This window comes from Chenopodium album, chromosome 12, assembly GCF_948465745.1.
Source record: "Chenopodium album chromosome 12, dcCheAlbu1.1, whole genome shotgun sequence".
Classification (NCBI taxonomy): domain Eukaryota; kingdom Viridiplantae; phylum Streptophyta; class Magnoliopsida; order Caryophyllales; family Amaranthaceae; genus Chenopodium; species Chenopodium album.
Window position 1 is genome coordinate 14,504,123 of NC_137845.1, and position 144,179 is coordinate 14,648,301.

Below are 144,179 nucleotides of genomic sequence, written 5' to 3' on the forward strand. Positions count from 1 at the left end.
CTTGTCTCAGACAAGTGGGAGATTGAAGGACTTATGTCTTCTATAAGTGCAATTACTAGATATATCAAGGACCACTATTATGGAGATAATAAGTTCATTCTTTTAGGTCGTCATTGTTTGATGCTAGATATGACAAATGATCTTTGGGCTAGTTAAATAGTCCAAAGCCCAATAGAATAGATCCTATGAGGTCACACAACAAGGGTATTGGGTTAAACTAGTAAGAGGCCTATTAATGGGCCTCATGAGGATATGACAAGCCATTTAAGGAGTAGAGCTAGTGTAGTTAGAAGTGGGCTAGGAGTTTGGGATTCACATGGACTCTAATTATACATGTGATATATAAATAGAGCTCATGCTTAGGATTGATATAAGTCATAATTTACCCATATAGTAAATTGTGAAGCAAGCAACCAAACACCCTAACCCCTCTCTCTCACACGCCCCTTTCTTCCTCCCCTTTGTCCGTACGATATGGACCACCCAAGCAAGGTGGTTGCTCACGGTGGTGGTGGTGGTGGTTCGTGGCTCATTCATTCCTCTCTTCTCCGTTGAGGGTTGATTGAAGCGTTCAATCACAACTAACTACCATTAGCAGAGGTTTATCTGTGCCTGTGGACCAAGTAGAGGAATCACGCTTAGGGTTCTTTATCTCGCATTGTTCTTGCTCGATCGCACGTGGAATCATGCTTCAAAGGTACAATTATATGTTTTTATGTGTTATGCAATGATCTTGGTTATTAGATGCTTATGAATATGATTCATGAAATTCCGCTTAGAGTATCTAAAATCCTACATATACAACAATCTGCAATGCTGGAATACAAGCCATGTAAATACCAAGATGTAACAGGACAAGGACATGGAGACTGATGTTGCCGGGAAGACGAAACAGATCTAGAAAAACGAGCAGCCTCTGAACTACGCGATACCCATTCTGCAGAAATATGAAGAACTGAAGCAGGAGACCAGACTGCATGTCTAAAAAACAATCTGATTACGAGTAAGCCAAATAGCCCACAAAAGAAAGACCAAAGTGGCTAGACTATGCCAATTCTGAGACTTCCCGTAACCAGAAATCAGCTATGTGAACCGGTGAGTAAACGAATGTACCCTCAAAGAAGTACTCTAGAGTCCCAAGGGACGATGGTCAAGAGATGAGAAACGAACGTACAATCCCTAAATAAATGCGAGGTCATTCCCAAGTGACCATGACAGAAAACACAAACGAGGTTGACTGGAAGTTCTCGGGAATGCAAAGTAGCTGAAAGAGGTAAAGCATCATGAAGTATCTTCCAGCAAAACATCCTCAACTAGGACATAAATGGCATTCCCCAAAAGCGTTTCCACCACTGACACCATAGGCTGGCGAATCAGCATCATATAAGCCGATTTAGTGGAAAACTGACCATCACGTGTAAACTTCCAGCAAACAAAATCATCCATCAGTTTTTGAGGGTGATCAGCAGATAAAATACGTAAAGTCGTAGTATTGTCGAAAAACTGATGGACCTTAGAAGTATCCCACGCGTAAGAACGCGGATCAATAATAAAAGAAACATTAGCCAGAACATCTGACTCACCTAAACTAGTTTTGAAAGAAACTGGCCCCCCAGGGGCCCAAACATTCTCGAGAAGACGAACCTGAGTCCCCGAACCTACTTTTAACGCGATCCCTAGAGCCAGAGTAGACATACTAGTCAAAAGACCTCTACAGCCCGACGAAGAACGTGAAACCCGACTTGGCTCGAAAGAATGAAGGGAGGAATACTTCGTCAATAACATACGTGAAACTAAGAGCTGAGGATGCCGATGTATACGCCAACTCTACTTGGCAAGCAGGCAGAATTAAAGCTCTGTAAACTACGAACGCCTAGCCCGCCTAAACCTTTAGGAAGATAAAGTAGATAAGCAGAGCGAAGGGCCATCCCCCGAGACGAAGATAAGGAACGCCACCAGAAATGAGCAACCATTCGATGTTAACAGATCGAGGAAGGGATCAGATACACAGACAAAATATGGTTGAACGAAGCAACAAGAACTGAATTAATAATCACCAACTTAGCTGCAGAAGAAAGTCGAAGAGAGGCGAAATCTGAAAGGTGCTTTGACACTTTATCCACCAGGAAGCGAAATTCCGAAACCTTACTTCTCCCCAAATCAACCGGCAATCCCAAATAAGAATCCAAACAATCCCTACATTTAAGCCTTAAACTACGAGCTAGATAATCTTGGTAATCTGAAGGAGTATTTTGGCTTAATTAAACAAATGACTTCAACAAATTGACCATATACCACAAAAATATGAAAGAAGGACCATCAGATTATCACAAGCAGATGGAGACACCTGCTGGAAGAACAGTAGGGAATCATTCGCAAAGAAAAACTATAATATAGAAGGCGCTCCCGTGAAATACAAATTCCTTTGAGCAATGACTGCTCCTCCGCACTACATAAAATAGTGAAAAGAACTTCCACAGAGAGAACAAACAAGTACGAAGAAAGCGAATCACCCTGCCGAAGACCACATTGTGGGAGAAAGGTGGAAAACGGATCCCCATTGACCAACACTTGATAAGAGACCGTAGAGACGCACTTGTGTATAATATGAATCCAGTACGGAGGAAAGCTAAAGACCTTTAAGACATGAAGTAAAAGTTCATAGTGAACCCGATCATCGGCCTTATTCATGTCTAATTTCAAAGCAGCATAGAACCGTTTCCTAGCCCTTGAAGCATTCATGAATGAGAGAAGTTCATGATTGTCTTTATGATTGTCTTTATTTCGTCCTAAAGACAATCATAGTTAATTAAGAGTATTTTCACCTACCGAAGGAACAAACTACCAAAAAAGTTGTAGAAAATTCTTTACGTCAAGCATATCAGATTATAATCACAATAAGAAATTCCATGTCACCGTATAACTAAAGATGGCACTAAACCGGCCCAACCCGAGGCCCAACATGAAAAAAGCATGGCACGACAAGAGCATAAAAAAGCACGGCATGGTACTGTGTGTGTGGGCCTTGGGCCACCTTTATTTGGGAAAAGCACGATAAGGAACGCCACGACCAGGCCTGACATGATAAAGCGTGCTAAAATCAATGCAATTTTGCTTAGGCACGCAAGCCTGCCACGACCCTACACGATAACACGTGGACCTGGGCCGTGTACGGGCCAATCTTTTGAAAACTTATGCTTTCTAGTTCTAGTAGCAATTCCTGTCTCTGCTTCTAAAGTAATACGAGGCCCTCGATTTGGCCGGCACGAAACTTGTGGGTCGAGCCATGGGTCGGGCCTAACCAATCCCAAAGCACGTGGGTCTAGCATGAGACAGTACCCGCCACGGCCCAGAGCCATCTTTACGTAAAATCCAGTATTGAGAGAAGACTTTCCTAACTTTTATAACGTCGAGACATAGGACTGTACTATAAGGTATGCAACATAGTTGCCTTTACAATATGGGTAACTAAGGATTCACTTGAGGCCGTGGGAAATATACGCCTAACTATGATAGGTTTATCCATTTATACCAAAATATGTGATTTTTAATACAAAAATGTGCTTGTTTGGCACTATGATAAATCTATCACAGTCCATGAGCACAAATTCTTAGCTACACACTTATGTAGTTAAGCTAGCTGTAATAACCCTATATATGAACATATAGTACTTCAAAAACAAACATACGTTTTTTTGCTCCTTTCTTTATATTTACCCCTCTCTCTTCTTCTTCGTTACCTCCATTATTTTTCTCTCTCTGTTTTCTTCTCCCCTCTTTATATTTACCTCTTTCTCTTTCTTCTTCCTTACCTCCATTAATTTTCTCTCTTTGTTTTCTTCTCTATTCTAAATTTTCTCTCTCCTCTTTCTTTTTTCTTTCCTTATAAGTAAATTTTTTTCTTACCTCACTTTCCTTCAATTTGTAACCTTCTTTATCCTCCTATTTTGAATATTCTCCAATTCCTCACCATTGTAGCATTCTCCATCATTTTCGTCGCAATCGTCACCATTTTCTTTTTCCTCGGTTTTCTACAATATTATGTATTTGGTTGTTATTCAAAAGAGATCATCAATGCAGGTTAGTTTTTGTATTGTTGATTTTTAATCAATTTTAATTAGGTTAGATTTGGGCTAAAATTGTAATTGATTTTTCTGATTTTATAATTAGTGAATTTTACAATTTGATGAATTTTAATTAACATTTTAATGAATCTAGTACTGATTTTTGAATATTTAATGAATATTAATTTAATTAATGAGTTTTTGTGATGAGTTATTGAATTGCTGCATCTTTAATTTGTTTGTTATAATGAATTTCGGTTTTTTGATTAAGTTGCTAATATTTGTGCATAATTTTTGGAAGAAAAAAAAAATAAACACAGTGTACTTTAAAATTGAACATTTAGTACAAAATGAACATTTAGTACTTAAAAACTGACATATTTTAATGATTCATTTTATCTTTATTTTTCGTTAATAATTATATACAATGAATTTGAATTTATATGAATATAAGAAAATCATGTTCATTTTTAATATACTAAATGTTCATAATTTTTTTTCATGTGTTCGCTTTTTTATACTAAATGTTCATTTTTTTTAATATATTCATATATTTTTATAAAATGTTCATTTTATTTGGTGTGGTCTAGCTATTCTATTATTGTATGATAAATGTTCATTTTTAATATGCTAATGTTCATAATTATTTTTGACATGTTCATTTTTTATTAACAAATGTTCTTTTTTTTATTATTTTTTTTACATGTTCATAATTATTTTTACACTAAATATTCATTTTTAAGGTTGTGCCCACCAATTTTATGATTATCATGTTAATTTTTAATATTAAATTATCATTTTTTTTACATGTTCACTTTTTAAATACTGAATGTTCAATTTTTTTTTAATGTGTTCATTTTTTATTACTGAATGTTTATTTATTTTTACATGTTCATAATTTTTTACTACATGTTCATTTTATAGGTACAGGTGCAGCTAAGACTAATTGGTGCATGAGCATCAATTGATCGATAATTCTGAAGGACACATCGTTAGTAAAGCGACAATTTTAGCATATTACTCGTATTAGTGAATTGGCATGCAAATTTAGTGCTGTGCAAATCATTTAGTTGCGCCGGCAACAAACGTGAACTTAACTAGTTGCCCGCAGGCCGTAGCAGCAAAAAAAAAAAAAAAAAAAAAAAAAAAAAAAAAAAAAAAAAAAAACAGCACATACAAAAGTATATATTAAATAAACTGTAAAACATGCACATCATAAGATACACGTATACCTTGAAAAAACGTTAACATATTAGCTTCGTACAAGTCTTATAAATAACAAGTCAAAGAATATTGTATGTAGTGTACGAAATAAAAGTACATAAAATTTTTAAGGTTGAAAAACAAAGGTTTAAAAATCTCACAGCAATGACTTCTTATTCTAATGTCTTCTTAGACACCATTGTTGTTATTGCATTTCTAGGTATTATTGCGTCTGTTAACGGCGACATTAGCGTAGATATGCCAGTATTTGCCCCAGAAAGAGATGATATTAAGGTTCGAGGCACCATCTTCTGCGTAAACAACAATGATTGGAATCATTGGATTCCGCTTGAAGGTAAATAACGCGAGTTCTTGCATAACGCCATAACATATTCACAATGTTTATGTTAATCTTCTTACTATATCCATGTAGCGTTAATAATTATCAGTAATAATCGATATGTTTATTCTTATTTGATGCACGTTATCTGAAAAGTATTTTTAAAATCAATTCTATTGATTGGTAATAATATTCAAGTCATTTCACTAGTCCAAAGAGGTCCATCTCAAAACCTTAATGGGAGCTAGACACTCGAATGTGTTGTTTGAGGACGCTATACTTCAACACATAACGTTGTAAGATAGATTTTTAATAATTAAAATTGATGATACATAGAAATTGTGGAAAATTGACAGGGGCTAGAGTAGAGGTGTACTGACCCTGGTTCCGTATCAAGTCAACAGTGACGGATAATGAAGGTTTCTTCCTCGTCAACTTGCCATACAAACGTGTCAGCGAGGACTGCAAAGTGTACCTTGACAGCCCCGGTCGTGGCGAACACGACTGCATTTTCCCAACTGATACTAACAATGGCACCTCTGGTGCTCCTATAGCTAAATCTAATGAGCACCCTGGCCTCTTCGAAGTTGGACCTTTTGTCTACGTAAACACCCTATAAGTTTAATTTATTGGCTCAAGCAATTGCAACAGGATTTCTAATAGGAATTATGATCATGATTTTGAAGTCGTTCTTCCAATGATCATCCCTTTTAATATTGAGATTAATGAAGTTTATCTTCATGTGTCTTGGATTGTACTTTTTTGGACATTGTTTCAATGAGGCATTCTAGGCACCTATCAAGAATGTGAAACAAATGTTCTATTCCATACTATACCTCATCCTTAACCTTCACGGTATTTGCAAGTTAGACACTTTGAAAGCGAAGGGAGGGATCTCTAATTCCCTACCCCCAAATTGTTCCTTGTGGGGATTAAACCCCAACGTCAAGGTTGGACAGTACAATCTTTCCTACTAGCTTGGTTGAAATAAATAAAATATCATACTGTAATATTTAAAATGAAATATTGTACCTAATTTGGTGATATGGCAAGACTTGATTAGACTTTATACAAGAGAGCAAACTCAAATAAAACTAATACAAACATCGGGTTAGAGGCAAATACAAAGCATTCACAAAACACGACATTATTAGAAAGTAGATGTACAGTACAGGAAGAACTTCCACACCAACAAGCTATTAGCACGATTTTATATAAAATCTCTCCGATCTATCTTAAAATCCTAAATCAATATGCAATTCCAAAACATGACGTTAAAAGATTGACACCCTTGCAAGAATATTTATACAGTTGACAAAGATTAGACAATTCAAACTCACATTCACACAGCTAGACTTAAATAGCATTTCACCTATGCCATTGAAGGAACAAACTGCCAAAAAAGTTGCAGAAAATTCTTTATGGCAAGCCTACCAAATTATATTCACAGCAAGAAATTCAAGAAAGGATTATGTTACCGAAAAACCCACTCCCAGTAGAACAGCATCCAACTCGACACTGAGACAATGGACTAACACTAACCAATCACAACGAAGATTAATCTGCAAGGTAAGTCATGTAGTTGCCTTTTGAACATGGTAGCTGAGGGCATGTAAATCATATGCTACCATAACTACTTGTCAGTGAGCCAGCTGATCAATACTTATGAAGGATACATCGTTCATATAATGCAAGGACTTGGTTCTTGCTAGGATTTGCCAGCTTCAGCAGCTGAGCACCAAAATTATGATTTACCAGTTCTTGCTTTAGTTTCTGAACGGTAAACTTGGTATAATCTTCTGAATTTATTTGTTCAACAACATCTTCATCACTCCCAAAAACCAGATGGACATCTTCTGGTGATGCTGTTTGACGAAAAGGGCTGCCAATGCTCTTAAGCTTCTTCTTGACTCGAGTAATAAGTCTATCATCCTCAGCAGAATCAACCTTCATTTCAATGGCCTCCACATTTGAACGTTTTCCATTAGATTTACTAGCCTCGAGCTTAGCTTCCAAGGCTGATTCATTAAAACGAACAGAAGCCAATTCCTGTTGTACTAGATCAAGCTTACCCTGGGTGGTCTGCAGCTGAACAGAGAGAGCTTCAGCCCTACGATTGGCTTCTGCTCGAGCACTACGCTCTGTTTCAAGTAATTCATTAAGTACTTGAACAGTGCTGGATCTTTCAGCATTGTTCAACTTCATTCGAGATTCTATCTCCTTCTCTCTTTCTTCAACTCTAGCCTCCAGCAATATCACTTTAGATTTTGCATCCATTTCTGATGCACGTATTCTACTAAGTTCATCAGCTAGATCCTTTTTCTGCCTCTCCAAATTCTCAATCTGCCTCTCTGCCTTCTCAATATGAGCCAATCTTTCCATGTATATTTTCTGAATATCACTTTTTTCCTTTAGAGCAATTTCTGCTTCTGCTCGTGCTTGATCAGCAACCTCAACAGCTTTCCTGGATTCTATTTCAGCAGTTTTACATCTCTCTTGTAGCTCATCAATCATCATGAATTCAGGTTGATATTTCTCCTCCAGATAAGTTTTTTCCTGCTCAAGTATCTTTGACTGTCTCTCAAATGATTTTGCTTTCGCATTTGCAGCTTCTAACTCCTCTTCCAGCACCTTTATCTTGTTTTTTAAATCTGATACTTCCATATCATAGTTGATGACTCTTGACTCAGCAGCCTACAAAAGTTGAGAAAACAATAAATCAAACTATTAAAAATCAGCTACATGTCAATACAATTGCACAACATTACAATAATTTAAAGGAGAAAAGAAAGAGTAGGCCATGAAAGGCGTGCCCAATTCAGTCTAGAACAGAGGATTCATCAAGTACTCCATTACACTTTAGAAATCATCACAATGGTAGGTTTTTAATGAGCATTGCTTTTCACAAGCTAAGCGTGGATGTCAAATAGCTTAGTTGGTAAAAGTCTTGGGGGGGTAATACCCAAGACTTGAGATCAAATCCAATCTACATTGTTGCCCTTGCGGCTCTTTCTACCAAAAGAAAAAAAAAAAAAAAAAAAAAAAAAAAGCTACTTATCAGCGACTTGTTTTTGCTTCACTATAAAATTTCTTTTAACTATTCATGTCAAGTTGGACTGTATCTGACAAAGAAAAGCCAGCAGAAAGGTATTTGTTTCTCTGATTCTTGTAATTTTCACTTATCCTTCACTTCAAATTTATAGTGAGTCTTGGTCAATAGAAATTAGCTTCATTACAGGCCAGATTTAGTCCATTATCAATCCCCTTGAAGGAAAAAGTCAACACAAACAAATAAAGTAAAGAGATGATATCTGGGATGTAAAACTTAAACAGCTATCAGTACTCTTTTCATAGTAGTTATGAAAATTAAAACCTTATTTATGGTAAAACCTTATTTATGGTACAATAATAATATACTTCAATCATTAGGTTTGAATCCATGGCCCATCATCATTCACCAATAATATGCTAAATATGAAAGCAAAACAAACAAGAATATGAAGGTTCAAAATACTAACACTAGAGCACATTGAAACTGCATGAGTATTAATTGATTCTATTATTGTGGTCACTTATACTTGATATCTACTGAAGGCTGAAAAAATTTCTATGATCACACAGCAAGGCATATACTCACCTTTAACCCCAGCTGTAAAGTTGTTAGCTGTTGTTCAACCTGGTCCACCTTCGCCATCTTTTCCTTGAGCTCTTCCTCCTGAATTTTATTTGCAAATAAATAAATAAATAAAATAACAAAAAACCTCCTTTGCACTACCTCCATTCCTGCAAAATATTTACGCTTTCCGTTTTAGTTCGTTCCCGACAGTTGTTTACACTTCTGCTTTAAACAACATAACCATATTTACACGATTCCATCTCTTTCCTAGTTTTTTCCTACTATTTCCTTACACTAACACTTACTTTATCCACCTTTTGCTTTCCAACCACTCACCATATCAACGCTGTTTCTCCAATTACCTTGATTTGTTTGGAAATAGTAATGGTAAAGATCCTTTGGGAACAGAGGTGAGGTAGAATATCTCTAGTACAGGAATCTCATAACTATGAGCAAAGGAATTTGTGACAACTCCTATGTGACAGACTCTCAAGCCAGAGCTAAGATAGAAAGGAGGTTAACAAATTTAAATAAAGAGTTGCAGAGTATGTCATACCTTTACAGCCAAAGTCTTGACAAATTCAGCTCTTAACATATCTTCCCTTAATTGCATATTCTTATTTGTTGTTTCTTGCACAACAGCTGTCTTTCCAAGGGCTGATTTTGCGTCCTTGGCAGCAAAATCATACTTCCGTTTCCACTCCTCAGCTTCTTCTTTTGCAGACTGAGCTTGTTCCCGAAGAGCAGCCAGACTTGCTTCAGCAGCGCTAGCCCTAGATTTAAGAACACCAATTTCTGCAGAAGCTTCATCCTCTTCAGCCTTCTGCTTCAATAAGATATCTTCATATTTCTTTTTCCATTCAGAAGATTCCTTCTTGACTGAATCCAGCGTTTTTGATAAGCTGGAATACCTCTCGTCCAAAGAGCTATATTTACTTTGTAAGTTAGATACTTGGTTTGTATAATCATCAGCAATTTTCCTCTTGTCACTTAGAGCATCATCATAGCGCTTCAGGTACTCAGACTTTTGCTTCTCGCTTGCTTCTAATTTCTTGGTGAGCAAAACCACATTTTCTTCAAGGGACTGGCACTTCAGTTTAAGAGCACTTCGCTCCGTTCCAACCTTATCAAGTTGCTTTCTAGCAACTTCAGCTATTAGATCTTCAAAACTGGGAAAATTTACACACCATTAGATAAATCATTACCACGGGAGAAGAAAGCATATAATTAAAAACCAACACTGACCTTCTCTGAAGGAAAACAGCCTTCTTTTCTTCCTTCCCAGGGCCATAACATGATGCTTCATACTCAGACAAAAGATCATCAAGCACCTGCGCACATAAGCCACAATGTTCAAGAAATAACCGGACCTGCAGTTCTGTTTATTTTGGATTTATTGAGTTACCCATATATATCTAACATGAAAAGGAGTACATTGCCCAAGATATTTGTTGATTTGTGGCATAGTGATTTGTGTACATTAACATTTATTAGTTAAGCATTAGTCAGAACAAGCAATGCCTATCATATACCAATTTAAATAGGAAAATTTGTCAGAAAAAACCTATTATAACACTCTTTTTGTCAGAAAAAACCTTTTAAAAAAATTTTGGCCAAAAGAAACCTGTTTCAAAATTTTTTTTGTTGAAGACAACCAAAACCTCTAATTAGCCCCTAATTACCCCTAATTATAATTAAATCTTATTTAATTAATTAAAAATCATAAATAAATTGATAAATTAAAAAAAAAGAACATACACCACCCCCATACCCCATCACCAGCTGCCACCCCCCTGGTAGCAACCGCCCCCACCCCCGCCGGCCACCAAAACCCCCCGCGCCGGCAAAGTCCCTCCCCCTTACCCCTCCTATTCCTTTGAACCACCACCGCGACCACCCACCCATCACTAAACCCTAACCCCAAAAACTCCCACCCCCCTCTCTACCACCACCACAAAACGGCCACCGCTCCATTTCCCACACCCTGAAACGACAAGGGGAGGTCATTTATGGGTGTGGAAAAAGGAGGGGGTTGTTTATGGTTGTGGAAATGAGGGGTGGAATTTTCGGGTTTGGGTTTAGTAAGGGGGGTGGGTGGGCGTGGCGGGTGAAAGGGAGGGGGTTGGGTCTCTGGTCGTCGCGGTGGGTGAAAGGGAGAGGGCTGGGTCTCCTGTCGGCGTAGTGGAGGGGGTTGAGCTGTGTCGGCCAGCTTTAGGAGAGGAGGCTTGGTCGGTGTCGGAGTTGGGTGGTGGTTCTAGGGAAGAAGAGGGTGACGCAAGGTGGGCGCAGGGCGGGGGTTTGCTGGTGCGAGGGGTAGGGATTCTGTTTGCCGGCAGGGGTGAGGGTGGGGGTGGCTGCTACCAGGGGAGGTGGAAGGGGGAGGGTGGCAGGTGGTGATGGGGTTGGGGGGTGGTTTAAGTTTTTTTTTTTTTAATTTATCAATTTATTTGTTATTTCTAAATAATTAAATAAGATTTAGTAGTTAATTAGGGGTAATCAGGGGCTAATTAGGTTAATTAGAGGTTTTGGTTGTCTTCAACAAAAAAATTTTAGAAACAGGTTTCTTTTGGCCAAAAAATTTTTAAAAGGTTTTTTCTGACAAAAAGAGGGTTATAATAGGTTTTTTCCGACAAATTTTCCATTTAAATATAAAGAAAGATACGTTGAACAAGATTACAGTATATATGATAATATTGATTATATATATCAGTTCAGATCACAATTTATACTGAAGAGACACAAATACAAGGTATTACTGTTGAGCATTATGTCATTATTTTCTGTTTAGCTGTTCTTAATACAGAATTACTGTCAGCATCCATAGCCAAAAAAATAAATAAATTCCATTGCTAGATGGAAGCCCTATAATTGCTAGTGCTTCTCCCATAAGCTTCTCTCCTCACGTCAATCAAGTACTCAGTAACCTAGGTATGTAGGGGGGGGGAGGGGGGGAGGAGGTCTGCTATGATCATCCACAAAGATTTTCTTCCTCCATTTACATCTAACCAATTCTACATGCTCTCGCAAAGCCACTATATTCATGTCATTGTATACTCCTTTTACGGAAAGATGTTTCTTTGACCACAGTTGAGAAATGGCATCTGTGGTCAAAGAAACATCTTTCTGGAAATTTCCCCAATTTCCTTGTTCCTAAAGCATCTGGAAATTTGCAAATGGACCTTACAATAACAAGAATTTAAGGAAAGATTTCTAACCTTAAGCACTTGAACTAGTTCTGCATTAGGGACAAGGCAAGCTGTTCTTAGTTGTTTTTCCATATTTTGAATTGCAGTTGAACATTGTATATCTGCCTCCATGTATGTATTTTTCCTATAATTCTGCATTAGAAAATATATAACAAAGAGCTATGTGAAGGAAAGCAATCATGGTAAGTAGTAACTGAAAACTGAGAAATATTAAAACATTGAGAGCTTGGAAGGAACCCTGCATTCAACGGAGTAAAGCTTTAATTCTGCAAATATCAATGAACCAAAACAAACTTTAACTACCTCAAATTCCTTCCTACAATAATTCTGCAGAAGCATCTCATATTTCTGCCTTGCTGAACCAGCTCCTACAGCATTTGAATTATATATGCTCAAAGCATTTTGCACTGCATCTTCATGGGCCTCTCTAAGTGCTGCCTACAAAACAAGGCATAAGAATATAAATAGAAATAAAACAATAATACAAAAGTACAATACAGGAAAGACCCTTACTTCCTCAGGTGGCTTTGACTTGTCAAAGGAAGATGTATATTCTTCAGAAGCTCTGTTGAATGCTTTTCTGCATTCAGTTTCTTCAACACTCTGAAAAAAAAAAAGAAAGAAAGAAAGAAATTAATCTTTTGCACGAAACAAAGTCGAATTATAAAGGTTTAAATCCTATACTAAGGCAGAAATGTAACTAAACCAGGCAACTCAAAGACAAGAAAAGAACTTTTGAAACTTCCCCAATTTCCTTGTTCCTAAAGCATATATCTTGAGATAAACGAGCATCTATTCCGGATTTTACCCAATTCTCACCAACAAATAGTATAGCGTGTATACCGAGTTCAGGTCATTACCATTTTTATCAGCCTGAACACAAACGAAATTTCATTCAGTTTCTTGTTATTACTTTCACCATTCCTCAACGTCCTTCAGCTTAACCAAATATTATTATTCCTAGTTATATGTAATACGCATTAATGCATTATTACTATTCAATATATGCTGATTAAAAATTAATGGTAGCAATGCAACTACTAAGTACTCCCTCCGGATTTTTTAAGTAAAAAACTAGCTTCTATGCAGAGTTTAATGAGATATGTATAGGATATAAAGGTAGGGTTGTTTGTTAGAGAATTAAAAATTTAGATGTGAGATGAGAGAAATAATAAAGAGTGTAGGAACGGTGTAGGAATGGGGGCCATGTAGAGAGAAATATTTGATATGTAGCTGTAGGACCAAAAGAGAGACAGATATAATAAATAAATAAAAAAAAAATAGTAGAATGTTTCCAAAAATGGAAAGTATCACTTTTTTATAATAATAAAAAATAAAAAAAAGAGAGGTTTAAGGAAATTGTGTCCTCTATTTAAAAAAAAAAAAAAAAAAAAAAACAGCACATACAAAAGTATATATTAAATAAACTGTAAAACATGCACATCATAAGATACACGTATACCTTGAAAAAACGTTAACATATTAGCTTCGTACAAGTCTTATAAATAACAAGTCAAAGAATATTGTATGTAGTGTACGAAATAAAAGTACATAAAATTTTTAAGGTTGAAAAACAAAGGTTTAAAAATCTCACAGCAATGACTTCTTATTCTAATGTCTTCTTAGACACCATTGTTGTTATTGCATTTCTAGGTATTATTGCGTCTGTTAACGGCGACATTAGCGTAGATATGCCAGTATTTGCCCCAGAAAGAGATGATATTAAGGTTCGAGGCACCATCTTCTGCGTAAACAACAATGATTGGAATCATTGGATTCCGCTTGAAGGTAAATAACGCGAGTTCTTGCATAACGCCATAACATATTCACAATGTTTATGTTAATCTTCTTACTATATCCATGTAGCGTTAATAATTATCAGTAATAATCGATATGTTTATTCTTATTTGATGCACGTTATCTGAAAAGTATTTTTAAAATCAATTCTATTGATTGGTAATAATATTCAAGTCATTTCACTAGTCCAAAGAGGTCCATCTCAAAACCTTAATGGGAGCTAGACACTCGAATGTGTTGTTTGAGGACGCTATACTTCAACACATAACGTTGTAAGATAGATTTTTAATAATTAAAATTGATGATACATAGAAATTGTGGAAAATTGACAGGGGCTAGAGTAGAGGTGTACTGACCCTGGTTCCGTATCAAGTCAACAGTGACGGATAATGAAGGTTTCTTCCTCGTCAACTTGCCATACAAACGTGTCAGCGAGGACTGCAAAGTGTACCTTGACAGCCCCGGTCGTGGCGAACACGACTGCATTTTCCCAACTGATACTAACAATGGCACCTCTGGTGCTCCTATAGCTAAATCTAATGAGCACCCTGGCCTCTTCGAAGTTGGACCTTTTGTCTACGTAAACACCCTATAAGTTTAATTTATTGGCTCAAGCAATTGCAACAGGATTTCTAATAGGAATTATGATCATGATTTTGAAGTCGTTCTTCCAATGATCATCCCTTTTAATATTGAGATTAATGAAGTTTATCTTCATGTGTCTTGGATTGTACTTTTTTGGACATTGTTTCAATGAGGCATTCTAGGCACCTATCAAGAATGTGAAACAAATGTTCTATTCCATACTATACCTCATCCTTAACCTTCACGGTATTTGCAAGTTAGACACTTTGAAAGCGAAGGGAGGGATCTCTAATTCCCTACCCCCAAATTGTTCCTTGTGGGGATTAAACCCCAACGTCAAGGTTGGACAGTACAATCTTTCCTACTAGCTTGGTTGAAATAAATAAAATATCATACTGTAATATTTAAAATGAAATATTGTACCTAATTTGGTGATATGGCAAGACTTGATTAGACTTTATACAAGAGAGCAAACTCAAATAAAACTAATACAAACATCGGGTTAGAGGCAAATACAAAGCATTCACAAAACACGACATTATTAGAAAGTAGATGTACAGTACAGGAAGAACTTCCACACCAACAAGCTATTAGCACGATTTTATATAAAATCTCTCCGATCTATCTTAAAATCCTAAATCAATATGCAATTCCAAAACATGACGTTAAAAGATTGACACCCTTGCAAGAATATTTATACAGTTGACAAAGATTAGACAATTCAAACTCACATTCACACAGCTAGACTTAAATAGCATTTCACCTATGCCATTGAAGGAACAAACTGCCAAAAAAGTTGCAGAAAATTCTTTATGGCAAGCCTACCAAATTATATTCACAGCAAGAAATTCAAGAAAGGATTATGTTACCGAAAAACCCACTCCCAGTAGAACAGCATCCAACTCGACACTGAGACAATGGACTAACACTAACCAATCACAACGAAGATTAATCTGCAAGGTAAGTCATGTAGTTGCCTTTTGAACATGGTAGCTGAGGGCATGTAAATCATATGCTACCATAACTACTTGTCAGTGAGCCAGCTGATCAATACTTATGAAGGATACATCGTTCATATAATGCAAGGACTTGGTTCTTGCTAGGATTTGCCAGCTTCAGCAGCTGAGCACCAAAATTATGATTTACCAGTTCTTGCTTTAGTTTCTGAACGGTAAACTTGGTATAATCTTCTGAATTTATTTGTTCAACAACATCTTCATCACTCCCAAAAACCAGATGGACATCTTCTGGTGATGCTGTTTGACGAAAAGGGCTGCCAATGCTCTTAAGCTTCTTCTTGACTCGAGTAATAAGTCTATCATCCTCAGCAGAATCAACCTTCATTTCAATGGCCTCCACATTTGAACGTTTTCCATTAGATTTACTAGCCTCGAGCTTAGCTTCCAAGGCTGATTCATTAAAACGAACAGAAGCCAATTCCTGTTGTACTAGATCAAGCTTACCCTGGGTGGTCTGCAGCTGAACAGAGAGAGCTTCAGCCCTACGATTGGCTTCTGCTCGAGCACTACGCTCTGTTTCAAGTAATTCATTAAGTACTTGAACAGTGCTGGATCTTTCAGCATTGTTCAACTTCATTCGAGATTCTATCTCCTTCTCTCTTTCTTCAACTCTAGCCTCCAGCAATATCACTTTAGATTTTGCATCCATTTCTGATGCACGTATTCTACTAAGTTCATCAGCTAGATCCTTTTTCTGCCTCTCCAAATTCTCAATCTGCCTCTCTGCCTTCTCAATATGAGCCAATCTTTCCATGTATATTTTCTGAATATCACTTTTTTCCTTTAGAGCAATTTCTGCTTCTGCTCGTGCTTGATCAGCAACCTCAACAGCTTTCCTGGATTCTATTTCAGCAGTTTTACATCTCTCTTGTAGCTCATCAATCATCATGAATTCAGGTTGATATTTCTCCTCCAGATAAGTTTTTTCCTGCTCAAGTATCTTTGACTGTCTCTCAAATGATTTTGCTTTCGCATTTGCAGCTTCTAACTCCTCTTCCAGCACCTTTATCTTGTTTTTTAAATCTGATACTTCCATATCATAGTTGATGACTCTTGACTCAGCAGCCTACAAAAGTTGAGAAAACAATAAATCAAACTATTAAAAATCAGCTACATGTCAATACAATTGCACAACATTACAATAATTTAAAGGAGAAAAGAAAGAGTAGGCCATGAAAGGCGTGCCCAATTCAGTCTAGAACAGAGTATTCATCAAGTACTCCATTACACTTTAGAAATCATCACAATGGTAGGTTTTTAATGAGCATTGCTTTTCACAAGCTAAGCGTGGATGTCAAATAGCTTAGTTGGTAAAAGTCTTGGGGGGGTAATACCCAAGACTTGAGATCAAATCCAATCTACATTGTTGCCCTTGCGGCTCTTTCTACCAAAAGAAAAAAAAAAAAAAAAAAAAAAAAAAAGCTACTTATCAGCGACTTGTTTTTGCTTCACTATAAAATTTCTTTTAACTATTCATGTCAAGTTGGACTGTATCTGACAAAGAAAAGCCAGCAGAAAGGTATTTGTTTCTCTGATTCTTGTAATTTTCACTTATCCTTCACTTCAAATTTATAGTGAGTCTTGGTCAATAGAAATTAGCTTCATTACAGGCCAGATTTAGTCCATTATCAATCCCCTTGAAGGAAAAAGTCAACACAAACAAATAAAGTAAAGAGATGATATCTGGGATGTAAAACTTAAACAGCTATCAGTACTCTTTTCATAGTAGTTATGAAAATTAAAACCTTATTTATGGTAAAACCTTATTTATGGTACAATAATAATATACTTCAATCATTAGGTTTGAATCCATGGCCCATCATCATTCACCAATAATATGCTAAATATGAAAGCAAAACAAACAAGAATATGAAGGTTCAAAATACTAACACTAGAGCACATTGAAACTGCATGAGTATTAATTGATTCTATTATTGTGGTCACTTATACTTGATATCTACTGAAGGCTGAAAAAATTTCTATGATCACACAGCAAGGCATATACTCACCTTTAACCCCAGCTGTAAAGTTGTTAGCTGTTGTTCAACCTGGTCCACCTTCGCCATCTTTTCCTTGAGCTCTTCCTCCTGAATTTTATTTGCAAATAAATAAATAAATAAAATAACAAAAAACCTCCTTTGCACTACCTCCATTCCTGCAAAATATTTACGCTTTCCGTTTTAGTTCGTTCCCGACAGTTGTTTACACTTCTGCTTTAAACAACATAACCATATTTACACGATTCCATCTCTTTCCTAGTTTTTTCCTACTATTTCCTTACACTAACACTTACTTTATCCACCTTTTGCTTTCCAACCACTCACCATATCAACGCTGTTTCTCCAATTACCTTGATTTGTTTGGAAATAGTAATGGTAAAGATCCTTTGGGAACAGAGGTGAGGTAGAATATCTCTAGTACAGGAATCTCATAACTATGAGCAAAGGAATTTGTGACAACTCCTATGTGACAGACTCTCAAGCCAGAGCTAAGATAGAAAGGAGGTTAACAAATTTAAATAAAGAGTTGCAGAGTATGTCATACCTTTACAGCCAAAGTCTTGACAAATTCAGCTCTTAACATATCTTCCCTTAATTGCATATTCTTATTTGTTGTTTCTTGCACAACAGCTGTCTTTCCAAGGGCTGATTTTGCGTCCTTGGCAGCAAAATCATACTTCCGTTTCCACTCCTCAGCTTCTTCTTTTGCAGACTGAGCTTGTTCCCGAAGAGCAGCCAGACTTGCTTCAGCAGCGCTAGCCCTAGATTTAAGAACACCAATTTCTGCAGAAGCTTCATCCTCTTCAGCCTTCTGCTTCAATAAGATATCTTCATATTTCTTTTTCCATTCAGAAGATTCCTTCTTGACTGAATCCAGCGTTTTTGATAAGCTGGAATACCTCTCGTCCAAAGAGCTATATTTACTTTGTAAGTTAGATACTTGGTTTGTATAATCATCAGCAATTTTCCTCTTGTCACTTAGAGCATCATCATAGCGCTTCAGGTACTCAGACTTTTGCTTCTCGCTTGCTTCTAATTTCTTGGTGAGCAAAACCACATTTTCTTCAAGGGACTGGCACTTCAGTTTAAGAGCACTTCGCTCCGTTCCAACCTTATCAAGTTGCTTTCTAGCAACTTCAGCTATTAGATCTTCAAAACTGGGAAAATTTACACACCATTAGATAAATCATTACCACGGGAGAAGAAAGCATATAATTAAAAACCAACACTGACCTTCTCTGAAGGAAAACAGCCTTCTTTTCTTCCTTCCCAGGGCCATAACATGATGCTTCATACTCAGACAAAAGATCATCAAGCACCTGCGCACATAAGCCACAATGTTCAAGAAATAACCGGACCTGCAGTTCTGTTTATTTTGGATTTATTGAGTTACCCATATATATCTAACATGAAAAGGAGTACATTGCCCAAGATATTTGTTGATTTGTGGCATAGTGATTTGTGTACATTAACATTTATTAGTTAAGCATTAGTCAGAACAAGCAATGCCTATCATATACCAATTTAAATAGGAAAATTTGTCAGAAAAAACCTATTATAACACTCTTTTTGTCAGAAAAAACCTTTTAAAAAAATTTTGGCCAAAAGAAACCTGTTTCAAAATTTTTTTTGTTGAAGACAACCAAAACCTCTAATTAGCCCCTAATTACCCCTAATTATAATTAAATCTTATTTAATTAATTAAAAATCATAAATAAATTGATAAATTAAAAAAAAAGAACATACACCACCCCCATACCCCATCACCAGCTGCCACCCCCCTGGTAGCAACCGCCCCCACCCCCGCCGGCCACCAAAACCCCCCGCGCCGGCAAAGTCCCTCCCCCTTACCCCTCCTATTCCTTTGAACCACCACCGCGACCACCCACCCATCACTAAACCCTAACCCCAAAAACTCCCACCCCCCTCTCTACCACCACCACAAAACGGCCACCGCTCCATTTCCCACACCCTGAAACGACAAGGGGAGGTCATTTATGGGTGTGGAAAAAGGAGGGGGTTGTTTATGGTTGTGGAAATGAGGGGTGGAATTTTCGGGTTTGGGTTTAGTAAGGGGGGTGGGTGGGCGTGGCGGGTGAAAGGGAGGGGGTTGGGTCTCTGGTCGTCGCGGTGGGTGAAAGGGAGAGGGCTGGGTCTCCTGTCGGCGTAGTGGAGGGGGTTGAGCTGTGTCGGCCAGCTTTAGGAGAGGAGGCTTGGTCGGTGTCGGAGTTGGGTGGTGGTTCTAGGGAAGAAGAGGGTGACGCAAGGTGGGCGCAGGGCGGGGGTTTGCTGGTGCGAGGGGTAGGGATTCTGTTTGCCGGCAGGGGTGAGGGTGGGGGTGGCTGCTACCAGGGGAGGTGGAAGGGGGAGGGTGGCAGGTGGTGATGGGGTTGGGGGGTGGTTTAAGTTTTTTTTTTTTTAATTTATCAATTTATTTGTTATTTCTAAATAATTAAATAAGATTTAGTAGTTAATTAGGGGTAATCAGGGGCTAATTAGGTTAATTAGAGGTTTTGGTTGTCTTCAACAAAAAAATTTTAGAAACAGGTTTCTTTTGGCCAAAAAATTTTTAAAAGGTTTTTTCTGACAAAAAGAGGGTTATAATAGGTTTTTTCCGACAAATTTTCCATTTAAATATAAAGAAAGATACGTTGAACAAGATTACAGTATATATGATAATATTGATTATATATATCAGTTCAGATCACAATTTATACTGAAGAGACACAAATACAAGGTATTACTGTTGAGCATTATGTCATTATTTTCTGTTTAGCTGTTCTTAATACAGAATTACTGTCAGCATCCATAGCCAAAAAAATAAATAAATTCCATTGCTAGATGGAAGCCCTATAATTGCTAGTGCTTCTCCCATAAGCTTCTCTCCTCACGTCAATCAAGTACTCAGTAACCTAGGTATGTAGGGGGGGGGAGGGGGGGAGGAGGTCTGCTATGATCATCCACAAAGATTTTCTTCCTCCATTTACATCTAACCAATTCTACATGCTCTCGCAAAGCCACTATATTCATGTCATTGTATACTCCTTTTACGGAAAGATGTTTCTTTGACCACAGTTGAGAAATGGCATCTGTGGTCAAAGAAACATCTTTCTGGAAATTTCCCCAATTTCCTTGTTCCTAAAGCATCTGGAAATTTGCAAATGGACCTTACAATAACAAGAATTTAAGGAAAGATTTCTAACCTTAAGCACTTGAACTAGTTCTGCATTAGGGACAAGGCAAGCTGTTCTTAGTTGTTTTTCCATATTTTGAATTGCAGTTGAACATTGTATATCTGCCTCCATGTATGTATTTTTCCTATAATTCTGCATTAGAAAATATATAACAAAGAGCTATGTGAAGGAAAGCAATCATGGTAAGTAGTAACTGAAAACTGAGAAATATTAAAACATTGAGAGCTTGGAAGGAACCCTGCATTCAACGGAGTAAAGCTTTAATTCTGCAAATATCAATGAACCAAAACAAACTTTAACTACCTCAAATTCCTTCCTACAATAATTCTGCAGAAGCATCTCATATTTCTGCCTTGCTGAACCAGCTCCTACAGCATTTGAATTATATATGCTCAAAGCATTTTGCACTGCATCTTCATGGGCCTCTCTAAGTGCTGCCTACAAAACAAGGCATAAGAATATAAATAGAAATAAAACAATAATACAAAAGTACAATACAGGAAAGACCCTTACTTCCTCAGGTGGCTTTGACTTGTCAAAGGAAGATGTATATTCTTCAGAAGCTCTGTTGAATGCTTTTCTGCATTCAGTTTCTTCAACACTCTGAAAAAAAAAAAGAAAGAAAGAAAGAAATTAATCTTTTGCACGAAACAAAGTCGAATTATAAAGGTTTAAATCCTATACTAAGGCAGAAATGTAACTAAACCAGGCAACTCAAAGACAAGAAAAGAACTTTTGAAACTTCCCCAATTTCCTTGTTCCTAAAGCATATATCTTGAGATAAACGAGCATCTATTCCGGATTTTACCCAATTCTCACCAACAAATAGTATAGCGTGTATACCGAGTTCAGGTCATTACCATTTTTATCAGCCTGAACACAAACGAAATTTCATTCAGTTTCTTGTTATTACTTTCACCATTCCTCAACGTCCTTCAGCTTAACCAAATATTATTATTCCTAGTTATATGTAATACGCATTAATGCATTATTACTATTCAATATATGCTGATTAAAAATTAATGGTAGCAATGCAACTACTAAGTACTCCCTCCGGATTTTTTAAGTAAAAAACTAGCTTCTATGCAGAGTTTAATGAGATATGTATAGGATATAAAGGTAGGGTTGTTTGTTAGAGAATTAAAAATTTAGATGTGAGATGAGAGAAATAATAAAGAGTGTAGGAACGGTGTAGGAATGGGGGCCATGTAGAGAGAAATATTTGATATGTAGCTGTAGGACCAAAAGAGAGACAGATATAATAAATAAATAAAAAAAAAATAGTAGAATGTTTCCAAAAATGGAAAGTATCACTTTTTTATAATAATAAAAAATAAAAAAAAGAGAGGTTTAAGGAAATTGTGTCCTCTATTTAAAAAAAAAAAGACAGACAACGTACTTAATATAGACCATTTTTTCAAATTATCAGAATAAGAAAGCTTTCTTCCATAGCAACAGGGATACAATTTTAGGTGCATTGCAAATTATTATTTGCTATAGTGCACCATCTTTACAAAATGGGAAGGAAGAAGAATCAGAGTTGAGAGAAGCGCAAGCAAGCATCCTAGACCTAAAATGAGGCACCCAACAAGTATGCATACAGGGCACAAAAGATGAAAAAGATTACTCGAGGGATTCTATCCAATAGGCCTACGCCTTCACCAAAAAAATAAAAAAAGGCCTACTTGCATTGGTGTTCTTAAAGCTCAATCTGTGATTTAACTTATTCATTAGCTTCTAATGATGGGGGCAATTAGTGTAATTAATAGGCTACTTTCTTTACCAACTCAAAGTTGACTGGAAAAGGTCTTAACACTAGAAACCTGAAGTTGATAGTCTTGATACACAAATTGTCATGTGTTGTAAAACCACTATAGCAGCTGCCATAAGGATTGGAGTCACATTATAAATCTTCTTTATGATGATGATAATTTTGTAATATATTTGACAAACTGGACTTATGTTATAGGCTAAACCTAATATTAACTACGATGAGGAAATGCTCAAAGTAACTTCACATTGGGTAAAACTCCATAAACTATCAAAATTCTACTTGATTGTTGAGTGGGGGTTTACTGTGTAGTATATAAACTTCATGGGGTTGGCTATTGGTCCAACAAAAGTGTCTAATAGGATTTCACAGAGCATTACGGACTGATGAAAAACTTTATAAAAAATGAAGTAATTATTTAATTTCCTGTATCCTACCATGTCTTAGTAATTTCTTTTGCTATTAAGATGCTCAGTGACTTCTTTCAGGGGGGCGCGGGTGGAGGGAGGGAAAACAATTTGAAAATGTAATCCTAAAGAAAACATATTCCTTCCGTCCCTTTAGTTGTCACACTTTCCTTATAAAATTATCCCTGTTTAATTGACAAATTTCTCTCTTTTTTTTCATAAAAATGGCATGGATCCACACTTATTTTAAAAATATTTCTCTCACCTCACTTTTTACCCACTACTAAATAACTATAATAAAGAATTTCCAATACCCACTAACTATAATAATAAAGATCCCACTACTATTCATCACACAACAACATTTTTTTTTTTTTTTTTTTTTTTTTGACATAACACACAACAACATTAGAATTGCCTAAATCTTTGTGTCATTCAAATTGAGTCAACTAAACTAGGGAAGGAATGCTTGGAGGTATTGACGAAATGAGCCGTCTCTTTTCTGTTAGCTGAACCTGTGCACATGAAGGGTGTCTTGCTTTAACTCTTCTTGTATGGTGGGGATCTTGACATACTGATGCATTCATAATGGTTGGCAAGCTTTAGGCTTAGCATTTTAGTTCTATAGTCTTAGTGGTTGTATGCTACTAGATAGGATGTAACTGAGAACAATTCTTTGGTAATTACACTACATTGTTATCTTAATCACGTAATAAATAATAAATCAAAAATCCTTAGTAAGTGTGTATGGTGGGTTAAGAGCATCAGCAATGGAGAGGATGAATATATCCTTTCCCATTTTCTTTCTTTTTTCTCTCCAATTGACACATCATATTCTCCTTTTTCCATATCACTTCCCACTATCTCTATCCTTTCCCTCATTCTCTTTCTTTAATTTTTCCAACAACAACGAGGATCCTTTATAATCTTATTTATATATACCCCACCACATATTCTCTTTCCCATAAATATGATTATTATTTAATATAGTGGTTTTTTAAAAACAAAAACTAAAAATAATGCAACTTCTTGCACAAGAGCCAAATAAGAGGATCCTTTCCATTATGAGGAAACTACCATTTCCTCTTCTTAAGAGGATCCTCTACCCCTCTTGCACATCAATGAGGATCCTTTTAGCCAACAAAAAAGTGAGCTAAAAGGATACATATCCTCATTGATGTTAATGCTCTGAGAGAGAGAGAGAGAGAGAGAGAGAGAGAGAGAGAGAGAGAGGGGGGATTATTGAAAATGTATGTAATATGTCTCTAATCAAGACCATGCATCATCAATTTAACAAGCATCATAACTAAAATTATAAGATAATTGCTCACGAGTATCCTGTGGAAGACTTGCCTGCCAAGAGGAACTTATTGTTGGAACAGCACCATTATTCAATGCATCAAGAAATGATTGTGTTAAACCAGCAAGCATAGGTCCATTCATTACAGTTGCGCCAATTTGCTTGGGTCTCGTTCTTTCAAATGCAAACCTCGTTAATGCATCCAAACCAGATCTAAATTCTGGTCTAAAGTTGTGCAGCTGTGTACAATAAACATTAATCTGCAAATGTTAGTGAGAGACAGAGAGAGCAAGAATAGTCCACTCAAAAGTTTATTGGAAAATAAAGATACTTACTGGTGTTTGATCAAGATGCTGAAGTTCAGTCTCACTGTTCAATGGCCGAACAAGGGTGAAACATTCACGATCAGGGAAAAGAGCACGAATTGATTCCCGAATCTAATAGTCATGAGGTATTATATCAGTGCAGCCAAATACACTGGTATAATTTGCATCATAAACATGATAAACCAATTCTCTAATGATTAAGTTGACATAAATATATTAAAGCAAATATCATTTTTTTTCTCTCTAGAATAGAAAAATAAAATATCAGCCTTTTTTCACTGCCAACAAGAAGAACCTTGCCACACATACCTCATTTTTTGCAACTATATCCTTCCCACTACCTTGAACTGGCCTCAGCGCAAGCTCCAAATAATCACGAGGTGTTATCTTTCGACCATCCTCAACCAAATCCAGATAGAAGTCCTGCATGATAATATACATGTAAATCAAAGAAACCAAGAGCCTACGTTCAAGGACACAAAGCAATTTACCCTCAACAGCCAAACAAAGATTGGCGAAAATTGCCCAAGTTCAGACGCTGTGGTTCTTCCTCCAGGGGCCCTAACACGTATATGTTTAGTCATTTCAGTCACAAGGGAAAGTTGATCCAATGCAGCCTCATCAATTCCACCCATCTATATTAAGAAAAGAAATCACCAATAGCCACTATTACAACGATGCTAACACAACACTCAAAAAACAAATAAAGCTGCATAAACATTGATTATGCAATCCAAGAACAACGACCAATCTCTAAAAAGTTTTCCTACCTGGTTGAAGATGAACAGGCTGGATAAGAGAACAGCCAAAGAAAATATTTGTGTGCTGTATGTTCCCTGTACAAATATTGTGTAAATAAAATGCAAGGAAGTGAATTAAACACAATTACTCATAAATCATAGATAAGTCATCCATTATTGACATCCTCACTGAAAAGCAAGGAACATGCAGACAGCCAAGATGTCATGCAGTAATGGTTAAGTAAAATAAATATAGAGAATGAATCAAAAACAGAAGTAGCACTGACAGTCTGATCATAAGCATCAATTCCTTCAGTATCCAGCAGTATAAGATTATATTCTGTTCCATCAAGAGCAGTCTTCTTCAAAGGCGTACTCCACAACCAAAGTCCTTTTGTACATGGCCGATGCGTTGATGCAACTTGAAATCCACTGCTCCTCCCAAGAAGCTAGAACCATTTACATATGTAAGCTTCACTTATACAGCATGATAATACAGCATCACACATATGCAGAAATCAGTCTTTCACAAGATTTTTATTAACAAGACACAAGAAACAGGACCATTCTCTGCCACTTATGACCAACATTAACCTGACTTGACCAGTGGCAGATCCACGGTGGGTTCAAGTGAGTTCATTGAACCCACTGATTTTTTGAAAAAAAAAAATTAAAAAAAAATAAAAAAAATAAAAAGGGAAAAAAAAATGTATAAAACCAATTTGTCCGCATAAGTGAAGATAGGACAAGTAGCATAGCCCAATGGTAGAATGGAGTTTACTTTGTGCGCTTGACCTTCAAGGTCGTGGATTCGAATCCCAGCAACATTAATTTTATTTTAGCCTTTTTTTTTCCCTTTTGTTTAAATTTCTTCTCCAAACTCCCAATTAGGGGTGGCAAAAGCTGACCCGACCTCATAACCCGATACGAACCCGACCTGAAATTAGTGGGTTAGGGTTGAGATTTTTGACCCGAAATCTTAAGTGGGTCGACACAAACCCAACCTGAAATTAAATGGGTTAGGTTAAGGTTGAAAATTCCAACTCGAAAATGACCCATGTAGCCCGAAAATATTATTGGGTCAAAATCAAGTCGGAAGCCCAACCTAATAATTCAAACACGAAAAAGGTCAAAACCAAATAGAAAATTACTAATTCTAGCCCAAGCCCAATTTCACAAATAAGATACTACGTATGTTAGATGTTAAAAGTTAAAACCCTTTTTTCTTCTCGGCCGCCCCGTTAACTCTTTCATTTTACATTTTTTCTCTCTCTTCAACTCTCGGCATTCAACTCTCAAGCTCAGAGCTCTCATGAATAATTGTCCGCTTCCCAGTTCCCATTCACCACACCTCCAAGCTTTCCTCTTTTTCACGGTTCAAGTTAATTACATTTCAATTTGTTTTTTATACGATATTTCTTTTGAAATACAATATGGTAGTAGAATTAGATCTTGTTGTTTCTTTAGATCTTGTTCTTTTTTTAACAAATTTGTAATTCTTATTTGTAATTCTTATTTGTAATTCTGATTTGTAATTTGTTAGACTTTATTTTGGTTTGTAATATATGATTAGCTTGTTAGGCAATGTTCTTTATCTCAGTTAGGATTAAAGTGTTGTTTTGCTTGAGAACTTGAAGATACACTTGTTTAAATTGAAAAAAAATAAAAATAAAAAAAATAAAAATAAACAGATTATTTAGGTTAATTTCAAATCAAATCAACCTAATTTAAACTCAAACAAAAAATCAGGTCAACACAGGTCAATTTCGGGTTAACCTGAACCCGAAAATATCAGGTTTGGGTTGGAGTTATCAACCCGAAAACTTAAATGGATCAGGTTCGGGTTAGGGGATAGTTAACCTGAAATCAACTGACCCGAACACGAACCCGACCCGATCTGACCCGATTGCCACCCCTACTCCCAATATCCCAAAAACTCATTCAAAGACTCAAAACATCAAACCCCTTTACCCTAACTTTTTTTTTCCCTAACTTTCTTCTCCAAAGTATATAAAAATCCGAATGCTTTTATACATCCTTTTTCTAATTGTATTCTATTGTATTAAGTTATATGTCATCCATTGTAATCAGAAATTCAAAAGTATCTATTAAAATTTAATTTATACTTCATATGTTTTTTTTTTAATTGCAACGTTTATAATTTTACAATATATACACATACTCCTTTGATTGTGTTTTTTGTGATTCATACATTGGAAAAATATATAGAGTCAAGTGGGATCCGGTTAGATTCGTCTCGAAAAGTATTTTTATGATATCAACTATATATATAATTTTTACAAAATATCACTTAAGATATTTAGCTTGTAGAATGTGTATTGGCAAGCGTGAAATCACCAATATTCCAATTAAAACAAACGCAAACCTATATGTCATTTTTTAACGATTCCGAACCCACACTTCTGGATTCCTTAATACACCACTGACGTGACCTGACCCGACATGCCCAATAAGGAAAAACCTATACTTTATAAGTCCTTTTGTAAAGTACAGAAAATTGTGATATATTGATAGCAAGACCTTGAACAGTGAACATTGATTCCAAGCTGAAAAAAAAAATCTAGAATTTCAATTTCAAGATCCTATATTGCTAGCATATACTGCCTCTGTTTTTTTTATTTGACACCTTTCTATTATCACACTTGCCAACGCATGTTTTTAACGCTTAATATCTCTAATTATCAACATTGTAAAATTATAAAAAGTGGATACGATTCAAACAAAATCCTACATGACTATAGTTATCGTATTTATAAATCACAAAAGCGAGTCAAAGTGTAGTGTGTGAATAGTGTAAAAGTCAAACGGTGTCAAGGTATATAGCATTTAGTCAAAATCAATCCATTATAATCGCATGAATTAAACTAGAAATCCACAGCATCAGTTCGAAAAAATCAAAATCACTACTCCGATATGATCAAGAAAATTACTCTACAACTAACTGACGAATTCAGTTCTTAAAGCACATATAAACTATCACATTGTCAAATTGCATGCTACTACATCACAATTTACCAACTACATTCTACATCAATAATCAAATCACTCCCAAAAAAGGAAAGGTCAATAAAAATTCAACCAACCACAATTACAAAACCCTAGTAAAATCCACTTCAAAATCAAAAACTCCAATTTTCAGACCACTTTAACAATCCAAAATTCAAGAGGAGAGAGAAAGTGAAACCTGATTAAGAATAAAGCTCTTGCCCTGACGAGCACGACCGCAAACTGCGACGACTCCAATTGGTTCCTTAACAAGCTGAAGAACAGCCAAAGCTTCTGGATCAATGCGAAACTTGCCATCTTCATCGCTGTATACGAACCTAATCGGCCGCGCTGGGCCAGTTACCGACGGCGCCGGCGGTGGTGGCGACGGTTGTGGAGGATTTCCCGGCGACGGGGAGGAATCGACGGCGTCTTTGCCTCGGAATAATCTCATAATTGGGGAAGGAGCGTAGTTGGAAGTTTTAGGGGTTAGAATTGGTGTGGTGGAGTTGAAGAGGAAAAATGATTGTTTTTGGTGCTTTATATAAGTTGCTTTTTGGAAATGGAGAAAATAAGAAAAAGAAGGAATTAAATATTTTGAGGAGGGAAAAAGAAGATTATACAGTTATACACTACTCATTATAAATTTATAATGAGATAGACCCTAGTTTAGACACTTTTGTGGGGTCTCAACATTGCGGTTATGGAAGTACAAGTATACAACTCCCTAAACTAATCAATTGGGAATTTTTTTTTTTTTTTTTTTTTTTTTTTTTTTGGAAAAATTGCTAAAAATCGAATGATTTCCTCAATATTGTTGAAATAAATATAAATTTCCAATATGCTTTGTCTTAAAAACAAAGTCTTAATACCATCTAAGTAAAAACAGAATTTGTTATATATACTCGGGTGTGTCGTACACGCAACTCACCTTAGGTTAGTTTTTACTCTTTAGTTGATTATAAAATGAAAAACAGTCATCAAAATGAGAACAACTATTCATGGGTGTATGGTACACCCAGATGTATATAACAACCTCTTACGTAAGAAGTAAGATTGTTTTTAGGTTTAGCTTATAACCGCTAACAACATTAGCGGTTTCACAATTTTTTAAAATAAAGTGAAAGAGACTTGTTTTTATTGAAAGGCAGCCTCTTTGAACTTGTTAGTATAATTGCCAATGCTCACTTTTCTTGCTTTAGGCTAAAACTTGTTAATTAACCAAGGACGCAAAGAGACCTATTATTAGTTAGGTGCAGTCTAAAACCACTAATGGTAATAGCGGTTTAGAGGGGAAAAAAAAAATTAAAGCCCAACACCAATCCTACGTGAGTATTTAGGGAATTTTTTTTAAAAAAACCAACTAGTTTTAAACCCGTGTGATGCACAATTGTTTAACATTTTATAATATATATATATTTGCTTAGTATTTCAATTTCATACAAGAATAGTACTTGTAAAAAATATTTTTATAGTAGTGTTAAATAAGTACTCCGTATTTTAAAAGTACTACTAACAAAAGTAAAACATAGTTAAAAATCTATCAAAAAAAAAAAAAAAAGATTTAAACTTATGTCATATTGTAGAAAACTGCATCTTCTAGCTGTTTATCCAAAATTACAAATTTATTTTTCAATAGTGATATTCTTTAAGTTTTTCTAATTATTAGTATCCTATAATATGCATTGCATATATATAACGTTTCTTTTTCTTCTATCATATGCAATATTGTGACTTATAAGGGCATATAAGTTTTTTTTTTTTTTGACACAGGTTAAAGCATAAAATAAACAACTACATTAAACTATATTATTAAAGAACGTAGATGTAGCAGGCCTTGAGTGTATAGCGTTTGTAACAGCCATCTTTGCCAACTTATGAGCCTCTTCAACCTTTGATCTTTGTTCTTTGCGTATTATACACCACTCCAAGTTACGACCTATCCTACCTATTTCATTGATCGTCCAAAGTATTATTTTTTTCTTGAGGTCCCTTACCTTGTAGTATGTCCACCAACTTGCTAGCATCTGTTTTGATGATTATGCTTTGGATGCCAGCTTCCCAGCACCATTTGATTGCCTCTAAACAAGCAATAGTTTCTGCTTGTAAGGCTAAATTTGCTACCCCATAGGAGCATCCTTTCATATTTGTCGCAATTCCATTATACTCCACAACCCATCCTGCTCCCCTTCTTTTTGTAGCTTTGTCCCAAGCCCCATCAATTTGTACGGAAAATCTTGATGTGCCTATATTCTGTTTTCCTATGCTTGCAATTTTATAGCCCGGGGGACTACTCACCTCTCCCTCTGGTGGATGTAAAAACTCCAGTTCTTGGCAGTCATTATGCTCATATTCATTTTGATTTTACATACTATTCTTCACCCTCTCAAGTATGCTAGTTATATGAGCTCTAGTGCCATGGAAACTGAACTCATTCCTAGCCAACCATATTTCCCATATTGTGGCTAGGAAGGTAGTGATACGATTACTACCTTTTCCATCCAAGCTATAGAATTGCTGGATATACCATATTAACCATTCTTTGATAGAAATACTCGGACTTATAGAGGAAATAATGTCGAGGCTTCCACATTGCCATACTCGTTTTGCTACTACACATAGCCTCAGAGTATGGTTAATACTTTCCTCTTCTCCACAAATCTCACAAGCCCCACTTTCACATATGTTACGAAAGTTTAAATTACTTTTAACGGCTAGACCATTATAGAAAATTTTCCAGACGAAGATTTTCCATTTGGTAAAAATTTTTTATGCCAAAAGAATTTTAAAAATTTTACCTTTGAGTCTGTAACTCTGTCATTGGTTGCAATCTGACTTATAAGATAAGCATACCCTGATTTTGTAGTAAACTTCCCTAAGTTCGTGTAATTCCAGTGTAGTAGGTCTTCCATTTCCTTCCCTGGTAACTCCAAAGCCCCTATTTCCGCAGCATCCTTTGCATTGAAAGCCTGTCTTAGCTCTCTTTCTCTCCAAGTCCAAGTTGACTTGTTAATAAATCTGTCAACCTTCCATCTCATTGCTTGTCTCAGGGTAATATCTGAGTTAGCCTCTGGAATCCTTCCATTCACCCATTTATCCTTGAAAACTCCTATTTTCGCGCCGTTTCCAACTTTCCATGCGTGTCCCTTCATAAACTGTACTTCACTCTTACGAATACCCCTCATCCCCCATGACATATTTATGTTGTTCCCCCTCTGTATCTTACCAGTCTTGAGCATCGAACCACCCTTTGTAGAGAACACTTTTGCCACTAGTAATTGCGGGTTATTATGCATTCTCCACGATTGCTTCATTAGTAGTGTATCATTTAGGACGGCTACATTTCTAACCCCCAAGCCTCCCATTCCACGAGGAAGTTGAACAATGCTTTTCCTTACCCAGTGTATTCCCTTGTTTCCTTTATTTCCCCATAAGAAGTTATAAATTAAGCTCTCAATTTTTGAAACAATACTACCTGGTAGCTTGAAGCGGCTATTCATCACATGAGCAGCCATTGCAATCAAAACCGTGTTTGCCAAAATAATTTTAGAGGAGAAAGAAAGCTTACAAGAGTTCCAAGATAAAATTCTCATAGCAATTTTATCTACCACATATAAAAAATTTGAGCTTTTGTTACCTTTCAAACCAATAGGCACCCCTAGATGATTATCTAGGTTCTCCATATCCCTCATCCTTAGGATGTTTTTAAAAACCAATTTATTCCGGTTCGAGGTGCTTGGGCTAAACTTGACAAAAGATTTGTTAAGGTTTAGTTGCTCTCTCGAAATTCTACAAAACCGCTGAACAGTCGACACCACTTCATGGCATGCCTTTTTTGAAGCTTGAAAAAAGAGAAATGCGTCATCCGCAAAGAATAAGTGACTAATTCTTGGTGCATTCCTTGAAACTTTAATACCTTTGAAGAGGTTAATATCCTCTCCAATTTTCAGCATCCTCGAAAGTATGTCCATACAAAACAAGAAAAGGTACGGGGATAACGGGTCTCCCTGTCGGAGCCCACATTTTGGTTTGAAAGAATCCGAGATATTCCCATTCACAAGGACCTTGTACGAAACCGTAGAGAAACATTGGGAGCACAAAGAGATCCAATGTTCCGGGAAGCCATACTTTCTCAACATAATTACTAAAAAATCCCATCTCACTCGTCGTAAGCCTTGCTCATATCCATTTTTATCACCCCTAAGTCTTGTCCTTTTTTCCTTTTATTTATAAGATTCAGGATTTCATGGCTTAGAAGTGTATTATCCGCCATATGCCTTCCCGGCACAAAAGCATGCTGATATTCCGAAATCAAATTCGGTAAGACCTGTTTAATCCTATTTACCATACATTTCAAGATACACTTGTAGATAGTGTTGCAAAGACTTATCGGTCTTAAATGTCCTACCTCTTCCGGATTATCCACTTTTGGAATCATAACAAGTATTGAGTGATTCCAAGATTTTAACAAGAAACCACTATTAAAAAAACTGGAAACCCCTTTAACCACTGAATGCCCAACTGTGTCCCAGTGTTGTTTAAAAAATTCTGCGTTGAAACCGTCCAGCCCCGGGGATTTGTCACTTTTAATACTGAACATAGCACTTTTAATCTCTTCCGAAGTAATCCTTTGGTCGAAAATTTTCTTTTCTGAATCCGTGATACAAGGTAATTCTAATTCCCTTAGCATAAGATTAATTTCTTCTTCTCCATTACTATTAATACGTGGGTCATAAACACCTTTTAGAAAGTCAACCACCACCCTAGTAACATTTTCCTGCCCTGCTACCCACTCATTATTAGAGCCCTTAAGCATAAAAATCTCATTTCTTTTTTGTCTTTGCTTAACTTGGGAGAACATCAGTTTGGAAGAAACATCCCTTTTTTTAACCCATTCCTTCTTTAGTCTTTGTTTCCAGTATAAAAAATCCACATCAATTTTGCTAATGCTAGAATTTAAAGAATGCATAAACTCATTACCTTCCTCAATGGTGCTTATCCTCATTTCTTCCTTTCAAGAGTTTCTGAGATATTGCTCCAATTGATCCCCCAAAATTTTTTATACTTTACGCACCACTTCCTTGTTAGTGGTCTTAGATCTCGTAATTTTCGCTCCACAATGAACATACTGGAGCCCTGCACGTCATTATTATCCCAGATACTCTTAATTAGAGATTTAATTTCTTCGAATTTGAGGCACCAGTTCTCTAATTGATAAGGTCTTTTGTTTGTTGTTGTATTTCCACTCCTATCATAGACTATTTCCCCATGGTCTGAAACCGTGAAAGGTTGATGAATTAACCTTCCATTTGGGTAGTTTTCAATCCACTCTTCATCCACGAAGGACTTATCAATGCATTCCATCACAAGTTTGTGATTTTCTCTTTTATTTGTCCACATATAAGTTGGACCAGCAAAACTGACTTCTAGCAATCTTGAATCCATCCTCCACTCCATGAACTCTTTCCATCCCCTAATAATCCTAGAGCCCCCTAGTTTATCACAAGAATGTTCTACTTGGTTGAAGTCACCAATTAACAGGCAATTTGGTGTATTGTTAACTAAAGAAAGTAGCATCGACCATACTTCACCCCTATCTTCTACAAGAGGCGCTCCATAAACAAACATAATATTCCATTCATTACCATTTGGTTCAACGACCTTAAATACTACAACATTCTTGGAAGAAAAGGCGCAAGAAACATTAAAGGAACTCCAAACTAACACTAACAAACCCCCACTAGCCCCTTCCGCATCTACACCGAAGAGAAAATTAGGTGCACTTTTTTTTAAAATAGTAGCACCTTTTTGGACAGACATTTTAGTTTCTGAAACAAAAATAAACATAGGAAGAAATTTTTGTTTAAGCCATAGAACATAAGGAAGTTTAGGGGAACCGGCTTCATTGAACCCCCTACAATTCCATGCAATTGTCTTCATATGAGCTTTGGGCACTGTGAAGAGCCAGCATCCTCGCAGTCGAAGTCCATCTCCATCTCTTCTATTTGTGGTTTTGTAACTTTGAGTTTCTTCGTGAACAATTCCTTAAATGGAGGAGGGTACTTCCTTTTGTGAGCAATCAGAGAATTCACCTCCTCCCCTACTTCAACACCAAGGTCACGTGCCATTTCCACATCAGAGATTGCTTTTGAGTGTAGCAACCCCATCTCTTTGTTCCACAGGTTGAAACCTCCCTTCTCTTGTAGTTCGAAAAGGTGAATCTTCATCCTCTTTAAACCCCAATCAGTGGTGATGAAGTTGTTCTCTTGTAAGTTTCCTGTCGATCTCGGTCGTGGAAGAACAGAGTTGGGAACTCTTTTCCTCGCCCATCCCACCATCTCTGAAAGGGTAGGGGAGCTGAAATCAATTTCATAGCACGGGATATCCGAACTATTAAAATCAGAGATTGGCGAGTTAGGTGGATTTCCTAACCCTTGTTGTCGAGGGATGATAAAGCCACCTGCATCATTAACAAACACATTACAATTTCCAGCTCTATTTCCTGGAATTTCTATCATAGGATGCACCTTCGATTTTCCATTGTTGCGCCTAAAAATTTTACAAAATCATTCTAGAGCCTTCAAAGGCCTTCTTCTTCCCCTTTCTCTACCTACTGGAGCAATGTCAAATATTTGTGGCCCTTGAGGAACTTGAAAATACACTCCCACCTTTTCTCCATCTGGAATTTGCGCCCTTTCTTAAGAATTTGAGATCCCAGTTGAACCCAAACTCTGCTTTGAGATATCTTCTAAAAGGCTAGTAGATTCACCTGACTTTCCAGTCACCAAATCTAAGGCCCAGCTTTCAACTTTCCCCTGTATTTCTTTAATATGGGCTTGGATGGCCCTCTCTTCTACATGAAGAGTTTTAAAAAGCGTGGGCCTGGAAGAAGAATCTGTTTTGCTCTGCATCAGGGAGCATAAAGGTTGAATAGATTCCCCCTTTCCAAAATTCAATTGCCTTATTAACCCACGTGCTATCTTGCTAGGGTTCTCTTCCTATATCACATGTTTCAATTTTCCAGAATTAAAAATTGAAAATTCAGAATTTTTGCCTCGAATTTCATTAGTTTCCTGGTTCTCTTCCTTATAGTATGCTGCGTATGGATCATTCACAAAGCCAAACCTCTTCCCTGGGGATAAGAAAGCATTTGGTTTGAGTGCATCATGCACTGTCGGATCGTCCCCATAGAAGTCATCTGGGCAGGGCCGTTTCAGAAATTTCGGTGGCCCGGGGCGAAGACAAAAATTGGGGCCCTAATTCACATATAGAATTTTAAAATAAAATTAAATTTGGGTGGGCAAAAAAATACATATTTTATTACGCATAATAATCTTTAATAACATCAAATTTCCTATAGATAAAACATTGAAATCAAAGCCTAAGCGTTCATATGAAAATATTTCTACGAGCCTTTCTAGAAGCAAAGTCACTAATAATGGTTTCTACATTGATATGTTCTAACATATTTTTTTCAATACATAAAGTAGCTAAACCATTCAACCTTTCTTGTGACATTGAAGATCTCAAGTAGGTTTTTAGTAACTTTAACTTTGAAAAACTTCTTTCAGCGGATGCAACTGTCACCGGCATAGTTAAAAGGATTCGATAGGCAATAGAAACATTTGGATAACAATCTGCAGCTTTGACAAACTCAAGGATTTCAGATGCTGACATCAAATTATTTGGCAAAGTCATTTGTAACACTTTCAATTCAGAAAAAAGATCATCTGCATCAACATCCGAAAAATTATTATGAGTAAAGGTAGTCATAAAACTTGTGCAAGATTTTCTTAAATCGTCATTATCCAATGATTTCAACCTATTTGAATCAAATAAAAAACCAAAAATGTTATCAAACACCTCCAATTGCTCAAATCTATATTTCAAAGAAGATATTGCAATATCAACAACCACCAAAAAATAATTGACTCTAAAAGATTCCTTGGGTGATTGTATTTCCTCATCATTATCATCATTCTCATTCTCATCAAATTGTCTTTTTCTAGTGATACGACGCTTTGTTGGAAATGTTGGCTCTATATCCATATCAAGTGCAAGATTTTTGGCAGTATTCAAACTAGATTCAAACCCTTCAATTCTATATTTCTCAAAATATGTGATCATACCTTGCACTTCGTTCATTGTAGCTCCAATACTCATGGATTTAGATTGCAACTTTTTACTCACAATGTTAACAGCAAATAAAATGTCATACCAAATTACCATGCCAAGTAAAAATTCATAACTTGCAAGAGAATTAGCCAAACTTTCGGCTTCACTTTTTGTTTTAGCAATATTAGCATCATCACCACTAGAATTATACAATTCCAACAAAGCTAATCTTATTTGGGGAGATTGAAACCTTATAGCTTTAACACTCTTAATTCGACTCTCCCATCTAGTATTGCACAAAGATTTAACAGTCAAACTCGGGACATTGTCAACTAAAATCTTCCACCTTTTAGTGGAATGTGCAAATAATGTGTATATACGTTGTACAATTCCAAAAAAAGAAATAGCTTTAACACAAGAATGTGCCATGTCAGAAAGAGTGAGATTAAGACTATGACAAGCACATGGCATATATAAAGCCCTTGGATTAATATCAAGCAATCTCTTTTGAACCCCTTGGTGTTTCCCTTTCATATTAGAGCCATTGTCATAACCTTGCCCCCTCACATCATCAATATCCAAATCAAGGGACTTACATACATCTAACAATACATTTAAAAGTCCCAAACCAGAAGTATCATCTACTTTTAAGAATTCTAAAAAAAATTCTTCTATATTGACTTTATCACTTGATACATTCACACATCTTACTATCAAAGTCATTTGTTCTTGATGGCTCACATCAGGGGTACAATCAAGGATTACAGAAAAATATTTTGACTCTTTTATTATTTTTATTATTGAAGTCCGAACACCATGAGATAAAAGAGAAATAAGCTCATTTTGAATTTGAGGACCAAGGTAATGTTTGTGAATTTCTTGGCTTTGAATACGTCTAACATGATCTTGCATTACCAAATCAAATTCAGCTATCATTTCAATTAAACCCAAAAAATTACCATTACTATCATCATAAAGTTTTCCACTAGATCCACGAAAAGCTAAATTATTTTTAGCTAGACATTTCACAATAGAAACTATTCGAATTAAGACTTGCCTCCAACGCTCTTTTTCCTTTGAAATTGACTCTTGCAAGTCTTTATCAATGCCTTTATTCATTTCTAATCTCACTCTTGTTTCATACCAAGTGTTCATATTAGTCATATGCTCAAAACTATTCTCATGTAATTTGAGTTTCTCACCAAGATGTTTCCAATCATTCACACCATCACTTGCTAAAAAAGTTTTGTTATTTTGAGATGTGAACAATTTACAACAAAAACAATATACTTTATCAGCTAATTTTGAGTAAACCAACCATTTTCTATCAAAAGTCTCACCATTACTCAACTTCTTAGTATAATAAGCATATGAAAAATGCCTTAATTTGTTATCAATTGGAAACACAAGGTTCAAATCTCTAATAGGTCCTTTTTCTATCAAAATATCCCTTCCTTTAATGTCAAGATTACCCCAATTTTTAGGATCATAAATATCTAAAGGAGGGACTACTTGATCATTGCCAACATCATTAACATCGGATGTATTTGGTACATTCGTTTGTTCATTCATATTAGTCGCATCCTCATTAGGCTCATTTGCCTCATTATCAATATTTTCATTATTTATATTCTCATTGAATTGTTCATGATTTTCATCTTCACCCAATTCATTAGAAGACTCTTCTACTTGTACTACTTTAGTAAAAAATTTGTCAATGGAACCCTTAAGAGATTCTCTTAACTCTTCTGTCCGTTTTCTTTTGTTCCTCTTATCATTACCAGATAAATATTTTCTAGGCAACATTCTTTCAAACAAAACCAATAATAAATTAATAAGTATAGAATAGAACAAAAACACCTGATTATTGAAGCAATTGAACAAAAGACTTAGTACGCTCAATTTGCACTCCAAACAAGTGTCATTTCAAGTAATCAAATATGAAAAATACAAAACAATTGAAACAAAAAAAATTAGTAAAATTAACCAAATAAAAATAAAATTACATAATTACATTATGATTTAAGAATGAAAAAGTACAAAATTAAAAAGTTAGATAAGAAATTACCTTAGCAAACTACTCCAGTACTCCGTAGCATTGAATGATGAACTCGTAGGCCGTAGCTCTCGTCAAACGAGTCGAAGCAATTAGCCAATTAGCACAATTAATTGAATTAAACAACCAGACAAGTAGACAACACCAATCAATGACTTAATATTTTTCCCCCAATTGTACAGATGAAAACTTAATAGAAAGAAAAGATTTAGATGAATAAAGTAGAGTTTACAAAGAGAATTATATATAAATAGATAAATTTTCTTTGAAAATTGAAGGATAAAATTACCGTTTATCATAATTATGTAGAAGAAGGGATTAATCTGACCGAAAATTGGATTGAGATACATATTGAAAAATAAATTTACCAAAAAAAAGGGGATAAAAATAAATTTATGGCAGTTTTTTTTTTTTGGGTAAATCAAATTCACTTAGGAAAGTGAATATTTTGGGAGAAAAATTAGGGAGGAAGAAGGTTGAACAGCGAAAAATATGGAGATTGAATTTCTGAAACTCACGCTTCTTCCTTAGTTTTTCTTTTTTTTTCTTTTTTTTTTATTTTATTTTTTTATACATAATTATTTTGGGGCCTTTTCTTAAACAGAAGTTGGGCTTTTGGTTTGGGGGCCAGGGCGGTCGCCCCACCTGCCCTGGCCATGCTACGGCCCTGCATCTGGGTTGTGTTCCCCTTCGTTTGTTAATTTTGGGCGCCAATCGTCCGGATCCATCTCATTGTCGCTGCTATGATCCGTATCACCATTACCCTGATTAAAATTATCATTAGCAGGGTGATACTCTTGCCCATCTTCATCATCATCGTTGTCTTCATTATCACCATTATCCTCGTCATCGCCTCCCTCGTCTCCTCCTGGAACATAGTCTTGTCCTCTCCAAAATCATCTAGTAAATTAAGGAGAAAATTTCGATATCTGAATCTGTCAGGGAGACCTTCTATCGTATTTGAATAGTCTGGTATCAAGGCTGGCCCATATAGCACTCAAAACCCCTCCCTTTCATATTGTGCAAACCTATATCTAAGATTCCTAGCAGCTGCAGTACTAGACAGATAACAATGACAAGTATAATGACCAGCACGCCCACAATTTTTACAGAATTTAAAAATTCCTTCATACCTAAAGTGAATCCACACCACCTAGTTATCTGCTACTAGGAGGTAGCATCCTGGAATAAGCAGATGCGAAGTGTTCACAAGAACCCTTGCCCTGAACTCCAGTGTATTCGGCATGTCTCCTTCATCGTGGTCATCCATTCTTTCCACATACCCCACCTGTTGAAGCGCTTGGAGTGCCCATGCCCTGTGCAAATTACCTAGGGGGAGACCTACTACCCTTACCCATAAGCGAGAGATGTCAAAGCTTACATTTGGCGGATACATTCCTAAATAACCTTGTCTGAAGTTGACAATCCTCCCATCAAGGGTAATAGTTTGCTGCTCAAGGAGAGCATCAGCATCTTGTTTTACTGAGCAAATAAAAAGAACATAATTATCGAGTCGGTGTACTTGTATTGCACCTCTTTGAATCCATTGGGTATTAATAAGCCCTTGAATAAGGGTTGGATTAGGTGGGTGATCTCCTACAAAACGAGCAATGATGGTATTATTCCAGTTAATATCTTCTGGAATTCTATCACTACAAGAAAAATGTCTTTTCGTAGCGATTATTTCGTAGCGATTGTATATTCGCTACAATATGCAAGCATGTTTGTGAAATAATTAAGGAACTCGTATCATTTTACAATCGCCATGGTTTTCCCGTATAAAATAGATACGAAAAACATAATAATACATATCCACACTATTTTTACACATTTATATAATTTTGAGAAATCGTATCATTTACAATCGCCACTAAATCCCAAAAATCGATACGAAAAGCCTTTTCAACACTAGATATATAAATATTGTTTGAAATAGAATACATAAAATATGTCATAGCTTATTGGTGAAACATTTACTATAAGAGTTTGAGGTTGCATGTTCGAATCTTATAAAGATCATATGCATGTTTTTTTTTTTTTGAAGAAAATGAGTTCAACATTTATAGCGATTGTAATCGCTACAATAATCACCACGATTGGACGTAGTTTTTCGTATCGATTATTGAGGCCAACCCCAACGATATTGAAAACCACTACTAAAGGCTAAGGAAACGAGGGATATTGTATCGAATGACCATTCGTTGGGAAAGCTTTTTGTTGCAATTACAATCGATACTAAAGGTTAAAATAATCGCTACGAAAAGGTTATTTTCTTGTAGTGTATCATCAGGAGAATTTAATACAGTTCCCATTCTGAAACTAGGTGGGTAATGTGGGTGGTTTTGAAACATAGTAACTCAGAGAAATAAATGAAAGCAACAGATTGTAGAAAAGGAATGAAAGGAACAATTGAGTGGAAGGAACTGTGAAGATCCTCTGCTTAAATAGAAGGAATAGAAGGAGAAAGTCATAGTTGAATAATAACGTTCAACTCTTCTGCTAAAACTTACTCAAACAAGCAAGCTTCAATATTGGCTAAGCAAAAAGGATGATCTGATATTGTCAGGGAAAATGCAGGGCGAAAGATTTCTTACATTGATACAATTAAAGCTCACCACCTGATTGGAGCATACGAAAAGGGGAGGATCTTTGAGCCCCTAAACTCAATGAATGCTACCTAGAAAGCTAATTGCATGCAGCAGAAACCCTAAACCTCCTTGGGAACTTGCGAAAAGACAAGAACAGAAAAACAAGACTCACAATCCTAGTGAGAGAAACTCTCGATTTTTAGAGAGAGAAACTTTAGTTAATCTTATTAGTGATATATGATTTTGTAAATCTCCCTAACTTTAGGGCATATAAGTTGAGCCTCTAACTTATCGTTCTTCTACCATATATATGAAGTATCAACCATGCAAAATAAATAAATAAAATAAAAAACATGTATCCCCTGGTACAATATACCTAAGAGGGCATGACTTTTTCTTTTTTCTCTCTCTTCTCTCTCCTCTCTTCTCTCTTCTCTCTTCTCTCTTCTCTCTTCTCTCTCTTCTAGGATTTTAGTTTTCTTGGCCGTTTAGGCCGGAAATAGTCTAATTTCTTTGGAAATTAGATTATTTCCGACCCTTTTTCTTTAATTCAATTTAGTTTTTAGTTTTGGTTTTTTTTGTTTTGTTTTGTTCTCTCCATCTGTGAGAGTCTGTCCCAATTTTCTGGGTTTTTCCCAATTTTCTGGGATTTTGATTCTCATCCATGGATGATAATTTTATTTTTAGGGTTCTTATAATAATTGGGAAGGTGATTTGGATTCTTATGGGTTTGGGATTTGTCATCAAACGGTCGATCAAAACATCAGCGCAGATTGCAGAGGTCTCAACTTGAAAAGATGCAAAGACATCGAAAATCATTACTCGTGTCAAGCTAGCCAAATATGCAAATTAGTTATGATTTTGGTTGTAAAAGTTATGATATTTTCTCTGAATCTGTGGTTTACAGATTTTTATTATTGTAGATGTCGTATGACTATTATTTAATAATATTATTACTTCCCGTTCAATATATATATATATATATATATATATATATATATATATATATATATATATATATATATATATATATATATATATATATATATATATATATATATATATATATATATATATATATATATATATATATATATATATATATATATATATATATATACCTGGCTACAAATTAGAAAATTTCAAAAAAAAAAAAACATTTACTTCAAATTGAAGAAACACGCCCACCTAAACATAATTTACAACCTGCTTTAATATTCACTTTCACTGTGGACCCACAATCACATTTATGCAAATTAAAAATAACAATTTTGTTAAATTTGAAAAACAAATTGATCATACATAATAACATTTTTTTTTTTTTTTTTGGAAACCTGTTTAAAGGTGCATCATACATAATAACATAAAGAGTCTTAAAATATGCATACACATATAGTGGAATGAAAAATAGAAAGGAACTTACTATTTCAATAGGGCGGGTCTATGAACAATTAACTTCGCTTTATTAAAAAAACACTAATCTTTCATAAAAATAATAAAATAAAATAAAAATAAATAAACTAATTTTGGGCTTAGCATCCCCGTATTTACATTTTCCCGTATTTACATTTTTAAAACGAACTGAAGTGACACTTTGTAAGTTAGATAACTTTTTTTCCACACAATTTTTTTAAAATAACAATGTACCTTCTTTTTTTTTTTTTTTTTTTTTTTTTTTTTTTTGTAAAGGCATGATAAATTTTCATGTATAAAGTTAGTTTGAAAATTAAGGTCTTTGTAAAGGCATGAGATTATTATTACTACTTTTTTGTTAAATATTTTTTTTATTCGGAAAAAACAAAAAGAGGACATGTGTCCTTCCAGATTCCTGATTTAAAATAATAGTATAAATGTGTAATAGAATTTATTTTTGTTTTAACAGGAAATTATACTTCCTCCGTTTCTATTTAGCTAACGCGTTCAATTTGGACACACATATTAAGGAGAGAAAGAGTGAGAAAGAATGATAAAGCAAGTGGGTAGCTAATAAATGCACATTATAAAATTTACCCAAAAAAGAAACGTGTCAACTAAAAAAAAAAAAATCCTAAAAAGGAATATGTGTCAACTTTAAAAACGAAGGTAAGTATAATTTAGTATTCAATTCACTATAGCTCTTTAAACCCAAACTCTTAATTCTCATGATGTGGGTACAATAATCAATCATGATGTGGGTTCCATCTTTTTGTGGAACAAAAATGGTTAACCCAAAAGGCTCACGAACTCTATAGAGAGAGCGAGAAAGGGACCATAAGAGTAACTTTTTTAATGTACAATGGTCAATCATGATGTGGGTTTTAAATCCTTCAATATGGATCAATGTATCATTGTCCCTTTTTGTCAAAAAAAAAAAAAAAAAAAAAAAAGTATCATTGTCCCTTTATTAATGTCAACAAAGAATTACAGTCAAGTTCCCGAGCAAAGAATGCAGCATAACTAGTTTACACCACAATCACCGCCAGTTCGAAACAGACTTCAAGATTCCAAGAGTTATGCAGAAGAAAATGAATAGATAAGTAAATACATTAATGTACTCTGGAAATTAACACATGGATATGTTGGCTTCTCCCTTTGTCTTTCCCAGCGGATGAAGCCTTGTATTCCCCCTTTACACCTATTCCTAACTATACAACTCTTCTCTGTATATACACTACCCTGACTTAGTATATGAGCCAAGTCGGCTCATGCTATCTATTTTGCCATGTTTAACCAAAAATATTCAGGATTCTGATTTAACAAACCAATCATCAGAAAGTGTCTCTGTCTCTTCACACACAACTTCCACTCACAAGCCTGCAAGGCAGCAATTGCTTGGAGAACAAAAATAGTGGGTTGCAGTGAAGAACACCGGATAATGATATATTATGTGATAACAACAACCAGCCACACCTTTCTTTTTACATCCCCCCTCCTCTTTCTGAATCATCCATACATAACTTGATCCATATAAGCATTTCCTATAATTCTGGGGAGCTCAACCAACTACAGCCTGTGGACCATCCCAGAACACCAAGTATGAGATCAATCCTTGCGCAAGCATCATTCTGAAAAGGAATGAATTTAGAAATTGTTAGCCGTTACAAGCTTGAAAAGTTGACTAATTCAAGACAAAACAAAGTAATATACCAGATTATTTGAAGCGTCTTCAATGTGAAATAGCATTACTCCAATACCCTTCCCTCTGTCAAGTTCGGCCTATTTGGGAAATATGTAAAAAGCAAATAAGTCACTCAGACTCCTTAAAAAGATTCATATTAATATAAAACGTGTTGATTGCTTCATCTCACCACACAGGAACACACTGAGATCCCCAAAGATGCCAAGACTGTTGTGACTTGGCTCATCATACCTGAAATTTTATGGTGTACAGAAGTTCAGAAACCAGCACGAGGGAATTGGTGCATAATCGATAATGTAAAACAAAATTAATGAGTCAAATTATTTATTTTTTTTAGCCACCAATGACTTCTCACTTGAATGGACCATATTATAAACCGAGAAATTCTCAAGTCCTCTCTGCATATGTTGTTCACTGAAATCTAGTCCTATAGTTAGAAAATCACTTCCATGAAAAAGGAGTATCACTGGACAGTGGGTAGGAGTGTAGGACCAAAAAAAAAAAAAATCTATAGTAAGGAGTTCAGAGTACATGAAACTGAATAAATCTATAGTAGTGTTTCCTTTATCTGACTACCCAAGTTAACTTAAGACTTGACATACTCTTTAGCAGACTGCAAGTGAACTCATGAATATAACTGCACCAGAAATCCTGCTCTCAACATAATAGCCTTAATAGGGCTAGTAAGGTTCACCTAAAGTGGAAAAAACTAATGTATAAATTACTATGGTCATTTAGTCAATGTTATATATAGCTTTCAATAACGAAAATATCACATAGAAGTTGAACCTTGCCAAAAGTTTAGGACATCTTTCATTCAAAAGCTTTTTCTATACATACTTTCCTATAATTCTTAGATATTGACTTTAGAGTCAAAGTTTACAGGATTTAAACTCTGATACTTCTAATAATACATCTATACATCAAGCCTTTGATCAATCCTCTTATAATTTCACTTGTATATAGAAATGATCACAATCAAACTTCTGATTAATTGTGCAAACATTTGGATTTGGAGTTATATTTCCATGAAAATAATCTAGCACATCTTGGAAGTAATTTAAATTTGACAACCCAATAAATTAATGCATATTTTTTCCATAATGAATATTAACCACATCGACATCACGCCATCAACACTACCCAAATGCCTGTTAATAGGATCCCGCCCTAGGCATGTAAGGGGGATCAAACATACCCAACCTTACCCTCTTCCAGAACAGGTTGTTTCTGGCTGACCCCTGAGACCGATATGCACAATCAATGTCCACTTCACAATAGATAAGGAGCAAAGACATTTTAATGACCTATGAACTTAGCACATTATGATCCAAAAGCCAAAGCAAAGACAAAAAAAACCAGAAAATTACCTCGGTGATTAGCACAAACTACACTGAGCCATTGAATAGATCTCCCTTCAATGCTGTGCCAAGCAACAATCTTGCTGGTTTGCCAACTTTCTAGCTCTGGAAGGACTACCCTAGGCCTTGTAGTATTAGCAATAATCAACTTGGCAATATCGTTATCTTGTGATAATAGTTGCCCCTTATCCAAACTTGAATGCTCTATAAGCTTATTGTGTTTCCCATTGACCTTTGGTATACAAAGAGCACCATTTGACAGCTGAAGATCTTCAGGATTTTCAGGAAGCAGAAAAGTCTCAAATATTGTATTTGAAATTGGCCTGCTCGCTCTGGAAAAGTCCAAGGTCTCCTCCTGTACATCTTCTTTTTCATAATCAGCGATGAAGTCATTGATAGAATTTGTAGTGATTTCTTCAGCAGACAATGCAGCTTGTTCCCTCAAAAACTGTGCAAACAAAATGTTGTTAACAACTTAACATAGACATCAGCAAATCAATCCATTAATCTAGCTGATAATCAGTAAAAACTCACTTTCATAATCTTATGACGAGCACTGCGAGTTTTGGCATGTTGCAACCATTGCTTGTGCTTCTGGAAAGCAGATTTACTCGAGAGAGCCTAGGGCATGGAATATCAAAAAGATGTGAATACAAAAAATCAATTTGCAGCTACTTACTGAAACATAAATACTAAATACTAATTGCTGTAACAAACGAAGATATAAATGGAAGGACAAGCCATCCTCCTTCCAAAAATTACTTAAAAAACACCAGTCACACTGGACATCGGGAAGAAAATATTTGGACTGTGGGCAAGACACTGGACGCCACAGAACAAGGTAAAAATAAAAAATAAATATATAGAAAAAAGAGTAATCCCACAACACTGCCACCTCATAACTCCATTGTTCCATTAACCTTTCTACAATGGATGTCATTGATTATCAACTCTTCAACCAAAGCAACCAATAACTGCCTTAGGTGTGCAGCTCCAAAGCAACTTACATTGCTTTCTCCTCACGAGACCGAAAAATAACACCAACAATTGGCCCATCAAAGAAGCATAACACCAAAACACCCTTATTATATTCACATAATAATAAAAAAGCTTTTGAACACCAGCCACCACACAACGAAGGAAATGATGCGGATCATACTTTGCACCTTTGTAGCACAATTCACAAACATTTGCAGACAAAGCTCCGGTTGACCACTACACCTACAAATTATCATGAGTGTCCTTACAAACTGATGTCCAGACAATGACCTTGAGCTTAACCTTTATATGAACCTTTGCCTTTCAAAAGAAATGCAAAAACTACAGTTCAGAGTTTCTGCAAGTGTTTCTTGACAATATTACAGAAGTTATCTAAGAACAAGCAAGCCAAGCTTTGTGATCAGGAAATTAAAGAAGACACTATGACTTTACCCAATCAACAACAAGAAGGTGATGCATGAGAAGAGTTTATGGTAAAGCCAAGGCCTGTAACTTATCATGTGAAGAGGTACCTTTTTAAGGGATATGGGGCATGGGCCTTGACATAATAATCTTTCCTACATAAAATAGCTTTACAATCCCTTAACACACATACTACATTGAGATGAATCCCCAAAGATATCATAAAAGATGTAGTCATTAGTCTCATAACAGTAGACCATATGTTTTGAAGTTCCACCACTACAACAGCTATAATTCAAAAATAAAGGTTTCCAATTCTAAAGGGAGTTACGGGACACGAATTAGACAGAGTAAATTAGATATGAAACCTCAGCAAAATAGACTTCAGATAATAAATTTAGATTTAGACAAAAATATAGGTCAGCCAAGCACTTACATCATAAGTAATTATCTCCACAACTTCAGCATTGGCAAGTACATGCGTTGGAGAAACAAGGTTCCCATTAACCTGAGGAAAAGTGCCCATCTGATTACAAAAAAATTCACAAAGATAATGACGCCTGCTTAATAACTAATATATACCTTTGCAGCCACCATCTTGTTTCCAATTTCTGTGTGGATCATATATGCATAGTCAACAACTGTTGCTCCCTTTGGCAAATTTTTTATCTGTCCAGAACAAGAAGCAATATCATTGTTGAAACATTGAGGATAATTATAATTTTTATCGACTATATGGTCCCTAACTCAAATAGATATTCAGCATCCTTTACCTCTCCACGGGGAGTAAATACAAAAACACGGCTGCCTAACAGATCCCTCGTGATAACATCCACAAACTCTCTAGAGCTCATATTGCCAACAAATTCTTCTTGCCATTCTCTTATTGCATTGAGCCAGCCAATCTAGAGGAATGAAAAGACTTTATCCATAAAATTAGCGAAAAATGCCACGACAAAAAGGAGGTGGTGAAGAAGAAGCGGAAACCAACACAATATAAATTCACAAGGGACTACTATAAACACAAATTAAAATACATGACAGATAGGATACCCTTAGTGCTGCATTGCTGTTGTTAAAACAGACTGGCTTCCCTCTTGAATTCCTAGCTAAACCATCAACAGAGACTCTCCCGCAATAGTGAGCAGCAATCCCTCTTTGAGCTATAAGATCCATCTCCTCTGTTCTAATCTAAAATAATTGAATATTTTGAAGAAAAGGGCCACAGAGAATCATGAGATGATACAATTGATAACAGCAAATAATTTAACAGCAAAATTCAAGATTATTTATATACTTAACACACACACATATCAATAGTTTACTATATGCAAAGGCCTGCAAGATCAACTGTTGTGAATTTGTGATTAAACATTGATGGGAAGACATCAATAGAAATTGAGAGAGCTATGTGTTTATTTGGAGTACTCAGAACCTCGTAATTTATATAGCGGACAATTATAATGAGAAAGAATATTCTTTAGCAACCTGAACTTCCAGCCGGAACATGCTCTCATAAAGAAATGGGATGACTGTTGTATGCAAACTTTGAAAACCATTAGGCTTTGGGGTCGCAATGTAATCTTTCATCTGTTCACAGAAGGAAAGACATTAACAGAGCAAATTTAGAAGATTTCATCTGCCATTGGCTTTAAAATATTTAATGCATTGGAAAAGGAGAAAAGATACATGTTCCAAAAGAGGAACTCCTTAAATTTCCATAACACACCCTATTGTAAGAGATCAAGAAACTCACAGATCTAGGAATTGGAGTCCATATGCCATGTACAAGCCCAAGAACATGGTAGCATATCTGCAAGGCACAAATTCAGAAGAAATTAAATATCAAAATACAGAGTAAAAAATAAAACAATATATAAATCCCCAATTAAAAAATGATACTTTCACCTGCTCAGAAGTACACAGAGGCCCGATTCCACTGCAAGGTTTAGGCTTGATAACGATACGAAGCTGAAAACAGCCAGCAAGTTCTAAAATTTTAATGATAGATAGATGGTGCTAAATGGTTGACTCACCAAATATACATTTAGAATTGTTCTGATAGTTAAAATAGAATAAGAAAGGTGAAAGCACCTGAGCAATCTGGTTGATCTCATTTATAGAAACATTTGCTTTGGTTACAGCTTTATAGATACTGCAAATTCATCAAAATCAATCAGCTATACAGACTCTCTCATTTTCAATATCAAAATTCTTTAAAAAAACAGATACCAAAAGATGAAAAGATTCATTTTTGTTTCCAAGTATAATACCCAATAAAAAAGTGACAGCATTAGTGAATATGTGATACAGATTAATTATCTCAAAAATTCAGGTAATTAAATTAAATGTCATGCAACAGCCATAGATCCTGACAAAGTGCATCTGTTAAAAGCTACTTTAGCATCTCTAGTTCAACAATAAATTCACAGGTATTTGGTTGTAACCACAAACATGAGATTGTTGTATCCACAAGACTAATACGAAATCTCAAACAACGGAAACAAAAATAACATGCTCCCTAGACTCCCTCATATATAGGTACTACAGCAACAGCATTTCACATAAAAAATTGGCAAACTCAACAAGGCTTAACAATTTAAATTAAGAAAGAAAAGAAATAAAGACAAAGAACTGCTGGACCTGTAAGGTTCCTTAAGTACCGCACGCACTTCAGTTTTAACAGTCACAAGGTCCAAGAACTGATCATCCTCAATCTTTTTTACCAAAATTTTGTTTGCCTGAAAAGAAGGAAAGGCACAGTAAGCAAAAGGAATAAGCAAGTAATACAAATAAAGTTAGTTTTCAACAAAATCTTATAGATCAATCAAAACTAGTAAGTTATGATTCCAAACTGAATTTAACAGGAAAAAATAGACTTTCTCAATGTCAGAGCAGTCTGGCACTTACATAAAAAGATCCAACAGCATTAGCAGACATTATCATCACACATTTACATGGAGGATAAGAAAACTATTACCTCACTTAGCTCTTTCTCATGTTCTTCATAAAGCTCAGAAACTCTTTTGGTGATTTTCTCATACTCCTGAGCATTTGTGTACATGAATGATAGGTTCTCGAGTTCAGACTGCAACACAGAAAAGACATTCCCACCAATTAGATCCCAAATGGAAAAGCATAAAGTACTTTATCTGATATAATAGGCTTTCATGAAAACTCTATGAGACACACCACTAGATCAGGAATAATAACCCAAAAAATCACACAGCAAAATAAGTTGGCAACTGCGCATGCCCAGATGGGTCGGTAAAGGCATCAAAATGACAAGCTGAATGTGGAATATCTAGTCAGTCTTGATACTTGTAGACAGTTCCAGAACACGGTAGCTCAATTTAGTACTCATGTTTCGAGATACAACTTTTGTAAGGAAATTGTACTTCAATTTTAAAAAGGATTTTTGTGCAAAATGCCTGTGCAGCTCAAGTGCTCGTTTTAGAATGCCTGTCTATGACCAGTTGACCACTGATCTGAAAGCTCTTGAGCCCAAGCTGAAATAGTCTTCAGATGAGATGCAGGGAAAGAGTAATTACCCCTCAAAGATTTCCCTTGCACAATGCCCTAGGTTCAACACCGTGTACTAATTCCTTGCATTACATAGGCCACGTGTTAGATCTTGTGCTTCTCAAAACCTCTAAATCGCCTATAATTACATACCTAAACAAGAATGATGTGCCACTTGAATGAAATCCTAATTTCTATGTGACATGATTTTAACTACAATACCACCATCAACACATAAGGAACCTTATTTTGGTTTTACATCCAAACTAATGAGATCCGTTGCGGTTACTGCCCATTAAGGGAGAATTAATGGCAAGCACACATAGGCCTAAAGTCCTGGCCCAATCACTGCAACAACTACTCTAACCGAAGGAAGTGGCTACTAAATCTGAGATATATTGATATATTCACAGTATTGAAAGGCAACAACTTCATTTACTCATTTAAGTTCATTTGATAATCTATCTTAGACATAAAAAAAAATTCACCAACTCATATAAGGCAACACTATATCCAAATAAAATTGTGACACAAAAAAGCTTTTATTAAAAGGTGAACGATAATACCTTTATTTTGTACATTCCCAGCAACTTTGCCAGAGGGGCAAACACCTGTAGAGTCTCAAGTGCTATACTTGTCTGGATGTAACAAATAGGAAAGAGCAGTAAATTAGTAATGTAACAACAATGCATTGAACTTAAATTCAACATTACCTGCTTATGAGATGGCATGTGTGAAAGTGTACGCATGTTGTGCAATCTATCAGCTAGTTTGACAATGATCACACGGACCTAAATCAGAAATTTAATCATCAACTGGTAATAACAATTGACAAAATAATAAGGAGATATCAGCAAAATGTGCAAAATTACCTCTTCTGTCATTGCCAGAAACATCTGTCGTAGGTCTTCTGCTTTTACATCTTGTACACAGCTATTTTCATCTTTGTACTTGAGTTTTCCAAGTTTTGACACCTAACAAAAGAAGAAACAGATGTAAATTCAGAACAATGACTTGAAACGGAAAAATGGCTAATCACCTCTAACTATTAGAAGTAGCACCTTGGTTTCCCCTTCTACTATGTGACGAACAGTAGAACCAAAGTCCTTTTCAATCCGGTCAAAAGTTACAAGATTTGTATCCTCAACAGTATCATGCAGTAACCCAGCTGCAATAGACTCCCAATCCAATTCCTAAAATCATGATCACAATCTATAAAATAGAACCACAAACTTGAAGAAAAACATAGATTAAAGTTACGCCAACTTACAAGTTCTCCTAAGATACGTGCAACTTCAACTGGATGAATAATGAAGGGCTCCCCACTGCGTCTTTTTTGACCATCGTGAGCATCAAAAGCAAGCTGTGCCAGCCAGCTTATAAACATGAATCCCCAAATCTAAAATACAGAATTCACCAATGAGGAAAAAACTGATACACAAGTGATACCTTTAGGGCTTTCTGAACCAATTCGAGTTCACCAGGAGGTAGGTATGAGATGCTGGGTTTAAGATCCTGAGGGGCGGCAAGGAAATAGACAAAGTTACAAACTCTGGATAAGTAACTGATTAGACATGCACATATCAGCTAAAGCTCATGGTCATACCATGCCCCCCAAAATTTTATAGGAAAGGCATTCAGTTTTACAAAAATAAAGCCAGAAAACATAAAGTGAAAATTTTAAATAACTATTCTTAGAAGCTCAATAGGTTCTTTACTTTTCTCTGCTATACCTATTTGAAATGAGCTAACCTTGCTGAGGTTTGCATAAAATGCTAGATCCTCCAAGCAAATTTTAGAAAAATTCAGATTTCATGTTTTTACAGGCTAACTAAGGTTAATTTATACAACAAAAGTCATTGAAAAGCACTATAAAAAAATTTAGGGAAAAATATCAAAGAAGTGTTCCCATCTGCATGAATATTATGCCCTAATCAAGAGAAACATAACCACCGAATAATCTTATGACACATGTCTCATTAACATACTTCCCCCGATCTTTATTAATCGCATCATATTCCATTTTGGAAGTTGCAAATTAATTGCAAATTACGTTATTTGAATTATGATTCTCTCTATCTATGTTTTTATCACAAGTCCTTTTTACTCTTTCTATCTCTCCCAGTTTCCCCCCACAATGCAGTTTTTTTTTAAAAAAAGGAAGTATATCTTAGTCTATAGCATCAAGAATTGGCCTACCTCTTATAAAATATTTACATTGAAATAAATCAGCCAACGCCCGGATTTTACAAATATTGTGTCAGTTAGCTTCATTATTTTCAAACAACCATTACAATTAATTCTTGACTAGATCAACTCACTGCCTTACTTTTCTCCTTAACTTCAGTTTACATATCCAATGAGGGAAAAAAAAAACACCTATTAGCCCGGCTATTAATACTTCAACTATTAGACCAGACAATTCTTCTTTCATTTCTCATAAGAAAAAATTGACTCATACCAATCATTCAAAATTAATTGAATAACTAGTATAGTATTTATAATTTAATTATATATTCTATTAGATAACAATAAATGAGTACTAAAAGTAAGAAGTATTAGGCCTTGCTTGATAAAGTAATGATTGATGAGATATTAACTTTTTGTATCAATCAGATGGTTTGACCACAAAATTAGCTATTTTAGCATTTGGAATATAGATAATTTAAAAGGTTGGAGTACAATAAGCCGATTCAAAAAGGCTGCTTAGCTCAGCTTTTTGTTAGAGTTGTTGCAATTCTTGCAATAAACTAGGGTTTTTTGTAAAATAGATGGTTTAAAAAGATCAAATGCAACCAGCTAGTCAAACCAGTTAACTAGTTTTGTCAACCAGCCACTAGCTCATTACAAAATAAGGCCTTAATAGCTACCATGTCAAATTAAATTACTAGATATTGTACCTAAAGAAATAAATTTTACAATGCCAAATCAATAAGTGAAAGTTCTTTGGACCTCTTTTCCATCTCTTCATTTTATTTTCATTAGATAGGGAGTAATAGTGTAATAAGTCCCAGATTCTCAATGCATTAAAGCAAATAATTTTACACATGTACATTCTCATATAGACGTTTATCATCAAGAACTAGCAATCCTTTAAAAGGTATAGTTGCAAACATTCATACGAAAGATAAACACAAAATGATACTAAAGAGCTTCATTAAAAAAACGATATTTTATATTTTAACCATGTCATACTCCGAGCAATCGAACATACCTCCCACAAACTTTCAGCTGTAACATCATCAATTAAATTAGAACCAGACGATGAAGTGCAATGCCATCTCCATCTTTTCGAATTCGAATGCTGCAAGTTACCCTTTAACATCCATTCAGAATCAATTAAGCAGGAAGTCCCTGACATATGACTAGGAACCCTACATCTCTGTTCAATCATAAATAAAATCCCTAAATAAATAGATTAAAACATAAATTCTCCATTTAAACAATACATAAAGCAGAAAGATGCTCACATGTATATGCCGGTTGAATCTTCCATTAGAATTCGGCGGCGACGACGAAGAACTCTGAGTAGTACTAGCTAAAGAACCAGTAAGAGCCCTAGGAGCTTTCCAAGCACAAGACACAACACTACAATAAAACCTCCCATTACTTCCTTCTCCTCTCCATAACTTCAACTTACACACACTCACACATTCAACTGAAACATTCACCATCAAAACCACGAATTACATTGAAAAATTCCAAATTCCAAATTCAATTCGAAAAAACTGAAAACAACACCTCAAAATCAAAATTCAATTGAACTCAAAATTGAACAGGATAAACCACTGAAATTGAGAATGGAAGGAGTACCTGAAATCGCAGGAGAAGACGCCATGTTCTAGAGCGAAGCATGAGGAATTGAAGCAGACATGGAAGGGGGAATTGGAGGAGAGAGAAGAGTTATGGCGGAAAATCGAAAGGAGTTGGAGATTGTTGTTTGGTGTTGGTGGTATATTTTGAATTGATAAGGTGAGTGTTTGGTTAGGGAGAGAGAACAAATTAAACCCAAAAAAAAAAATGATAATGGAAAACGAGAAAGTGGACTTAACAAAATTATCTTAGAAGAGAGTGGTCAAGGCCACACGAATGACTTTGGATTTTAATCGGTTTCGTATTAATGTACGGGATATTTATTTTATTATATGTACGCAGGAGATATTAAGAGGTGCTTATAAATAAAGTACAAATGATAGTGAAATTAAAAGTAAGGGTATTTCTTATTTGGATAAAAATTAAAATTCAATTTAATTCAAATCGAATTATCAATTCATTCGCATCGGATCGGATCAGATCGGATTAATTTTTTTTTTGAAAATTCGGATTTTTAAATCAGATCGGATTGATCTTATTTGGATCCAATAAACCAAATTAACCGAAATATGAAACCATGCTTTTACAAATAAGGATACTTTATATGAATCATGTAAAATTATGTTGATAATTACATTAATACTTCATATAAATTATGTAAAATTATGTTTTTAATATTTGTATTGATCGTGTACAAAAATGTACTCCCTCTGTTGTTTTTTACTTGCATCACTTTCCTTTTATGGATATTTTTTTTAAATACATCACTTCTATATTTGGTAACTTTATACTATATTTTATCATTTCTCTCTCCTACTTTAAACCCTATTCAAATTATTTTATCATTTCTCTCTATTCCATGGTCCCCACTTAAAAAATAAAAATATCTATCTTCTATCACATACCTTCTCTTTCATGGTAACCATCTCACTTTTACTATAATAATTTATTCACCCACTTACAATATTTTAATACTCTCCTAAAACTTTGTGCATTCTCAAGTGATGCAAATAAAAAAAAAACGGAGGGAGTATTTAAGACTAAGCTTTTTATAACAGTATTTTTATTTTTATAATTATTTTAGTCCCTAAAAATTTGCAATGTATTTTAATCGGATTTTCGGATCAAATCCAAATAACCAAATTTTAATTCGGATTGGATTCATGAGAAATTCGGACTAGACTGGATTTAAAAATCAAAAACCGAATTTTATTTCGGATCGGATTGGATTGGATTTGGCCTAAATCCTAACCTAAAACCGAATAGACACCCCAACTAAATAAAACAATGTTTTGGGGTAAATATGTATTTATGTGTCAGGTTTATGCTTTATGTTTGTCTTTTTCGATGTTAAGAAGAATTGTAATATACCATATGTCTAGGTTTATGTTAACAAAGTTTCTCAATTATACATTTTTCATTAGAATCTATCTCCTTACTCTGGATTTCTTGATCTTCAAGGCGAGGCATGTTCATATGTCGAAGAAGGACCATTTCTGCTTTAATGGAGAATTCCAAGCTCACGAGCAACTTCAATAAAGAAATCAAAGCTCACGAGCAGCTTCAATGGATAAGGGTGACGAACCCTACCCTTTGGGTTTGGGGCTAATTATGCCTTTCTATTTCTCCATTTATTTCTTAGGATTTTCAATTAATTCGGCAACAAAGCCACCACAAATGATTGTTGAGTTAGTCGCTATTGAAGCGGCTTGAAATTCTCCATCCTCCATTGAATAGTTCTCCGTTGAAGATGCTCATTAATATTTTGTTTTTAAGGAAGTGATAAATGGGATTCAATTTCAATAATCAAATCCACACAACGTATGCAATTGATTTTTATCAGCAATGAAAACAAATCTAACAAAGACATACAAAAATCGTCTATGAATCTTAAAACTTAAATTTTAAAATTCTGGCGAATTCTCGAATCATTGTCTTAATACAACTTTCCATGAGTGGATGTGTAGCTCCATTATGAGGAAAAATATTTTTGTATTAACTCATCTAACTACATGAAATTAATTGATATATAACATAATCATATAATAATAATGAATCTTGTAAACCAATAATAATACCTAATCTTTGAAAGAGAAAAAAAGGAATATCAATTGATGAGACAAAAGATTGTCACGAGGATAGAAGTATTATTTATCAGATGCATGAAAACAAACAAGAAATTAGGGCAACACTTACTATCCCCTAAAATGTTTAATGTTAGATGCTACTTATGGAATTGAATATGAGTTCATTGAGATTTTGGATGATTTGTATGCTAGAATTTGTGTGGATGGCTTTCATGTTAAGGGTATTTAGAGACTAGAGTACGTGTTCAATGTTACTAAATTTGGCTGACCCAACTTGTCAACTTGTTCATTTTAGTTGACATTTACATTCATTTTAGATAATTCGTAACTATTTAATTTTTACACTATTCACATACTTAATTATAATATATATATATAAAACAAATGTTTTCATACTAATTATATATTTTTTAATTAGTCTAATTTATGTATATGTTCATTATATCAACTTATTATGCTTTTTAGTAAATGATGCATATCTGGAAGATAAGTTGAAGAGCCATTCAACTTATACCTTTTCTTAATAATATTCATCTTTTGGGTGGTTATTATAGATAACGTTTAGTTGTTATTTATCTTTTGTTTTGATTAGTTTTTGAGTTTAGGAAATTTTATCTTTTAAATAGTTATATCTTTATTAGAAGTGTGTTTAGGAATTTGGCTAGTTGATTTATCTAGGACTTCTAATGTGATTAGAAATCTTAGTACTTATTTGTAGCCTATATAATGGCATTTAGACTCTTAATAAAAATAAGTTTTGTCAATTTGAAATTTATAAAGTTTTCCGTAAGCATGTGCTTGTGTATTCTTGGCCTAGTTTAGGTTTAAAGCTCGTGTTGCTTAGCATTTCTTGACCGAGACTCAAGATTCCAAACTTTTCAACTGCGATTGAAGGCTATATCCATTAAATTCCATATCAGTAAAACATATACTTCCTCCGTTCCCAAAAATAACAACATGGGGATGGGACACGAATTTTAAGAAAAGGAGATAGATAAAGCGAAATAGATGTAGAGACCCATGTGATGAGTAGAGAGAAAAAGAGAAAGCAGGTGTAACACCCCCAAATTACTCTCTAATAATAATAATAATCGTAATGCAACTTTAGAGAGTGACTTGGGGATATTACCACCACGTGATTACGTAAGGCTTAACAGAGGCTTGCGGCGGAAGAAAATAAAGTACTCATCATTTATTAATAATAATAATTATTATAGTTCAAACATTTCTGAAGTAACTAAAACACTGGTACTATATATGTTTACTAAATTTAATTAGGTGATCACCGCCCATCGTCCCAATGCAGCATTTAATTCACGTCATCTGATCGTCTTCACCTATCTACTCATCATTAATGATAAGTAGGGTCAAGCTAAACACAAAAGAGAAATACGTATTAGCCAAAATGCTAAATACATACAAATGCTAGACATGTAAAATCAATTTAGTTAATTAAACACGCTTTCGAAACTTCCAACTTTAATAAATCACAATTGATTCAAACCACTTGTGCATAGAAATTTCCATATTAAAACATATCAATTTCCGATATCAATACTTTCCAAAAATAGTTCCGAATAGAGCATGGATTCAATCCTCATTTCGCAAATCATTTTTCCACCTAAGTGTGCTCACCCCCTAAGCTAGTAACTCCTTACATAGTGCTATCAAGGGGAAAGAGTAGGTCATATATAGCCTATAGTCTTCAATATTATCTTCGCATAGTGGGAGTCACAAAAAAAAAATCCAATATATATCTTTGATAAATCAACCTTCCAATTCCCATGTATGGGATTTCAATAATATTTGTTCTTTAAAATGAATTTGAATTCAAGCATGTGTATAAACAACTTTTTAGAACACTGAAATTATTTCCAAAGATTAAACAATAAAACATTTCACAATAGTTATTTCATAAACATTCATAAATCCTTGTTCAACATTCAAACATAGTTCATCATTCAAAACAAAAAACACATTTGTATAAAATCATATATTTAAAGATCTAGCCACGAGTACGTACCTTGATTTTTACAACTATACAATTATTTAGATTTACAACCATGAACTATCTCCTAAATAAACATTATATGGAGTATTTTAAATAAACATCAATTTTGAAACAATCATAAATTGAATATAGATTTAAGTTTTTAGAAGACTAACTGCAAAACAACCTAAAGTAGCAAAGCTCACGAGAAAGTTCACGTTGGAAATAAGGAGGCAGATCTTGCAGAGGTCATATCTGAAAGTATATAATTTCAAATTAGATGATTCCTAAGCCTAACCTCGAGGACTTTTCGAGAGGAACAACTTTGCCTCAAATAGTAGAAGGCTAAAACTGATCCGAAGAGATTGAAAAATGGCTTGGAACATATACGGGCTAAACTAGTACGAAAATGAGATGCATAAGAAGAAAGAAAGAAGAAAAGAATGATGGAGCTTTAAGAGCAAGAAACTTTTGGCTTAAAATGGCTGAACTTTGGGTTCTATTTATAGAGTTTGAGAACTCTGTTGACATCATATATAATGTCACCAAGTTGGGGGTCAAGTATTCAAGCTTGTATTCCCGTCCAAAAAAAAAAAAAAAAGTATTCAAGCTTGTAGAGAAAGTTTTATGACTTTGGTCATGCTATTGACATCATGTATGATATGTCAACAACTTGGTGACCAAGTTCACTTTGGTCAAACTCAACGAAAAGAATAGACTTTGGTCATGCTTATAGAAAAAGTATTGACTTTGGTCTTTATATTGACTTGGAGAAAGATACACACAAAGTAGAAAAATCTGATTTTTGGCTACTGAATTCTCGGCTTGCATATCAAAATCTTTAATAAACATAATTTTAACCAAGTCATTTTCGTAAATAAAACTATATAATAAAATCGTTTTGAGTCTCTTTAAAACATAATATATTATTATTATTATTATTATTATTATTATTATTATTATTATTATTATTATTATTATTATTATTATTATTATTATTATTATTATTATTATTATTATTATTATTATTATTATTTCCCAATAAACTATGACGTATTCAATTCAAAACATAATAATAGTTCATAAACACAAGTTTAAAAATACAGGGTATTATAGCATGTGCAAATAGAGAAATATTACAATATTTGTGAAATTTCGTAAAATGATAATTGTTACTCCCTCCGTTCCACAATGATGTTCTTGTTTGGAATATTTGACTTTTTTAAAAAAGAGAGAATCTTCTAAATTTCTCTTAATCTATAAGAACAAATATAGTCATGTGGGATCTAGTTTGATTCATCTCGATGAGTAGATTATTGATATCTAACTTTAATAATTTTTTCTAGTGTGATATTAAAGATATTTGCGATCAAAGATGGGTAAAAATTTACATCGATTTACGGAACATCATTTTGAAACGGAGGAAGTTTTATTTATGGGTACCAGCCAATTTATTGCAATTGATTTGAAATAAAGAAAATAGTTATCGGTTTGTTCTAATTAATATACTAGATTGTATACTCAACTTGAGAATATTGGCATATAATCAACCAAGTCATGGGCTATTTGTGCAGCGCACGTGACTATTTCAAAATTAACCCCATGAATATTTTCAAATTTTAGAATATTCGGGCTTGTCTAGTTCACCTTACTTTTGCTTATTTAATCTAATGTGCACTTATCAGGTAGGATATGGTATGATCTGATCTGATCTAGTATGGTCATATATGATTTGATTGTTTCATTTGACCAACATCGACCTTATTTGTTTAAATTATCAATTTTCTGCACCCGTTGTAAAAGTTGCATGATGTTGTGACTACTACTGAACGATGGTGCTACTCATTACACCCAAGTTATAGTTAGTGCTATTGTGGTCAATTTTCTTTGTAATTTTCATCGATGTCAAATGTGAAAAATGTTAAAAGGATGAGAAAAATATCACATACTTGATTTGTAAACTAGATTGGTAATTTATCACTACTACAAAAAAAACCCCTAATAAGTCAGACTTTTAGAGTCACCTGTACATAAGGTGTGACTTATAAACCTATCGAGTCACCTCATACTTATTAGGCGACTTGTTAAAATGGGGTTAAAATCAACAAAGCATCTAACGAGTCGCCTAATATATATGAGGCGACTTGATAGGTTAACAAGTCGCCCCATATATGCATGTGACTCTATAACCCGACTTATTTTGTGGTTTAAATAAGATTTTCAAAGTCACCTATATATAAGGTGTGACTCAAAAACCTATCGAGTCGCCTTATACATATCAGGCGACTCAATAGGTGAGTTTTGTTAGATATGAGTCTCACCTAATGAGTCACCTAATATGTATAAGGAGACTCGATAGGTTAATGAGTCGCACTTTAAATACAGATGACTTTGAATATCTAATTTAAGCCACCGAATAAGACGGGTTATAGAGTCACATGCATATATGGTGCGACTTGTAAACCTATCAAGTCACCTTATGTATATTAGGTGACTCGTTAGGTGCTTTGTTGATTTTAACTTCAACTTAACAAGTCGCCTAATAAGTATGAAGCGACTCGATATGTTTACAAGTCAAACCTTATATACAGACGACTCTAAAAGTCCGACTTGTTAGGTGCTTTATTATATGACCACTACCTAATAAGTCGCTTAATACGTAAGACGCGACTCGATAGATTGATTCTTATAATATATTTAAAATAGTTACAATATCTTACATATATAAATTGTAACTTTGGCACAATGGCAAGAACTTTAACCTTCCAGGCAAAGAGCTAGAGATCAAGCATGCTGAGTACCATAAACATTGACATTATATGAGCTAATAAAAATAGTTGGAAAAAATTGTTGATTTTTTACGTGCCACCTCTTTCAACACAAGCGACACAATAGCTTAACATATAGAGTCGCCTAATAACTAATAAACAACTTATATAAAAGCTATCGAGTCGCCTCAGAGGCGATTCCTAAAGTTGGAAGCTATTGTGTCGGTGGCTGTGGAGTCGCCTTTGAGGCGACTCATTAGATCATTTACAGGCGACTCGATAGGGGTTTTTTGTAGTAGTGTATATTTATGTAGTTTTATTTTGGTTGTGCTTAAATTTTACAAAAATGCTGAATTTCTACGAGTTTTATTATAAACTTATTTGCCTAATTTTCAAAAGAAAAAATTTAGGGAAATTCTCTTTGGTAACATCAAATTTTTTTTAAATTTTCTCTTTGGTAAATTGTAATATATATATATATATATATATATATATATATATATGTATGTTATATTTGTATGTATGTTATATTTGGTAAACTTGTATTGTTGATATTTATATCTATACTTAGTATTTAAAAACACTAACCATCATTCTCATCATGCCACATGTAAATTTTATTTTCTCCAATGCCACATGTCAAATACATGTATGAATGTTTGGTTCATTTTCCCTCAACTTAATATCTTTTACAATTACATTTAATTTTCACCCTTTCTTTTCCTTTATAAACTATTCATTTTCCAATAAAAAACATATTATAAAATTAAAAAATTATATTATATACCTATAAACAATCTGTGTATTGCACGGGCCAGAAGCCTAGTTAAGTTAAATGTACCATTAATGACAATATTTTTTGATGAATCTTAAACTAGAGTTAGATATAAATAATCAATACTAAAAGACACACCAACAATGATACGTGTCATCTCCTGTTGTGTCCTTAGTTTTTTTTTTTTAAAAAAAACAATTCATTAAGGAAACAAAATATTTATAAAAATAATATTATTTTTTTACACATATTCCATATTAATACTTAGTAATTATTATATTTAAATAAAAATATTTTACAAATCTTTCTAAAAAATTTTAACAACTATAAACCAAAAATCGTATTCTTAAAATGATTTGTGACCTATTGCTCAAATTTTTTACCTACTTTTGTTTTAGAAGTGTATATTATAATTTATGATTATAATATTTTTTAATCAATTATCTATAATTATATATCACCGTGCATGGGCACGGGATCTAACTAAGTCAATAACTATAGACTAAGATCATTTCCAATGGTGAGACTCAAGTCTGAGTATTGAAATACAAAATGAGTTATTTTTACCTCCAATGGTGATACTATACCCACTTCTCAATTTAGCAACTCATGTGAAGTCTAATTTCCCAATGGCGAGACTCTCTAAAATATACAAATGTCACTTTCAATTTATGGCTTAAATCCATTTCTTTTTAATATCAAATATTGTAAGATTAAAAAAAAGGTAAAATTTAAATAAATTACAAAATATATTAGAATATTGACAAGGAGCCCACACTTTTTGTCAAATGAGACTCAAAGTTGAGTATCTAAACTTAGCAACTTTCTTTTGGAGTTGCTAAGTTTAGATACCAACTTATTGGTATACATTGCAAAAATACTCTCTCTCTTAAAAATACTCACTTGAGTCTCACCATTGGAGATGGTTTAAAAGACACACCAACAATGATACGTCATCGCCTGATGTGTCCTAATTTTTTTTATTTTCTTGGAGAAAATCTTCTTTTAAGTCAAGTTTAATGAGCGGAGGTAAAAAAAAGTTTAAAATGTAAATAACCTTAATTGTAACAAAATAATTATTATCTAGATCTTTGATTATAGAATGAATAAAATACAATAACTTCTTTAGGAAAAATATCATATAAGTAGTAGATTATCAACAAAAGATTTTTATTACTTATTTTTGTTAAGTAAATTACCTTGATAACCAATATTTACGTAAGAACATCAATCAATAACTATATAATTATTGATTGATAACTATTAATTATTTTATAAAAAAAAATAGTACCAAAATATAATTTAAAATATATTGATATCTAATTAGAGTTCATATCAGGAGATAAGTTGAATAAGAAATAATAAGTTGTCAGAATGATATGTAATAATATTATTTTAGGTTGTACAATACAGTTTTGGATGAAATAATAGAGTTTAATAGTGTGTACAAAGAAAATTTATTCGCAAATTAGTACATAACTAAATTTTACATTTAGTTAACAAGAAAAATAATATTTTAACAATACCATACCGAAATACATAAAATAACCATATGCTCAAATGCTTAGGGTTCGTTTGGCATTGCAGTGGTTTTTTGTTTTTTGGTTTTTTGTTTTTTAAAAGTATATGATATATGTCCCATAATGACTAAAAAATTATATACACTTATTAAAATCATGATAATTTTGAAAACTGACAACAGAAAAGTGGAAACACCTTTTTCTTGTTTCCCGTTTTTGGTTTTAAAAAAAAACAGGAAACTGAAAACCAAAAATAATGCCAAACAAGCCCTTAACTTTACAGTACATATTTATTTAATCGGTTTTTTCATGACTATGTTTCATTTTAGTAAAAATGTTTCGGTAGTTAATGCACACTAATTTTTGACAATTTTTTTACATTGATTAAAATAGTTGTAAAACACTAAAAATTATCGTGCATGGCACGGGACCTAAACTAGTTTTTTCTATATTTTTAACAATTAAAAATAAATATAATTTAAATATTTTTTTAACAAATTTTTTAAAAAAAGACAACCCCTCCCCACCAGACCACCGGTCCACCCCTCCCTACCAACCCTCTCTCTCCCCGCTAGAGCCGGCATCGAAGCCCAACCCCCTTTCACGTGCCAGTGTCTGGCCTTCTTCATCGCTATGCGACCCCAATTTTGCTAATGAAACCTTCCATGTTGGTGATGCTTTTGATAAGGATGTTCGTTGGGATTCAGAATTAGGTTTGCGTCACCATACCTACAGTTACCAGATTTTGGGTAGAAGCCATGGAGGAGAGAGAATGTGTAATCTTCAAATCCTAAGTTTTCACACTACTAGAAAACAGGCAAATAACGACGGACTGGTTACGACAGACAGGTTATTCCGTCGGAAAAGTGGAAATTTCCGACGGATTTATATTCTGTCAAAAATTTCCGACGAATTCGACAATTCTGTCGGAAATTTCCGGCGGAATATAAGTCCGTTGGAATATATGTACTTTTCCGACGAAAAATTCCATCGGAATATAATTTAAGAAAAAAAGAAAAAAACCCTTTTAAAAAAAACCCTAAGACTCCCATCTCTTTTCCGCCTCTTCTATTTCTCTTTCCACTCCTCCTTCTCTCTCCTCTTTCCTCCTCTTCTTCTTATGTCGTTCTCCTCCTCACTCCTCTTCTTCTTCTCGTTCTCCTTCTATCTCCTCTTATATTTCCTTTTCTTGTTTTTTTTTTTCTCGCCTGTCTCTTCTCTCCTCTTCCTTATCTTCTTTCCGCCCTCTTTCTAACTACCACCGCCAACACTAACCACCCGCCGCTACAACAACATCAACGTGAACAACAACACCAATACAGATATCAACATCAACGGTGTAAAACGAAGGTTTTTAGGTCAAATTCGACCTTTAGAGTTTTCATGTTCGAATTTGGCCTTGTAAATCCAATTTCGAGGTTTTGTGTGGTCAAATTAAGGTATGCATCTCTTTTTTTCCTTAAATTTGATTTTATTGTTCTTTTTTCGGATTTTTTTTAAAATTTATGGTGGTGGTTGATAGATCTGGGTTGTGGTCGGATTTTTTTGATTTTTTTTTTTTGGTCGAAATTTTTTTGATGTTTTGGCAAGGGTTCGGTCAGGTTTTGGTTTAGGTGGGTGGATCTAGGTTAGGGTTTGGGTTAGGTGGGTGGATCTAGGTTGGTTGTGGGTTGTGGTGGTGGGTCGTTGTAAGTTAGGGGTTGTGGTGGGAATTTTCGGTGGTGGTGGGGTGAATTGCGGTGGTGGGTTGTTGTAAGTTAGGGCCTTAAGGGTTGTGGTGGGGAATTTCGGTGGTGGTGGGGTGAATTGCGGTGGTGGTTAGGAAAGGAATTTCTAGGGAAGGGGATACGGGTGGTGGCGCCGTGGCGCGACAGACACTTTTTTTTTGTTTTTTTAAAGCATTTTCTGACGGACTTTTCTGGGCTTGAAAATCCCTTCCGACGGAGTGATTTCCGTCGGAATAGTGTTTCTGACGGAAATTCCGTCGGAATAGTGTTTCCGGCGGAAATTCCGTCAGAATAGGTTGTTTTTTCTACAAAAGATTTTCGGATAACCAATTCCGACGGAATTTCCTTCGAAAACGAGATTTCCGACGGAAAATAGGGTGTTTCCGATGGAAAATTTCCGTCATTATTTACCTATTTTCTAGTAGTGTCAAAAAATCATTATTGCAATTCATTTAATTAATACGCACCTTTCTTAGCTATTATTGCTTGTCTGCTTTGCCTCCACCCATTTTGAGTGCACACAAGCAACTCATTTAAGGTTCGGGGACGGTGTTTCGGGTTGAGGGAGTGGGAGGCAAGGTCAATTTGGGGTGGGGATAGGATGTTGAGGTCAATTTAAGAAAGGGGGGACAAGACGCCGGTGGGGACATGTTCGAGGAACACCGTGCGAGGGAGGGGGTAGTCGGAGGGGTGGCTAGGTTGTATTAATTTTTTTTTTTTAAAAAAAATTGTGTCTGAAATAATTTAATTTTACTCCCTTTGTGGTTTAATAAGTGTTACAGTTTGACCGGCATATAATTTTAGGCAATTTAATTGACTTAAATAAAATAAGAGGTAAGTTAGGTAGTTGGAGACTTGGAGTATTAAAAAATTATAAAAGAAAAATAGTAGGGCTAATAGTTTATTGAAAAGTAAGGAATGTGAGAGAAAAGATATAATAAAAAAAATATTAGTGATGAATATATTTCACGTCATTTGATTATCGAACGAGGTGAAAATGTGAAAAGTCTAGTGATGTGGATGTTTTTACTAAAATATCTCTCTTTCTGTTTTTGAAAACATTTCTTTTCTTATACTCCATTTATGAAAATAGCCAGTCCAATTTGGTTTGGTCCATGATACGGTCCAATAATAGTGTAGTTGGATTGGGCTCGAAAAGAGCTTTCCAACGATATATTATAAGCCCAATTCCGATGAATAAAGAGGAAGTTATGCATTAAATTAGATTTGGCCCAAAATGATTTTACATGTGGCCCGATGATCTAGAGGAGGGCCTATTAATTATTATTCCTAAAGTTATTAGGATTGATTTTAATCTTCTAGAAATATCTAGAAGGTTCTTTTTAATTCTAATGAGATTAGGAGTGATAAGTATATTTTAAAGAGTTCTATTTTGAGTAAAATATGTGATTTGACACAAATATGATTTTTAATCTGCTTAACGCAGAATTAGCTGCTTAATCGTATTAAGAAGATGATTCCGTGTACAAAGCGCATTTTAATTTTGACTTAGCGCGAGACGAAAAAGCTGTCGCATGGCGCTAACAGCTGACAGCTGTCGTCTGGCGCTGCTCCTGTCGTTTGGCGCTAACTCCTGTCGTTGGCGACATGAGGTATTTTATTCCGAATATGACTTGATTTGATTCCGAGCTATTTTTTATATAAATAAGGGTTGTATCTCCTCCGTTTTCCATCAACAATAATCAACAATCAACAATTCACAATCATCTAATTCTATTCTCTTTCTCTCTCTAAAAGCTAGAAGCTTTCTCTCTCTTCTTTTTCTAAACCTTCCCTTTTACAAAATTCCACATTCATTAGTTCTAGACACACCTAGCCAAGTTCGAAGTTGCCTTCGCCCTAGACGTGAAAGGTTGATAATTTATGAGGGTTTGGTCTCAAATCTCTATTTCAATTATTTAAATTAATTGTTTGATTTAATATTTTCCTTGAAGTTACTAACGCGTGTATTTTGTTATTAGAAAGAGGTACGAGACATCGAAGTAAGTACTTTAATTACTTTGTTGATCTTTTGATATAGAAATCATGCTTAGATTGTTTTGTTAATTCCTAGTATCATGTTAGGATGTTTTATTGCTTCCTAGTATCATGTTTAGGGTAATAACTAAAACTTCTAATATTTATGATATTATTATGATGCTTCCTATTTCTTTCTTAATATCATGTTAGTGTCATGATAGGGTTAAGGATTTGATCTTTATTTCTTAGTGACATGCTAGGGTTTGTTATTAATCTTGTTAGTATCATGCCTAGGATCTTGCTATTATTATTCTTTATTGAGATTGAATATTATTATGATGATTTGTTGTTATTTTATGTTGCTTGATATTATATTGTTGTTATTGCTTGATCACGCCTTCTCTTGCAGGTTTAAAGGGAATTTGTACTTGTAATCACGCTTAATAAGATAATTAATAATCTTGTTTAGGCTAATATGATTATAATTCAAGTGATCGCCAATAATAGTTTTATTTGTGCATTAAATTCAACCAACATAGATTAAACAGGTTTAGGGTTAACCTATTGATTGTATGTTAGTCAGAAAGCGCACATGGATATGAAAAGAATAAAGTAGAGGCCTATTATTTAGGGCAGGTTCAATCTCTTTTAGGTTGGATTTGTACCTTCATCCCCGAACTTCCAGTCACGGTTCCAGACCTATTGGAGTTAACGATCTCCTGGATCGTTAAGGGGTGTAACCTTCACCCTGTGAACGGTTTACAAGTTCCTAAAACTTGTTGGCGACTCTTTTACTCTAGCTTCCTTCCCTTTGGACTCCACCATGCTTAAGTGTATGATCACAGTGGGGCTCAAGTGTGGGATGCTTGAAATATTCCCTACAAGTAGGTTTAGGTAGGGACCTTAAAGGGTGCAAAGACTATAATAAACCCGATCCACATTAAAGGGTGCAAATACCACGTCGCTTATCACACGCCTTTTTTTGGAAGTTTTAATCACACGTCTCTTTCTCTCTCCTTCTTTGTCAGATTATTTTATCTCTCTCTCTCTCTTTTTTCCTCCCCTCTTCTGATATTTTCTGTATTACACTTCAACAATGGTGAAGATGAGAGGAGGAAGTTCATCAAAATTAATAATGGCGATCAGAAGACTCAGAACTAGACGTAGAATTTCATCAAATTGGAGCAAACGAAGAGTTTTACGATAGATCACATCAAATTAAACTAAATGAAAAGTGAATATATCAAACTAAATATGATTATAAGAAATAAAAAGTGATTATATCAAACTAAATGTGATTATAAGAAATTAAAAGTAATTATATCAAACTAAATGTCATTATAAAAAATAAAAAGTGATTATATCAAACTAAATGTGATTATAAGAAATAAAAAGTGATTATATCATATCAAACTGATTATGTTGTAAATCCGATTGTACCGATACAAACTTGATTATGCCAAATCAAAGCTGATTATAACAATTGAAAACTGATTATAACAAATATCTGCATGAGCTTGTCTTATATGTTGATTTTCCTTCAACCTGATCTACAAGTATTCCATTTTTATCCTCTACTTGTATTACACTTTGTTTTGCATATTGTACAATTTCATCTTCTTGTTGAATTCCACACAATTATTTGATGATTATTTAAGTTTTCTACATTACAGACAATAACAATAATCAACATTGTATTGTATAATTAGAAGGAATTTTAACAAATATATTGATGTTTACCTTCGTAATTGCTTTCGATTGCATAGATATCGTTCAAATCGAAGTTACACAGTGATTGTAATTATAATTATATATATACTGATTTTGATCAATTTGATATTGTAATATAGAATTGGACATGTTTTTTGCAATGAAAATATTGATAAGAGAGAGAAAATATCCCCAAAATTGTTTGAGATGACTAGATGAGAGAGAAATTTTTCCTAAAATTGATTGAGAGCAATTTTAGAGCGAGAGGGAAGAGGAAGAACGACAAATTGATATTGAAATTATCCCTATTTTTTTGTTGCGGTAAATGTCACTGATGAGCTTCGGTCCACATAAAGTTAATGTGGACCGGGTCCATGCAAGATAGATTGCTGTCTCAGAGATATAATATTTAAATGTAGTTTTTTTTTGCCAAAAACGGAAGTGTAACACTTATTAAAATACGAAGGAAGTAATAAAAAAAAATCTAACCTGATGATTTTAATTAAAATAGCTGTTATTTTTGGTAACGAAAGGAGTAATAAAAAAAATCTAACCTGATGATTTAAATTAAAATAGTTGTTATTTTTGGTAATCAATAATACAATGAAACCAAAGATAATGGATTTTTTTACATTTCACCGAAGAGAGTGTTAAGGCAAATATTGTTCTTTGCCAACAAGTCAAATGTCCTATCTTGTTCTAGAGTATTAAGGGGCTACCCCTCTTGTTACTGGTTTCAATAGATTGATAACCTCGCTAACATAACAAAACAAACAATAAAGAAGCTTTCCCAAAGAAATTAAACAATCCTACTATCCAAAGCAGTTAGAACACTCATCAACTTCTCATTGAGTTGGTTGTGTTTTTCTACTAATCTAGGGCTCAAATCTTGTAACTATTATAGTTGCTACACTTTTTTTATAAAGCCACGTTAGTAGTGTTCGTTTAGAGTTTCATTAACTTCAATAATTGTTGAGTAGTTACTCTTCTTGGCACCAACTCCCTTGAAAATCAAATTGCCTTATTTACCTCCAAACCAGTTCGTTCCTCTTCATGGGTTCTGAATAAGTCCAACCCATTTCACTTTACTCCTATCGTTTGACCAAAGCCCTTAATTAGTATACTTCTAAAGTCCATTTCCTTTGGTGTCAAGGTCAAGAAAACTCAAAATTTTAATTTTGGGTGTAACAAAGAGAAATAAAAAGTTTGATATTGCTAGGGGTGTTTAAAAATCTATTCGAACCGAAAAATAGACCGGACCTGATCGGAACAACCTCCACCGAACCAGACCCAAACTGTGCCGATCTCCGGGTTGAAAAGTTTATTTTCCGGTCCGGTCCAAAACCCTCTATAAAATCAATCTGATTGGATAAGACTATTTTTTTGCTTAAAATTATGCATAAAGCCTTAAATAATGATTAAAATTATCCTTAATAAGCTTAGAAAACTTTAATTGTATGAGTTTTTTTGTACTAAACTTACATAAAGACGTTAATACATTGTTTTTTCTTTATTTTCTTCAAGTTTTCCATAAAATTATTTGAAAATTTAGATTTTTTAAAAAAAATTGAAAATCGGTCCAAAACGGTCTGGTCCGGGTTTTGGACCGATTTTTTTCGATCCAGTCCGGATTCGATCCCAACTTAATCGGTCCGGTCTTCGGTTCTTGAAATTCAAATTTTCGATCTTCGGTCGGTTCCGGTCTTGGATTGATTAACAGCCCTAGATGTTACCAAAGAGAATTTCCCAAAACTTTGTAGGTATACACATGGGAAGAATAATGTTGAAATATCATTAATAAAATTGCATGAACATACGTTGAACCAATGTGAAGATAAAATAGAAAGGCCTTGTTTGGTGAAAAGCTGAAAGCTGAAACTGATTGTATTAGCTGATTTTGACTAGCTGATTGTATAAACTGATTTGACTAACTGATTGTATTAGCTGATTATATAAAAGTGTTTGGTAAACTACTATTAGCTGATAGGTATTTACTTATGTAAAATGACCAATAAGCCCATTGACATATATGTATATAAAATTGAAGAAATTATTAATCCCAATAAAAGTATTTAATTTATCAAGAGAATCGCTTTATTCTTATATTAATGTATTATTGTAATTCAATACTACAATTAGTTTTTTAAGATTTACAAATTCATGTTGATAGTGTTTTTATTTATTTATTTATGTAATTTAAGATTTTGGATAAACATTTTAAAAAGTTATCAATGTACCAACTCTTAAGTTTATCAATAATTGAGGGGAAAAAAACCACAGTACCCGGCTCATTGCTTTTCTCGTACAGAATGAATAACCCCTTCTTCATCTTCCCCAAACCAATTTCACCATCTTTATCTCCTTTTTTTTATTGTGAAAAAAATAAAATCAATCAATGCTAATGCTCCATCATCCTATCTCTTTATCAAAAACAATTGAAAGGAAATCAAAATTATTGACATCTATTTGCAGATCTGACTACTCCCAACTATGAAGGTAAAATTCAATATTATTCTCAATTCTAGAGCAAGAATTAAAACATGCATACCTATTTTTAAAGTTAAAATAAATTTGGTGAAAGATGGAGAAATTCTTTTGCATGTAGATTAAACGTTTTTTTTTTTTTTTTTTTTTTTTTTTTTGGTCCGACCATAAACAATGGTTTCTTGTTATTTTCACCATTTTTTTATTACTAGTAATAGGTTATTGATTAATTGAATTTTATTAAGGAAAAATGGAAATAAATAATCCCACTTTTGCGTGGTCTGACAAAAACAATCCCACCTTTTGATTATTACGAGACAATCCCACCTTGGTTTGCCATTTCTTTTAATGGACCTTGACTTGTTGGTGACCTATTTTTGTAGGTTACATGCCACTTGTCAGATTTTAATAGGTTCAATTCATTTTTGTAAATAATAAAAAAAGCAAAAAAAAAAAAACAAAAAAAGAAAAAAAAACAACCACCAACCCCCACCATGAAAACCTAACCCGACCCCCAGCCACCACCGAAAATCGGCCAGCCGCTCTCCTTAGCCATCAAAAACGGCCGGCCGGCACCAAGGTTGTGCTTTTAGGGTGTTTAAGGGGGTTTTCGGGGGCTGATATGGGGGTTTTCTGTGTAGTTAAGGAGGTTGGGTAGGATTTTTCGGGCTAGGATGGAGTTCGGCGGTGATGGTTATGGTGGTTATGGAGGTTTTCAACGGGAATTTCGGCGACTAAGTGGGTTTTCTAGGGTGATGGCTGTGGTGGACTGGTGGTTATGGAGGTTTCGGGGTGGGATTTGGTTCAGGGATTGATTTCGGTGGTGGTTATGGTGGTTTCTAATAAGTGGTTTATTTGACCCCTTATTGTGGTGATTTTAACCCGATTTTGCTATTCTTTCCCTTCTTTCTAACCCGTTTTGTATATAAAAGTTGTGTCTCGGCCTTGCCCCTCCTCTTTGTATGTGTTTGTCCATGTTTTGCAGGTGTTATGACTCAATTTGAAAAGCAATCAAAGCTTGCAATGTTGTTCAAGGCATGAAATTAGAGAAAGGAGAGCCTGCTCCAGGTGGAGCAGGGTGCACCTCTCCAGAAGCGGGCGCTCCTTCATTATAGACAACATTCTGCCCAAATCCAACCCTGTGAGGAGCGGGTGTGCGCCCTAGCTGGAGCGGGCGCTCCTAAATGCTCCAAGTCATTCTGCCTCAAGGTGAAGCAGGGAGGAGCGGACGTGCACCCTCCTTGGAGCGGGCGCTCATCCCCTTGAAGATTGAATCTGCCATATGCTGAAGAGCAGGGGAGCGGGCGTGCAGAGCCTCTAGAGCGGGCACTCCTCCCCGATTGTTTGAAATCTGCCTACTCCTGAAGACAGCTGAAGCGGGCGCGCATCACTCAGGAGCGAGCGCTCCTCATTATGGAGCGGGCGCTCTTCGTTGGAAATCCGTCTTATTTTGACGGATTAACCTATCTAATTCGGGGAGTATAAATACTTCCCTTTTAGTTCATTTGAGAAGCAGACAGCAGTAGCCTAGTTTTTAGTAGTTCCTCTTAGTTTGAACATTCCACTTTGATAATCTAGTTTAGTTTTCATCAATTCAATCATTATAATAGTGAGTTTCAAGGATTATTCTCAAGATTTGGCACTTTGTATTCAACATTTGAAGCTTCAATTAGTAATTTCTTCCACTTTCATCTATTTAATTTCTGATTTTATTTGGTATTTGCATGTTACTTGAATCTCTTTAGTTCTTGATAATTTGTTGTTGGATGATAGTTTATTCAATAGTTAATCACTTTTCCCCAATTATTGAAGTAATTAGAACCCTAATCCTTGTTTGCATGTTGATTAAGATGAGTTGTGAGTAGTCCTCTTTGCTAGGGGTTGGTGAAGCTCAACCTATTGGTTAATTATGTAAATGTGGGAGAAGTATTGATGTTTGTATTGCAATTAAATTGATTGTATGAGATTGCTTGTTAGTTCTTCATGACAGGATTAGCTACCCTTGATTTAGGAGCTTGATAGCATGGTATGCTTAGTTTGACATGGAAATGTGAATTGAGTATGTCATTACTTACTGCAATTTGATTATGTATCTTCTATTTCTAAATTAATAAGGAATCTAAGTTTAGTAGTGTGAGTTGTTTCCTAATTGCATGAGGTTGATTTTACATATAGTCCTTGCTATCTTTTGTCTATTTTACTCCCTATTTGCCTGATTACCTTGGTTGAGTGGATCCCATTCCCTAGTGTCTTTAATCCATTGAATTAAAACCATAGTTGTTTATCTACTTTACGAACCCCAAATCACTAAAGACTTCGAATTAGCTTAAGTGTTAAGATCTTTAGCAACTGTATCCCGTTCCTTGTAGGCCGAACTCTTACTTATCATTGTGCTTGGTTTGTAGGATGTTTGTTTATAAATGTGTTTGATTAAGTGTGGAATGTGCGACTGTTCTAACTCTCCATCAAAATGGCGCCGTTGCCGGGGACTGGTGTTGTTGATTGCTAATTAATTACTTGAGTCTAGTTCACCATAAAACAACAAAATTCAAAAAGAGTTTGTTTCTTTTTGGCTACACTTGTAGCCTTGTTACTAATTGCAATTGTTGAGAGTGTATGCGCAGAACTCATAACAGGATTTTGGTGCCTTACGATCCCGAGATTGAGCAAACTTATAGAAGGAGAAGGAGAGCCGATTCTAGGCCGTTAACTATTTCCCCAACTAGAAAGTTCAATTCCGAGGAGAAACAAGATCAAATGGGTGACGCGGATCCACCACCTCAAAAACCTTTGAAGGAGTTAGGAACTCCGGGAGCTTATAGAGCTTCAAGTGGCATTGCTCCCCCCATTACTCAAGCCAATGATTTCGAGATTCGGCTCGCGATGATAAATTTGATTGAAAGAAGGCAATTTAGTGGATCGAAGCATGAGAGCCCTCTCGCACACTTGAACGAGTTCGAAAAGTATTGCAACACGATCAAGGTAAATGGGGTCACTCAAGAATTTGTGAGACTTAAGCTATTTCCTTTCTCCTTGATAGGACGAGCTCTTAAATGGCTTGAAAAGGAGGTGAGACCTAACTCCTTGAGAACTTGGGACGAGGTCACCACGGCTTTCTTAGGGAGATTTTACTCTCAAAAGAAGACGACCGAGTCAAGGGCATTGATCCAAGGTTTCCGTCAAAAAGCTAGTGAAACCAGATACGAGGCATGGAAAAGATATAAAGAATATCAAAGGGAGTGTCCTCATCATGGCATTCCGACATACTAAGTACTTCAAATTTTCTATGGAGGCTTGAGCCTACAAGGAAAGACTAGCTTGGATGCGGGGGCGGGTGGCCTGATTATGAACAAGACGGAGGAGCAAGTCATTGAGATAATTAAGGATGTGGTGAGGCACCACATGGATTGGCAAGAAAGAGAGAGGGAGTCTCTAAGAAAAGGAGGAAGTGCAGTTTACTTCGTCGATCACCTCAACGCCATCAATAATTTGACATCTCAAATCGCCAACCTTGGCAAGGAGATGACGTCTATCAAGGCGAAACTTGAGACCTCCACTTCACACAAAGAGCATCCCTCCCAATCTAAGGGGAGAGGTATGAATTCTAACCCTTCTCCTTCTACATCTAATAACATGCCAAATGGGTGCTTATTTTGTGAAAATTGTGGGTTGTATGACCATGAAACCTCTTCTTGTAATTATGATTCCCAACCCCACCCCAATATGAAGATGGTAATGAAAATGAAAATGAACATGTTAATGCTTTGTCTTATGATAATAGACCTAGGAATGACAATCAAAGATACTTACCACCTAATCGAAGAGAACAAGGGGGGAATTCCTATAACCAAAGAGGAAATGATTATGATTACCATAACCAAAACCAATAGGGGAATAGGAACCAAAGGGACCAAAATCCCCAAGGTAACTACAACCAACAAGGTGGTTATGGTAACCATAACCATAATAACCAAGGAAACTATGGGAATCAAGGCCAATATCACAGAGGGGGGGAACTCTAATAATTAGAATAATTGGAACAATAATAACAATAGAGGTTCTTCTAATCAAAATGCTTCCAATTCGAATGTGAGAGGTAATAGAGCTCCCCAAGATAACTACTATGCACAAGCACCACCTAGTAGGTCTAACTTAGAGGAATTGATTTTTCAGTAGTTTTTAGATTAGTTAGGTTTTTAGAGAGAGAAACTCTCAAATTTTGGAGAGAGAAAGTGAGAAACACAATGGTTATCATGGATTTTGGATAATCAAAGGAGGAATTTGATAATTTGAAGATCTCCATCTTATACCAATGAGAATTCTTACTCTCTTTTCTCTTTATGCTTTCTTTAATTAATTTGTTAATCATGTTTGAGTAGATTTCCTTCTACTAAGTGTTGAGTGAAGCTTTGTAATGGTTAATTGAGTTATTTGAGATAAATTTGATGATAATTGTGTAATTAAATTGATTGAATTGATGACGGCATGTTATTTGTTTTAGATTGGATTGATCTCCTATGGTAGCAAACTTAATTGCATATTAGTTCTAGTTTGACAAGGGATTGTGTATTGGAATTGATATATTTGATTGCATTTTGGGTAAATTTCTTCTACGCACCTAGTCAATGAGGGATCTAGACTAGGAATTTGAGAGATTGCTCTTGAGTGTAATTAATTCTTATATTAATTCTTTCTTTGCATGATTGATTATCAAATGGATTCTCATTAACTTGTTAATTGTTCAAAGTGGATCTTTGCCCCTAGTAGACTTTATAATATTTTGTTCTTTATATGTGTGTTAGTGTAGTTGTAGTGTCCACTATCCGTAAACCGACTTCGGTGTAGCTTAAGCATTAGATCGAGAACAACCTAACATTATTGTTCCTTGTGGTTCGACTCCGAACATACCACTAGACTTGTTTAGGGGTTATTTTAGGATTATAATAAATTTTATTTGGCCGTGAGGAGATTAGTCAACGACCTAATTTCCCCGCGTTCAAAATGGCGCCGTTGCGGGGGGAGGTTAGTCAACGACCTAATTTCCCCGCGTTTAGTTTTGGGGTGGGAATTAGTGTAGGGGTGATTCGGTGGTGGCAATGGTGGTTATGGAGGTGGGATTTGAGCCAGGGGGTTATGGCCGGCCGTTTTCGGGGGTTTAGGGTGGCGGCCGGCCGATTTTTGGTGGGGCTAGGGTTAGGGTTAAGGGTTTTCACGATGGTTGCCTGGTTGGGGAGGGTTTTGGATTTTTTTTTCTTTTTAATTTTTTTTTCTTGTTTTTGTCTTTAATTTTTTTTTATTTTGACCAATTACTAGGTGACACGTGGCTTTACAAAAAATAAAAAAAACATTTTAACCTGTTTAACAGGTTGTAGGTAAAAAGGTCTGTTAAAAGAAGATGACATACCAAAGTGGGATTGTTTCGTAATAATCAAAAGGTGGGATTGTTATTGTCAGACCATACAAATGTGGGATTATTTATTTCCATTTTTCCTTTTATTAATTGATTTCTAAGGAGAATCATGATTTATTGCAGTGAATTTTTTGGCATTTGTGTAATTATGCAAAAGAATCAAATAAGCTATTTTGAAAACGTTGGGTTTAGGAGCGTTTCCAAGTTAAGCTAATTCATGCCAATCAGTTAATGTGACCCGCTGTTTACCAAACACCTTAATTAGATTATTGGTTTGGTCAAATCCTCCAAATGTGTTGAATAAGCTCTTTTGGCTCAATAAGCTGATAGCCAAAATAAACACTTTATAAAGTTCCCTAGGATAATTCTTTTGTCGCCAATTAATTTTAGGGATGAAGTCTCATTATTTGATCTTGTAAGTGTTCCAAATTTTCCTCAATTATTATAAACGGATGCAATTTAAGCTCTTTTGATCATTACTAATTTGACATACTCAATTGAGGTTTGCAACCTATTTAATGTCCAGGAATTGGAACATTTACAAGAATAAATCCTACACTAATTCCTAATAGCCATCATATATATTAAAACATTTCATAGTGTTCGAAAACATACAATCTTTAACCCATTCATTCTTCTTACTTTTATAAAATTTCACACTTTTCAAACTTCTATTTCTCGTCGTGTTTAATTATATTTAAACAAAACTTAGTAAATAACATATTATGCGCAATTTAATCCATTATGCTTTCCACTAAATAGAACTTTTGCATTTGCACATGAAGCTGAAAGAATGTTATTGGCTATCTTTCCAATTGTTGAGGTGATATTGAGAAAGACATCAACCACTTCTATTGCATCACAAAGAGCCGCTTTGTTGCATGCAAAAGAAAGAGGAGTATTTGATGTTGTGGTTCCCCTAATGTTCTTGAAATGGACATCTGTGATCTTTGCGTAATTTGGCTACATAAATAATAAGAAAATTACTTTAGATCACTACCAATTATATCCTTTATACATAGTTAAAAAAATTCAAAAAATGTGAGTATGTGACAAGCAAAAACTACTCATCAATAATTATTTATTTTTAGTTAAGCCCTATTTAACTCGCCTTTAAAAATAATATTTAATAATAATAAAATATATAAGTTCGGTAAAAATAATTTCAGTTCAGTAAAAATAAGTCCGATTCAGTAAAATTAATTTCATTTTAATAAAAATAATTTCAGTTCAGTAAAAATAAGTCCGGTTCAGTAAAATTAATTTCATTTCAATAAAAATAATTTCAGTTCAGTAAAAATCGGTAAGTCTAAAGAAGATATATAATAGAGAATCAATAAAAATAATTTCAGTTCAACAAAGTGAATTTCATTTCAATAAAATTAATCCCAGTTCAATAAATAATTTAAGTTTAGCAAAAATAATTTCAATTCAGTAAATATAATTTCAATTTAGCAAAAATAAAGTGAAGTGAACAGAGCCTTGCTTAATCCATTTGAATATATTTCCTAGTCTTGCTGATAGATCCTTCTTGTTTTTCCAATGGGAAGAAGAAAGGGATATGATTATATGAGATACGACGTAGCGTGTATAAGATAACCTTATTCTATTTATTATTATTTATCATGGCAAAAGAAACATGATATTAAGACATAAAATAGAAAGCTAAAAAAATATGAGTACGAAATAAAAACCTTATCTGGTATCGGTGGGTAATCTTGTTTAATAACGATTGGATTTAGGGTTTGATCCATTGTTAAATCTTCAAAAATAATGTTTGATACTTCTCCTGGTTTGTTTGTTGGCCGAGGGTTGATTCTTGCACCAAATTGTGTTCCTTTGAAAGTACAACTCTTAACTGTTACCCCTTTCACATTATAATCAGGGTGAAAACCATCTAGTTGGGCTCCAACACTGTAACAGACATATATTAAACACGTTACAATGTTCATGAAACATTATAAACTAGTAATTGTTGCAATATTTGTGGAATGAAGGAAGTATTATCTTGATTTTTAAAAAAAAAAGAGAGAGAGATTACCTGATTCCTTGTCCGGCAACACAGGTGACTCCAGTAATAGATATATCACTTGAACCTCCTGAAACTGTGATGCAATCATCACCAGATTTGATTCGACTGTTGGTTACTGCCACCAAACTAGATCCACTAATGTAAATGGCATTAGAGTGTGTATCAGGCTTAACAGTAGTAGCTTCAAAGTTGGCATTGTTTATCGATATATTGTGGCTATTTTCAACCAACAGATGGAATGCTGAAGGATTCATGGAATGTATTCCATCAACCACACAACTTGTTGCATTGCTGAACTTTATACTCTACAATTCAAGTTAACAAGGTTTATGTTAGACCAACCGAATGCGATAGTGCAAAAATATTGGGAGTTTTCACGCTTGCTAATGCATAAATTTTGCCATTAATATCTTTAATTATAACTCCGATAAGAGTTATACTTATATAAAAAGTAGATGTTTTAAAAGTATAAAATCAAGATGAATCTTACAAGATCCCACCTAACTATGTTTTTCTAAACCAAACATATAAATCGCAAAAGACAGAAAGCAGTGTGTGTGAAGATTGCAAAACCTTTAATGTTGTGATTAAAAAAGAACAGAGGAAGTATTTGTTTTTTTTTCAACGATCATCCTCTGTAACCATCTACCCCATTGCTATAATAAAAAAAATGATTTGAATGTAGTAATGACTTACAGGCATGATTTCCGAGAACACAAAATCTTTCTCAGGGTCAGCTGCCAATGGTGGCTGGTTAACGTTGATAGCTCCGGTACCGGTAAACGTAGCACCCTCTACTTGTTGGAAGACAATCAATTCTTGATTAGGGAACACACTAGGATCAGGGTCAGCTAAAATAGTTCCTTGAAGTTCAACAGTTACATGAGATTGGCAAGGTCCAGCAAATAAGACTTGTGCAACTACAAATGTGCCTTTAGGAATAACCAACTTTGATGGTCCGATGCTATTGCAAGCCTTTTGCCAAGCTTGAATAAAGGCCTACATTCAAATATAAAGTAACAAAACTATAAAATCAATGCAAAGTTTGATTATTAACCACATTATTCCTTATTTCATATCATTTGTCAATTTACAAGAATAATAATGTACTTTATATATATTAAAAAAAACAATCTATTTAATTTGCATATATAATATATACTTCAATTTTATGCAGCAACAAGTATATATTACTAAATATACAAATTTATTAAAAAAATTCATTAAGTTATTCAGTAAACAAAACTTGGATAACTATTTCACAATCTTGTTCATAATTTCTTAATCATCTCTAATTATTGACTCGTAGAATCAAACAACTAACTTATGTTAAAGCATATAATAATTAATAAGGTTTCCTTCAGATCTAATTCATCTAAATAGCAGGTTGAAATCATCTGAAACTTTCCCAAAATAAATTTTATTATTATTTTCCATCAAATTTTAAAAATATAATATTTTCACTAATATATATATATATATATATATATATATTTATATTATAGATATTAAAGATTAAGGAAAAATTGAGCATAAAAGTCAAAATATATTAATTAAATAATTAGAATATAGGGAGCAATAAGGTAAAAGAGCAACAACGTTTTTTTTTCCAACAATTAGGTAAAATAATGGAACCAATTATCAATTAGAAGTTGTAGAATAAAGAGATCATATAAAGGGACATTGATTATAATGTTGGGTGCATCTAAAAATCAATTGTTGTGGATTAGTCGACTCCCAACCTATCCAACCACCTGCAAGATCACATCCACTTCTTTTGTCTTCCCATCTCTTCGTAGTCATTTCAAAAAAAAATTATATACCTAGAAAAATTCATTTGGAAGAATATATGACAATGGCTCATTTAGCGCATCGAATTTATAATTAATTTTGCATGGAACATTCACTTTAGTTGATGTTTCCATAGCGATAATTGATAATGGCGCGGTTTGAGGATCTTAGAGTGTCTGTCCATCTCGCCCATGAGTGATCTAGGTTCGATTCTCACCCCACCCCTCCTGTGATAGGAGGGGCACCCTCCATATCTTACCGTATAAAAAAAAAATAATAATAATTGATAATGGCGCGTGAAAGAATATGATAGAGCTTTACCAGTGAATTGGAATTTTCACCATCCTCGGTGTATTCAGGCTTGCCATTTCCTTTTGCATCAAATTTCGTGACATCAAAAATGCTAGAGTCGCTAGGATGAGCAACAACTATTGTAACATCGTATAGGAAGAATGCCAAGCCTAAAACGAAGAGAAGGTTTTTACAAGATAACTCTCTTTTAATGGCCATTTTCTAATCTTAGTACCAAATAACAAGAAAGAAAGACAACATAGGGAATTAAGAAGCTAATAATTTACTATTTTTGCAATATATTAAACATTGGTTAATATTTTTCTTCAACTCCACATATAACGTTTTGTATTAACGTCCTTTCACTTGTAATCATAGCATTGTTATTTACTCTTATCCATAGGTTGTGAGAATTTCTAGGGAAACTCTATTTATAGATTTTTGAACACATTTATGCTTAAATTAGAATTTTAATACATGTTTATGAAAATATAATAAATAATTTCTACTTTCATTGAATAGGTTTATCTAGTATTCCATATAGATTTTTGGGTAATGTTATACACAACCCTTAGGGCTATATATAAGCATTAAAAACACTCTTGGAAATTGTATAAAATTAGGAATTCATGACAAAAACACGCGTAGATCAGTGTAATTAGTGTGAATTTGTCATGATTTTCTAAATTTAAACAGTTTTCAAGAGTATTTTTAATGCTTATATGTAGCCTTAAAGGCTATGTACAACATTTTCCTATATTTTTTCAAGATTGTATGACAAAATCACACATCAATTATTGTTATTTATGTCAATTTTAAATGGTTTTTAATGCTTTTTATATGTGTAACATTTTTGCTTTAACCTCTTTTTTTTTTTTTTTTTTTTGACAACTCTTTAACCTCTTTATACATTTTATAAGAATATATGACAAAATCATGGGTTAATTATTGTGATAATGTCAATTTTCTAAGGCTTATAATGTTTTATTTATGTCTGAGAATTTCACATTTACCTCTTCATATGAATCCTTATTAAATTTAATTCATTTTTAAATAGTAATGTGTCTGAAGAGTAATTCAAATGAGACTTAACTAGTAATACACAATGCTTTGCATTTTTTTCATTGAGTTTCTAATCTAATTTCTAGTGGAATGAAATTATTATGCACTATAAGTCTAAAGATAATCAAATACACGCTAATTAACTCTGACCAAAAGATAAATTTCAATTTTAATATTAGTAAAAAACTCCGCAATTTCTATCTTACTCCTGGAGTACCATGCACAAAGTACTTCAGTTTATAAAATCCATGTTATTTTGATGTGAACTTTTTATTTCAATTTATATATATGTTATTTTAAAATAAATGCATGCTATTTCAATTTCGCCCTTTTCTTTCTCCTAGCTAATCTAACTCAAAATCAAATACACTTTTTTCTCTCCTCTTTTCTTCTTCCAGTTTTCTGGGTTTCTCAGAAAGCAACCTCCCACACTCACTCTCTCTCTTTCTCTTCCTCTCAACTACTCCAACTCAAAATCACACACTTTCTCTCTGGCCTTTTATTCTTCCAATTTTCTAGGTTTCCTAGAAATCAATGGATTTGAAGCCATTTAAGGGTTCAAATGTGTTCATGTCCAGAAATTTAGTACCTCTTGAAGTCTTTAATTTGATTCTCTTCACGATGCCCTAAATTCAACGCTACTAATGTTATTTTGATGTGAGCTTCTTATTATTTCAATTTATATATATGTAATTTTTAAATAAGTACATGTTATTTTATGTAAAATAGCACGAGCTAAGGTCGAATTAAATAAGTAAATAACATATTGTTTTAGCAAAATAATACAAGACTTAAACAAAATAACATAAAGTTTAGGCAAAATAATTCAAGCATATTGGGCATGGAGTACCATGATCCATAGTACGTACTCCAGGAGTATATAATACTAACTCTTGTGTGCTTAAGTTTATGAGTTGCAAAAATTTCTTGGTTAAGATTTCCGGGGTTAATTGGCAAAATTTAAGATCTAAATCAGCCAAAAAAAAAAAAAAAAGACTAACAATGCCTAAATTTGTATATGCAAGGACATGTCGATGTTTTTGTGGTTTAGTTTTCAAGCCACAAAAATTGCTCGAATAAGATTTTAGGTAAAGATGGCTTTTTGGCTGGGCTAGGTTAGGTTGGGTTAGGCCATGGGCCAAGCTAGTGAGCTTTATGGATGCATTAGCCCGACCCACAACCTAGCCCACCACCATTTTTGAGATGGGTTCAAGTAAAGAAAAGTAAGGTTTAAGCACAGCCCTGGCCTATGGGCCTCGTGGGCTGGCTAGGCTAGTCCAAGGCTTGCCTCGCGGGCTTATTTTTAAAAGAGGGAAATGCATTATTAGCTAGCTAGTTCCGTCTTACCTACTATATATGTTAAAAAATACGTTCATATTAACTATCACCGATAATTTTACAACTACAAAACAAAATACAAACTAAAATTAAAAATGATATAGCAACAAAACATAGAGAAAGACCAGTGAAAAATAAAATTGGGTAAAAATGGGTACACGTAACACGGGTGACCAAAGAAAAAAAATGCGTGATTAAAAAAACAGCAGAATGTTTACAAAAGGGGAAAATATAAGCACAAAAGGTGTTTGGTCGTGCTTTATTAGGCTTTGAACCCATGGGCCATGCTTCACGCATGTGCTAACCTACGGGCCTAACATGGGCTCAAGTGGGCCTAAAACGGTTGGAGGGTCGGGTTGGATCCAAATCACAAAAAAGGTCAAGCCCAGCTCGAGTGGCCCATTTTTAGGGGTTACTTCAACCCTTCATGGTTAAATAAATTACGTTTAAAATTGGCAAAAATCAAATGAATTTTTTTTATTTTGCGTGCAAGGACAAGACTCGATTTATATGCTTCATTTTGGGTACTAGGCCATGAAATTTTTTTTATTTTGCGTGCAAGAACAAGACTCGATTTATATGCTTCATTTTGAGTTCTGAGGCATGGGGTTTATGGGTAAAAAGTAAGGTTGAAATTGGCAAAAAATGACCAAAAATTCCTAGGCTTGAGTTCTGGGAAAACTAGTTGGCAAAGGTTTTATGGGTCTTTGCACGCAAAATGAATCACTTTTGGTCATTGTTTACCATTTGACCTTAAATTTGTCTTTTAAGAACCAAAATAACCCCTAAAACTTTAACTTAGCCATTTTCGTCGCTCGAAAATAAAGCGCGTAATGACATTTCCTTGACATTTCCTTGCATGCAAAATAAGACATTTCCTTCGAATTTTGCCAATTCAATCTTATATTTGACGACTCATGAGGACTAAATATTACCTTAAACCTTAATAGAGCAATTTACACGGGTTGAAAACTAAAACACGTAAATTGAGATTTTCCTTGCTAGCAAATCGAGGCAATTTTAGTCTTCTTTTTTTTTTGGCTAATTTCGACTTAACTTTGGCCCTTAAATTCCAAAATAAACCTAAAACTATAATCGAGCAATATTTGCTGGTGAAAAATTACACGTGAACCGAGACATTTTTCAGTATTTAATAGGGTTAATGGCTAATGGTATTAACGGCTATTAATCATTAAAAGCATTTGGTGAATTTTTAAAATCTTGGGGCTATTTGTTATATTTTGAAAACAACGAGGGTATTTGGTGAATTTGTCAAAAATTCATGGGTATTTATTGGTGCAAAAACTGCTTATATCCAACAGTATTTAGAAAATTGATAATAGTTGCGAGCCGGTATAATTACCATCAAAGACCTAATTTCATAGTAGTCTAACAATATACTAGACTGAATTTCATAAGAATTTACTAGAAATTTTTTTTTTTTTTTTTTTTTTTTTTTTTTTTTTGAGAAAAAGAAAAAGGAATTCATTAATAAAAGATAGCCAAATGACACTTACAAACAATTCATAGGAAATCTAAAATTCCAACACAAGTACAAATCACCTTAGAACTAGTTATATTACAGATTTGATCAACAATCTTCTTAATAAAAAACTTCATTTGAAGCAATACAATCTGTGACTTAGCACTAATTCGGCATGAAATCCACAGATGAGTAGTTGTTTGGGTGAAAAAACTCATATGGCCTTCTAGATACTTTAAGAGACTGTGAAACCCTAAATATTCAAACTTTAGTAGACGAACAAACAAAGAAATTAAGCCTAATAAAATAAGCACCGTCATAAAGATGGGATCCATTTATTGAAAGCAAATAAAAAGTTTTGGGGGCTTACCACCGGTAAAAACACTGGTGGAAGCCCCACAAAAATTTACAATTGAGATCAGAAGAAAAGAGATAAAAGAGAAAGAGAGAAAAGAGAAGAGTGAAGAGTGAAGAAAACCTTCAAAAAAAAGTAGAAAAAAAATCTAGTAATGGATGCTAGAAAAACCTTCCTTCAAAAAAGTAGAAAAAAAATCTAGCAATAGAGGCTAGAAAAACCCTCCTAAGGGGAAACCCTAGAGGGAACCAAAAAACCCTCATAAGGAGAAAACTTTACTAGAATTAATTAGTTTCACCATAAGGAAACTCAATACATTCAAACAATGTAAGTTTATCAAATTATTAATGCAAAACATAGATAAATTTAAGATAAAGGTTTAAAGATAGACTATTGAAGATAATAAAGGTTAAACTTGTATATTAAGACGCGCGATATTTCATATATTGCCATTAATTGAAAATGGAAGAAGTATATTATTACAACTTCGAAATTATCTTTTCATTTATATGGTGAACATGTAATAATAGACATTAAATCATCACAATTACGAATATAACATTCAAGATAGGATTATATTATAAAGAAGATTAGAAAGCATATTTAATTTGTTGATAATTATTGGCTTAAATGTTGATAATTGTCGCGTTTTCATAAATAAATAATAATAAAGTATAGTAGTAGCTAAAAAAAATGATGACAACAACAATAATATTCAAGATTGGAAGGAGAAAAGAAGATTAAAAATCATAATTGTTGTAATGTGAATAAAGTATGAGAATATATTTTATTAATTCATTACAAAATAATTTATTAAGTTTCCCTAAAGTAACCCGCTAGTTTCCAACTTAAATACTTGCAAAAAAAGTTTCTTATGGGAGAATACCACAACTTATTCCATCATGCTTACCCCCAAAATTTACTTTAGTATTTAAACAATTGACCAAAAAGTTGAGCCCTTTTGCAGGCAAGCTTTTGTCAACAAGGTTGAGGTTAGCATTAAGTTTTACATCCAAGCTTAGATCAATATCAACCACATTAATGCCTTCACAAGGATTTTTTGGGCAACATGAGAAAGACATTGCATTCTTGGTGGTTGTAGTTCCTCTAATGTTCTTGAAGAAGACACCTTCTATCTTCACTTGAATTAACTGTGTTGCAAGCAAGAAAAAAAAAATTTCTTGTAAACTAACTGGACTATTTGCATAAATATATTTTTCCGAATTTAAGGACATATTTTATTAATTAACTTTTTAGGTTTGACATAAGAAACACATTTACCTTGTTTAGTATGGGGATGCTTTGTACTTGGTCAATGACAATAGGGTTTTGCACTCCTTCCATTATCAAATCTTCAACTTTAATGTTAGAAATAAGACTTGCTTTGAACTCTAGGCGAGGAATGATCCTTACACCAAATGCACTTCCCTTGAATGAGCAACCCTTAACTAGCACACCACTCACATCAAGTGAAGTCGTGTATGGTCGCGATCCAATGCTGGATTTAAAAATGAGTTAAAAGTTTTTCATATATTAGACGGTAATCCTCTCACAAAATTAATTAAAATAAGAGCTTTTGAAAAATCGAGGGGCTTTTTCCATAAAGAAATATTGATTACCTAATGCCTTGGCCTGCTACACAAGTGATTCTCGTGATAGAAATATCAGTAGATCCAGGAGCAACAGTGACACAATCATCACTAGTTTTGATGTAGCTGTTAGACACATTAACTTGACTAGATGCACTTATGTAGATACCATTTGAGTTAGTGTTAGATTCCACAGACTTTGCTTCAAATTTCACATTTTGAATGGTTATGCATTGACTCTCCACAATCAACACATGGTATGCAGCAGGGTTAACTGATCTGATTCCTTCAACGGCGATGTTTTTCGCCTTGTAAAACTTGATTGACTGTAGAAGGAAAATATGTAAGATTTGTACTAATCAAAAAGTTTTATTTTACCACCAAATAAAAACCTAAAAATTATTTTTCAGCACATGCCATCAAAATTACCATTAAATCAAGGAAAAAATGGCCGCAACAACACCAACTATGACAAAGGTGTGTGTAGCAGTACAACCTTTCGAGGGTGCACTCAACATCACAAACTATGCACTTGGGTGCACATAACAACATAAATGACATTGGCAAAATTTAGATTTCTTATGAAAGTAAATCTTAAATATTTTTAATGCTTTTTTGTTTAATTCCATTCTACTAAATTTTTCATCTCATGTAATTAAGTAACCATTAAATTGAATTATTTCAAAAAGTTTTCGCCATTATTTTCTATCATTTGTTTCTTCAATTACTTTTTTTTACATCTCATGTGATGATTGACTTAGGTTCTCGTCTATTATAATGAATTTTTTCCCTTTAAATTATTCTCTCTCAACCTCCACAATTTAAGTGTTGTACATCAAACAAGAAAATCAATTTGGCATATCCTAAAATCCAATTCTAAAATTATTTTTTGAATTAAGTATTTAAAATCATTTTGTGGGGTTTGGTATTAGAAAGTTACCTATGCATCCTAAAATCTTATAGCATAAAGGTATTCAAATGATTTTTTTAATTTATCAATTTAGTATTTAACTAAGTGGAAAGGGAAAGGAAACTAAGTCAATCATGTGAGATCAATATTAGAAAAAGTAATTGAAGAAGCGAACAAAGGAAAATAATAGCACAATTTTTTTTGAAGGAATCCGCTTAATAAAATGGTGGAGGTTAAGAAATGCTTAAATGAAAAAAATAAATAAAAGGTAAGGCTAATTTAGTTACGCATGATAGAAAATCATATAAATTTAAATAATGTTTAAACAATTATATAAAATAATAAAGATTCCACTTTTTTCCATGAAACCTTAGTTCATTAGTGTCATTTGTCCTAATATGTGCACCCAATCACATAGTTTGTGTTGTAGACCGCACCTTTAAAAGGTTGTGCTGCTACACGCACCTTTATCATAGTTGGTGTTGTTGCATCCAATTTTTCCTTAAATCAAATGGATTTTTTTTAAAAAAATTTGTGTCAAAAACATGCACTTTCTTTAAAGGTTTTGGGTCTTATTTGAGGTAAGAATTGACGAAATATTATCGCAAATGTCTCGTTTTGCATAGTAAAAGTGTATTTACTTAACTAACACGATTAATAAAAGTAAACTATTTAATTAGAAATCGCTCTTTGTTGTTAAAATAATCAAATGTAAGGTGATACTTACAGGCATGATACTAGAGAAATCGACATCCTTATAATTGGAATTTGAGAACTTCTTTGCTTGGTTACTAACATCAATGGTTCCTTGTCCAGTGAAAGTGGCGCGATCCACATCTTGGAAAACGATAAATTCTTTGTTTGGGAATTGGCTAATATCAGGATCAGCTATCACATTTCCTTGAAGCTCAATAGTCACATGATTTTTACATGGTCCGGCGAATATAACCTCTGCCACTACAAATGTTCCAGGAGGTACCACAACCTTTGATGGTCCATTACTACAATGACATGCCTTTTGCCATGCTTTCATCATTGCCTAAACATGCATACAAAGAAGTTCGTGAATACATTTGGTCGTACAATGTGTATTTTTCATGTGCATGTTTGTGTGTATTCACGTTTATTACAATTACATAAACAAATAATGTAAAAGCCATGAATTGTATTGGTAATGCATTATGAATAAAATTGCAAAATACTCAGTATTTGAAGATGAATATGCATATTATCTTTACTTGTAATAGAATATTTCTCAATTTTCAATACTTAATTTATGTGTTCAAAAACTTAAAACACATATTCAAAGGTATGTATAGTACGTATTCATGTGAAATTAAAAGATGTGATTTTTGGTAAATAATATTAATTACTACGGAGTATTTTGATATAAAGTAAAAATATTGATACATTTTTAATAACATCACAGCAAACTGAATCACTTGAAAACCAAAAACACCACCAAACATAACAAAATACAAGTATTTACTAAAACTAGTACTCTTGAAGTTTTAATTGAAAAGATTATTATTATTTTATTTTTATTTTTTACAAACATTTGAAAAGATTATTAATTGTGCATATATAGGTCATTCCTGCTAATAGGCGTTATTGTATTAAAACATTTAAGTATATACTTTGTAATACAACAAAACAACATTCATATTACAGATAACAAATCATCAATTGGCAATTCTTGATTAGGGAAAGTCGGAAATAGTTTAGGGTGTAGCCGGCCAGTTCACTAAGAGATTATGTAAAAGAATTAAGTCGCGATAATAAATGAGGGTGATTAATGAATAAACTCACTATTCCGTTCATAGATTCCCCATTGGCATAGATAGGTTTCCCATCTCCCTTTGCACCAAAGTTGGTGATTTCAAAAACTTCATTGTCGGTACTAGCGGCGGGAGTTGCAAGGCCACGATGACATTCAACCGCGATGAGGAAATAAGAAATGGCTAAAATGAGGATGATTGTGAAGTTGTATCCTCTAGAATTAGCCATTTGTTAGTGTGACCTTGCAACTTAAAAGGAAATTGGAAGCTTAAGAGATTTGAAATTGAACGTTGCTTATATATAAGAATAAGAACAAATTGGACGGATATAACAATTTATCAAAGTATAGGTCATTAATTGTCTATAAATAGGAATGTATTCTATATTTTAGCATAGTTACTTAAATTTTAAAAACTTATTTTTAGAGATTTTCTCTTGACCATTAGTAATGAGACTTTCAAGGGTTTTTATTGTTCCAGTAATATTGTTAACATAAATTAGACACAAATTCATTGTCCATGCATGACCTAACAAGAGGTGAAATAAACAACAATATAACACCCATTGTCCCATTCACGGTTTTCTCTTTTTAGCTTACAGCAAGTTAGTATTCTATCTTTTTAAGAAAAATTAATTAATAAAAATATTAAATATTCACAAATTTTTACATATGATTGGCCACACCGGCCCACACTGTGTGGCTAGTTTTATGGGTATTAAGTCGTTACCATATAAGGAATAAAGCAAAAGAGGGAAAGTGGGTCCCTATTATTACTTGTTAGGCCTTGTGAAAAGTGAAAATTGGGTCCAACAATAATAATAGTGAAAATTTTCGTCACCGTAAAAGGAATAATTAATAAAAAGAGGGAAGTTATAAAAAAAATAATACTAAAAAAAAAGTACAGAGGGAGTTGTATGATTTCCATTTATCAAACATTTATCTTTATTTTATTATATAGGTGAAGAGGGAGGAAGAGTAAAATATTTTTCCCAAATGATGAACTATCCAAAATACCCTTTATTTTTGTGCAAACGAGGGGCAAGCCTCATACAAAAAAAATACCCCTTCACTTTATGTATTAATAAATTTATCTAAAATAATTTAGGCAATTAAAATTTTATTTTTTGATTGGGACAAAATCGGAAAGAATTAACAATTGAGATATAATTAATTGGTTACCAAATCTTGAAAATTAGAAAAATTAAAGGTTTGATTATATATTCCTTATTCATTTCAGATATCTATCAAGTTTCCCCTTTGTTTATATGAAGTTCAATTATTAATCGAAATAGTATAAATCTTATAATACATAATACGTAAAAAAAATTTAAGACCATATGTCTTTAAGTTAAAATATTATGCACACATCGTGTGCACTGACGTTGTTAATTATTTAGGTCAACTCATAAGTAGTATAATGTTTAATATATGAACGAAAAATTTATTTTAATAATTCCAACTTTGCCCAATTAATTTTAAATATTTTTAGCTTTCGTTTATTCTGCAATAATCTCAACTTTCACCCGCTTTTCTTTTCTAAATCCCGATTATCTATAACCCGGAGAAAATGTTAAATTTTTTTATAAAATTATTTGTCACGTGTTGCATAATTAGTTCAAAAAAAATTTAAATTAAATTTATAAAAACCAAAAAATAAATAAAAAAGGAAAAAATAAAAAAAATAAAAAAAAAACCACCAGCCACTAAACGCTAGTGCCCACCAGAGTTGCTAATATTATATTATTTTATACTTTATTATTTGGACAATCATGTTTATTAATTAAAGGGAAATTATCAATGGTACACCCGAGCTTTTGACTTTTCTCAATGGTACCATTACTATATTTTTTATTATCAACGGTACACCCGAGGTTTCGACTTCTTAACTAGTGTGATTAGGCTGTTAATGAAACGTTAATAACATTCTAATTATACAGATTTAGGTCATTAAATGCATAAAATGTCTAAAATACCCCCTTTTTTTTTAATATATCCCACCAACTTTTCCCTCACAAATTCAAAATCTAAGCACTATTACCCACAAAAACAGGTAATTCTCCATCTTTTATATAAGCATCCGTCACAGTACATCTTCATTCTCAACACCTCCCTTATTTTTTATTTAATTTTTTGGTTTTGATTATATGGGGGGTTCTTCTGGTTTGGCTTTTCTTCTTTTGGCAGCAAGATTGGAAGGGGCATGTGGATTAGGAATTGTTGTTGTTATGTATTTGATTTTGATAGTTGTTGCATTAAAGTGAAGTAATCTGTGTTGGCATTTTATGATATGTAATGGAGTTTCGGTTAAAGTAGTGAAATAGAATAAATTTGGTTAAAGTATTGTTACATGTTGCTGCACTCCCAACAATGCCTTCTAACAGAGTGTTACCTACTGGCCGCTGCTATGAATGCAAGAAAATCTCCCAATCCTGTTCTTAGATAAGCAAATGAACCACCTGCAACAGGAATTTCTACTGCAAATTCTGTGTAGCTCGCTGAAAACATAAAGCATTGCGGAGAAACCTGAAACCAAATAATAAGACATGACAATAGCAGGTCCATCATCATCATGAGCTTCTTTTCCTGTTAGAACAAAAATTAATGATATAAATTTCATTTAATTTGAACATATTTCCACCTGTAATAAGGCAAAATTGAAAGAAAATTTCTTTGAAACCCAAACATTGTCATTTCCATACCAATATCAATCCAAGTACTAGGCTTACATAAAATTCTGACAGCAAACTAAACATAGTTTTAGCAACAAAAAAAAAAAAAAAAAAAAAAAAAAAAAAAAAAAAAAAGTTATAAAAGCTAACATAAATGTTGAAGGTGGTAATAGTATTTTAAATAACAAAAAAACTTGCTAGAAGTTCAAACATTTCAGAGCTATTCAAACTTGAGATTCTGACTAAGATAAGCTAACTGGCTGACTCTGCAATTGTGAGGCTGTTAGAATTGTCTGAGTAGCTTCCTTAGTTGACTTTGATGCATTGGATTGATCTCTTACCCTTGGATTCTGTATCACAACAGGCTCACTTGCCTTTAACTCCTTCCCAGTGTGCCCCCCTTTACATGTTCTTGAGTTGTGTCCAAAGCACCCACAGTTAGAACATTTCACGGTCTTTGATCTTTTTCCTGGTTGTTCCTCACCTTCTTCTCTTCTTCTGTTCCTACTAGGTCTTCCAATCCCCCTCTTCATCTTTGGTGGCTCTATAATTCTCCCATCTTCACTTTCTGGCCACTGGTCTTGATCAGGAACAGGGTTTATTCCAACACTGTAAGCTTGCTTGTATGTTTTAACTGAGTACCATGAACTTACGTACTCATGTGGATCTAACTTTCCATCCACTAGTGCTCTAATTGCATGCCGACATGGAATTCCTGATAGTTGCCAAGCCCCACATGAACATATTCTCTGGTTAAGACTTAGGGGGAATTGAGACTTTCCCTCATGTATTTCATATTCCCCGGGCTTTGACTTATAAGCCTTGCAAGTTGAGCTAGCTTTGCCAATTGCCTTCACTAATTTTGCAATCTTCGGGCATATGTCATCATTTTTCCAACTCATGGCATTTTCATGTCTTGTTGCAAGCCTAACCATGCATACTCTTCTGATCCCTACATTGGAAAATAAGAAATTGGTTTAGTTAAGATCAAAATAATTGGTAACTACAAGAATAGGGAAGTATTTTGACATACCTTCAAGTAGAGTTAACACAAGTCTGCACCTGTCTATCCCAAGTGTTGAGTTGAAGCTTTCAACAAAATTTGAAGTATTTGAGTCATTGCACACATTGGGATCAAACTTGTGCTTGCTCCACTTTGATTGCTGACCCAAGTCTGCAAACCATTTCATCACATCATCCCCTCTTTCCTTTTGAAGCCTTTCCATGGCCTTCCTAAAGGTGAAAAATGAAGTGGCATTGCAAGCCCTCCAGAATAATATGTACATAAGTGGACCAGGGAAAGCCTTTTTGTAAATCCTACTCAAATGCCTACAGCAGTATCTCCTGTCTGCTTCAGGCCACACTTGAGTCAAAGCCAAGTCCACTCCCTAAGACAAAAAATAAATAAATAAATAAAAAAAAAGTGATCAAAACACTTGTGTGATAACAATGAATAAAATGAAATTAAATGTTAGGCTAAATTTTTACCTTCTGCCTATCTGAAATTATTGTCCAATCCTCCCTTGAAGACTCTTTGACAATGTTTAGCAAATGCCAGAAGAAAAATGACCAGGTCTCTTTATCTTCTTGGCCCACTATGGCATAAGCTATTGGAAATATCTCATTATTTCCATCTAATCCAACAGCTGTCAGAAGGATACCTCCATAGTTTCCTTTCAAATGTGTTCCATCAACACCAATCAAAGGTCTGCAACCCCTAAGAAAGCCCTTCCATTGTCCAGTGAATGAGATGAATATGCTACTGAATAACAGCCTCCTATCTATGCATTCTGTCTGAGTCCAGGCAACAAATGCTTTTGACTCTGGGTTAGTATATTTCACAACTACAGCATACATTGGCAGCTTAGCATAGGACTCATCATGTCCCCCAAACAACATATTAATGACATAATTCTTCAACCTGTATAGAGTAGCCTGCTTCATATAAACACCAAATCTCAGAAACAACAATTCATTTAAAGCCTTTCCTGGAATGTTAGGATTAGCTCTAATGTCCTCCATCACTTTATTAGCTGCCCATTTCACATTACATATAGGGTTATATGTCTCTAACCCCCTGCAAGTATGAACATTGGGCCATATCTTCTTAATAGCCCAGGTTCTACCATCAGGCAACTTGCTAGCATGCAACCGCCAACCACAAGCCTCAGAGTAGCAAATAATAGTGTATCTTTTGTTGTCCGCAGCCTCAACATTAATAGCAAACCCCTCCTGAACAGCATAATCCTTAATAGTGTCCTTCAAATGTATCTTGTCAGTGAATATCATCCAAGGCCTTAACTCTATTTTGCCGAAATCCCTTTCTTCATACAGCTCTCCATTTTTATACAAATGCTGGAAATAATCATCATCATTATCATCATCTATGAAACCATACCATTGAGAAGGTTTCCAGTTATCCTTCACCTTAGGAACTTTCTTTACTCCCTCCAATTCATCTGCAGGAATTGGACCTGTAGGTATTACCTCACCATCAGAATCTGAACCCTCATTTACCCCTGATGCAACATAGTCATCACCACTCTCATCATCATCATCATCCTCCCCACCAGAATTAAAACGCACCTTCCTCCTAACACTGACATTAGTAGGCTGAACCTCACTCAATGTATTAACAGGTTGCTTCTTAATACCCTTCCTGAAGGCAGTGCTTCTAGGAAGTCTTCTATTAAATATAGAGGATGAAGTTGGTTTTTTAGCATTAGGGTCAATCTCAGTAGGTTGGGAAGCAAAATTGTTTTGCTGAATTGTTTCAATGGGGGAGAATCTAAGGCTTCTCCTAAAGGGTAAGGATTTAAATGTTGTGTTTGGTGAGATAGGAGAAGGGGGTAATTTCTCTCCGGCCCCTGCGTTACATGGTGCCTTCCCCTTACTTGATTGCCCCTTACTAGACTTCCCCTTTTTCCCTTTAGAGCTATATATCTTCTCTAAAGACTTTTCAAAGGCTTTCCTACCTTTAGTGTACTCCTTACTAGTTTGCTTAGCACTCTGATCCTCAAATTCTGCTTGTAGTTCTGACCAAGTATAATCGGTGTTAATGTAAGGATCATCTTCCTCTGTTGGTAGGTCATCAAGAGAAGTGGATTTAGGATTGCTATTCCTCCTAGGTGTTAGTTTATAAACTACAGATTCTGGTAGTGAAGGTGGTAGTTGATGTTGATTACCAGGTGATGATGGAGGTGGTGGTGGGGGAGGAAGATGAGGAGGAGGAGCTGGGTGACCACCTGCAACAGCTTGTTTGTTCCTGAACTCAATTACTAAGTCATTGATAAAATCTGGTTCCTTAGCAGTGCCAACCAAGATGCATATTATGGGGTCGTTAGGGAAAGTTCTAAACAACCTAATTAAGCCATCATCATCTCTAATAGGCCAATGTTTCTTTTTATAGGCATAATTAAAGGTTGGGTTCACAATATCTACTGGAGGATCCAAACTACGTAATCGATCTTCAAATTCAATACACAAATCCATTATGTTACAATATCAACATCTACTTCAATGTCAACATCATGACCCTTATACTGAAATCTCAACACTTTTTTATCATCACTCATTCTGCAAAATCACAAAAAAAAAAACCTATAATCTTTCAACATGCACCAAAATTCAAACAAAAGTAGCAACATGCAGTTAACTAAAACACCTAACACATCCACAATACCTCCGGCAGCAATCAAGCATTGTAATTCCAACAAAATACTCATCACTTATACCAAAATTCAACCAAATTGCATAATCCATACCACAATTCAACCAATTCGCATAATTATACCAAAATTAAACAAAAATCGCATGATCCTACCTAAAATTCAACCAAATCGCATAATTCATGCACATAATTACACTAAATATTGCAAGATAATCAAAATAGTTGAATATAATTTGCATAATCATGAAATTCACATAATTTCGCAAATATGTAAAACAATTACTCAACATATTCACTCGAAACATGAAAAACATACAACCTTTTTGCTTTTATTTAATAGTGGAAGTGATACATACCTGATGATCCACACTTATCCCCTTTTCTTTGCTTGTAATTGAAAGATTTCTTGCCAAAACACCCTAACTATCTTCTTCTTTAATTCAACGCAAGAGAGATGATTGAAACAAAGGTGAATGCAGAAGATGGGAAGTCCAATCAACATAAATACCAAAGGAAGGGATTAATTATGGCAGGAGGATATATGAGGTGTTTTTTAAAAAAAAGGGGTATTTTAGACATTTTATGCATTTAATGACCTAAATCTGTATAATTAGAATGTTATTAACATTTCATTAACAGCCTAATCACACTAGTTAAGAAGTCGGAACCTCGGTTGTACCGTTGATAATAAAAAATATAGTAATGGTACCATTGAGAAAAGTCAAAAGCTCGGGTGTACCATTGATAATTTCCCTTAATTAAAAAAGAAAATGAGTTTAGTTAGTTATTTTTTTGTAAGACTTTATTTTTCTTCTCTTAAAAGTCATACTAAATATATTGTGTGTCAAAATTTTGTGCAAAAATTTCCCACCAATTTTATTTTTGACTAAAACTAATAATACAACTAGGTAAGTCCCATTCGATGCATGATTTAAACAATAAATTAGTGTGCGGCCCCGGCGTTGCAGCGGGTTACCCTTTTGATTAATTTTTTTCTTTACGAAATTTTTTTATCATCCTATTTTATTTTAATTTTTTTAATTGGGAAAAATTGTTCGAAATAATCCCACTTTTGGGGCGCCCAATAAAAATAATCCCACATTTGAGTTTTTTTTTTAAATAATCTGATCTTTATAGTGAATCTGCTTAAAATGGTCTCAAATGACTTGTAACCGGTTGAGTAGGTAATTTTTTTTTATTAAATTTATTTACACGTGTCATAATGTGGTTGATAAAAAAAATAATTTTGCTTTTAATTTTTTTTAAAGAAATGATTATACTAATTAACTAATTAACTTATTTAAAAATAACTTTATTAAAAATAATTAATTAAAAATTTTAAACCACCAGCAGCAGCAGCCCCAGCCACCTTCCCGCTCCACCACCGGCCCGAATCAGCCGCTAGCCCGTCGCGCCCAGATTGCAGCTCCTCCGCGCACATCATCGCCCCTTCCCTACCCTATTCCGTCACCTCTAAACCACCACAATCCTTACCAAATTAAAATCAAGGCGTGGGAAAGGAAAGGGGGTCGAAATCGAGGCTGTGCGAAGGGAGGGAGGGTCGAAATCGAGGCGAAGGGAAGAGGACAGTGCTGGAAAAGGGACAGGGAAGGGAAGGGAAGGGAAGGGGTCGAAAACGTGGCTGGGGAAGGGGAAGGGAGGTCGGGATCGGGACGGGATTCGAACCAAATTGGTGGTTCAGGGGAGGAGAGTCGGCGGTTCAAGAGGGAGGGGGATGGCGATCAGTGCGGTCTCTGGCGCCACGGGGCAGGCAGGATGTTGTTCTGGTGGGAGTTGGTGGCCGTGGATTCAGGCGGCGGCGGGAGGGTGGCTTTGGCAGCCGTGGGTGGTTTTTGGATAATTAATTGTTTTTTTTTCTTTTTAAAAATTTTACTTTTTTAAAAATTTTATTTTATTTTATTTTTATTTTTTCGGTCAATCGTAGGCCGCCATGTGTCAGGCAACTTGTTATAACATTACATGACTAGTTGGGACCATTTTGAGTGGATTAGATATAAATGTCGATTATTTAAAAATAACCCAAATGTGGGACTATTTTTAGCGGACGCTCCAAAGGTGGGATTATTACAAGCAATTTTTCATTATAATAATGGTGTATTATGATCTATGAATTGATAAAGCATAAGTTGTTTGAGTATGTTGTGCACAAATGTTAAACATCATGTTACTAATGAACATTGTTAAAATAAAATGCTATTGATTGACAAAAAGTATAGGAAGACCAAAAAAAAAATGCATAGGAAGACAATTTTTTACTCTCCATTATGTGGGAAATGTTGATTATATTCCTCTTAATTTTATTTTTTTTCCCAAGTTGCAGATCTAGTTTCTCCTTTATATTTTGCACCTCATTTATAGTTGTATTTATTTATAAAAATGACATGATTTATTATTGATTAAGATGGTAAGGAGCTTGATCTTAATTTCCTAAGGTTTAGTGTTCAAAACCCGCTTTTTTTTATATTAATCTATCAATAATGGTAGGAATGCTTTATTAAGTAGTGATGATGTGGCACAATAATTGGTGAGTGATAGATGAAATGGCACAATACTTGTTAAAGAGGGAATGACGTGGCACATATAAACGATTTTAGGAACGCTTTTTAATATATAAGTATAGATATAGATTTATTTTGCTAATCTTTATATAATACTTATTTAAGAAAAACATAATAAATGGCCTTCTTATTAGATAAATTGAGTTATAACAAAAGATATGATGTTAAATACGGAATATATAATCTTATATTATAATAATATATATTTCATAATTTAAATAAAATTTAAAACATATTTCTAACATGTTAGCATTAATTTACTGGTTTATCTTTCATTAATTTTTTTTTTTTTTTTTGAAGAACTAATAGAGTAAGAGGAGATAAAAAGTTTCGAAAAAAAGAAGTAGTTCAGCCACCATTTTTTTAAAAAAAAAAAAAAAAATCCATGGAATATTGTATAGTTAGTCAATTCAATTTAATCATAAAATATTGTGTAAAAAAAAATGATAATCATAAATATCTTAGGAAATTTACAATTAATCTACTAATTCCAAACCTGTATTTATCTTGAATAAAAATGATGTTACCAAAAGTTTCGGATGGAAATTTTTTCATGAGAAGCTGACACTGGACAATGATGATGTCAGCGGTTATTACCTTAGTTATATTTATAAATAGATACTTATCCTTACTTATCAATAAAAATATATAATTTGGTCGGAATACAATTTTTGTCTAAATAAAAAAACACTCTACAACTCAATTATATTCTATAAATTAAAAAAAGAGTTGATTACTAATTATCACAAAGTAAAATAAAATCAAGTAAATTTACGTAAATAAAATAGAGACGAAGTGTATATGAATGGTACAAAAACTAATCTAAAATTTTAATTTTATTTATATAAAACCTCATAATGTCTATATTTCTTTAATTTTTCTATGAAGTTTGTTGTATTAATATCCTTATTAACGTCTTTGGTATGAGTATAAATTAATATTTAAGGTATTTATTTCAATTATATAATTTATATATTCTTGATAAGTTATTATTGAATATTTAAATTAACATTATAATTTGTTATAAAATCTTGTAAATATCGTACATGGCATAGAGTACTGTTAAGCTAGTAAAATTTTTATAGAATAATACAACCATGTTGCAAATTATAGTAAAGGGACTATATAATGGTTTCAATTTGTATTACTAATGATAAATGATTAAAAACAAAAACAAAAACAAAAACAAAATAAATAAATAAATAAATAATAAAAAAATTGAAGAAAAGGCAAGCCATCTAATGATCAATAGAAAAGTTGTCCAAAAAATCCACAAAAGTAAAATAGACACAGAATATACTACATGCGTTACATAATGTGCAATTTTTGAATTTTTTATATCTCATAAATAATATCCCAAAATTGCACATAATATGTAACGAATGTAGTATAAAATTCTAAAAGAAAGTAATAGGGAGAAAAATATGAGCCAAAAATGTATGTTAAAAAAATCGTGAATTGAGACTAGCCCGTACACCAATAATAAAATTTAAGGTTACTAATTAAAATCAAATTCATTAGCTTGTAGCCTTGCATACTAGACCAGAATTTTTCTAATGGAAGACCGTACAAGAGGAACATTATTATCCTATAAGAAAAACTTCTCATAAGTATACAATAACAGCAAAAACAGTATCAGAGCCTTATTCCCAATAGAATAGGGTGGGTTGGCTGCACGAATCAAAGATTTATAATAACAAACGTAAAAATAGGCCACTTTCATCAGTAAAAAAAAAAATGACATCATTCTCTTTTATATTTTCTCATTCTCTCACTATCTATCACTTTGTATTGGCCCTTAAAATTAAAAAGGAGTACAAGATAAAATTAGCCACAAACTCATCTTCAAATTCATTATTAGAATGAAATAATGAATTACTTGCAACCAATACCCCCATTCTTACCATTAAAGATAACTTTGGCATTCATACAAGTAGTTGCCAAATTACCAATTGCCCCAAGTGGCTTTTTAAGTTTATGTAACACATCTTTCCCTTCAAAAGAGAGGTTTACATCGGTTACCTCAATTCCTTCACAAGGTAATGCTGGACTACATGCAAAAGTCACCAACTCTGTTGTGGCTGAGGTTCCTCTTATGTTCTTGAAGTGCACATCACTAATTTTCACATGAGAGGCCTAAAATATATACAAATCATAGATTAATTATTAAGTTTTCAACTTTGTAAAATAAAGTCAACAAACATGTGCTTGTGCTTGTACAGAAAATTAGTGCGCAACTTATAAGAGAACTCCCTTAGGATATGCCCATTAAAAAATTATGAAATTTTTATATTTGAAAAGGATGTATGATTTTTTAACTTACGAGTCAGTGTATAAATTAGGTTAAATCTAGAAGTCATATCAAATCAGAAAAATTCAGTTCATCATATGAACTGAACATAGCCTTAATGTATACTATGTAACTGTTTGTTATCATTTTTTGTTTAAATTTTTTTTTTCTCTGAAACTAAGCTTAAAATAAAAATGTTTAAACCACAAAAAGTTCTTAGCCTTTTGTTATCAGATCTGATTTCAAAATTAACACGATTATTATGGGTTAGTTTTGTTCATGAGTCTATCTAAATTAAATCTTATGACGTGCCAAATCATAAAACCAAAAGCTAAGAACTAACAATGACATTGAATGAGCAGTGTAGTTGTGAGTATTTTCTAAATAAACGACATCACAAAATATTAGGTGAGTCCGTTTCAACATGATTCTACTATACTCACCCTAGAGGTATAAGTATAATATTTTGTATGAAATTTTCAAAACTTATGTGCAATGTTCAAAATCTTAAATTATATCTAAATTTCAAAAATTGAGGTGTTCAAAAATTTATATGAAATGTCTAATAACTTATATTTGTCTTACTGTGAGTCTAGACACACACAATACCTTATCAGAAGAAAAAATCATATGTAAATAAAAGCTTCCTTTACCTCAGAGCTTTTTTTCTTGCCATATTGTTGGTCAATGATAATTGGATTCTTTACATGATCCATAATCAAATCTTCATATGTGATTGCAGAAGCTTTATTTGCCTTATTTCCTGGCCAAGTCTTGATTCTTGCACCATTTGTTGTTCCACTTAGAGTGCAATTTTTAACTAGCACCCCTACTACTTCTAACTCGTCATTATACTTTCCAAGGCTTCCCACACTATTATAAATCAAACATGCATTTATACATAAGAATTTAAACATCAATATTTAATTAGCTTTTTATGAAAATTTTATTCATAATTTATAATGTTTTAATTAATGCTTAAAATGTATGAACTAGTTAATATTAAATCTTTGATACTATTTTCAACCTCAATGAATCTAATTTTCTCACTTAATCAATATTTACCTATAAAATACATTTAACTTTGAATTTGCAATTTGTTAAATTTAAATTAAAGGTGGCAAGATGGTAAGGAAGATTAAACATTTTTTTTTATATAAATTTCCCATACAAATTCACTTACCATATAACCACTTACTAAATAAATGGTAAGGATATCTTAAAGCCGATAGAGCGTTATTAACATATTTGTTCAATTAATCAATCAACTTAAATAACAAACAAAGTGCAATCGCACAATCGTAGATAGACTATTTTTAAAGATAATAATCTTCCCAAATGTCTAGGAGGAGAAGAAAACCATGGTCTAGGGTGAAAATTATAATCACTATTTCAATCGAAGTTTTAAATAATTTGTCACATTTTCTAAAATGGTAACAATCCAGCTTTAGTAAAAATGTATCGAATCCAAAAACAATGTAGCAATTAATTGTAATGGACATTTTTAAATTTGTAATATGTAATTCAAACACGAAGCTAATATTCTCATGCATGTATAAAAGAAAGGAAAAATTGTGAGGAAGGACCTTTTAAGAAGTCGACTTTGTGAATAAGGACATTTTAAGACAAAATCTGTGAGAAAGGACCTTATAAGTTGTGTGAGGTTGTGAAGAAGAATTATGGTTGGTTTTCCGGCTAGTTAACGCATGACTCCGACATTAACTATCATATTCCTAGCACATAAAACTTAAAAAGACCCTTTCGTTCTTTTTTCCCCCATATTTTCCTCTATTTCAAACAGTCCCGTGCTAGACACATGAGGGAAAACGAGTGGAAAAAAAAAAGTAACTGAAGGTCTTTTTTAAGTGTCGTATATGCTAGACACGTGAAAGTCAATGCTAGAATCAAATGTTGACTAGCCGGAAAACCAACCAATGTTCCTCTTCACAACCAACTTATAAAATCCTTTATCACAACTTTTGTCTTAAAAGGTTTTTCTTCACAAAATCGCTCTCTTAAAAGGTTTTGTTTCACAAATTTCTCTAAAAGAAATTGTGTGATTTACCTAATACCATGTCCGGGACCACATGTGACACCTGTGACCGTGATTTGTTTGGATCCATGGCCTATAGAAACACAGTCGTCACCGGTGCCAATTAGGCTATCGGAGATTGTAACAAGATCGGAGCTCCCAATATGAATTCCATCAGTGTTAGGGCTATTAAACGGAGCTGCTATTTTCACATTACGAATTGTCACATTGTGGCAGTTGCTAACAAACATATGGAAAAACATGGGATTTACAGATTGGACTCCTTCAATCACACTGTTGTTCACCCTGTGGAATTTGATGGACTACAAAACCCAAATGAATTTTCATCATGTTATGTTAAAAAAATTGAGAAAATGTGTGTTTATTGGGAACTTTCTATTGAAGATAATTGTGGTATAGTGAAAAGTATTGAATATGTAGAAAAGAAAAATAGGAAAAAAAAAAATCATATTTATTAAAGGTTTTTATTTGAACAATATTAAAAAAAATATCAGCATAATGTTAAAGTGCAACGAACAAAAAAATGAAGATGGTAAGAACATTCACCACAATGAACATTTTTCTACTTTCTCACTCTCTCTATCCACTTTCTCTCTCCTCCTACTCATGAGCATTTTGGTGATCATATTTTTATCCCACCAATGATCAAAAAAATTTCCTCACCATTCTTCTTTGACCCACCCAAAACACATTATTTTGGGGGTGGACAAAGTAAAAAAAAAGCTGCTGATTCATATTCTTGTGGGCCCATATGTTACTGTTCATACTTTTTTTTGTTCATAAGCTAATTTTCAAATGCTCACTGATGTAGTTCATTTTTTTTTTTGCTTTTTGCTCATTGTGGTAAATGCTCTTAGAATAAAATGTTATAGTTAAACAAATTAGGCTTTAGTTTTTAGAAAGACTACATATATATGAAAATTTACAAGCATTACCATAAACATATGACGTGAAAATTTCTATAAAAAAAACTTATTAATGTAAAAAATTCTATCACCATTTCCGTGATTTACTAAAACCTACCAAACAGATGGTTACCATTTACGACACCAGTACCGGTTAAGGTGACACCTTCGACATTCTCAAACATGATGACATGAGGCTCAGAGTAGAGACTAATATCAGTGTTAGCCAACACATTACCTTGAATCTCTACTGTAACCCTTGCTTTGCATGGTCCAGCAAATATAACTGGACCTGTCACAAAAATCCCTTTCGGAATTAGTACTCTTGTTGCCCCTGTGCCACCACATGCTGCCTTCCATGCCTGGATAAATGCCTGCATTTTACCTTTAATTTGTTATTACTTGTATTTATAAGCTAGGGTTTAGACAATTTTACTATCTACAACGATAACAAGGGTTACTGATATATCGACTTTTTATGATTTATAGTTACTGATAATTAAAAATATCATTAATCAAAATACAACATTGACAAGTGTGCCTATCAAACAAGAGTGTAAAAAAAGCAACAAAGGAAGCGTGGGTTTAGCTTTTATTGTAATTCCATGTTTAGTTAATTTTGGTTACTGAAATATCTTAATGGTATAGGATTTTTTTTTTATGTTGATTTAATTTCCATTAATGTAATGATTAAGAGTTTTATTGCAGAGTAGACATGATATGGGATTAGTGGAAATAATACATCCTCTGTCCCTAATTATTATAACGTGTAACAATTTGATTTTAATTTAACACTATTCACATATTTAAAAGTTTATTCATACTCTCTTCGTCCCCTGTTGATAGTCTCTTATGGGCATTTTTCATGGGAATTAATAAACACAAATAAGAATAGTAAAAGTAAATTGACATTGGATATGCAAAAAAGTAGAGAGAGGAAGTAATAAAAGTAAATGGGAAAACAAAATTGGAAAAATTGTCGGGAATATTATGACCTTCGCCCGGTCTTCAAAAAAAATAACACAATCTTTTAATTATTCCCCTATAAAACGACCTTTAACACTGATCTTCCATGAATAGGATAAATTACCGGTTACCTATTTCATAGGTTAGTGAAGGACACGTGTTACATTGTAATTGATTAAGATTTTTTATATTTATTTTTACAATTTATTTTTTTTTTAAAAATGATTTTAAATAAAAAAAAACCTTAATTAAAAAAAAAGAAAAAAGAAAAAAAAAAAAGAAAAAGCAAAAAATTCCCCCATGTTGCTCTGAAACATCGACCATTTGAGGCTCGTCGAGGAGTATGGTTGAGGTTTTCGGCGACGATATGGCTAGGGCAGGGATTTTAGGCGAAAATGGGGGTTTATTGGCGACAGTGGGAGTATTTGCGGGGGTTTTCGGCGCCGGTGAGGTTGTTGATTGCCGGGGCTGTTGAGGTTGTGTTTTTCGGTGAGGTTGTTGATTGCGACGGTGAGGTTGTTGCTTGCGGGGGAATTTCGGCGTCGGTTAGGTAGATGATTTGTGGGATGCAGCTCCGATTGTGGTGGTGGGCTGTTAAGTTTTTTTATTTGTTTAATTAAAAATAAAATCAGTTTAATTAATAAGAAGATTGTAAAAATATAAATTAAAAAAAAAAAACCAATCTACCAATAACTATGTGACACATGTCACTCTAAACTTATTAAACCGGTTACATCCTATTTTTGAAAGATGTATGTCAAAAGTCGTTTTATTGCGGAATAATCAAAAAGTTATTTTATTTTTGAAAGATCCGTGCAAAGGTCATAATATTGTTGACAATTTTTGCAACAAAATTTACATGGGAAAGTTAAATTTGCACAAATATTGTTGCAAATTGGAGGGAATTTTGGTAAAAAATTAATATTAATGGTTATTAAAAAAGGCAAATGAAGTGAACATTTTGGGACTAAAATTTGCCCATAAGGGACTATCATTTAGGGACGGAAGGAGTATGTAAAAAGCAATTAACATTCTACTCCGTATCAAGTTTATCTAAATGTAAATTTTCTAAATATATACTCCGTATATTTTTAATTGTATTAATAGATAGTAATTAAAAATAATTACGATCATGATTATATATTGGCAAACGTGCATTCAATCAAAACATGACAAGTAATTTGACATGTAGAGAATATATTTCAATAACAATTTCGTTTTGATGGTTGGATCCAATTCTATTTAGGGTAGCTTGATATTTTTTTTATTTTTATTATTATTATTTTTTTTAAATCTTTCAAATCAGAAGAGAGATACAAAGTAGATGATTAGTCATTTATGATAGTAATAAAAAAATAAAAATAAAACCTTGTAATAATATGAATATATGATATATGCATCATTTCATTATATGTGGCTATTGGATAGTCAAAATTTATACCCTAAATTCCAATTAAAATTTGCATCCAATAGGATAAAAACCATATACGACCCCATTTTGGCTATTCTTAAGAGGTAGTAATTTTTTGCATTTTTTTATTTTTTGACAATAATGAAAAAGAATTTATGTGCAAATGCTATCCAATGACAATGCTCATTAAAATTTAAGAAGAAAATTAAATGTTTGGGATGAGTTGCATTATCATGAATATTAGCAAATTCATAGTTCGTTGAAAAATTACTATAAATTCATATTCAATATTGTCATTTATTATCACCTGCCAAATAGACTAATAGAACTATTGTTCATAACAATTTTACGTAAAATACAACGCAATACCAAAAACATTGAAAACTATACCAAAGAATTGGCAGATTCTCCTTCATCATCGGTATCATCAGCAGCACCAGCTGTAGCACCATGTTTGGTGATATCAAAAACGGCTCCAGACGGTACCGGTGTAGCCAAAGGACCAATTCCAGGGCCACCCTTTAATTTAGGTTTGCCATCGACGTTGTATATCAATGAAGTTAGGCATAATAGAAGAAATAATATCGTCATGGGTGACCTTGCAATAGTTATTCCAAGGGTTTAAAACACTAATAAAAGACCAAAATGTTGAAAAACAAAAATTTTAGTTTAGAGAATATAGGAGGTTGCTAGATTTTGTTATAATGATCATATTTTCCACTAAGATTGGCACAAATATCGTAATCTATAGTTAGTGTTATCTATTCCTGCATTTAATTGTAACCATCATTAATTTAGCATTTTGGTATTGATTTTTCTCTTGGAGAAGGAAGGGAGCTAATCATGTTGTGGTCTATGTGCATTTTTGTGAGGGAAACCATGTTAAGATAAATTTAAACATTATGACATGCAAATTAAGTTATTTTTTTTGTTTGGTATAACAATCAATGGAATTATATTATTTTCTTCTTTTATTAATGTCGATTTAAAAAGTCGTGTTAAATTCGTGCTGTGACCAATTACTCTTTTCAATAGATATAGAAATTAGAATAGGAAAACATCCATTGATGAGTAGAAATTTGTATATAAACTTGTAAACAAATTATAAGGTGAAGTTTTGGCAAACTATTGTAAATTCGCTTTTAATAAAAGACAATACTGTTATTGTTGAAACGAAATTCATTTCTTCATAAAAGGTCATTATGAATCATGAATTCATCCAAATTGAATAATAAATGGGTGCATCGATAGAACGTTTATTTGGATGCTATAATTTTGTTTATAATGGAAATTGTTATAAAAGTAATAAAAACAATCCATCAATGACCATGGATCATATGATTTCTATCTCTTTATTTATATCTTACTTCGTATTAGATTCTTCCATTGATTAAGGGAAACTTAGGCAACATATACTAATCGTGTCGTGCCGGACCACCGCAGGTACCTGGAGGTGGCTTGTGTCGGGCCGTGCCGTGCCAATTTTTGGCACACCCCAGCTCACAGCACGGCACGACCCACGTGCCAAGCGGGCCGTGCCGTGCCGGGGATCGGGCCACCTCGGTTTTTTAATTTTTTTTAATATATATATATGTGTGTGTGTATATATATATATACCGTTGATATCTAATTGGTGGCGTGCCGGCGGGCCGTGCCACGGGCCAACTGACCATGCCGCCCGTCGTGCTCGTGCCTATTTTAAAAAAGTTTGTTCACGGCACGGCCCACGGCCCACACCTAGGCCGCCGTGCCGCTGGCGGGCTCGTGTTGGGCCGTGCCGGGCTAGTGCCGCCCGCGTGCCGCACAGCCCATGCCACCTTTACTAATGGTTTTAAAATCCTTCGTCTTTCAACATCCTAAAATATTACTTGATATAATTTCATATTAGTATTAGTATTTTGTTGAAATTTAAACTAGGCCAGGCTTAGGTTAGTTATTAGTTAAATAATTCTAATTATTTCCTTATTTTTAGGAAGTGAAACCAAAGATATGTGGGCATTCTATTAAAGCAAGTTCAATTGTTGTAGTTAGGGATTTCTTTGCAATTTAAAATAATGCTTAGCTACTAGCTTGAATATTATTGGAGCTAAAAAATGTAATTAGCTTGGTCAAGACAAGCTAATTTGCTTGGAAAAATATTTGCCAAAAAAGAATAAATAAAATGAAATAAAAAAAAGTTAAATGAGTTGAGGTTAATTAAACAGTAAGCAAGCTAATAACTAGCCATTGGATCTCAAAGTAGCTAAAATGACAATTATATTAAAAGTTTATGTGGCATGACAAGCTAATTTGACAATTAGTTTGCTGTTGAAGTTGCTCTTAATCTTTTGAGTAACCCCCTTAAGCAATCAACAAGTTATGTTCGTATCTAGAATTGTTTTCTAGGTCAAGTCATATCTATATAACTGTATTTATTCTGTGAATTGATTTGTCATTAGAATTGTGATTTATGGTGTGGAGCACAATATGACTCATGAGAAGTCAAGATTTATTATTTAATTTGATGAAATTATATACGCAAAACATGATAATTTATGTGTTAAGTTGCTCTTTGAATATATTATACTTCGACTCTGTTCTCATTAGATTATTTTCAGTTCAGTTCAGCTCTAATAAGTTCAGTTCAGTTCAGTTCAGTTTAGTTCAGCTCCTAATTTCCTTCTCTCATAAAATATTCAGTTCAGTTTAGCTCTAATAAATTCAGTTCAGTTCAGCTCATTTCAGTCAATGAGAACAGACTCTTCATCTATGCAAGTGATTAAGCCAATTTGTTTTAATCAACATGTTTGACCAATATAAGTTTATGTTGTACACTATGATTTCTAAATGTTGGTACATAAAAATTTTTTTCCTTTAACTCCGTCTCTAGTCTTTCGAGACCCTAATTCGATAGGGTCATATTCTCCTTGAAAAAAAAATTAAAAAAAAAAAAAAAAACTTTCATTTTTTTCTTTTTTTTTTTTTTTTTTTTTTTTTTTTGGAATGGCTCTCATGACTTAGCTTACATGTACGCATAAAAGATCAAATTAGTATGAAGAATAATGTTACAAGCATTGGCTGAAGCTTTGAATGATTGTAATTGAGAAATGAAATTGATTGGGAAATCTTGAATGAGTTTGGAAGTGTTTATGAAGACTTGAAGAAAATGATCTGAAGGATTTTAGGTATAAAATCAAGTTTGAAGGCTGTCAAACCATGTAAACTGATTGGTAAAGGACCCATATTTACAAGATTGAAATAAATTACTCGTTTTTTTTTTTTAAAAAAAAAAAGTTTAAATAGTGAAAGTACACTCATCCATCTATCACCATTTAGAAATTATCTGGAGTAATCATTTCACCCATCACCATCACTTAAAAATGAAAATTAATAGATATAACTTTTCAATTATTCACAATACCACATGCTGGACATAGTTTGAGAATTACTTGTATATATACTCCATATTTTATGATTATCTTTTTTAATGGTAGGAAGGAACTTGGATATACCTCAACGTTTACGATTTTTCGACTCTAATATTAGCAGGTGAGGCACTTGAAAGGAAGAGGGTATAGAAATACCTACTCCAATTAGGGGTGAGAAAAAAATCAGGTTACCCTATATCACAATCAAAGCATATTAGGAACCGCAAGTTTTGGAATTGTAACCAGAACCTGGATAAGAGGATCTGATTTTGAGTAGTTAATTGAGAACCTATTGTAAGTTGTAACAGATTCTTATTCAGGTTCTTAGTTTTTTGGACCAAAACCTATAGGGTGCTCTGTAACTAGCTAAAAGATATCACTTAAACTCAAAATATACACCAATCCAAGTCCAATTTAAAAAATAAATAAAAATAATAATTATAAATATATGTTTTAAATTTGCTAAACAACTACTTTTGCTTTGTTGTATTTGCAAGAAATAAAAGTTACGAAATATTAATTTGTTACCATCCACATTTTTTATCAAGCATATTAAAAACAGGGTCCCTTGAACTCATTTTCCAGGAATCTGCTCAATAGGTTCCAGTTCCCATTGAAAAATCTGTTGTAACATGTTCTGGTTCCAATTCTAGCAATTTTAATAAGATGCCGTGTTATGCTCATCCCTAACCCCAGTCACCTTCATTTGGAATGAAGGATGTGAACCCCAAACCTTGAAGTTGAGGTAAAAACCTTAAGTGAGTTAACATTTTGTTGGTACTCCATACTTATCATTATATGAAATGTGAATTGGAATTTTGTACTCCTGTCCCATATTGTTTATTCAAACACTGTTATCAACTAAATAACTGTTATTCAAATCGATTTACAATTGCTTGTAACGGTGAATTAGAATTAGAATTTTGTACATCCATCATCCCACATTATTTGTAATTCCTTCGTCCCATATTATTTATCAATTACACAATTATAAATATTTTGAAATTACTCCGTATTATTAAACAATGTAACCAACTAAACTAACTATCACCCGAACGGACCGAACCGATCCACTATTGGCCAGTCATAATCGCACCCGGAAATGTAAACACGCAGACGACAGTTAGCAAGTAAAGAGCTGATGGTATTTTCCCAAAGTTATCCTTTATTGTACCACTTGTTCCTCTCTTATTCCGCCATCTTTCACTTTCTTTATTTTCTCTCTCCTCCTTATTCTCCCCTTTATTTATCCTCTCTATTTCTGATCATTATTACCATTACAATAATATTTTTCATCTCTTTCAAGAACAGTTTTTTTCCAGATTCTGCTAAATTCAGTCAGATCATATTCAAAATGGCGCCTAAGCTTACCAAAATTCCTAGCATGCGTGAGAGAGTTCAAGATACTCTCTCTGTTCATCGTAACGAGCTTGTTTCTCTTCTCTCTAGGTTCGATTTTTTCGTTTTTTTTTTAATGGTTTTGATATATACAGCCCTTAATTCAATCTATAAACATTTAATAAACCCGTGTTTCTAAAATATGGTACGTATTTGTAAAAGTACGTGTGCGACAAAATTACGTGTCAGTCGATATTATTATGTTTGGTTGATCTTAATAATAATGATTGATGTATTAGATTTTAGATTCTTATGGAATATATTTGTACTAAGTATATATATTGATTTATTTTATTTTGTTGTTGATGATTTTGGTGGTGAATGATTGAATGATATTAATATAGGTATGTGGCACAAGGAAAATGTTTGTTACAACCCCATCATTTGATTGATGCATTGGAACAAATAATTGGTGAAGATAAAGGAAAGCAAATTCTTAGAGATGGTCCTTTTAGCGAAGTTCTTAGGTCTGCTCAGGTGATTTTTCTTCATTTGTTTGAATATTTTTCGCTTTGATTTTGATTGTACTCTGTTTTTGTGTTTGGTATAAATATGTTCTGTAATCAACTAATCAGTAATCACCCATTTGTTTTGTTAGCACGGAATTACCCGGTCGTTGTATAGTGTATACTCTCTCCGTCCCAAATTAATAGACATGTCAGTATGTCACCCACTTGTCTTACCTCATTATAATTAAGGAATTCACAATGTTTGTAGTGATTGGTGAATTCACAATGTTTGTAGTGATTGGTAATTTTGTAACACGTATTCTATCTACTTTAGTGGCGGTATGTTTGGAAATTTAACCATATTTATTGTTATAGTACGTTGGAGTGGATGTAACAATTTTGTCCGAACATCTAAAGCATGACAATTATTTGTGGACGGTGGGAGTACTTATATACGTATATTGCTTATCGAAAATAGTCGTGGCAAATGATGATTCTGGATCCTTAGTACTTGAAGTAAGACATTTAATAAGAGACAAACTTGGGTTTTGTAAGATAGTGTGTTGCCACCGCTTTAAGATGTGAGCTTTTTTACAGTAATAATTGAAGGGACCGATAGAATGTCCTCAAATTATTTACGTGTCTTTGTGCGCATGATTGGGGAGTTGATCATGTTATCGAATGATGGAGAACATTACACAAAAAATGTAGTCAAAACTGCCTGATATGGTATGATCTAGCCCTTGTCACACTTATCCAATTAAAAAGGTGGGGGACATCAAACTTAGGTGTCGAATGAGACGTATTTAGTATCTTTATCGGTTAATTCTTGGAATGTTTTGGTTGTACGTGCCAAGCGGTCCAAATCGATGTGGATATTGTTACTTGTTTTAACAAATTACGAAGTAGTCGAAACTCAATAGTCATTGGCAAATTTTGAGTAATGTTTGCTTGTAATGGATCGTAATTACTTTAAAGATTATGTTTAACAATTGTATCACTACTTTGTAATTGCAGTATTTTTTAACAAATTATTGGTAAAATTTATAAACACTTGACCACCAAAGTTAAACAAGAAGGTTTTTTTTTTTTTTTTTTTTTTTTTTTTTTTTTTTTTGTGACAGATGATATATTAACTAGACCTCTAAAATGGCAAATTGATTTGTACAATGTGCTTATTCATTCTATTTAACTATTCGATTTGTTATATTTATCTAAAACACTACTTACCAAACAGATGTTAACAACTGCATAGATTATAAACAAGGAAATGTCCTCTTTAATACTTTAGCTATTAGCTTATGGTTGTGTATTGTTTGGTTTTTAGGATGCTTTTGTTGTATTTTTGGATGTACGGAGTATTGTATTCTCAAACTATGGATATTAATGATTGGAGGTGGTGATTTGGAGGTTGAAGAGACGTTATTTGAATACTCCAATAAATTTTTACGTGAAACCTATAAGAATTGTTAATTTTAACCGCAAACAAGGGAAGTTGTTTTTTATTTTTTATTTTTATTTTTTGGTTCCACAATTAGTGTAATGATGACTCGTGGAACTTTTGACAGTGATCTCTGATTATTTAGCCCTATTATCTTTTGTCAATCTTTAATGTGTTTGGCTTTGTTTTATGGTAGGAAGCAATAGTTGTTCCTCCCTTTGTTGCTATAGAACTCCGTCCAAGACCTGGAGTTTGGGAATATGTTCGTGTCAATGTCTATGAACTTAATGTGGAGCAGTTAACTGTATCTGAGTATCTCCATTTCAAGGAAGAACTTGAGGATGGAAAGTGAGTATAAGATCTTAAAATTTGATGAATCTGATAGCAAAATTCATGTCCTGATATTCATATTCATTTAATGTGTGATAGGGCTGATGACCACTATACGCTTGAGCTTGATTTTGAGCCTTTCAATGAGTCGGTTCCACGTCCAACACGTTCTTCATCAATTGGTAATGGTGTTCAGTTCCTCAACAGACACCTATCATCCATTATGTTTCGCAACAAAGACTGCTTGGAGCCGTTACTTAATTTCCTTCGAGTTCACAAACACAAAGGAGTTGTAAGTTAACACTGTTATTGTCCACTACTCTGAGAATGTTAATGATTACAACATGAATGTTACTCCCTCTATCCGTAAATACTAGTCAGAATATATATCTGGAAAAGTTAGAAGTTAGAACACATATTTTTAAAGAATAATGGTTTGTGGATGATTTTTCCGAAATGCTTTACTGATTAAGTAGCGGGGATGCGACAATAATCCTACTATTAAGAAATAATTCATCTAGTATAATTATGTCATACCCCTAATTATGAAGGGTCAGAGTAAAGTGACCATTAGTTCCGGATGAAGGGAATAATAATACCAGCTGTTGCTTGTATGATTGGCTAGGTCTGAGGATGATGTAGGTAACTTGCAAGTGATTGTGCAGGTCATGATGTTGAATGATCGGATACAAACTATATCACGGCTTCAGTCTGCATTGTCTAAAGCTGAGGATCATCTAACCAAGCTTCCACCAGATACACCTTACTCTGAGTTTGAATTTGAGTATGAAATATATTGTTGCATGCAGATGCCTTCTAATTAGCATGTCTTCTTCTATACTTTTGTCTTTAACTGAGTTCAACTCTTCCACAAATAAAGAGTTGGTTGCTTGATTTGAGATTTGAGTTTATAATTCCACTATTTACCATGTGCATGCAGACTCCAAGGTATGGGTTTTGAGCGAGGTTGGGGAGACACTGCAGAAAGAGTTTTAGAGATGATGCATTTACTACTAGACATCCTTCAGGCTCCTGATCCCTCCACATTAGAGACATTTTAATGTGGTTATTCTGTCTGTACATGGATACTTTGGCCAGGCACATGTACTGGGCTTGCCCGACACTGGTGGGCAGGTATGAGGCTAATTTTCTGCTTTATGAGGGGAGTTTTATTTTTTATGCACTATTCTTTTCCTGGTCCACAGTTTGCCCTTAAAGTTTGAACTGATAGGTATTGTTCAGAGGTTGGGAGTTTCAGTAGATTATGTCCTCTGGATTAGATAGACTGTGTAAGAATGTATATAGTCTATAAAGTATAAAGGCTCAGAGGTGCAATGACTCACTGAATTGATACCATGATAGAGATCCTTGTGCAGCTCGTGGCGCTTCAGTGTGCCTCATGAAGTGAGTCACAATTTATGGGTGAAAAAAAGAATTGCCTAGGTGTTCCTTGGCTGTACCTCTTTTTATTCAACTCACCTAGGCAAAAATGTGTTTGACCTCCATGGCCTTGCTCCTCAGCAAGGCGCGCCTTTTTAATTTTTATACACTGCTTTGTAATGTGTGCAAATGGTGCTAACCTTTCTGCTCTTTTCCTCGAGTTGTAGATTGTTTATATTCTTGATCAAGTGCGAGCATTGGAACATGAAATGCTCCAACGAATAAAGAAGCAAGGACTGGATGTGACTCCTAGAATTCTTATTGTAAGACTAGTTCTCTAATCCTAGAGCTTGGGCTAATACTTTATGTGTGTGTGTGTGTGCCGGGCAGCCGGGGGGGGGGGGGGGGGGGGGGCGGCAACAAAGTGGTGGCTGTAGCTAATAAATTTGATGTTCATCATTCTAGGTGACTCGGTTGATTCCTGATGCTAAAGGGACCACATGCAACCAGCGTTTGGAAAAAGTCAGTGGAACGGAGTACGCCAGTATCTTGAGGGTTCCTTTCCGATCAGATAAAGGAATCCTTCGTAAATGGATATCTAGGTTTGATGTCTGGCCTTATCTAGAAACTTTTACTGAGGTAAATCCTTACTATCAGTAAAATGACTTATAAATCTGCATATGGTGTCTCATTCATGTTTGGGAGATCTGCCTGCTGCGTAAGAGTTTTAATTCAGGTGTATGTGTGCTACATTCCATGTTAATGTTTGAATTTCTTATTTTTCATCTAAACCTGGTGAAGAATAAAAATTTTGCCCCCTCCTGTTAATGTTTGAATTTCTTATTTTTCTTTTTATGTTGGATGGCCTCTACTTCTCACAAAACCAAACTTCAATTTTGATACCAGTCTCCATTACATGCAACTATCCAAGAGAGACTGGCTTCTCTTAACTTGCCTGCATTACGTAGAGAATATAAAGGAATTGATGGTTGGGGCTGTATAGTCCTGTCTGTCCTTGTTAGATATGATATAATGGCATTTTATTGATTATTGAAATTAAACGTAGATGAGCAAATGAGATATGCTATATGTAGTTACTATTTCACGAATATCATTGCAATGAATTAGATTGGGATATATCATTGTGGCAGAGTGACATGCTCACTTACCTAACTTTTTGCCTCCTGGCTTGTAACTATTTTTCTTGCCAAGTCTTCAGTGGGTTGTATGTGGTGGGGGTTGGAGTTTGGAAGATGGTATATGTGCTCTATCAGAAAACTTAGGTTTGTAAGGTGTTTCCTTTGCTAGAATGTAGGTTGCATGAATTATGTGTGCAAATTTATTATACCTTTAATATAAGGAAATCTCTCAACATTACAGGAATGAAGCTTTATTTTTTGTTTGTACAATTGATTTTGCCTCTCCAAACCTTTGCAAATGTCTAGTTTTACTTTGTTAGAATGGTAGTACAGTTCTGATTCCTGACATCCCGCAAGTACTGATTTACTGAATGCATGGTTTTAATTCTGTCAATGTTAAATGCACTTAGGTGCTGGCGTGCTGCTATATTGGTTGAACTTTGTATGTTGCTGCCTTGTGTATCCTTAGCCTTTTTAGTATAAAGTACTCACTGATGATGTGTGTTGATTTTAGTGACTAGTCAAATGCCAAAGTTATTACTGTTGAACTTAATTTTTAATGTCGAGTTGGAGTGCGGTAATGTTGAGACATAGATTATTCTGCCAATTATTATGTTATTTATTATTTGTACCATATGCCAATAGACACACTTTTGACTGGCATAAGCCTATCAAAATATGACTTATAGTTTCAGACTGTGTTAATCTCTCAGATGATCATGATGCTAACTTCATATATTTCCGTTCATGTAACCTTTGGAAATGGTAAATAATATCCACTCTCTATACAGCTCCGAGGAAGTCACGTCACCCATACCAGATGTAACTTATGCTAGCCTTCCACTGGTTCATTTGTCCATTTATAACATATATTTTTAGTGATTCAAATTTCTTCATGATATTCTATATGCTAGCCTTCCATTGGCCCATTGATATGTGGTTCTACCTGATGATCCTTGATCTCCAATTCTCCATTTTCTTGTGATGAGATATAATATCCAGTCGTAGCTGTAATGTGTGAAAGGAACCAAAGAATTTACATTAATGGAATTATCCAACTTAAATATTATACGTAGTAGATAGGAATATGGACATGGTGCATGTGCTTATTGTTGTTGAGTTCATATGCTATTCATAATCATATATAAGCTGTGAGTTATGTTTTTTTCAGGATGCAGCTGGAGAAATTATTGGCGAGTTACAGGGTCGTCCAGATCTGATAATTGGAAACTATAGTGATGGGAATATTGTTGCTTCTTTATTGTCCTACAAGATGGGTGTCACCCAGGTCTAGCCTAATTTAGTTTTCTTTTTTAAGGGCTTTTTTTTCTTCATTTCCTTTCATATTTATCTCTCTATGTTATGTAGTTTCAGTGCAATATAGCCCATGCATTGGAGAAGACCAAATATCCAGATTCTGATATTTATTGGAAAAAATTTGAGGAGAAATACCATTTCTCTTGCCAGTTCACAGCTGACTTGATGGCAATGAATCATGCTGATTTTATCATTACGAGCACGTACCAAGAGATAGCTGGAACGTAAGTACAAAACTGTCACTTTTAACAGTCCAATGCAATAACATCAGATCACTGACTTGTTAGATTACTGTGAAATATAAATCAAAAACATTCATAACTTGTGTCAGATCATGCGATCATTTGTAATTGAGTGCAGTAATGGCATCTTATGTGTGGTTTAGTGGTTACGGGAAAATGTTTGAACTTTACATCAAGCCTGATCTACTATTGTGTCTAAATTAAACTGAATTCAAGAGTCTAGTCTTGCCTTGTGGCAACTTTCTTGCACTACTACTGTGTTTGGACGTCTATTATAAGTATAAAATGTAAGGCTGTAGTGTGTTTAAATCTTATAAGCTGTTTGTTGTCTCAGAGAGAGCTCCAAGTATATTCTTCTCTCTAAAATTAGATGTATCAACCTCAGAGTAACTCTCAATTCCTAAATAAATGAATCACATTCTACTTTTAGGATGCACCAGAGAAGTCTTTAGATTATTTTTTCCTGTCATTCAGCTAGTTACCCAACAACCATAAAGGAATTTTTGTTGCAGTTATGCCGACTTGCTGAGATCTTAGGTACATTAGGTTGCAAATCCTAATGCCCTTTCCCAATTTTTGTTTTGGCCTCTCTATTAAAATAAATCTATTGATCAAGTTTCTCTGATTAAGACTTGAGATGTTATTTTACTGTTTATGTTTTGTTTTGTCGATATTACTGTTTTGTATGCTATTTTCTGTTTCCAGAGTTGAAAATTACTAGTACGTCTCTGTTTATAGACTAAAACCTGTTGCAAGTTCTAAATGTGCTTCCTACTTTTAACTGTGATTATAAGTTTACTTAATGAATAATTACCTAAATACAAATTTTTCTTTTCAGGAAAAATATTGTTGGCCAATATGAGAGCCACAAGGCCTTCACTTTACCAGGGTTGTATCGGGTGGTTCATGGGATTGATGTCTTTGATCCCAAGTTTAATATTGTCTCACCAGGGGCCGACATGACCATCTATTTCCCATTTTCAGAGAAGGAGAACCGGCTAACTGCACTTCATAGCTTCATAGAGGATCTCTTATTTAATCCTGAACAGAACGATGAACATATGTAAGCTCCTGCTCTTTTTTTATTAACATCAATCACATGGAACCCATATCATGCAACTAGCATTTGAAATGTTTATGAACGTCGTTCATCTTTTAGCAAATAAGTGACTATACTACTGTATTATGACAATTCAACTACTATACTACTGTATTATTACAATTCAACATTTACTATGTCTAGTTTGTTGAACAGAATTTGTTGCCTCAGAGAGAAATGTTTTTGGACCTGTGATTATAGTAAACCATAAGGAAAATCTAAAATTATAAAAATAGACTTAATGGCAGCTTGATGTCTCTCAGCTTTATATGCAAATTGTATTTATTGCTTATCTACCATTTTTCATCATTGCAGTGGTGTACTTGATGACACCTCAAAGCCAATGATATTTTCCATGGCGAGGCTAGACCGTGTGAAGAACATAACAGGACTGGTAGAGTGCTACGCAAAGAATGCTAAACTCAGGGAACTGGCAAACTTGGTTGTGGTTGCTGGGTACAATGATGTAAAAAAGTCTAATGACAGGGAAGAGATTGCTGAAATTGAAAAAATGCACAATCTTATCAAGGAGTACAAATTGAATGGCCAGTTCCGTTGGATAGCTTCTCAAACTAATAGAGTAAGAAATGGTGAACTTTATCGCTACATCTGTGACAAAGGAGGTATTTTTGTGCAGGTATGCTTTACATTTAATCTGTATTGCTATTTTTTTTCTATATTATATCAAATAAGTAAAACAAGTGTTCATATGACACGCAGATATAATCTATATGTTGGAGATATAGGCAAGATGAAGTATTAGAGTACAAATATTGTAACTCCCATTAAAATTACTCTGACAAACTTTCATTAATCAAAGCCATAACATAAATTCTCATCACCAAAACTCATAGAATGCTTTATTTATGACTTGCAGCCTGCATTTTACGAAGCATTTGGGCTTACAGTTGTTGAAGCAATGACTTGTGGTCTACCAACATTTGCTACATGCCATGGTGGTCCTTCTGAGATTATAGAAGATGGTGTTTCAGGATTTCATATTGATCCATATCATCCTGATCAGGCCGCGCAGCAGATGGCTGAATTTTTTGCAAAATGCAGGGAGGATCCTAGCTACTGGAATAAAATATCTGACGCTGGGTTACAAAGGATCAAAGAAAGGTTAGCATCAAGCCATCAATAATATTTAAAAGCACGCGTAGAGGCAGGTTGCTTACTTGGTTTGAGTTTTAAATTGCAGGTATACCTGGCAAAAGTATTCTGAAAGGTTAATGACCCTAGCAGGAGTATATGGATTTTGGAAATATGTCTCCAAACTGGAGAGAAGAGAGACTCGGCGTTATCTTGAGATGTTCTACATTTTGAAGTTCCGTGATCTGGTCAGTTCATTTCTTCTCTGTCCATGTCTTTATAGCTTATCTTTCCCATTTTTATCTCCTTCAGGTTTGTATGTGCCTTTCGAACTTATAATCTGTACTTAAAGAGGAATTTTTTTCCCTCGAAATTTCTTGAAAATCAAGTTAAATAATCAGATCACGCTTTTCTCCAGAGAGTAGTAAATGTGATGATTATTCAGGATGTAGGCTATATTTCAGCATGCTTTACCGCGCACCTGGAACTATTGCACCGAGTGTAGCATTCTTTTGAAATACTTGTATTATATATTAGGAGATAGCTATTATAATCTGGTGTATCATGCATATTCTATGAAAATAGTTAGTGTAATGGTTAAAGTATAACTGAAAGTAATAACATATGGTTGTTATTCCAGGCTAAGTCTGTTCCCCTGGCAATAGATGACGAGCCTTCTTCCACAGATGCAGTTGCGACATTTCGTGGACCTTGAAAGCTGTTGCTTACTCTGATGTATAATTATGTTTACATCCTCAGGGAACAAATAAGTGTTGCCTATACTAGGTTTCACCTGTAAGTATTTTCTTTATGCAAATAAAGAGTGACATAATGTAATTTTGTTGATGATTTGTGTTCTCGTGGAAATCGGGATCACTCTGTTCATTTTTAGTCTGCATGGCGCAGAATGTATCATTATGATAACATGTTTTAGTGTTCGAAGTACCAGTGTATTGTAAATAAACGAAATGTGTTTTGAATGTGAGTATCCAGGGCTCATGAAAGAGTTGGATACGAAATCGTTGTAAATATTGTAAGTTTAATGTGCCAATGAGCATAGTTTGATCCTAAATCTAAGCATCGTTGTCCTTGATAGAAATGTAAGGAGTGTGACTTGCTGCTACCATTAAGGGCTTTTGGAGTAACTCAACTCTACCCCAACTTGAGGATGGCTCTTGCCAGAGTCACTTTAATTTATTCGTAAGGTTAGTTATACTCTGTATCTCTTTAAATAGGAAATGCTACAATTATTTTACATTTTTATAAAACGGTTAAAGAGACGAGTGTTGTAAGTATTTGAAAATAGATGTCAATCCAGAAAAAAGGAAATAGAATGCACTATAGTCCCCCTATTCTATAGCCTCATATGAGAGTCAAGATTGGCTTAGTGCTTGAAGGCCCTCCTTCCACTCTGAGAGGGCTTCGATTCTCACCCCAAGCAAATATAATCCCTAATTTCCACCCAATTAATGTATTTCGCAAAAATAGTATATTTCCATACCCACTTATTATGATATGGAGCAAAGTCAAATAAACTTCTAAAATTTAAAAGTAGGGCAAAATTTGGGAGAGAGAAATAACCAAACACAAGTTACCCAACTTGTAATTTTGTGAATATAAAAGTACTATGAAATTTTAATTTTCAAATGATGGTGGAAATACAAGTTCAAACATGTTCAATTATTGGAATTAAATCCATAAGTAATTAAAGGAACTTTTTACTTTAATCCATAAGTAATTAAAGTAACTTTTTACTTATGACTAAATTCCATTGATATATTTTTCATATAACCAATCAAATATGTTTGAAAGATTCATTTTTTACTTTGATATATTCAATTTAGTTTGTCTACTTCTCTAGTTCACTGAATCACTTGCAATTTTGTCTGTTGCTTATCTTTTTTTTAGCAAAGATCCACAACCTTTTTAATTTTTATTTTCTTTCCAGTCCTTAAAGTTATGATTTCACTCTTTTGTAGAACGGTGAGATCCCTCTCTCTTCAACCCTAGCCTCCATTGTTAATTTTTTAGGGGCTTTTATTGGATCTTACCGATGGAAAGCCCCAATCTAAGTTTTTTTCGCTTTTTGTTTGTCTTTAGTTTAAAATAATGATTCCTTTGTTCCGAGAGGAACTTGTCAGCATCGAAAGAAAGGGCTTTTCTCCTTCGAAAGATAAGGTTTTTCGTACTCCTTCGAAAGGCAAGGTTTTTCGAACTACTTCGAAAGACAAGGTGTTCTCTGCGTTTAGAATAGTATCAGGTTGTGCGGGGCTACGGTTGATAGTGATTACTCTGATTCAAGAAACAAAATTGTCACAAGAATTTTCTTCTTCCAAACATTACGAAGCAACGACGAATCTACTCAAAAAGTTGTATGAGACAACTAATCGAGAATGTGCCGAATTGTTATATATATGTATTTGGATTCTTAGTCCTTCTTTAGTTAATTCTTGTTTGATTTTGTTAAATCTATTTTCTTTGTCGTTAATCATCAATTTACTTATTTCACCTTATTTTACTTATTTCAGAAAAAATAAATTCAGATCTGATCAGATCAGAAAAAATAAGTTCAGATCAGATCATCGTTTTATATGCAATTTTTTATCGCTAAATATCTTTAATTTCGTAATTAAAAAAATTATGAAAATTACATATTAATAAAATTCACATTATTATGAATCTAACAAGGCCCCACTTGATATACTTTTTTCGTATAGATTATCGTATATTTAAGGTCAAATTTGACATTCAGATCAGACCAGATCAGATAAGTACAAATAAAGTGAATGAAACAAGGCTTTAGTGTCCTTTAGGACTTTAAAAAAATACAAAAATAAAAAAAAAATAAAAAAAAAAGAAGTAGAAAATCACGCAAGATATGAAAAGAATGTCTTGCGAAATCGAGTTTCTTTATAATTATGAAACTTTATTTAATTAATGTAAAATTGGAATATAGTTAAAGAGAGTATCCAAAAAGTTAATACAAGTAGGGCCAAAAGCAAAAGAAAATCCTTGAAATCAGGCAATGGAAGCATGAAAAAGATTAGGGTCAGCTAAAATTGAGTCAGTCAGCTCCTTATTCCCAGTTATTTTTTTGTATGACAAAAACTGCCCCTACCAATAAACCCCTATTGCAGCTTTTTCAGTAACCTTTATGGCATTTTTCTACTCTCACTTATTATTATTATTATTATTATCCGTATCACATGTTCATCATCTCATGCTCTCTCCCTCTTTTTCCCAACTTTCATTGGTCAGGGTTTTATTCCCTCGGTTTTACTTCTTTTTACCGCTGTAAATATTTATTCGCCCATTACCCTTGCTCGATTCTTAATCCTGTAAATTGACTGAATTTGATTTTTCTTCACTCCCTCTGTTTTTAAATACTTGCTCCATTTCTCTATATGCGGAGTTTTAAGAGAAATTGAAAAAAGTAATAAAATATGGAGGTAATAGGGTTGATAGAAGAATAAAAAATTATAAAAACCCAAAAGATAGTGGAGAGAATTGAAGGAGAGAGAATATGTAATTAATATTGTTGGGTTCACTTGGTGAGATAAATTAATTAAATATTATAAAATGTTTCCAAATAAGGAAATGGAGCAAGTATTTAAAAACGACCGGAAAAGAAAAGTGGAGCAAGTATTTAAAAACGGAGGGAGTATTAAGGAATAATATCACCTAAATGCATCTGACCCATCTCTGATTACTCTATTTGACCCAAACTAGACCCAAAACAATGACCGAACTTAACCCGGAACTAGAAAAGTAACCGACCCTACTTGAATTGGAGCTGACCAGCTTAACCCGATACTCGAAGTGACCCGACCTAACTATACCCAATCTGGCAATCTTAAGTCAACTAGATACGAAGTGACTTGATCCGAAGTAGATTTGATGCTTGAAGTTACCCGATACCCAAATTGACCCTATCTGTCTTTAATCCAAATCTATTGACTCTAACATATTTGATACAATAAGTGACCGATAAATCAATAACAATAATATTGCATTAATGTTAACATCAATAACAATGATACTAACATTAATAATTGTAACAAAGACAATAATAAATCTCACAATTTGAGCTTGAGCGAAAGTCACTATCCGAAATGACTTGACCCAAACTTAGCTTGAACCAAAATGACCTGATTGAACATGACTAGAAACTCAAACTGACCCGAAGGACCCAATCCTAACTTTACCTGACCCAAATTATCTAAGCCAAAATGACCCAAACCTAACCAAATTATAACAAACCCGAAATTATCCAAATAGAACAAACTGATTGTCAGGTTTACTATATATGCTTCCTATTATAGTTCGTTGCAACAATCAATTTGACTAAAATATGAGAGCTTTTGGTTAAATTATAGCAACTAAAAGCGAACGAGTAAGGTACCGTATGGTTTTTCTATTTTTTTTAAGGTAAAAAGAGGAGCCCACACCATAGGTAATGCAATAAAATAGTTTTACTCTCTTAACCGACCTAACACAAGAAAGTAACCGAGGGATGGGGTGCAACTTTCATGTCTTGTTAATTAGTACAAATATGAGGTTTGACGATTTCCTTCATAGATACTTGTCATTAGATAAGCAGGGCTTACTCCTTTACATTCCTAGGACCTGCAAAAGTAATACCTAGGATTAGGGGTGTTAACAAGCCAAGCCTGCTTGTGAATTGCTCGAGGTTTCGTTCAGCTCGGTCAAAGCTTGGTATATGCTCCCTTGATTTTGGCTCGAGATTTTAATGAGCCAAGTTTGAGCTATCCTTGGCTTGACTCAAAAGCTCATGAATAAGCTTGAGTTTTTTTTGTATATTATTGTAATAAATTATTATTAACAAAAACCTTGTTTCATATTTAGGGCTTATGAACTAGAATTAATATCCAAAACTCTAGCTTGCACTTTTGTTAAGTGTTGGAGCTTTCCTTCATGGTTTTAATTGTTTTTTATGTCAAGGAAAATCAACAAAAGAAAGAGGAAGGAAGTAGTCTCATATCGAAAGATATGAGCAAGCGATAAAATATAAGAGTTATACAAGAAAATTTTGATTATCTTTGAAACAAATGACTATGGGCACCATTTGAACCTTGTTGATTTAGGCTTGACAAGCCTTGATTGAGTCTCGAGTCAAGCCGAGACAAGACGAACTTGACTTTATTAGGAGTCTAGAGCTCGAGCAAAGCTCAATTTTTCAGACTTGACGAGCTTCGAGCCCAAGTTGTGCCTACCTAGGCTCGGTCTTGACTCGACTTGTTAAAACCCCTACCTAGAATACCTTTTACCTTTTTTGTTCTTCAATTTTGACGTGTGCGACTTTCCATGATTCCTTGTCTTGGAGGAGAACTTGAAGGTAGTGGTTGTAACTCATTTGAGTATGTGAGATTAGAATGCACTTGGTTGGTTTTAACTTTTAAGAGTGGAGGTATGATTTTTCTTTTTTCAAGTTTTCACAATATTTGGCTCAAACTAACTTTGGATGAAGTTTATCTTAGCTATTAGGTAGTATTATATTCATCTGAATTTCACTTATCTTATAGTTCATCTATTTCATATTTATTGACATATAATTTTAGACGTGTTTGTCAATGCATAACTTCAAATAATATTATATTTAATTATGTACAACTAAAAATTATTCAATTTTAATATCTGAACTTAGATGTTGAAGTGAAGTCAAAGTAACGTACATGAATTAAGTGAAAATGTGTCAATTAAAATAAAACTGGGGAAGTATTATATCTTATTTTATTAATCTTAAACTTTTCTTATTTGAACTTATATTAGCACTTAATTTATTTTATTTGAATTTATCAACTCTTATCTTACATATGAAGTATCATCTAAACTTACACTTTCTCTGTTTTTTTTAATCACAATGTTTGGGATTGGTTATCAGATTGAGTTTTCGGTTAATTTTTCTCAACCTTAATGTTAAGCATGTGAGTGTGAAAAGAGATAGATAGGGGGGGGGGGGGGGGGGGGGGGAGTGAAGTAAATGGAGTAATGTAGTAAATAACCTTATACACTATTTATTAAGGAGTCAAATTTTCAAACTTAGAATAATTGGCTACAACAGCATCATTACATGTGCCTAATGCACAAAGTGTTACAAGCTATCGGAGGTAGACAACACGTACTTTAACCAAGAGTGCACTCATGCAATGTCGAAACAAGTTTTGGGATAATACCAAAGACAGTTCACATTATTTGCCACTAAAAATTATTTTGACTAAATTTAGTCAAAATAAGTTTAGACACAATTTCAACAAAATATGGAGCAAGTTTTGGAACAATTTTACCCATAATTAAGACAATAATGTAGTAGGCAACTAAAATTGTTTCTTAATTTAAAGGAATCAAGATCTTTTCAACTCCCCCTCTTAAAGGAATTGTTATGGAAAATGGTCCAGCCCAATTGCTAGAACAAGCCTACAATCATCTAGGCAAAGGGTTGGTGAAGCCTAATCTCTCAAATCTACAACTAGAAAGCCTAGGATTTTAAAACTTCGAACTTCACATGTCAGTTTCTAGATAAGTGAGTTTTTCAATAGCTTTAGGTTAGATTAGGTTTTAAAGTTTTTTCTCTTACAAATTTTTTTCAATTTTTTAAAGGCAAACCCTTGTGGTATAAACAGAACATAAACAACTTAATTACTTATTCTTCATACATTTATGCTCTTTCTGTCAAATCTCTAAATAAAAGTCTCATTTAACATTATGTATGTTTTGAGAAGGTGAATGTAAAATAATTGAAATTTAGCTGATTGAAGGTGAAATTGTAAATAAGAGGTTGAGGTTTAATTGATTAAAGTTGAAAATAAAAAAATAATTAAAATTTGTATTTAGATATAAAAATGTAGTAAAACTTATATTTTAGTAGGGCAGCTAACGCGCGCGATGCGCGCGTCATAACTAGCCATATCTTGAAGGTTTTTTTTTGGTTTGGCTTTTAAATCACAAAATTAGTTAAATTAACAATAAGAGTAATTTTTCCTGAAAAAAAAAAAAAACAATAAGAGAAAATATGTAATCAACTATATTTAGGTGGTATAAATGTTCAAGACAACTAACATTTATGAAAGCATAAAAGTACATAAATATTTTAGAGGGTATAGTTGTCTAAACACTATTCATTAGAATAGCATCTACATATTAATAAGGGTATGTATGTAAATACACATTTTAAAGGGTATAATTGGCATTACACTATTCATAAGAGTATGTTTCTACTTTTTAAAAGGTAGGGAAAGACATGGAGTACACATTAATGTGATACACTTTTAAGATCACATGAATGTTGTTTGAAACTCTAATTATTTAAAAGTGATAAACTAAGGATCAAGGATTATAAGGGTGAAATAATTTGTTCAATTATTTTCTTGAAGTACATTTTAGCACTATTTTATATTCCGTACTTGTATAGTTTTCACCAATTTCTTTAAAACCATAACCTTCTTTATTTTAGGTACAATTGCCTTCATCGAAGAAGATTACTCTAATTTTAATCTTACAACATCAAACAACCAACATATTCAGCAAAAGATTTTCACATTACTTCCCAAGAAACATTTGCAAGTTTCGTTGTAGAATAACTTTAAACAATCAAGCATATATCTACATGAACACTAATTTTTTAACTAATAATATAAAAATAATCTACAATTTGCAAACTTAGATAAAAAAAGAGTATATTATAATAATATGAAAATAAAGTCCAATGCCCAATACAAACACTGACAATATGGACTTTACAATAACGAACACGCCGTTTGTGGCACGAAACCAGCAAATATTACCCGTTAAATAGGAAATTCCACCCTAATAAGTAATAACATTTCTCCTTAAATTCTTCAAACTATTGTACTACTAAAACATTAATAGTAATATTAGTAGTAAATTAAAATTAAAAAAAAAAAAAAAAAAAAAAAAGCAGAACCACTCTCTTTTCTTAAGGGGCTCCAACTTTAGATCCTAAACCCACTAATTACACTTCATTTAATTAAAAAAAAAACCCTTTAAAAAAAGTAATTAGGGAAAGCGCCCTAAATAATTAGGGAAGGTGCCCAAAATAATTGGGTTACTTTAGAGTTGTCCATAAGAATGAGCCAAGTAAGCAAGGGCACCCACAAGAGGGGCATTGATGTAAGTTGATGGCTCAGATTGTTCATAATCAGACCTTTCATCTGGGAAATTATCATGAAGATCTGGCCCACCAACAATTGCACCTACATGAACATTTGGGTTGGGTGATTCTGTTTTCATGAAATCAAATCCTGCTGAGCATTGGATCTTTTGTGGGTGTGATGTGATCGACGGTAGCGATGCACCCCGGTGATGGATTCGTTTCGGGTAGTTCGGTCCGTACCCTACCATGTAGGACATCTTTTTTGGGTTCGTACCCAATAGATAGTCTACCTGTAATTTAATAGTCACGTAACATGTTAGCCATCTTACAACTATTGTTACACGTTAACATATTAAAATGTCGATACAAGCACGAATTTACTGATATACCTGTTTTTTGGCGATTGATCGAAGGGTTCGGGCAGAAACAACGGTGCCACCACACGACACGGTCATGCGAGAACGTTTAAGGTACTTAGCATAGGTTAATAGAAGGAATGAGGTAGATGTCACATATTGCATGTTGTCATCACTCATCTTAAACAATAGTCCTCCTACACACACATTGTATTTATTAAATTAGCCGTTAGAAAATGCCAATTTCATGATTCACCAACAAAATTCATATCAAAAACAAAAAACATTACTGTTAAAGAGTGTTAAGGGGGCCCACCTGGAGTGTATTGGGCAGTTGAGAATGGTGCACCAGGAATGAGGGAACAAATGAAATTATCAGAGTGGCTTTTGTATTCATGGAGTCCTTGCAATCTTTGAACAAGGAAAGACTGTCCAAATAGTAAGCATAAACCATTATTAATAACACCGATCGATGTGTGATTTGTTGTGATCAATTGTGCTATTTTTTAAAATATGGAATATATTTAATGTAATTAAAGAGTATTAAAAGACTAAAAAAAAAAAGAGTGAAAGTACCTTAGAAAGAAGAATTCTAGCACCAGCATGCTTGTTATCCCAACCAAAAGTGTTATCTTCTTCACTAGCACCAAGAACTTGACCATTTCTTTGAATGTAGTTTAGGTACATTGGGTTCCTTGTTGCTCTATGTAACCAAGCAGCACCCCATAAAAGCTCATCCTAAAATATTTAATAAGTAATTTAAAAATTAGTATTAAAATAGTTAATTAGAATATTGGTAATTAAATATTTTGATTAAAAAATCTTGGTTACCTGATAACCAGAATAAGAGCAATAGAAGGGACAAACATAACTCTTGAGCCCATCACTGTAAGTCCCTCTGTACTTATCAGCAAACTCAAAAACCTTCACCCAAAAATAAACAAAAAATTAATAAAACAATTAAAATATTAATGAAAAAATTAAATAAAATAAAAAGAACTAGAAAATTAAGGGTGTGAAAGTACTAAATTACCCTAATGGCACGGCTAATGAGAACCCTTGAATAGGCACGGTCACTCCTCCTAAAGACCATAGAAGCAGCAGCAAGAGCAGCAGCAGTTTCAGCAGCAACCTCAGTACCAGGGGTATTTTTGTCAACTTTTAATACAGTTCTTGGTGTGTCCATATCTTCAGGCCTTTCCCAACATGCATGATCCTTTTGTGCATCTCCCACCTAAACAAAAAATAAAAACAACACCCATTTTAACAATTGTCATAAAAATTACGGCACATGTTCGGATTTAGTTATCATGTTACTAGTTAAGTACGCTATCAACGCGACAACTAATTACGGGTACCTGAACATAGATGGTGTCAGGATGTGCGGTTGCTTTTAGGAGGTAATCAGTTCCCCAACGAACAGCTTGTTTAGCATGTAGGAGTTCTCCTTTCATAAGACCACCAAATTCAATCACACTCCATGATAACATTGTTGTTGTAAATGCCATTGGAAACCCAAACTTAACATTGTCCCCTGCATCATAATACCCTCCTACTAAATCAACCTGCATTTTAATTTTACAGCACCAAAAAATAATCAGAAAAATACCCATTAAACCTTACAAAATTCCCAGAAATATAAAGAAAAAATTACAAAAAATGAGGGAGAAAATGTAGGAAAATACATGAGCTTGAGCACCATCAGAAAGACCAGAGTCTTTTCTCCAAGAAACTCTTTGGTTAGCTGGGAGTTTTCCTGATCTTTGGCCTTCGAAAAAGAGGATGGATTTTGTGAGGGCATCTCGGTAATTGTGAGAAGCGAAGCGAGAATGGCGGGGGTGGTGGAAGCTTCTGAAAGGGTTTCCATTGCAGAGAAGGAAGAAGGTAAAAAAACAGAGCAGTAAATAAACAGGGGAGGTTGAAGAAGAAGAAGCCATTGTTGGATTTTTGGAGGGAAAATGGAGGTAAAATTAGGGTTTTTTAGAGGGAGAGAAAAAGGGTAGTGTTGCAATTGACTAATAAACCAACAACTGCCCTCTTCTTCAAAGAAAAAAGTTAGAGGAGAGAGAAAATGAGTGTGAGAAGGGCAGAGGAAACAGAATGCTCAGCTTCAGTTTTTATAGTGGGGGAAAAGGGGTTTTGCATTCTATGATTGTTTTTTTTTTTTTTTTTTTTTTTTTTTTTTTTTTTTTTGAAGGGTGCTTTTTGCAACAATTAATTTCTTTATCTTGAATTGGATTGGATATGATCCATATTAATGATTTATTCTAGGTCAGTATGCCATGCTCTTTGGATGGTCTTGTATCAATTCCATGCCATGGTAATTATGTTTGTTTTGGATAATATTTGGTAGTACATATAATTGATTCAAGATTGAACTGGGAATGTTGTATACAAGGATGGCATATTAAATTTGTATAGTTGTATAGTATTGGTATCGTGTAATGGAGCATGGAGTACAAGATTTTGTCTTTAGATAATTTAGGCTCGAGTGTGGAAATCGACTTTTCTTCATAGTACAATGTCTCACATTCTCACAACAATTATAGTAGTAAGTTAGTAGCCTAGCTTTGAACCCTTTCTCATCTCATTTAATTGTGTCTAATTGAATTTAAAATAATGGTTTACTCCAACTATCGATAACAATGTTGTTCCCTTAGCCATTCATGCCAACATTTGGAGTTTCAAATGAAACACATAGTCACTAATACAACCACAATACAAATTCTATAGCCAAAATTGTGTTTTAGAATTCCAATAGTATACTTTTCAAAAAGGTAATTGATCAATATTAATCCATATTTTGCAGAATTCATACCAACTTTCATAAATGTTTCATATGTTAAACTTAATATTCGTGGTTAAAAATAAAAATGACTCTATACAACATTGTCATTTTCATTTATCAAAGCATAATGTGTACGGTGTACAGTGTACTTCAAGGTCAACAAAATAGCGGAATTTATTGCCTCAATCACACATTACATTCAGCACTATTTGAAAAAATAAGTTTGGGCAAAATGTAAACTAGATAGATACATTTACTTTTGCTAAGACAAGATTATCCAAATTCTAATACTCCCTCCGTTTTATAATGTTAGTCCCATATGGCATCAATCACATAAAATAAGAAAACAAATATATTTGGAATCTAACATTAAAGTACAACAAATTTCATAATTAGTTTACCTTATTTAACTTTTTTGATTTTTCATTAGGAAAGCACAAGTCATAATTGTATAATTTAAGGTAAAAATTTCCTTACTTAGAGTCATGTCATCAATCCCACAATCAATTAATTCCAAAAAAAATCAAGTTATAAATGAAATATATTCAATATGGGTACATCTTTTTGAAACGCCCAAAATAATATATGAGACTAACATTATAAAACAGAGAGAGTATTATATTATATTTTTGTATTAAAAAAATAATATTGTATTGTGGCTGATATACTCCATATTAATGTATAAAACAGTAGTACTTGGTAATAATAATTAACGAATAACTTGAATGTAACAATTCATGTAACGAAAAAACAGTTAGGGACGTTAGTCACGGTAATTGAGCAAGATGGCACTAATGGCCGTGGATGTTAGATTAGGACCGGTCAGTTAGGGACGTTACTCACAAAAGTGTGGTCTCGTGACGAACTTCATAATAGTAGTACAACTGTACAAGTAGTTAAGTTGCAAAACGGTCAACAATATTGTCTTTCTTTAGGATACATTCCAACGAAAGGGACTTTCTTTACTCCTCCCTAGACCTAGCAAACGGGTCATTCGGGTCGAGTTTGGTCGGGTCAGCAAATGTTCGAATCGGGTGTGGTCGATTAGAGTTTCGAGTCTGCACTTCGAGTCAAGTTCAGGTCGGGTTAAGTTTGGGTCGTGTCTGTTAGGGTCGGGTCTGTTCAGATCAGGTCAATTTTTAGGATCAATTTCGGGTCGGGTTAATTTCGGGTTGAGTCAATTCGGGTCGGGTCTATTCGGGTCATCAAAATAAATTCACTTAAAAAAATAGTTGAAAAATAAAGTAAATTCGTTAAAAAATATAAAAAAATCGTGAGTACCTATTACTTAGGAAAGAAAGAAGCCTAAACTACACCATTTCACCCTATTCACTTAATTATTCGGGTCAATTCAGGTCGGGTCATTACGGGTCGTGTCGATTCGGGTCAAATCGGGTCGGGTCACTTCGGGTTTCGGGTCATTTTGGGTCGGGTCAAGTTCGGGTTTTGGGTCAACTTCAGGTCATGTTCGGGTCAACTCCATTTCGGGTCGGGTTAGTTCGGGTTCGGGTCATTTTCGGATGAACTTTCGAGTTACGAGTTGGGTCAATCGGATCGGATCAGGATTGCCAGGTCTACTCCTCCCTCACCTATATTTTGCTACTAATCTGTCTCTTATTTAAGTACTTGCTAGGTGATTAATAACGCAAACTAATACTACAAAGTACTTGCATGATATTCTTGGTAGTAAGAATCATGTTAGGATTAGATCTCATACACAGTTAAAATATTGTACTATCTCCATTACATATTAGTTGTAACTTTGAAATATTTTATCTGTTATAAACATTACCCAAAATTGTAACTAATATGTAACGGAGGTAGTAAATGTATAGTTACCGGAGAGACAAAAGGATACATTTTTTTTTCTTTTCTCCATTGATGTCTTCTTGTTAAGCTCACACTTAAAGCCTAATATATTAGCATAAGAGTAAGTTTATCCCTCAAACTTTGGCGCATTTTTCAGACACTGCCACATCAATTTTTATGTTAACATTAATTAGCTATATTTTTCATGTTGTATGATGAGTTTACGTAACATTATTGGCTAAAGTTATTCTCATTTGATGAGTCTTAAAATTAAAGTGAATATTGGTTGTCCCATGTTTGGTGAATAACTGAAATTTAATGCTAATTGTGTTAGCTGATTTTGAGCACATGGTTATATTAAGTTATTGTACATATTAGCTTCTTGCCATGTTTGGTGAATAACTGAAATTTAATGCTAATTGTGTTAGCTGATTTTGAGCACATGGTTATATTAAGTTATTGTACATATTAGCTTCTTGCCTGCTTGTATAAAAACGTTTGATATATACATAATTAAATAATGCTATTTGTATATGCAAAATGACCAATAAGGACAATGACATATTTTGATTTATTTTCTAGGATTAGTTATATGTATATATATAACCTCCACTAGGAAAAAACCACCCTCCAACCACCAAAAAACCCAAAGAGGGTGGTTGTCGGGGGGTTTTTGTGGCGTGTCAATGCCGAAATAATTGGTCAGTATAGAAAATCCGGCTAGAGGTAGTCTTTTACAACATTTTTCCTTTTATTAGGTAATTTTTTACAATAATTTTTCAATTAGGTAGTTTCTCACAAATTCTAGATTTTATTAGCTTAGGCAATTTCTTACAAAAAGTCCTATGATTTATGCATAGTATTTTCTTAAGGTAAGATCGAGTTCAACTTTTGTATGACGTACTCACAATTAAATAGTTATTACGAGGAGATCAAACTATTCAACCAATTAAAGCCTCTCAACTGCAAAATAATGATAAGATAAGAAGTGAAATCAAAATGTAAACTAAATTGAACTCAACCTTACTCGACCTAAATTAATCAAATCGATTCTCATATTTATAACCCTAGGCGATTTTCACCTCAAGCATCATTACAAGAAGCCAAGAAATCTTACAAGTATGGAAAATACTCAAAAACTTGGTTGCAATCCCATTAAGTAGGAGCAAAACTAAACTCAAGTCGTCAGAGAATCACATGGGTGATCTGAAGAAAATAGAGTAAAGAATAAGACGAGTATAGTAATAGTAACACCGAAAATGGTGTCGGAAAAAAGAGATGTCTTAGTTTATGGGGTTGTTTAGGTTCAAGGTTTAAGACCCATTTTCAAGTATCACCCTCAAGTTCATTGACTGGACCACAATACGGTCGAGATCTAATAGGCCCATGCCATGCTATTGCATCTATAGTTTTGCAGTGATAAAAGGACTTATAGTATATGGTATGGTCGTATATATCACATGCAATATGGAAGATCAATATCAATTATTTACTTCATTCCACCCTAATACTTACAATTGTCAATTCAGGGTTTCCATCAGTTTCCCATTTCTTTGTTTAATTTTGGTTCAGATTTCAGACTACAACCCATCCATCCACCTTTTTATTTTTTTATTTTATTTTTTATGATCAAGATGTATTTAATATGGTGGGCCTATTCACTTCGGCTTAATTTCAGTTCAGTTCCAATCAATTCAGTTCAGCTCCTAATTTCCTTCTCTCATAAAATATTCATTTAAACTCTATTCAGTTTAGTTCAGCTTAGCTCCAATCAGTTTAGTTCAATTCAATTCAGATCAGTTCAATAAATGTAAACAGACCCGGAGTACAAAGTACTACTCTAATCCCTATGTTCTAGAATATCTAACACGATCAATACTGTACACATGTCAATGTACTACTTTGACTTTATTTTTATATAATTAAATATTAATGAAAAATATTCAAAAAAATTACATTAATTATAAAGCTTTATATTAATACTTATCTAATAACACATTTTATGATATTATATGTTTTTATTATATTAGTAAATAAATTATGGTCAAAGCCAGTAGGTAAATATTGAAATTTTTTTTACGTCCCACATATTCTGAGATGGAGAGAGTCCTATATGGATTTGTTTTTGAAAATAATTCATTGATTGAGGAAGTTAAAGCTTAAAACCACCCCTAAATTAGCATAGTAGCATATATCATTTTCTTTATTCCTACAACTCCTTATTTAATAAGAAAATGACTAATTAGATTTAAATGAGATACAATTTTGATATTATTAAAGTTTGTAGTTTAATCTATGCATGCCTCGGGTTGCTTATGTGAAACCACACTTAATTAATTTGTGGCTTAAGCTATATACACTCGAATAATATTATATGAGTTCAAACAGCAACTTGATTTCTTGAACTTATTTACTAGTAAAAAATTTGTGACTTATTCTCATCAAAATCACATCAGATCAAATTAAATCAAATCATAAATATCCATGTCAAATGACTACAATATTTCATTTACTTATCAATATTATTAAAACCCAAAGATAAGAAGTTCTATTCCGCCACGTGTCAATTTTTTCTCTTATTTAGCCATGTCATCAAATATGCCACATAATCAAACTAATTAACTCTATTAATATAGCAATGTCTCTACAAAAAAGATACCACTAAGGTATAACTAAAACCTTTTCACTCTATTATTTCCATTTAATTGTTATGCGTAATTTACTCTTTGTAATAAATTGACATTTAGAAACTGACCAAAAAAAAAATGAAACTTTAATAACTCTTAAAATTTTCATTCTTATTTGCCTTAAAAATTTGATTCAGCCCACAATCTTCATTCAACTCACAGTATTAACAACTCACAACCTATATAAAACAACTCACAACCTATTTAATACGTGGGGAATCTTTTTCATCTGTATATATGATTAGTTTTACAAACTAAAATCTCATTAATATCATTAATACAAACAATTAAAAGGATACCACTAACTGATCTATATAAAAGCTTTCCACTCTATTATTTTCATTTAATTGTTATGCGTCTTTTACTCATTGTAATAATTTTCATTCTTCAATTGGAGCAAAAAGTAGAGCCTAATAAATTTGGTAACCGATGGGTTTATTCCAATTTTCTTTGGTGGTTTTATTAAGTGATTGAACTAAATGTCAATGCTCATTTGAAGAAAAACAAAAAAAAAAAAACAAAACCCGGGACATCGCCCGGGTCACTAACTAGTTACAGTATTATATAGCTTTATTTAATGCATATTAATAAAAATTATGAATATTGCATGGTTGAAAACTTCAATTAAACTGAGACAAATATAACAAGATGTCAATTAATGATAGGAGTACAACTTATTATTTTATGTATGTGTGTACACTCAAAGTTTAGGTTGTTTCTCAATTCTCTTATCACATCGGATAAGACCAAATTAGAAAATTATGCAAACCAAACCTTAAACTAGAACACCACATTTCAGGTGAAGGGAGCAAGTATTGGTTCATGTTTGATGATTATAATTGGAAACAATAATCACAAATTAATATGTATACACTCTGTGCTACTGCATATACGGATTAATAAGATTTGTATAAACATATGACATCACATACGACAGACAAATCACTAGTAACCACTAACTAGCCTCCCTCAGATCGATCCGATGACTATAAAGGTTTAACTATGTGCTCCCTCCGTTTCATAATGATGTTTCTGTTTGGAATCTTTGACTTTTTAAAAATAAGAGAGAATCTTTTAAATTTCTCTCAATCTATAAGAACAAATATAGTCATGTGGGATCTAGTTTGATTCGTCTTGATGAGTACGTTATTAATATCTAACTTTTATAATTTTTGCTAATGTGATACTAAAAATATTTGCGGTCAAAGAGAGATAAAAATTTGCATCGATTTACGTAAACATGAACATTATTATAAAACAGAGGGAGTAACTAATTAGTTTTTAATAATCTTAAATCAAGTATGTTTATTATTTATTCTTTACTATTATGTATGGTTATTTATTAATGATAATATTTTTCTTTCTGTCAAAAAAAAAAATAAATAAATAAAAAGAAGAAAAAAGTACTACGAAGTACATGTGTTCCTAAAACTTCAACTAAACTATTATTCATATAGTCAAAGTAAATAACTTTGACTACATTTAATGATGTATATAAATAATAAAAAAAAAAAGGGCAAGTGAGATTTTGTTAGATTCATCTTAATGTAAAATTTTAAATTTTTTATTTTATTTTTGTTTTCTTAATTATTTCATATGGCCGAATATAAATAATAAAAAACACGCATTAAAAATCACACAACAAACTGAGTCACTCTTGTAAGAACAGAGAGAGTTGAGTATAAGTTTACTTAGCATCTGAAAAATACTTAACGAAATAGCCTCACATGAAGGCAGACCTATTAATGGCTTGGGTGGCACCAGTCCCTCCAAAAAAAAAAAAAAAAAAAAAAAAAAAAAAACAAAAAAAAAAAACTTTTTAGTTTTTTTAATAAGGTAAAAGTGAAACTTTAAAGATTAAATACAATTATAATACAATAAATAACATTAAATTAGCTTTGTCATAGTGGTAATGCACTGAGTTTGTGCAAAAAGTCTTAGGTCGGTTATAGTCAGTTTATCTATACCTTTATTAATATTATTTTATTATTAGGATATTATTATAGTTATTATTATTATTATGTAGTATTAACATGAAGTGCATTCAATTTGTCCACATAAACAATAATTAATCGAGAAGTAATAGATAGATGGATAATAAACATACTTGTGGAATTTTATGAGAGTGAAATAAAGACAATGAAATAAGTTGAATGCATTCATCAATGTTTAAAGGTTTACATTCATGAATTTGGAGAAAGAATGAAGAACTTTACAGATCAAACGTTCTAGCTATACTTTTACAGGCTTATAGCATGATTACTATTATTGGATGCTGGGCATAATGAAATAATGGAGCAACTTATTTATTGTAAAACATAGAATTTGCGTGAGGTGATTGGAAGACAAAATCTGAGGTCTTGAACTTTTTAAAAGTAGATTGTATAAATGTTTACTTCTTATGACTAGCTAACAAATTGGGAAGTTATACTTTTTTACATTGAGTATTACTGCATGAATATTTTTTCTGTGGTCTAACAATTCAATCAAACTTTTGTTGTCAACAATGACTAATAACCTAGAATTCGATTTTTATGAATAAAATGGAATTATGGAAGTCATTGCATGAGTACGTGAACCAACAACAGAAAATATTGTGACTTTTGTGAGTAGGGTAGTTAGCTAATCGCACTTTATGCACATACTGAATCAAATTTGAGTTAATCGTTGTTGATCAATTTAATTCAATTCAAACTATTGTTTGATTTGAAGTACATAATCAAGCACTTAGGTTCACAAAAATTATTCTTATTGTTCCAAAATAATTAGCATATTTGATTTTTCACTATTCATATACTAATTTTGACCATTAATCTTAAATAATATATATTAAAAAATTTGTTATGAAATACAGGATGTTTATAGGTATCATATATTTATAATCCCCTTAAAAAAGAGTTTACCCCATGCACACTGATTTCTGTACTACATAAATTTTACAACCATTCATGATCTCAAGTACTCAAAGCTAATTATCAACTTCCAATATCCATCGGTTTACTATGATTAATATTCTTTTTTAAATAACCTTAGACGAACAAATAAAATTAAAAATAAATGTAACAATAATTGGAATTTAAAAATGAGATCAAAATAATTGAGTGACTTTAAATTTGAGACAGAAATTCCGCACGACCAACATACGCAATAGCACGGGACAGCCATGAAGAGAGGAATATAAAGCCAGCTGAGCATAACATGGAGAAGTGCAATACAATCATCAATTGAACCAATTAATAAGGGACATAACGAATTTTTTCTATGAATTATTAATACTCCTTCGGATAAAGTGTACGAGTAGATGATAATAAACTACAATAATATATACAAGTACATGCTAGTATTATTGATTAACAATTTAACATTACATATAGCCAAGAAGTAGTCAATTATTCGGTATTTAGGTCATGTTGATTTAAGTTGATGAGTCTTTCAATTTACCAAGCTAGTTCGGATATGATAAGTTGGGTTGGGTTATATTACTAACTATCTTAAGTCGTTTTGAATAATATTATAATTTCACTTATAGAGTATATATATTTATATATTTTTTTTCTTCTTCAAATTTGCTATGATATTAATTACTAGATAATAATTTTCCATAATTTTCCTAACCCTAATCTAGCTATGCTTGAACTTAATACATACAACGATAACACACACACACACACACACACACACACAAAAAAAAAAAAAAAAGTTCTTATTCTTAAAGATGATGGGGTCGACTACCCATGTGTGCATGAATTGGTAATCTATCTCGCGCTCATGTAATCATCCACAAAAATCCTCTAACCCCATTTATTGACAAGTACATTGTGATGCATGCTTTTGCAAACTCACTTTCTTAATTGATATCATTCTTAACTATTGTTATACAATCTGGTCATCTCCGTAATCCTTCTGTTTTTTTTAGAACTTTTTATTATCTCAATCTTCTTTATCCACCCTTTGACCAATGTTCGATATGTTGAAAGTAATGTAACCTATCAGTCAATGTATGTAAGAAGAAGTATGGCTAATATCATAGCCAATTCTCCTCTATATCATTCAACATCAATATTCCAACTTTAATTCGATGTGTTGAAATGCCTTCATTTCTATAGTTTTATTTCTTTACTACATGCGCTCATCTTATTTACATGTCTCTTTGTAAATGTCAAACATTTTGACCAATATAATATCACCGGTCTAATCCTGATCTAAAAACATAATTGTAAATTGTATCTAAAGTAGTTTTTATTGGCCTAAACTCTGATCAATCGATCAATTTGGTTCAATTTTGTCACATCTAAAGAACATCCAAAATGGAACAAATTTACAGTAAAAAGACTAAGAATATAATTTGGCAGTCTGGATAACACAACATTACATATAAAAAAGAGTATAATAATAACTCAATAAAAGATGAAAGGATGATAAAAGAAGATTCAATAAGTTTAGGTCAGCAAATAAACCACAAGGGTCCACACAAAAGAGCTCTCTGATTGAGCTTTTCATCATGTTTTCTAGCATTTGGCAATTGGCATGATAACAGAATGCCACATTTACATAAGTATATCATATCATCATGTGATAACCTGATATCTTTATTTTTTTCACATGCAATTTAATAATGAAATACAAAAAAAATAACATTTTATTACATTATTGTATAAATAATTAAGTAGAGTATATCCATGAGCATGTGCCATCTCTCATTGGATGTAGGAATATGAGCTGTATTAACTGTCAAACAGGCCAATGTGTTGTGTGTATATTTTGGGAGCTACGTATGCCTATGTATTATCATATCACGTCCTCTTGTTTAATTTGTTTATATGGATCTTTGACTTCCTCGAGTCAAGGAGAGAATAAAATGCTTATCCAGGTTGGATATACTATGTAAATTAGGATGTATAAAATTGGTTAATAGTAGGATGGGAATGAATGGAGAGAAAATGTTATTAGGATCGGGATTTTACTTTGAATTAGTAAATAATTATTTGTATATGAAATAGAATTGAACTGGTAAACTTGGACTGAATTGAAGTAGGATCTTATTAAATTGAAAAAATGATTAACAACTAGTGAGTTGCTAACTTGCTAGCATAAATCGATAATATAGACTTAGGCCCTGTTCTTTTGACTTGTTTTGCTCTGCTCTCCTTTGCTGAAATCTGATCTGCCCTGCTCTGCTCTGCAATGTTGAAAGCTCTGCTCTATTCTACTAAAATATGCCCTGTTTTGCTGACCTCTGCTCTTCTCTGCCCATAAACTCAAAAGAATAAAGCGTATAAACTATCCCACATTCTAGATCATGATTTTGACAAACGTATGTCCAAGAGACATATATTAGGCATTAGGATAGATAACAAAATAAATTTAACCATTTTAGGGCCTGTTCTCTTCGGTTTTTTTTTAGTTCAGTCAGTTCAGTTCCTAATTTTCTTTTCTAATAAAATATTTAGTTTAGTTCAGTTCAGTTCAGCTTCAATCAATTTAATTCAGTTCAGCTCAGTTTAGTAAATCAGAACAGGCCCTTACTTTTTCATTAGAAAAAAAAAGTTACATTATCATATTTGGAGATTTGTTAGTGAGGATTATTAAAATAAATAAATAAATAAATTGTTAGTGAGAAAGTTCATCAACAAGCAACTAATGCTAATGCAGATTTTTGAGTTTGATCATCATTTTAAGACTAAGGCTATGTTTAGTTCTACTTATTTAAGTCCCTTAATACTTATTTCAGATCAAAAAAAATAAAAAAATTAAATCAGACGAAATAAAAAAAAAAAATTCAAATCAGATCAGATGAGCAAATTAATACAAATTAAATTTAATGACATTTATTTGTATTTTTTATCTCAAGCATTAGTGTACAAATAAAAAAAAAATCATATTAAACCAGATCAAACTAGAAAGATTCAAATCTGAACAAATTAGATCAGGTGATCATGAATTGAACATTACGGCATGACCATAGTACCTTACTCGTAAATAGAATGTGTGGTTTTAAGCAATGAAAATGATGTAACTTTATGAAACTTTTTTTTTTTTTCCATATTTCCCACAAAAATATTAATTTAATTTTGATGTTTATTTTGATGCACAAGAAATTAAATTTTTTTCAACTGTATATTGATGTCATATTTGTTGGATCCAAATTTCTTTTATGAATTTCTTACAAAAGTAAATGAGTTATTGATTTTACTAAGAATAAAAAACAAAATGTCTTGATGCTTAAAGATTCTCTGATCTTTTGCTCCTCTAGCTATCCGACAGATAATTCTTAAAACAACGAAAACCTTTTTGCATGTTGATGGCAAGGAATTGCTAAATTTATTTTACATCATTCACTTTTAAACAAAATTAAGATACCTTAAAAATTGTGCTTCAAATTTCCGTAATGAAACACAATTACATGGAATGTTAAGTTGAGTTATCTTATTGACTTATTGTCTACCTTGCCAATGGAAATATCTCACCTTTATTGTTGAATATTGAATGTTGAATGCCAATGATCTAACTTTATTATAGGCCTCAAGTTAAAGTTAGAGAAACTTGATTGGATTACCAATCATGTATTCCTGTACTTGAAAACCCCATGTGTTCCTTCCCCTCAATTGGCCAAACAAAACTTAAAATCAATTGGTAGAGGTTGTATTGGGTTATACTACTATTAGAGCTATGGCTTATTTATACTGAAGTAAATAGGATGGTAAAATTGTAATTATTGACATATGTATAGTATATACTACTCCCTCCGTTTCATAATGTTAGTCTCACATATGGAATCAATCACATAAAATAAGAAAAGAAATATATTTGGAATCTAACATTAAAGTACAACATAATTCATAATTAGTTTACCTTATTTAACTTTTTAAATTTTTTATTAGGAAAGCACAAGTTATAATTGCATAATTTAAGGTAAAGATTTCCTTACTTGGAGTAATGTCATCAATCCACAACTTATTAATTCCAAAAAAAATCAAATTATAAATGAAATATATTCAATATGGGTATATCTTTTTGAAACGCTTAAAATAATATATGGGACTAATATCATGAAACGGAGGGAGTACAAGATACCATTAAATAGGTAAGTAGTATTTATAATACCAATTGATGGTATTATGGTATACGAAGTATGCTGGAGCATATATTTTTCTAATGATATAAATAACTATGCAAGTGATGCATGATACATCAAATGTCATATCACTATGAGATACAAAGTATAATATTACCAATGATAAAACATCTATATCTATACTTAGTATTTAAAAACTCTAACCACAAAAATCCAAGGAAGCCACGTGTCATCATCCTACTACATTTCCCCATCATTTCTATTTCAACCCAAGAAAGCCACGTGTCTTCTTATAAAAGAGAACCACAAAAAGCCAACAGACTCACTTCATCTTTTCACTCCAGCCTTTCCATATCTCTCTTTAATTTTAGTATTGATAGCTTCAACTTCTCCAATTCTCTCTTTAATTTTAGCATTAATCCGGCTCAACCTTCCTACTCCTTCATCTAGCTTCACTTCGAAGTAAATTACCAATTAATATCTTTACTCAAGTTTTCGGTTACACTTTCCCCCAAAATAATTTATTGGTATTATGGTATATCTCCAAAATAATTTATGCAATTCTAACACTATATAACAAATTTACTTCATTATCATTCACATGCAAATTCAGATTTAGTGAGAAACTCTCACCTTGTGATTTTTTATTTTTATTAAATTTTTATAGACGAATTAGTTATTATATGAAACCCCCAATTACTAAATTTGGGAAATTTTGTGTGTTTTGCAGAGAGATCGATGGGATGGTGCTTGCGAGTTGCGAGAGGTAAAAACTAAAAAGCTCTTATACTGATCTTATATTGTGAATCTGACATCTCAAAGGGATGTATGTTAGGCTTGCTAATTTTGATTTACTAATTAATCTAAATAAATACTCTGTATCTAACTAAAATCACATGCTTCCCGTCAAAAAAAAAAAAAAATCACATGCTTTAGTATAATTATATTAGTACTCCGAAATATTCCCATTAGAGGTAGTTGATAGATTATTTGCCAAACCACTTAGAATTTATCACTTTTTAGATAAGAATTCAACTATTAGCTATTATAAAATTATTCTTTTTTTTTTTTTTTTTTTTTTTTTTTTTTTTTTTTTTGACAAGTACTACTTATTATGAAAGTTATGCAAATACTACCTGTATGTTACGGAGTACTTAAATTCATATTACTAAATTGGGATATTATTATTATTATTATTATTATTATTATTATTATATATATATATATATATATATATATATATATATATATATATATATATATATATATATATATATATATATATATATATATATATATATATATATATATATATATATATATATATATATATATATATATATATATATATATATATATATATATATAGGTTCGGCGTGACAGTGGCAGAAAACCAACCAAATGAAGACACAAATGTTTCTAATAAGCAAAAGCCTCAGTTTGAAAGATGGAAGGCCCCAAGTACAAAAGTAAAAAGAAATAAAATTAAAAAAAAAAACTAAATCATGACTTCAACATGATGGATGCTAACTTTCTAATTATTTCATTTCATTATTTACCTTATTGCAAAAAAATTACTCTTTCTTACTTTATCAATTGTATGAGATTATTGTAAATAAGTCATACAAGTACTTTTTATTTACTATATCGCTATACCGGTCTACCTTACTAAAAAAAAAAAATTCACTCTTTTTTACTATATCAATTGTATGCTGAGAGGGAACATTATCAAATACACGGTATATTATGCTCAATATTCAAATACATATAAAACTAAAATATAATATCCTTATAATAAGCTCGTACGTCGTACGGGCCCAATAGCTAGTTTAGTTTAATGTATGGTACTATATGAGGTTGAGGTGA

At 33.5% G+C, this 144,179-nt stretch overlaps 10 protein-coding genes, 1 non-coding gene and 1 pseudogene across 15 annotated transcripts; 1 reads left to right on the top strand and 11 right to left on the bottom strand.

The window, feature by feature from the left end:
• Nucleotides 1–1,281: 1,281 nt before the first annotated feature.
• On the bottom strand, nucleotides 1,282–3,359 carry LOC145570936 (uncharacterized). Its single transcript, XM_081630052.1, has 4 exons — nucleotides 3,161–3,359; nucleotides 2,348–2,789; nucleotides 2,058–2,256; nucleotides 1,282–1,827 (listed from the first exon to the last, which is right to left on the bottom strand). The coding sequence occupies exons 1-4, from the start codon at nucleotides 3,357–3,359 to the stop codon at nucleotides 1,282–1,284; spliced, it is 1,386 nt and encodes a 461-aa protein (XP_081486178.1).
• A 3,379-nt stretch (nucleotides 3,360–6,738) lies between these two features.
• LOC145572098 (uncharacterized) lies at nucleotides 6,739–13,401 on the bottom strand. 2 transcript variants are annotated; one of them, XM_081631124.1, is made up of 7 exons: nucleotides 12,943–13,401; nucleotides 12,733–12,863; nucleotides 12,439–12,561; nucleotides 10,469–10,554; nucleotides 9,780–10,392; nucleotides 9,245–9,322; nucleotides 6,739–8,301 (listed from the first exon to the last, which is right to left on the bottom strand). In XM_081631124.1, exons 2-7 carry the CDS (start codon nucleotides 12,766–12,768, stop codon nucleotides 7,264–7,266), a joined length of 1,974 nt encoding a protein of 657 aa, XP_081487250.1. In that variant the 5' UTR covers nucleotides 12,769–12,863; nucleotides 12,943–13,401; the 3' UTR covers nucleotides 6,739–7,263. The 2 variants fall into 2 exon arrangements, with proteins under 2 accessions (XP_081487250.1, XP_081487249.1); XM_081631123.1 differs by having other exon boundaries at nucleotides 12,733–12,867.
• A 1,932-nt stretch (nucleotides 13,402–15,333) lies between these two features.
• On the bottom strand, nucleotides 15,334–29,091 carry LOC145570388 (uncharacterized). The gene is made up of 14 exons (XM_081629446.1): nucleotides 28,774–29,091; nucleotides 25,856–26,017; nucleotides 25,599–25,664; nucleotides 25,320–25,463; nucleotides 25,138–25,251; nucleotides 24,838–24,939; nucleotides 24,556–24,741; nucleotides 21,538–21,627; nucleotides 21,328–21,462; nucleotides 21,034–21,156; nucleotides 19,064–19,149; nucleotides 18,375–18,987; nucleotides 17,840–17,917; nucleotides 15,334–16,896 (listed from the first exon to the last, which is right to left on the bottom strand). The coding sequence occupies exons 1-14, from the start codon at nucleotides 29,026–29,028 to the stop codon at nucleotides 15,859–15,861; spliced, it is 3,192 nt and encodes a 1,063-aa protein (XP_081485572.1). The 5' UTR covers nucleotides 29,029–29,091; the 3' UTR covers nucleotides 15,334–15,858.
• A 1,282-nt stretch (nucleotides 29,092–30,373) lies between these two features.
• LOC145570937 (uncharacterized) lies at nucleotides 30,374–32,713 on the bottom strand. Its single transcript, XM_081630053.1, has 4 exons — nucleotides 31,373–32,713; nucleotides 30,947–31,091; nucleotides 30,572–30,880; nucleotides 30,374–30,522 (listed from the first exon to the last, which is right to left on the bottom strand). The coding sequence occupies exons 1-4, from the start codon at nucleotides 32,711–32,713 to the stop codon at nucleotides 30,374–30,376; spliced, it is 1,944 nt and encodes a 647-aa protein (XP_081486179.1).
• Nucleotides 32,714–35,876: 3,163 nt separating this feature from the next.
• Nucleotides 35,877–39,353, bottom strand: LOC145572099 (uncharacterized). Its single transcript, XM_081631125.1, has one exon. It carries the CDS (start codon nucleotides 38,493–38,495, stop codon nucleotides 35,964–35,966), a length of 2,532 nt encoding a protein of 843 aa, XP_081487251.1. The 5' UTR covers nucleotides 38,496–39,353; the 3' UTR covers nucleotides 35,877–35,963.
• A 4,333-nt stretch (nucleotides 39,354–43,686) lies between these two features.
• On the bottom strand, nucleotides 43,687–54,744 carry LOC145570390 (putative GTP diphosphokinase RSH1, chloroplastic). Of its 3 annotated transcripts, none has more exons than XM_081629449.1 (24): nucleotides 54,549–54,744; nucleotides 54,206–54,393; nucleotides 53,950–54,039; nucleotides 52,185–52,250; nucleotides 52,006–52,098; nucleotides 51,797–51,928; nucleotides 51,608–51,709; nucleotides 51,449–51,526; nucleotides 51,302–51,373; nucleotides 50,194–50,301; nucleotides 49,857–49,954; nucleotides 49,308–49,368; nucleotides 49,122–49,184; nucleotides 48,970–49,026; nucleotides 48,702–48,803; nucleotides 48,267–48,404; nucleotides 47,987–48,118; nucleotides 47,796–47,882; nucleotides 47,650–47,721; nucleotides 46,347–46,433; nucleotides 45,822–46,260; nucleotides 44,621–44,682; nucleotides 44,460–44,528; nucleotides 43,687–44,377 (listed from the first exon to the last, which is right to left on the bottom strand). In XM_081629449.1, exons 1-24 carry the CDS (start codon nucleotides 54,571–54,573, stop codon nucleotides 44,291–44,293), a joined length of 2,508 nt encoding a protein of 835 aa, XP_081485575.1. In that variant the 5' UTR covers nucleotides 54,574–54,744; the 3' UTR covers nucleotides 43,687–44,290. The 3 variants fall into 3 exon arrangements, with proteins under 3 accessions (XP_081485575.1, XP_081485574.1, XP_081485573.1); XM_081629448.1 differs by having other exon boundaries at nucleotides 53,950–54,051; XM_081629447.1 differs by having other exon boundaries at nucleotides 53,950–54,117.
• A 20,000-nt stretch (nucleotides 54,745–74,744) lies between these two features.
• LOC145573531 (small nucleolar RNA R71) lies at nucleotides 74,745–74,846 on the bottom strand. The gene has a single exon (XR_014097527.1). It is a non-coding gene; the product is annotated as a small nucleolar RNA R71 (small nucleolar RNA).
• A 2,876-nt stretch (nucleotides 74,847–77,722) lies between these two features.
• LOC145570938 (exopolygalacturonase-like) lies at nucleotides 77,723–81,332 on the bottom strand. Its single transcript, XM_081630054.1, has 5 exons — nucleotides 81,144–81,332; nucleotides 79,728–80,030; nucleotides 79,041–79,336; nucleotides 78,694–78,913; nucleotides 77,723–77,962 (listed from the first exon to the last, which is right to left on the bottom strand). The coding sequence occupies exons 1-5, from the start codon at nucleotides 81,330–81,332 to the stop codon at nucleotides 77,723–77,725; spliced, it is 1,248 nt and encodes a 415-aa protein (XP_081486180.1).
• A 4,891-nt stretch (nucleotides 81,333–86,223) lies between these two features.
• LOC145570939 (exopolygalacturonase-like) lies at nucleotides 86,224–89,857 on the bottom strand. The gene is made up of 5 exons (XM_081630055.1): nucleotides 89,660–89,857; nucleotides 88,578–88,889; nucleotides 86,971–87,266; nucleotides 86,627–86,849; nucleotides 86,224–86,502 (listed from the first exon to the last, which is right to left on the bottom strand). Exons 1-5 carry the CDS (start codon nucleotides 89,855–89,857, stop codon nucleotides 86,224–86,226), a joined length of 1,308 nt encoding a protein of 435 aa, XP_081486181.1.
• Nucleotides 89,858–100,347: 10,490 nt separating this feature from the next.
• Nucleotides 100,348–106,764, bottom strand: LOC145570940 (exopolygalacturonase-like). Its single transcript, XM_081630056.1, has 6 exons — nucleotides 106,564–106,764; nucleotides 103,915–104,170; nucleotides 103,834–103,850; nucleotides 102,904–103,193; nucleotides 101,492–101,711; nucleotides 100,348–100,684 (listed from the first exon to the last, which is right to left on the bottom strand). The coding sequence occupies exons 1-6, from the start codon at nucleotides 106,762–106,764 to the stop codon at nucleotides 100,424–100,426; spliced, it is 1,245 nt and encodes a 414-aa protein (XP_081486182.1). The 3' UTR covers nucleotides 100,348–100,423.
• Nucleotides 106,765–110,771: 4,007 nt separating this feature from the next.
• Nucleotides 110,772–120,509, top strand: LOC145572100 (sucrose synthase-like; annotated as a pseudogene). Its single transcript, XR_014096684.1, has 15 exons — nucleotides 110,772–111,029; nucleotides 111,323–111,455; nucleotides 113,065–113,216; nucleotides 113,298–113,490; nucleotides 113,864–113,982; nucleotides 114,139–114,332; nucleotides 114,806–114,901; nucleotides 115,044–115,217; nucleotides 116,889–117,005; nucleotides 117,086–117,258; nucleotides 118,115–118,339; nucleotides 118,691–119,012; nucleotides 119,253–119,497; nucleotides 119,577–119,715; nucleotides 120,108–120,509. The product of XR_014096684.1 is annotated as a sucrose synthase-like (transcript).
• A 6,649-nt stretch (nucleotides 120,510–127,158) lies between these two features.
• On the bottom strand, nucleotides 127,159–130,021 carry LOC145572101 (endoglucanase 17-like). The gene is made up of 8 exons (XM_081631126.1): nucleotides 129,640–130,021; nucleotides 129,313–129,519; nucleotides 128,988–129,188; nucleotides 128,786–128,878; nucleotides 128,531–128,692; nucleotides 128,271–128,382; nucleotides 127,988–128,151; nucleotides 127,159–127,888 (listed from the first exon to the last, which is right to left on the bottom strand). Exons 1-8 carry the CDS (start codon nucleotides 129,889–129,891, stop codon nucleotides 127,556–127,558), a joined length of 1,524 nt encoding a protein of 507 aa, XP_081487252.1. The 5' UTR covers nucleotides 129,892–130,021; the 3' UTR covers nucleotides 127,159–127,555.
• Nucleotides 130,022–144,179: the final 14,158 nt, after the last annotated feature.

Excerpts from the sequence above, each read along its gene's own strand:
- LOC145570937 (XM_081630053.1), bottom strand. The coding sequence starts at position 32,713 with ATGTTGAGAAAGTATGGCTTCCCGGAACATTGGATCTCTTTGTGCTCC. Across the intron at positions 31,092-31,372 it reads ACAGAGTTACAGACTCAAAG|CAATTCTATAGCTTGGATGG; the intron begins GTAAAATTTTTA and ends TGGTATATCCAG. Across the intron at positions 30,523-30,571 it reads GTTGGTGGACATACTACAAG|GTAGGATAGGTCGTAACTTG; the intron begins GTAAGGGACCTC and ends TCAATGAAATAG.
- LOC145572101 (XM_081631126.1), bottom strand. The coding sequence starts at position 129,891 with ATGGCTTCTTCTTCTTCAACCTCCCCTGTTTATTTACTGCTCTGTTTT. Across the intron at positions 128,879-128,987 it reads TCATTAGCCGTGCCATTAGG|GTTTTTGAGTTTGCTGATAA; the intron begins GTAATTTAGTAC and ends TTTTGGGTGAAG. Across the intron at positions 128,152-128,270 it reads AACTGCCCAATACACTCCAG|GAGGACTATTGTTTAAGATG; the intron begins GTGGGCCCCCTT and ends ATGTGTGTGTAG.
- LOC145570940 (XM_081630056.1), bottom strand. The coding sequence starts at position 106,764 with ATGACGATATTATTTCTTCTATTATGCCTAACTTCATTGATATACAAC. Across the intron at positions 104,171-106,563 it reads GAGAATCTGCCAATTCTTTG|GCATTTATCCAGGCATGGAA; the intron begins GTATAGTTTTCA and ends GGTAAAATGCAG. Across the intron at positions 101,712-102,903 it reads GGTCCCGGACATGGTATTAG|TGTGGGAAGCCTTGGAAAGT; the intron begins GTAAATCACACA and ends GATTTATAATAG.
- LOC145570939 (XM_081630055.1), bottom strand. The coding sequence starts at position 89,857 with ATGGCTAATTCTAGAGGATACAACTTCACAATCATCCTCATTTTAGCC. Across the intron at positions 88,890-89,659 it reads GGGAATCTATGAACGGAATA|GCAATGATGAAAGCATGGCA; the intron begins GTGAGTTTATTC and ends ATGCATGTTTAG. Across the intron at positions 87,267-88,577 it reads ATTTCTCTAGTATCATGCCT|TCAATCAAGTTTTACAAGGC; the intron begins GTAAGTATCACC and ends TTCCTTCTACAG.
- LOC145570388 (XM_081629446.1), bottom strand. The coding sequence starts at position 29,028 with ATGAGATTATTCCGAGGCAAAGACGCCGTCGATTCCTCCCCGTCGCCG. Across the intron at positions 24,940-25,137 it reads ATATAGTTGCAAAAAATGAG|ATTCGGGAATCAATTCGTGC; the intron begins GTATGTGTGGCA and ends CATGACTATTAG. Across the intron at positions 16,897-17,839 it reads CTTTACAGCTGGGGTTAAAG|GCTGCTGAGTCAAGAGTCAT; the intron begins GTGAGTATATGC and ends CAACTTTTGTAG.
- LOC145570390 (XM_081629447.1), bottom strand. The coding sequence starts at position 54,573 with ATGGCGTCTTCTCCTGCGATTTCAG. Across the intron at positions 49,955-50,193 it reads ATGAGAAAGAGCTAAGTGAG|GCAAACAAAATTTTGGTAAA; the intron begins GTAATAGTTTTC and ends CCTTCTTTTCAG. Across the intron at positions 44,529-44,620 it reads TCTCAGTGTGTTCCTGTGTG|GCCGAACTTGACAGAGGGAA; the intron begins GTGAGATGAAGC and ends TTTCCCAAATAG.
- LOC145570938 (XM_081630054.1), bottom strand. The coding sequence starts at position 81,332 with ATGGCCATTAAAAGAGAGTTATCTTGTAAAAACCTTCTCTTCGTTTTA. Across the intron at positions 79,337-79,727 it reads TGTTCTCGGAAATCATGCCT|AGTATAAAGTTCAGCAATGC; the intron begins GTAAGTCATTAC and ends CTTGAATTGTAG. Across the intron at positions 78,914-79,040 it reads GTTGCCGGACAAGGAATCAG|TGTTGGAGCCCAACTAGATG; the intron begins GTAATCTCTCTC and ends TGTCTGTTACAG.
- LOC145570936 (XM_081630052.1), bottom strand. The coding sequence starts at position 3,359 with ATGGCTCTGGGCCGTGGCGGGTACTGTCTCATGCTAGACCCACGTGCT. Across the intron at positions 2,790-3,160 it reads TTGGCCCGTACACGGCCCAG|GACGAAATAAAGACAATCAT; the intron begins GTCCACGTGTTA and ends GATTGTCTTTAG. Across the intron at positions 1,828-2,057 it reads TTTCTTCTGCAGCTAAGTTG|AGTTGGCGTATACATCGGCA; the intron begins GTGATTATTAAT and ends CTTGCCAAGTAG.
- LOC145572098 (XM_081631124.1), bottom strand. The coding sequence starts at position 12,768 with ATGCTTCTGCAGAATTATTGTAGGAAGGAATTTGAG. Across the intron at positions 10,393-10,468 it reads GCTGTTTTCCTTCAGAGAAG|TTTTGAAGATCTAATAGCTG; the intron begins GTCAGTGTTGGT and ends AAATTTTCCCAG. Across the intron at positions 8,302-9,244 it reads CTTTACAGCTGGGGTTAAAG|GCTGCTGAGTCAAGAGTCAT; the intron begins GTGAGTATATGC and ends CAACTTTTGTAG.
- LOC145572099 (XM_081631125.1), bottom strand. The coding sequence starts at position 38,495 with ATGTTGCCTAGAAAATATTTATCTGGTAATGATAAGAGGAACAAAAGA.